Source organism: Thermobia domestica, chromosome 8 (genome assembly GCF_964235325.1).
Source record: "Thermobia domestica chromosome 8, izTheDome1.hap1.1, whole genome shotgun sequence".
In the NCBI taxonomy this organism is placed as follows: Eukaryota; Metazoa; Arthropoda; class Insecta; order Zygentoma; family Lepismatidae; genus Thermobia; species Thermobia domestica.
In genome coordinates this window covers 53,966,297-54,110,475 of record NC_137461.1, presented here as the reverse complement: position 1 = coordinate 54,110,475, position 144,179 = coordinate 53,966,297, and the positions used below count along the sequence as shown (strand labels likewise).

General features: G+C 35.8%; 1 protein-coding gene across 1 annotated transcript; it reads right to left on the bottom strand.

Moving 5' to 3' along the window:
- Positions 1–26,145: 26,145 nt before the first annotated feature.
- On the bottom strand, positions 26,146–100,430 carry LOC145691734 (zinc metalloproteinase nas-1-like). Its single transcript, XM_081767064.1, has 6 exons — positions 100,363–100,430; positions 43,021–43,304; positions 37,356–37,511; positions 33,165–33,473; positions 30,496–30,629; positions 26,146–27,041 (listed from the first exon to the last, which is right to left on the bottom strand). The coding sequence occupies exons 2-6, from the start codon at positions 43,301–43,303 to the stop codon at positions 26,928–26,930; spliced, it is 996 nt and encodes a 331-aa protein (XP_081623190.1). The 5' UTR covers position 43,304; positions 100,363–100,430; the 3' UTR covers positions 26,146–26,927.
- Positions 100,431–144,179: the final 43,749 nt, after the last annotated feature.

Below are 144,179 nucleotides of genomic sequence, written 5' to 3'. Positions count from 1 at the left end.
CGAATTTGGAGGTCGTTTCTTTTGCATCGTATAGTGCCTGCTTTGTACTGTTTTGTGCTCCTATTTCCACTTTAGTGCGACAACGAAAATGGGTCAAAATGGCCTACAAGTATAGCGGAATAACTTAATGCTGTTCCGTCACTATCGAATGTCGAGGTCGTTTTCTTCACTTTTTTTTTTTTTTTGCATGATTTGTGTCGCTTTGTGCATCAGTGGGAGAGGGTCAAAATGGACCTTGAAAGTGGAATGGATATGTCTTTTTCTGCCATATTTGTAGGTCGTCTTTGACCCACTTTCGTTGGCCTACAAAACGTGAAAATATGCGCAGAAACGGTAAAAACATGCACTAAACAATGCGAAAAAGCGACCTTGAAATTCGATACTGGTGGGAGAGTGGATCATTTTTCTTCCCACATTGAATGCCCATTTTGACCCACTACCATTGATTCGCAAAACGTGGAAATAGGTTTACAAAACGGTAGAAAACACGCACAAGATGATGTGAAGGAAACGACCTCGAAATCGTTCCTGACGGAACAGCATTAACTTGTTCCACCATATTTGTAGGATAACATTGACCCATTTCCGGTGACACAGAAAACGAGGAAATAGGCGCACAAAACGACACAAAAAATTTCCATGTAATTAAGCTAAATTTCCATTTGTTTGTAAGCTTAATTATATGGAAAATTTTATACATTTTTCCTTTATGTTGGTCTACTTTACCTTGATTTGGGACTTTTAAATTTTATTCAGTTTTCCACTGAAAAGTATCTATAATTCAACAAGGAAATAATTATTAATTATAATTATTATCTATATAATTGAATTCATTGTAATTTGTTCCATAACAAACACTTTACCATTTCGTACTAGCTGTTATGCCCGTTCTTCGCATGGATCAGATAAAATAGAAAATATCAATGTAAACGAACTAAACAACGGGAGAACAAAAAGAAACATTTCTAAAATTGGATATATTTTGTGTGAATATATATCCAACAACGTACATGTGTTTTCATTGGGAAGGCCGATGGGGGCTAAATTTGAACGTATACACTATCAGGGGTGTCACTATACGTCTGAGCAGCCCCAATAAATATGGATTCGACACAAATTCTACTACTTTTACATGTCCCGGTGAACCACCCCTCAGACCCCCTTGGTTCGTATTGTGAAAAAATCTCCTCTGGCCCCCACCAACCCCCAACCAATACCGCGAAAACTATGAATGTGACACTAGCATCTGCCATTTTCTACTACTTTTTACATATGCCGGTAAAAGTCCCTATAATCCTCTGGTTCCATTAAAAAAAAAAAAAAACAATGCCTCTGGCCCACAGCCGATGGGGGCTGTATTTGGAAGTCAACGCCTGTGGAAGTATCACCATTCATCTCAGCGACAGCGAAAACTATGGATTTGACACTATCGGTCACTTTCCATTATTTTTACATGTCTCGCAATTCCCCATCCCCGGTGACTCCCGGCCCGCATACAATGGTGGCTAAATTTGAAAATCATCGCTAATGAAAGTATCACCATTGATCTCAGCCACCGCGAAAACTACGGATTTGACATCGGTCATTGTGGATTATTTTTACATGTCTCGTGATCCCCTTTATAATCCCCCCCTTTCTTAGCTGACGGGGGCTAAATATGAAAGTAAACGTGGTCTTGAGTTTCACCATTGAGCTCAGCTATCCCGAAAACTATGGATTTGACATTAATATCGGTCATTTTCGATTATTTTTACATGTCTCGGAATTCCCCCCTCTGGTGACCCAAGGCCCGCATACAACGGTGGATGAATTTGAAAGTCATCGCTAATGGTAGTGTCGTCATTGATATCAGCAACCGCGAAAACTATGGATTTGACACTAATATCGGTCATTTTGAATTACTTTTACGTTTCGGTATCCCCCCCCCCCCGTTGACCCACGGCCCGCAGCCGAACACGGTGAATTTGGAAGTTAATGCGATCGGAGTTTCACCATGGATCTCAGCGACCGCGAAAACTATGAAATCGACACTGATATCGTTCTACTTTTACATGTCCCGGCAAACGCCCCCCTGAGACCCCCTGGTTCGAATTTTGTTGAAAACGCTTTGCCCTGGTGTGGGACCTGGACCAAGGTATCTTTGACCAAAATTTGGTAACTCTCGATCGACTTTTCTGGTCCCCAGGCCGGTCCCGGTAAGCGTCCCCTGGAGACCCCCTAGTAAGGAATTAAAAAAAAAACTTCGTCTTGGTCTGGGGCCTAGACCAAGCTACCCGTGACCAAATTTTGAAAAGTTTCGGTCCACTCGTATCGTCCACAGGCCGCACAAAGATAGATAGACAGACACACGAACAAACTCTATTTTATTTATATTAGAAAGGTCAGATCCGCCGTTATTGTATTAGTGCGGTGCTTGAGCGATTGATCGTAGAAATTCAAACTCCGATGAGTGATAATTTTATAGGCTTGTTTTATTACAAGTTTAAACTCTTTAGTCAGTAGAGAAGAGGTCGTGAATCATGGGTCAGAGTTGATGACAATGGGTTTTGGTGGGTCTGTGGGTCACAGTGGGTAAGAGTGGTTTATGGTGGGTGGTGGGTCAAAGTGGGTCACGGTGGGTCGTGGGTCACGACGGGTGGTGAGTCAATTGGTCGTGGCTAAAGTTTTCATTGCCCCACGCCGTCTCTGAACTACAGTGTTGAAAATTAATCAGTGAAAATCAATTGCAATTGATCAATCAATTGAAAGTAATTGCTGTGGAAATCAATTGCAATTGAATCAATTGCCAATTAATTTCAATTGCAATTGAATTACAGAATTCAATTGCAATTACTTTCCACTGCAATTACTTTCAATCAATTGATCAATTGCAATTGATTCTCCTTTTTCAATGGCCAACTGCAATTAACAATTAACCATTACTTATTTCAATTGTTAATTGCAATTAACAATTAAATTTACAGATTAATTGTTAATTGTTAATTCAATTGAAATTTGCCCAACACTGGTCTGTAGTAGCGATTAAATGAAGAATTTATTGTGACGACAAGTTGATCATTTACAACACAAGAATACATATAGATAGAATATAGATAATAGATAGATAGATATACAAGGGGGAGGGATGAAGTATAGCCTTGGGTGTGAGAATGTGTTAATTTGATCTTGTGCGAGGTCAGTTGTTCGCTTCAAACGTCATATTTCTGACCTTCCCATGCTGGTATAATGACTTCTATATAATGTTTTTATATATATTACGGGCACGACACGAAAAATGAAATCAATACAGTAGCAACATCATAGAGTTTTGTTGCAAGATATCGCGAGATCTAATTTGCGCGAATGTCTATCCAAACTAAAATATTGACGATCTGAAATTCCGATCCTGCGACCAATTTGATACATGGACGTACATGATTTGGCCTTAAATTAGCTAGTCCCCAAATTTGCATTTCTATTTGCCTTGGTGGCTTGGCACTCATGATTTTTCAAGTCCCTCCATAAACGCATACACACAAACACACACACACACAGATACACACACACACACACATACGCATATATATATATATATATATATATATATATATATCAAACGCTTGTGTGTGTGAGCCCCTCCTTGATGAATTTATGGCTACGCCACTGATACTCTGCACTTTCCTTCACACAAAGAAATCGTAAGTTTCATTGTACTGCAATAATTTAGAAAAAAAAGTTGAGATCCCACTGATTAATACCTTTTAAAGTGTTTACCAGACCCGCCTCCTACTTCCATTTTCATAAATATTGCATAAATCAAGACTATTCAACATTTTTGAGATAAGACTTTTTTCTTATCAAGTTCCATGTCTTTCATTCGAAGAGCTCGTTGTCAATGATAAACATAAAAAAATATTTCCCTCACGTGTATTTTGTATTACTAAATCGGGGGCGACGGTGAATCAGTAGTATAGCACTGATCTCTGTTTCGATCGCAGAACTTTGTGCTGGATGACATCATGTCCGTTGATTTTCTGCAGAGTTTTCTGTTTTTTTCCACATCCTCATTCCACGCATTACTTAGTAATGATGTATATACAAACGATTGAGACCATTTCCGATTGAATCTGAAAAGGTGGGGAGGGGGCTATCTAAATGGACGTTGAAATTTCTAACCTTCAAAGAAACTCACATTTATCCTACTTACGGCAGCTATAAAAACATCCTAGAGAATTTTCATCTTCCAATTCTAGAACAAAGACGTCATGTGATATTGATTTATTGTTCATTCAGAAAGTAACTCAAAATATTTTGGGCTGTCTCGATTTAGTTTCTTCACTGAATTTTCATGTGCCTTCATTAGAAACACGTAAACATACTGGCCTCTATTGCAGTAAAAAAAAAAAAAAAAAAAATCAGAAACTAATATACATTATTGATGAAATCACTAATCTGGAGAGCAACATTTTTGTATAATAGAATGCGTGAAAGTAACAACGATAGATAGACAGACACACGAACAAACTCTATTTTATTTATATTAGAAAGGTCAGATCCGGTATATTTGATATGTCGCCTAAGAAATTTAGAAATGGCGATATGAATATGTAATTATGCAATTCTCGACACTGAAATTGGGATATAGCCTGTTGTTTTGACAATAAATAAATAAATAAATAAATAAATAAATAAATAAATATAGATTATGATTGCCATTATCATTCTTCATTACCGAGCACAATTATGAGAAATAGTTGTTTTTTTAGTTTAACGTAACTATATGAGAGGGAAGTTATTCTTTAAAATGGGGATAGAATCATTATTCGAGTTGCTAAATTATTTTTGGTCCTTGGAATCGAATGTATGGCTACGCGATTTACTCACTTGACCACTAAGAGGCGCCATATGATTAAGTATACTCGACAATTAATCTAAGTAAATATTTTAGACAAGAATATAAATAGTAAGAAGAGCGAAAGTGTTTATGTTACATTACACGGAAAGATCTCGTGATATTGTAAAAGAAAAGAAAGAAAGAAAAAGAAAAAGGTAAAACATTGAAGCCAACTATTATCTGACTCAACCTGTATTTATGTCATCTGCCTAATTCACAATAAATTCCGAAAAACGTACTAATCTGTTAATCACGTAGACGTTGAAGCTTATGAGTAAGTATTACATGATCTAAAAAGTTAATTTCACTTGAGATTTCATCTTAATCTTGAACGAAATTTCGAAATATTTGCAACTTTTTACTCACTTGTTTATACAAAATTGACTACTGAATACCAACTGGAGCTTACTGACTTACAATTTCATACGGAACGGAAGAGTACGTTTCAAATAACAAAGATTTCTGGCTTTGATTAGAGTTAGTGATTGAATATGAAGCAAGTTTGAGTATGTATGTGAAGAGTTGTTTTATTGAGGGAAAATTACAAATTCTCTCTCCAAAAATCAGTTATCACGATATCAGATAAAAAATGCTTTTAAGTTATGTGTTACTCAAACAACGACACCGAACTTTGAAAAACTGGAAACACAGAAGCAATAATTAGCTAAAATATTACAGGAGATTTCTCACCATCAGGTAGATACTAAACTTTACGCACATATTCATAACCAGTTAAACCTTCATTCTACACTAACATCTAAACCAATACTATTCTCTCTCCGTTCCTTAAATTGAATCTAAACCAGACATTAAATTTAAATTACATAATATGCTCTTCTATAGCCACAACTGGTTATTTATTATATCTTGCCTTTCGTGCGTGTAGTCCCACTTCGTGTCCCGATAGGTCTGTTCTAGGTAGCCTTGTAGATAAAACAGGAGGTAGAATTGAAAGAATGTGTCAAATAAGGCCACTTTGTTAACGTAACTACAAAAAATAAAACGAAACAAAACTGTAAGAACACTTAACATGTACAAGACAACTTATACTATCTATATAATAAAATGGTAGGTCAAGGAAAGTTTATGTGTTTGCCTGCAATTCTTTCGGCAATGGAATCACGAAAATCATAAGTGCTAGAAACGTACCGTTTTCTCTAGTCGATTCCAAATTTTGTGTAGATCGTCCAATTCTAATTGAATATTTTTTAAAAAATAAAAATACATGTCCGTTATTTCTGTGTTACATTTTTGGGTTACACTGGAGTATTGTTTTTTTTTTCTTTTTTTTTCTTAAAAAAAAAGAAAGTAAAACATTATACCCTACGAGTTATACCTTCCAACACCACATATTTGTATACAAGATTTTTATATCTCTCTGGTGTTTGTTTCATAGACAATTCATAATGAAAAACGAATCATAACCATTTTTCCAGCCTAAAGTGAATCTTTTTTTTGTGTGTGTGTGTGTGTGTTTTGCCCAATGAACATCATATATCACCGACATAATTAATTGTGTATGTAATTTAATTACTTATTGTATACTGAATGCAAGAAGAAAGAAAGCACTTATCATACATGAATTACTCCAACATTAAGTAGGCTCAACTCTTTAAAAACGATGCGAGATATTGGGAAAAAAAATCAAGAAAATCTCCCTTTATGGTACCCCTTGCCGACTGTTGTGAAGGCGTCTTTCACTTGTGTCCGTAAAGGAACATGTACAAACGTTGTTAGAAATGACAAGGAGATTCATGCTCATATGCGAATGATGCAGTGTGTAGAGAGCGCAGGTTCAGCTATTCTATATATTAATATTCTAAGTTTATATATTTGCAGTCAATTGTTTTGGCAACATCTCTGAAACCACAAGCTCTACGAAGATATCGCTTTCACTAACCGATTACAATTTTTTTGCAGATTGCCCAGTTTCAATTGAATATTTAGAACAATGGCCAGTATTTTTTATTACATTTTACGTGTACACGGGAAGTGTTTATTTTTTTAAAAAAGTGGCATATCCTCTGAATTATATATTCCAACACAAACTACTTGTACATAGGGTTTGTATATCCCTCAGGACTCCGTTTCATGGACAAATGATAATAGAAAACGAAGGATAACAATTTTCCAGGCAAAGACAGATCTTTATTTTTTTGGAGTGCTTTGCCGAACGAACACCATATATCACTGATATTATAATTAATTGTGTGTGTAATGTATTGCTTATTACATACTACATGCAAGAAAAAAAGAAAATATCGATCATACATGAATTAGGAATTTCAACCGCAAGTAGGCTAAAATCTTCCAAACGGTGTGATATATTGAAAATAAATAAAAGAAAAAAATCCCCTTTATGATACATTTTGCCAATTTTTGTGAAGACGTCTTTCACTTTTGTCTGTGAGATGTTGTGCGAAATGACATGGAGATTCATGCTCATATGTGATTGATGTGATGTGTAGAGAGCGCAAGTTCACCTAGTGTGATATTAGTTCTTTAAATGAGAAATACAAAAATTATTTTCTGCTACACATTTCATGACATGACGAATTATTTGATTTTTCTATCGGCTGTAGTTCAGTACTAATGTATGGGCTTAGTGCCTGGAATGTCACAAGTTTATATAGGAATTGCGTACTTAGTTATTTTGTGTACGAAAAAACTGAACTTGGCATATCTCACACTCAGTTTAGGAGTGTATAAACGTTTCAAACTTCGACAAATAAAATGTAATGATCACCAATTAATTAGAAAGTTTGCTAAAAAGAGAACGCTAAAAAGAAACGAGAAAGAAAGAGAAAATAAAGAAAGGAAGAGAGAGAGAGAGAGAGAGAGCAATAGAAGAATAAGCCACCTCAAGGAAATACACAGATAGTGAAGAAAGTTTTCTATTGTTTTACGTCATATATTGATGCGCCATTAAAAACTGACGAAATATATTCTTCCAACAGAAAATGGAATAAAATTACGGCTGATTATATTATAATAATTAACTTTTGACCAAGCGACTTTGTTCGACGTAAATCAACAAGCCAATTTTGTTATCCAAGGACATCAGACTTCCGCTCCGAGATAACTGATAGTTAGACAACCCTCTTTGAAACTATCCTAATAATAACTGAAAACGTATCACACTAATTAATAATAATAATAATAATAATAATAATAATAATAATAATAATAATAATAATAATAATAATAATAATAATAATAATAATAATAAACAACCACTTAAAAATGTCTCTACTTACTGCACTATTACTAGCTACCTAGCGCTAATAGAAGTCATTATCTGCGCTATCAGGTGTTAAACTTGGCAGGCAATTTGTGGTGTATTACAAGCTTTGTGACAAATAGTTACACCTTAAAGCAGTTTTGTTTCGATATTATTATTTCAAAGTATGAAAAGGGCCATAGCCGTAATTAAATGTGAACATATATATTTGTGAAACCAAACATGTAAGCACGTAATAACGTAATTACATCTGCTTAGTAGGGATTTTCCTTAGTCCCTACATACAAAATGAAAGCTCCATATACGCGTTCGAACAATATGGAAATGGACTAGAAGTGATATGAACTGTTTGTGTAATCGCAATAAATTATTATCGTTCAAAGTTTTGGATTTCACCGCCTTTCCTCACCTTCTATCCCACTTCTGAAATAAGTGTCATTCTAAAGATGCAAGGAAAAAAAAGCATATTTCATGAGTTAGATTCTTTTTATTTTACTATACTTTTATTTTTTTTACCACAGTCAGTCTAATGTTTTCTTAATGCTAGGCGTGAATTCATTCGGTATGAGGCAACCTCAGTACCAGTGATAAACCTTATTAGAAAACGGCGACAAAGAAAAGAAAAAGCGTCGTGTTTCATGGAAAGAGAGACCTTCCTAGGAAAGAACCTCTAAACCACTTTTGATACGGCTATATTTCACATCCTTAATTCTGATGGATGTGAATCTCAAGTAGTGGTCGTAGAGACTCCTAAGGGAAATAAACCCTGTGTTTTGTAAAACTCATGTACGTTTTGAAAATATACGTTAAAACTTATTTTCTACGATAAAGATCAAGGTGTACTTTGTCTCTGACCAATTCCAGCTCGTGTGCAATAAGCATAATTCTTTAAGTTTTAAAGGAAATACCGTACTATGATATTCCATGTAAAACTGGTCTATTTATAAAATTTAATTTAAACGAGGTTTCTTAAGATTAGGTCAATTTGCTTCGTTATTCTGAACCAACTCTAATTCCGTGTTTTCTTTCTTCTCATAGCCTGCCACATGTCCTGATATTCATGCCCTTTTTTCTAAGGAAAATGGCGTCCATTATTTCCTCCGGCAGGAACTGGGCATGATTAATGCCGATATTTACTGTTCAAAATTATACTATTATAGTTAAATAATTTAAAAAAAAAATGAAATGCGAATATATGCTCTACTATGTATCTATGTAAACATAACGTACTACTTCCATTAGAAAAAGTTTATTATTCATTCATTTCTGATACATTTTTGCACTCGAAAAGAAAGGTAAATAATGTAACGCACAGTTGCCAATACAAGTCATGCCTAAAAGATTTGTTGTTCATTTTCTAATTTTAACAGCATTAACTGAATTAACCTAATGGTTCTCAAAGTTAATAGATTGCTTGGTTAGAACTTAATGTTCCCAAGAGAGGAACATTAAGTTTTGCGAAACTTAAGCTAATTTGACGCTGATAAGATTTCTTGAAGGACTGCTCGGGATGTGGTACGTAATCTTGATTTAAAAAAAAAAAAATCTGCCCAAGCACTTTTGGGGGGGGGGGAGCTCTACAGTTTTACCTACAGTTTTCATTAAATTAATCAAATCTATATTTTCATTAGCTACTTGAGATTTTACCTACAGGAAAAGTATTAGATTTTACTGTGCATGGTTGTCAGAATTTAACCTTGTAAAGGAAGAGGAGTGGCTAACATGTTTTGATTGATTTTAAATTAACTAGGTGTCATGACTGAGCTATCGGTTCGTAGCATCATAGAGAAAATACACGTGACCAGTGGCGTATTTAAGCGGGGATGCCAGGCTTAAGCCCCGCCAAATTTTATTTACTATTCTAAAATAAGTGAAATATCGTGCAGGATGTTCATATTTCCAGGAATAAAGTTAGCAAAACCCCCCGAGCCCGAAACAAAATCATAAATACGCTACTGCAGATCACAATAGGTGTGAGTCCAAATATTCCATGAAATGTTATTTAGGGCTGTAATTATGGCCAAAAGCAGAGTTTATGTAGGGACTAAGGAAAATCTCTACTAAGAAGATGTAATTACGATATTACGTGCTTACATGTTTGGTTTCACAAATATATATGTTCACATTTAATTACGGCTATGGCCCTTTTCATACTTTGAAATAATAATATCAAAACAAAACTGCTTTAAGGTGTAACTATTTGTCACAAAACTTGTAATACACCACAAATTGCCTGCCAAGTTTAACACCTGATAGCGCAGATAATGACTTCTATTAGCGCTAGGTAGCTAGTATTAGTGCAGTAAGTAGAGACATTTTTAAGTGGTTGTTTATTATTATTATTATTATTATTATTATTATTATTATTATTATTATTATTATTATTATTATTATTATTATTATTTATATTATTATTATTATTATTAATTAGTGTGATACGTTTTCAGTTATTATTAGGATAGTTTCAAAGAGGGTTGTCTAACTATCAGTTATCTCGGAGCGGAAGTCTGACGTCCTTGGATAACAGTATTGGCTTGTTGATTTACGTCGAACAAAGTCGCTTGGTCAAAAGTTAATTATTATAATATAATCAGCCGTAATTTTATTCCATTTTCTGTTGGAAGAATATATTTCGTCAGTTTTTAATGGCGCATCAATATATGACGTAAAAACGATAGAAAACTTTCTTCACTATCTGTGTATTTCCTTGAGGTGGCTTATTCTTCTATTGCTCTCTCTCCCTTTCTCTCTCTCTCTCTCTCTCTCTCTCTCTTCCTTTCTTTATTTTCTCTTTTTCTCTCGTTTCTTCAATGTCCATTTGACCTTTTAGTCCTAACGTTGCACCTGCCTGATGGTTAACTAGGTGAAATAAGGTCCTTTGCACCAGTAAAATATGTTTTGGAAAATATTTGAAGCGCCCCTCCTCATCACTGGATTTCAATGAAATGCTGATAATTGAAAACAAAAACTCATAAGATACTCCATTATCGTTATAAATTTAGTACCTCTCTATTCCCTTAAAGTTATTTGATAAAAATCTAGCTTTAGCTAGTGCTATATTCTATAATTTATTTAAAACAGTTAAGCCATTTTCTTCTGATGCGATCACAAACAACAGATAACGTCAAATTCAATATGAGGCAGTTATTACATATATATATATCCTCTCCTTCAGAAAGCGAAATTGTCCACAACTCCATATCATTATCCTCTTATTATTATCCGTCCTCAACCCCATGCGCAGGATTGTTACAGTTGTCTTACCTCCACTGTTTTATATATATTATTATTATCATATACCGCGACGTATATTATTATTATCATTTTGTAAGTTACGCATGTCTAAAGTTTGGTTGAATTTCCTACTGGTGTTTCAGAGTTATACTTAAACATACATACATACATATTTATATACAGTGTGTTTCAAAACAACACCGACAACTTTTGGGGAGGTGATTCCGGACACCAAGATAAGGCAAAATGTATAAACCAGCCTGGGTGTTCAAATGCTTCCACTCGGTGCCATGTAGAGCTGAAAGTCTGACGGAAAATTATAAAAGGTTCCAAAACTCGAGAACAAAATGCCGGATCAAAGTCTGGTGAAAGTGAATGTCCATCATTTTTAGCCGTAGATTCCATTAATGCAGAATTCAATGTGGTGCAGAGGTGGCGCAAGGGTTACTCCAAAGAAACTGAAGAATTCCTGGAACATTGTATAAAGATGGACTGAGGTAAATTAAATACAATTAAATACGATATTTCAACGAACAAAAGTGGGCACCGTGGCTCAGTGGTACAGTGCTTACTTCTTGTGTTAGGGTCCTTGGTTCAATGCTCTTCATGTAAAGTGTGTGTGGAGAGCATTGTGTCTGTGGATTTCCTCGGCGTACTCCCATTTCCTCTTAGATTCTCATTCCACCAATAATTCATCATAATTCACTTGCCTTAGTCGTCCGTCTCCTTTAGCGTAAAGGACATAATAGCGGGACGTTAAACTGAAAGATTTTCAACGGACAAACGTTGCAGTATGTCGTCGAAGTCAGAAGAACATCGTTAGAATTAGAATTAGAGAGAAATATATTTGATTGATCTACTTTCTCTCCGTACAGAATTAGCTATCGTAGGAAGAACTAAAATAATATGAAGTCCATAAAGTTTAACTTATATACCTTCTAGGCTAATGAAGCTAGGGAGAACACTCATGGCTATGTGGGTAACGTACGTGACTTTGACATAGAAGACCCGTTTTGATTTCCGCCGCGAGCACATGCAGTTCAGATTAAACGTTAAACGGTATCTTCACGCCTCATATAGCCTCGCTAGCAAAGGGATGCTAAACTCAAATCTGAGCCAATAACGGAGACAGATAATAAATGAAAGCTAATTATTGCGAAAGATTTCGTGAAATGAGAATGTAGTAGAAGACATTATAATCCCGTGAAAACTCACGTATATGATGCTGTTCATGTCAAACTTTTATGGTCTGGAATTGAAAAAGCGTACCAGAAGCGAGTGATCCATCACTAACCAATAGTGCCATCACTTTGAAGGAAGAACTACGATTCTGGCAGAGGTACGGATCTAGTAAACATTATGTGTAATAAACTAATGTATATACCGAGGTACTATGTAGGAAAAAGTTAATAAAGTTCTTACCAAATTTAGAATACCAGAAAAATTTAAATTAATTAAGATGTCTTTTAAGGAGTCTATGTAGAGAAATATCTGTCCACAAACTTTTGCATTAAGAATGGTCTGAAACAACGAGGGTGTTGCAGACATTATTATTTAACATTATTTTGGAATGTGCTCATGTAATTGATGTTAGATTTATTAAATTTAGGAGGCTCAGGTGGGAAGGTTGTGTAGCCATTGTGAAAGAAATAGGAACGTGTTCAAAATTTTTAATGGAAAGAATCGAGAAAGACCATTAGCGAGAGGTAGGAGCAAATGAGAGGTCAACGTTAAGATGTATTTCACAGAAATAACTAAGGCCCGGATTTTTATGTAGTACAAAGTACCGAAATATGTACATAAATATGTAAAAAATCAATGAAATATGTAAGAAATAGAGATGCAAGGGCTCGAAAAAAACCCGGCTTTTTTTGGAAAAATCTCGGTTATTTCTGCTTCTCTTTTTTGCTTGGGAAATTTTGGGCTTTTTTGAAAATTTTGCTTTAAACTGATAAAGCTGACTTTGTTTCGCTTCTCTACAACAAAAAGAACTCATTTAAATACTGGCTGATGCAGATAATAATATGAAACCTCGAAAATAAACCATGAATTTGAAAAAGATTTTTTTTTTTAAATTCTTAACATGTTTACATTATGAATTCCAAAGGATTAACCAATATATGTAATAATATTTTAACCTCTTATATACAACAAGTACTTTTAAAAATGATACACAAATAACTAGCAAAATTGTATGTAACATTTTTATTTCAAATTATCATACATCTTTTCTTTTTAAGCAAAGTAAAGAAAAACATGAGAGAAATCGGGCTTCGGGTGGTTCTGTATATTCTTGAAATTTTTCAATTTTTTAAATTTTCATATACATTGTATGCATATTTCGAACAAATTTTTCACTGATTGATCACATACGTAATAATCTGTTACCACCTATCAGGTGCTTCGGATCTGCAAAATCGGTAAAGCTCCCAAATTCTGTAATGCACTGACTGCTAGTTAAGCTTGTTCAGAATCGGGAAAGTATCGAATTTTCTGTTCATGGATCATATACGTAATAGACGGTTCATCTGAGCGTATGGTTTCCTAGGCTGTGGAATATATAACCACCATCACGGTTTACCCAATGCTGAAGGTTTCTAAATTTTTAACAAGAAAATTCAACATATAGTTACAAAACTTTTTCTTTTTCTTTCTTTTTTTTTTACAAAAAAGAAAAACTATGGAATACATTTAAAAAGAGTGGAAGAATCAATCACTGTTCCAATTCACAAGAAAGACGACAAAATTGATTGTAATAATTATCGAGGCATTTCTCTTAACATTCTATTAATAAGATTGACCCCATACGCAGTTGAAATTATTGGAGATTATCAGTGTGAATTTAGTGGAAATCGACCAGATATTTACCATTCGACAAATACTCGAAAAGAAATGGGCATATATCACCCAGTACATCAACTGTTTATTGATTTTAGAAAGGCTTACAACTCGGTAAGGAGGGAAACATTGTACAACATTCTTACAGAATTTGAAATACCGAAAAAGCTAGATTTATTAAGTGTTTAAATGAATTCCAGAGTAAAGTCCGAGTAGAAAAATGCGAGTTCCACGTCGAGATTGACCTGAAACAAGGATATGCGTTATCGCCGTTATTATTCAGCTTTGTTCCGGAGTACGCTATATGAAAAATCAAAGATAGAAACCAGGGCCTCGAGTTGAATGGTATTCACTAGGTTATGGTGTATGCTGATGATGTAAATCTGTTAGAACGATCGAAAGAAATGCAGAGGCCTTATTAAACGCTTGCAGGACATGAGTAAATGCAGAGAAATCTAAATAGAAGGAAGATCACAAGGAAGTTACGGCAAATTATGAATGCGTTAAAATGTCAATTAATACTTTCGACACTTCGACAATTAATAATACTTAGTGGATACTTTCAAATATCTTGGACCAATATTACCAGACCAAAATCATACCCACAAAGAAATTAAATGTCGACTAAAATCAGGAAATTCTTGTTATTATTCAGTTCAAAATATTTTGTCGTCGCGAATTCTGTCAAGGAATTTAAAGCTTAAAATATATAAAATGATAATCATGCCTGTTATGCTTTATGGTTATGAAACATGGTCTCTTACGCTCAGGGAATAACTCAGACTGAAATTATTTGAGAATAAAATTCTGAGATGAATATTTGGACCCAATGGGGAATGGGGAATGGCGGAAACTTCATAAGGAGGAACTACATAATTTATACGGTTTACCAAACATCGTTAGAGTCAACGGACCTTATGCAGAGTCGTTTTGAAGCACGATTAGTGCCATACTAAAGAGTTCGACTAACATAAGTCTCCTGCAGTAGTCAGTGTTTTAATATGATGCTAATCATACATCGAAACGACTCTGCATAAGGCGGATCAAGTCTAGGAGGCTCAGGTGAACAGGTCATGTAGCCAGAATGGAAGAAAGTAGGAACGCTTTCAAAGTTTTAACTGGAAATCCAATCGGGAAACGTTCATTAGGAAAATCTAGGCCCAGATGGGAGGACAATATTAAGATGGATCTAGCAGAAATAGGAATACAGAGTAGAAACTGGATTGAATTGGATAAGGCCACAATGGAGAGCTTTTGTGGCCATAGAGAAAAAGAGAGAGATAATACATTTAAGTTAAGCACAACTGCACAACAGACATGAGTGAATGGTTAGCTTTCGCCTCTCGCTTTCGCTTTCGCCTCTCGCTTTCGCCGATTGAAGCCTCTACCCCGAAATTACGGAATTTCTAAATATTTGTTTTGCCTTTACTCATAAACTTCAAGCTGTCCTCAAATAAAAAATTAGGAATTTTTAGAAAAACTAAGCATTAATAAGAAAAGCCCCTCCGAAAATAATTATCTAAATCCGCCACTGATTATTAGTATCTAGAAGATTATAGCTGAATATACAAACGAAACGAAATATTTGTTATGCCTGTACTCATAAACTTAAGCTCCTCTTAAGTAAAGGTTAGAAATTTTTAGAAAATCGAAACATTATTCAGAATTCTATCAAATGGTATTCAAGGTTGTATCTGGAAGATTATGGTTAAATCACTGCACAGCTGCAGTATAACGGAAATGTGGAAGTACGCTCTGACAGATATATTGAAAAACGTACGCTCTGATGGATATATTGAAAAACGTAAGTTTAATTATGTGCGAGAAGCTAGAGTACTAAGCTCTAAGAAGTGAAACACGAATGACTAAAAAGAATGATCTAGAGAAGAAAAATTGTCCATAATTCAGAAGTTAAAATCAAGTTATATAGCTTCTAAAATTGCCCTCAAATACTACGTACTTTATGTTTACTTTAATTCATAAACCATGTGCTCCATCCATCATGATGGTGAATTCCAGAGCGAAATATGGCATTTAGGTCATGGAATCTTATTTAACTTTAGAGTATACTATAAGAAAGCTATTTAAACAGAAAAATCATGAAAATGAAAAAAGCCAAAATTTCCAAAATTCTCGTTTTTTCCCAAAAAATGCCTGCTTTTTATGTGCAAAAAACCATCGATTCAAAAAAGCCGGCTTTTTTGCATCTCTAGTAAGAAATATGTTAAAAATATTTTTTCGTGTTTATTTTATGTCTGTGCTATTTTCTTAGCTAATAAATATACTGTAACATATTTATGTAACAAGTGTAAATAACTTCCTACAGATACGTACAAATTTTCAGGAGAAACAAATGAAAATATGTATCAAGAAAGTAAAAAAATCACATTATTGAACATATAAAAAATATTTATTTAAACAAAAGGCACTTACTTTTGGGACTAACAATGAACCACTCAATAATTTTACGCAATGGAAAAACTGTCACTAACTTGTTACTGATATGTTCAAAGAACAAATAAAATTGTCTCATGGAGAAATGAAAATCACATTATTGCAGGGATGAATTCAGGGAGTAGCCCGGGGGAAATCTCCCCCCCGAAGAAAATTCATTCCCCCCCGGAGAAACTCAAAAAAATTCACTCACAAAATGTAGAAATTACTTCACCCAATTATTTGCTTTTCTTTCCGTGCACGTGCAAACGAAATCCGATCTCTCAATATACATATAAATGACGCAGACCCATTCTATATAAATATTAAACATGTAACATCGAAGATAGAATACCAAATAGTGAATAAAACTTGTATTTCTTAACGCTATGAGCGAGTTTGGCAGAACATGAAATTGTTAACTGCTGAAGAAAGGTTTGTATTTTAGTAGGTACTATACTCTCGCCCGTGTGCGTGGGTTTTCTCGGGGTTCTCCCGTTTCCTCCCACTTTCTTCATTCCACCATTTCATTCATTACTCATTATCACCGTCTCCTTTAGCCTAACCGGCATAACCGTGGGACGTAAAACTCAAAATTTCATTTCATTTCATATACTCTCGCCCTATATTATATATTACTAAGTAGCACTAACACAGATTGAGATAGGAAAGGAAAGATAGAGAAGATCTTTCGATCATTGATCTCTGATGCCAGCAGACTTCAGTTCTTGAAAATGTACAGTTCTTGCATTATCTGAAATAGAGCGCCTAAATCCCATTTCTCGCATCGGAAGTAACAGACGTAATGTGTTTTACGATTGTTAAAGTAAACACACTTTTCTTTAATTAAAAATAAGTCAGTTAAAGGGTGAGATTCAGAGAGCTTCATTTAGAGGGATCAGGGAGGAACAGTTATCCTTCCTGGGTTCGAGATTTATATATAATTTATCAATATAATAGTAGTATATAAGTGAAAGATTGCTATTGAAGGTGATGAATTTCCTGCTCAATGCCGTGCCATGTGGGAGAGGTAAACGGGGCGACGGCCCCGGCCGCCGAAGTAAGTGCGATGTGAGCATGCACATATATAAAATGAAAGGAAAAAAGTAATGAAAAGTGCTCAAAATCAAGGAAAAGCAGGGTTTACTTTTTAAAATTTTCTTACCTTTCGCGGCTGGTCCGTCGACCTCACTCATGGGGTGCCTTCGTATTTACTCGCGCCAAGCGCTGATTTTCCACGACACTGCACTAATCCTACTGAAGATTTCGTGAACTAAACTATTGATGTGTATGCAGTGAAGAAACCAAGGCTAATATGCTTGATTTAGAATCAGAAGTGTGAGAAAGAATAACTTTTTGTTAAGATATTCATATGTATGTTTGTTTTAGGACAAAAAATATTTGAGTTAATTTAAATCTTTTTAAAAACTTCTACATTAGTAACAAACAGTAACTACTGAATATAGGAAATAATAACAAAAATAGCTACTGTAAATAGCAGTTAAAGTTTAGTCTAAAATATTTTTGCCAGTCTTTATTTAATGTTTTAGATAAAATTAAAGGATTGTTCTTTTCAATTGTAATCTCACATAGAATATTTATCAGCAATTAGTCTCACAAGGTACATTCGCGAATTGTCCCCTCGGGATTGATGTAAAACTGATTTAAATGCAAAGTTCTCCATGGCCTAATGTGTATTGTACTAATTTTAGCAGCCCATATGGGTAATTTGCATGTTTATGAGCCTTCATATACCCGAATTCAATCACACACTACTATAACGCTCGGTCACAAAATTGCTTTTAGTTTCTTTAGATGTAACTGAACATGAATGTGGACATATGGAAAACAAATAGGATCAAGTACTGCTTCTCTGGCACGTGTTATCCACACGGGCCGCCATCTTGGATCCGCAATATTAAATTCAACTTTCGGTTTTTCAAATGGGAATAGGTGCATGTGATACATCAAATTCATATAAAATTTTCTCGGAAATTCATCGGTGTAGTGAGCTTTACGGTAGCTTGTACCATTAGCGAGATATTACATGTTAAATCCCTCTAGGCACTTCGCGAATAGACATTACAGAGTAATGATAGTTACGCTTACGTTTTTGATGTTGACAAATCAAAACAATTTCTAACTGGAAAATACTGTAGGTATAAACAAACTCTCTACAACATTGGTGTCATAATCTTACAACATTTCTGTGAGTGATTGTTATTACTTCCATGTTATTCTACGAACAAGGAAGTATTGTATTACGAACATAATGCCTAATGTAAATCTAGATACGACCAGATTTTGGTGAAGATCTACCATATCCTATTTACGTCTGTGTGCCTGTATGTATGTACGTTCAGAAGACATTTCGTCAACAATGAATCACGTAAAAGATCACATATTCATACGAGGCCCCGCACAATTTTCTAATGGTTGAATTTGTGAAGTGCCTCACATTTAACATGCAATATCTTGCAAATGGTACAAGCTACCCTAAATCTCACCACACCAATGAATTTTCGAGAAAATTTTGTATGAATTTGATGTATCACATACACCTATTTCCATTTGAAAAACCGAAAGTTGAATCCAATATTGCGGATCCAAGATGGCGGCCGATGTGGATAAAACCTGTCAGAGAAGCAGTACTTGATCCTATTTGTTTTGCATATGCCCACATTCATATTCAGTTACATCTAAAGAAACTAAAAGCAATTTTGTGACCAAGCGTTATAGTAGTGTATGAATTTCAGATATATGAAGACCCATAAATATGCAAATTACCCGTATGGGCCGCTAAAATTAGTACAATACGCTTTGGGCCGCGGAAAACTTTGCATTTAAATCAATTTTAGACGAATCGTGAGGGGACACTTCGCGAATGTACCTTGTCAATATTAGGTAAGATGTGCATGTGAATGGAATTGTTAAATATGCTGCTTTCTTGCAAAAATACAGAAAAAAAAACTCCCCCCCCCGAGGAGTTGACATTCCCCCCCGGGTGAAAATGTCTGAATTCAACACTGCATTATTGTATATAAAATAGAAAAAATCTTCAAAACAAAAAGCGCTTACTTTCCAGACGAAAAATAAACAACTAAATATTTTATATAATGAACTGCGTATTCAAACAGTTCATGTCACTAACTTAACACAAATACGTTCATTTTTTTTTAAAGAATGAAATTGTCTAGTAATGAAATGAAATCACATTATTGAATATCGAAATAGAAAAAAAAATATTTAAAATAATGAGCGCTTACTTTCGGAGCGCACCATGAACCACTAAGTATTTTATATTATGCTATTCAAAATATTCACCAACTTGCCACAGATACTTCAAGCTTTCACTATTATTGTATACGATGAAAAAATCTTAGATAAAAAGCGCTTACTTTTCTGATGCACAATGAACCACTACATACTTTTCCAGGTGTTCAGGAGTTAAAGAGAGTCGTTGGTCAGTCAGGATCCTTTTATAGGCTGAAAAAGACCTCTCCACGTCGCAGGAAGTGACAGACGCGAACTTCAACAAATGACATTTTGCAGGGCTGATTTCCTCAGGGGCCTCCGTTTGTTCTCCACCCAATATCCAGCATGCAGTCCTCAATGTTAGGTATCCTGGATTCCTCTTCAAAACTGACTGGAACTTCCGGGCAATTTTCGCACCTGTTTCTCCCTGCACAATGTTAAATTTCTTCTCCACATCATCCATTGTTGTCATCGCTTCTTTCAAAGTAAGTCCTGAAGTTTCTAGTTTCTCGATAACGTTTGCAATCCACCTGAAATTACTTCCAATGTACGCTAGTGAACATTGAAAAACATTATTTTTGAACGCACTTTGAGAATCACGCACTGCTGCACTGGACTCTGCAGGAAATGTGGTGACAACTGACTTCACAGCATCAAAATTTTCATTGTAGAAGTTAACAGCCTGTATCCACGTGCCCCACCGTGTCAGTACAGGCTGCGGTGGTAGCAACACATTTGGTAGCATATTGTTGCAGCCACACGACCAGGGGCTTTCACAAAAACATTCTTAGTAGAAGACATAAGCTTATTGACTTCAGCGAAGTTGATCCGCACTTCCTCTGCTACACGATGTAATCCATAGACCAAACAGCACATATGAATAAGGTTTGGGTAGAACACTTTAAGCTCATCGAAAGCTCTTAACATGTACGCCGCAGCATCAGAAACATCAGAAGCACTTTTTCTGCAGGAACACTTTGTGGTCACAACCTTCTCAGTCCATCATTTACGAAACGTTCAACTGTTGAATGGTTTGTTTTGTCCAAAACTTTTGAACTGATCAGAAATGATCGTGATGGAGAATCATGGTCAAACTTTCCTACCACCAGATTGGCAACGAAACGTCCTAATACGTCTGTAGTTTCATCCACCGCAAACCATATATGCGAATCACCAATTTCAGCTCGAATGTGTTTGCTAGCATCTTCATAGCACACATCCAAATAATTCTTGCGGATAGTAAATTCGTCAGGAATGTCTCTTGCAATATTTTCCCAAAAAGGACGCGAACTGTGGAACTTGCAATTCGTACCACGGTATGTCTGCTGCAATGAACGCACTGGCAAGGTCTTTGTAAAATTCACTGCTGTTTTCAGATGCTGGTTTTGTTTGGGTTAAAAGTTTTAGTTTTGCGACACGCTGTAACAGCTTGTTTTTCATGTGAATAGCTGTTTTCATGTGCTGATCCAATTCCGACTTCATTGAACAGCCCACTTTCTTATCGCATACTTGACAAAAAACAATTTTACCGTCTGTGGTATAAGCGTCATCCATAGCTATCCACGATTTCAATTTTGACGCTAAATAGGAAGCCATCATTGAAAACAAGAAACTGACTCAGTCACAAGCGTGCACACTAATAAACCGGGCACGAAACTGAATCCTTTTCCCCTTTGTTTGAAGTAAGAAGTGGCGTAGTAGCCATCGAGTCATACAAAAGCGATTTTTTAAATCCAATTTAAGAAGCAAGAGATAAAGTCTAGCCGCTCCAATCACCTTCCTCTCACCGCCACCCCCACCCGTAGAGGTTGTACATACAAGAAAAGGTGAGAAAGCCAGCCAACTGTGTGCGTTTCAGTTTGTTTTGTCGGCACACATCCGACTGGCATCTCCTTGCAAAGGCGATAAACACAAAAATTCTTATATTGTTTTCTTTATATATATATATATATATATATATATATATATATATATATATATATATATATATAAGATCTTTTTCTTTTTTCAGGATTGGAAGCGGCAACTGACGACGTTTCTTTGCATATTGTAGAGTGTACGATTTGTTTTCACCTAGCTTTCCTGCAATACAAATCGGTTGAACAAAGTGAGAGAAACAATACAGATAATTAATTAAATAAAGTACTTTTTGAGTTATTGTTCCATGTATAGGCCTATTTTTATTTGCGTATTATTTAAAGAAAATTAGCGAAAAGGAGCAAGGAAACTGAATTTATGTAAAAATATGTACAGTAGACGGAAAATATGTAACAGACTTCAAAATGTGTAAAAATATATAACGTGATTTTGGTTTATATGGATCCTTACTTCGTAATTTGCGAACATTTCATATTTTCACCAGCGTACATACAAAGGAAAAAATATGTAAAAACATAAAAATCAGGGCCTTACAAATAACAGAATCTGAATCAATTTGGCTAAGGATAGAAGTCAATCAAGAACTTTTGTGAACTCGGCATGAACCTTGAAATTCCATAGACTTTAAATGTATAATGGAATTTCATAGTCGAGGTTTAATGAAAAAAAGAATATGGCAATGATAGTTAACATGTTACTATCATACATGTTAACATGTTAACAAATACTGTATAACATGCGCTTACGTTGCACACGATTTAACCTTTTCCGGACCAGTGGTTTCAGTGTGAAACCACAGTTTTAACTCTTTTCTTTATGCAGCCTACTGGATTTAGAAGGCAACTATCTTTTAGTATGAACTTTGCAAGCCATCTAAGGACAGGAGTTTAAATTATTTCCAGAATATTCATTCGCACTGAAACTGTATAGCCAATTGACATTCAGAGTTTGTTGTTTTCTTTCTCTTTATAAATTCATTCTTTGGAAAGCAAAAAGTTAAGGAATTCTTAAAAAATCGCGAATAACTTACAAACGTAATGATTTAGAACACTATATTTTAAACATACAATAACTAAATATAAAAGGAAAACAATCGTGTAAGTGCATTAATAAACATTCAGTATGACTATAATTATTGAAATATAAACTTCGTTTCAAAGTTATTCCCATAAGTGGAGATATTTGCACAACATACAAAAAAAGAAGGAAAAAAAGTATGTTTAACATACAATGCTTCTGTGCAATATTTTCCCTTCAGTATGTATTTATTTATAGATTTCACTTCCTACACAAAACTGCATGCGTCTACAAATATTGATATTAGAATCATGGTCCCAGTATCAATACTTAGTATGAATTATCGATATTTGTGAAGAAAATTATATATTTTCTGGTACAGTTTAGCATATGTTCCAGAAATTTGCCGAATCAGGAACATAAGACATCCCCGTGATATGACTTGCCTTGGCTGCTCTTTATGTCCAAGAATACCATCCCAAACGTCTTCAATTGAATATTTACTGGATTTGGGGCTTTCAAACTGAAACTCTCCCAAATTGCATGATTTCTTTTTTAAAAAATATAATATTGGTCATTTCTATACGTATAAGCTTCAATACTCCCTCCCCAAAGTCTAGTGATTTCTAAAATAATAATAATAATAATAATAATAATAATAATAATAATAATAATAATAATAATAATAATAATAATAATAATAATAATAATCTTTTCTGAGTGAAGCCCCTCTCAAATTATTTTTTCGGATCCACCGGACTCCGTAATTTATGTTCCAACAAGAAATCAATTCCAGCATCTGTCTAAATAGGAAATTTATCTAAAATTAGAAGGCAGAAGGTACCAGCAGTAGTAGTTTCCTATTAAGGGGTTACTTTGGACCGGTGCAAAATAATTCCTATTGGAAGTTGAAACCGTCATCTATCAGTTTTATTTTTCTACACTTTTAAAACGTTTCACATTTCAATTTCAACTATTGCTTCAAAGACCTATTATACACACCCTTTAGGAATCCGATGGTACACTTTGTACCATACGGGTGTTTCATGGTACATTGCGTTATAACTCTCCTATTTGAGCTTTTTCGTCCGGTTTTTTTTTCCAAGTCCAGAGGCATTGTAGAAGACCTTACGTATGGTTTCACACCTTCCTGCATCGAGATATAGGAGATGATGACGTCATAATTCTAAAATATATTTTCTTTTATTAAGCCTATGTTCATTATTTTTTGGCTGGCTTATTTTTGCACGTAGAACATTGAAATATTGCACAAACATTCAGTCCACCTAGTAGTATTTACCAGATTTTTTTTTCAGATTTCTGCGTTAAAACAGAGGGGATCCAAAGGGGCAAAAGTTGAAAAAAGGGTTATTTTTACAAAAAAAAAACTTTTCTTCAGAATTTTCCCGCCTTAGATAAACGATGGAGACATGTGAATGGTACCGCCTGAAAGGCAGTTCTATTCTGAAGAAAATGATGTGAAAACCATGATTCTAGGGTAATTAGGAATGTCTCAGGGAATTTTTACAAAATATTCTTCTATATACGGGAATATGGTACATTGTCGGTATATACGGTACCGTATATTTTTTGGCGGGCTTACTTTTGCACCTAGAAGATTGAAATTATGCATTATAGTAGTATTTATCAGATTTTTTAGATCTCTGCGTTAAAACAGGGGGTCCAGAGGGGCTAAAAGTTCAAAGAATGGATATTTAGACCCAAAAATCCCTTTTCGGGATTTCCCCGCCTTAGGTACATGATGGAGACACGTGCGTCATACCGTCTGAAAGGCAGTTCTATTCTGAAGAGAATGATGGGCGAAACATGACCCTAGGGTAATTAGGGATGTGTCAGGGAATTTTTAACCAAATACACTTCTGTATAGGGGAATATGGGACATTTGTGGTATATATATACATATATATATATATATATATATATATATATATATATATATATATATATATATATATATATATATATATATATTGGCGAGCTTATTTTTGCACCTTGAAAATTGAAATTGTGCACAAACATTCAGTCCACCTAGTAGTATTTAACAGATTTTCTTAGATTTCTGCGTTAAAACAGGGGGGTCCAGAGGGCCTAAAAGTTAAAAAAGGGATATTTAAACCAAAAATCCCTTTTTCAGGATTTTCCCGCCTTAGATACATGATGGAGACATGTGAATGGTACCGCCTGAAAGGCAGTTTTATTCTGAAGAGAATGATTGGCGGATTATAGTCCTAGGATGAATAGAGATGTCTCAGGATTTTTTTGCCTGTGTTTTGCGGTAATTTGGGACATTGTGGGAATTCTTGATAAAATTTCTCCCGCCCTTAGTGTTCAAGATAGAAACTTGAAATTTGGTACACGCATTCAGTACACCAAGTACTATTTATCAGATTTTCTTGAGATCTCTACGTTTACACAGGGCCGCTCCAGAGGGGTCCAAAGTGTGAAAAAAATTCCCGAAATTTTCTTTTTGACATATTTTTGCCTCTTCTGCTATATGATATGAGCGTGCAAGTGGTACCATTTGAAAGCCAGCTCCATTCTGAAGAGAATGAGGTATGAACCATGATCCTAGGATAAATAGTAACGATGCAGTAGCTGCTTGACTGAAAGTCTAAAAAGTACTCCAAAAACCCCGGATCCCTTAAGGGTTAATTTAGACGGAATTTTTTTTGTAGGTGATATCTTTCAAATTTTGTCGGGCTTTACAGTGACTGATTTCCATACCTCTACAAAAACAAACTCTCCGGGTAATTAGAACTGATGTTAACCGCCAACATTATAGCCAAAATACAGTTAGATGTTCTATCTTACGGTGGTAGTTGAAACTTTATCTTTACAGCTTATGGTTTTATTGACAGAGGAATGTGCAACAATCTTGATATTTTGTGCAAAGTTATCCCTGATGTGCAAACTAATCTCGTTTTACGGTACTGCCTTTTCCTAGCAGGAGGAACTAAAGCACGGTACTCCATATCGCTCTTGTTAAGGTTTGTCTCATAACACGTTTCTACACATGTACTCTGGTTGAGAGCAGAGTGCATCCTGATAGTCTTCCACAACATAAGCCATTCAAATGGTGAAGTGCATATACAGTGATTCCTCAAATAAAACTGCAATAATTTGGGCATAATTCTCCCAGTACATTGGTGTAATTCCTTTTTAGGATCTTGTTTGCTTTGGCTAGATATTCGAAATTCTCCAGAACTTCAGGACATGTTAAAATAAAGATGACGTTTATCATTCATAATGGTATAAACCAATTGCACGAAAACATATGATGTTATAAATAAAGGATAACAAAGAAGTAATAAAGAGAAAATAACACTAATTAAGAAACGATATTTATTTTCTCTTTTAACAAAACAATAACATTATTACATTCTAAATGGAATACTCAATAAATTATCACGGAATTTATAATTGTATTTCAAATCATTATTGATCCAATTACACAACTTTACCAAATTATTCTTTAAACCCAAATGCTATACAACAGATTTTACATTTTGTATAAGTAATATTTCATTTTATAGTTTATTTTAAATAAACTGAAATATGCAAGTCAGAAGTGGTAAATGTAGCCATTTAAAAAAAAAAAAAGCTTAAGATCATGTGTTAGTTCTTCAGTTCTCTGTGCAGCAGTTCTGGGAAGATTAGTGCTATAGTTTGAGGCTATATTGTATCAGTGTTTGAAGGAGCAACTGCCTATTGCAGATTTTACATATAACAGAATTTTCGGCAAATTCGTTTTCTGTCAAATGAATTGTATTTTTTTCAGCGACAAATTAGATTCAGTAAAGTATTACATGTCAGATCAAAATGAAGAAAAATATCGTCAAATCCAAAAACTGGTAGTTGAAAACAGAATTATTTTTGTTGAAATTTGTGTAGCGTATAGAGTGTATGATAAGGATAGGTATTTTGATTATATATAATCAGAGAGAAATAAGTTTTCTCTCAAATTGAGGTCAAGTTTCTATTATATTATTATATGGTTTGCATATCTCTTGAATATCAATGTTAACGACCTATATATGTATAAACTTCTCGCAACACTTCTTGATTTGCTAATAAAGTTCATCAATAATAAGGAATATGTGCTAGATTTATGTTTACATCATAATTTACATATTGAATCTACCGACCTTTTCCCTTAATATTTACAACATTTTTACATTCATACATTCGATTGAGTTTCAGAATATCTTTTTCACTCAACTTCTCTCGTTGTCCAATAGATATGTTCGCTTTCTGAAATATGAAAAGTAAGATTTAATTAGTTTTTCTATACACCTATATCCGTATTCTTATTTAAAGGCATATTAAACACAATGACAGGTGTGACTGACATGAAGATTAAATTATAGATTTTCACATCCTATACGGAAATGACTGCAAATTAAGAACCTCTGACCTTGACTTAAAACCTATAAATCTTGTGACGTGAAAACAACTAACGTTGGATGTCTTACTGAGAATTTGACTTCCAGGGCATCTTTTACTTATTTCAGTCTTTCATTCTAAAATGGTTCCATAACAGACTTACGTATCTCATGAAACCAACGAGCTAAATTGATATAAAATGGTGCCGCAACAGTAGATGCAATGAAGATCAAATTTTGACTTGATTTGGAAGTGATTGCAAGATACGATTGTGTTATTTTAGTATCAAATAATAGTCTTCCATGTGCAAGGTAACATATCTAAATTACGCCAACTAAATGCTGGGGAAAAGCTGCCATCTTGATTTTTGGCTGGTACCTTTTGTAGCAAGCAGGATTTTAAGAAGAATTTTGCTTTACTCTCTAACCGTCATATCATAAAGTTTTATTCCATGAATCATACATTTAAAACGAAAGTAAAAATCTTTAACATATTTTGTAATATGTAACTTTAACTACATTAACCTTATACCTATAAAGGCTTGAAATCGATTGAAGATCACTTGCCGTATATTTCTCTCAACCATATAGAGAAATCATTTAAATATTTTTCTAATAATCGCTAATAAGCTGTAACATCTATTTCCAATATTCTTTGTTAAGATACTGCTTTATTTTTTACTTAATTTTTTCCTTCGTTCAGCCACACATGTTGTATATCTATATATCTATATACCTATATCTATATCTATCTATCTATCTAGCTATCTATCTATCTATCTATCTATCTATCTATCTATATATATATATATATATATATATATATATATAATGTGTTAATTTATTCTGTTTACTATATGCTAATTTTTCAGTCGTAGATGAATATTTTATAAAATTAATATTAAGTTATATATACTTAGGTAAGGTCCTCAAATAATAATGTTATTTCAGAATAATTCCCTGCTATTAGAAAACAAGTGTTCTAGTTTTCCTTCTTATGTGACATAATGCGTTGCCCTCACTTTAGATATGCTGGGAAAGGGTTTAACAGTAGAGGAAGTAATAATGTCTTTGGAAATTTTATTCTGACTACTAAAATGTGAATTTGCATAATAGGTTTCAATTTTGGTGTATCCAATTTCTGATTAAGCTGCAAATAAACAAAAGGCTGGAAAATGCTTCGATTGAAATAGACGACAGTTAGTCACGTGCGATCTATACCATATAAGAATGAAGAATAATTTTATTACCCATCGCGTTCAAGTTATTAATTCTTTTCTTGCATTGAAAGACATAAAATAGAACTAAATTACACTGGGATAAGATACAATGGTACAAATATCTCAAATTGCGGCATATGATGAAGGCAAAATAATGAGGACGAATTGGATCAATCCCAAGCTTCTCCTCAAACTATTCCTGGTCTATATTGTTTTCTTATTAAACGTCGTTGATAGAACTTATTGAACGCCTTGTAAAAGCGTAGTATTATAAAGATAGTGGAAGATCTGCAATCATGCTAAGAAATATATTAAAGTGAAAGAAATATATTAAAGTGCAAGGTTAACGTCAAAATATAAAAGTTGGTAGCTTTTCCCAAACTTTCTGTGGTAAATTTTCGATATGTTATTCTCTACATCGATGTGCGTCATTTGGTGCTAATATCATTTACGAGCCCTGGCTACAACATAACCAAACTGGTTCCAAAATTACGGTTTGTTGTCACACACTTACAAATGAAAGACAATCTCTTTCTACCTACTTTCCTCCCCTACTTATACATGTTTCCATATAACGTTTCCATTGTTGAAAGAAGTTGTTACAATCTTCTGGTATCATCATCTTCAGTACCGTTGACGTTTTCTGTTTCATCTCCTCTGCAGTCAGCAAACGACTTCACTTGAGTGTGCATTTTGCTCTTAGAAAAACGATAAAATGACATAGTGCCAAATTCGGTATATAAGGTGTATGTTCTAACACTGAAGTCCACTTAGCTTCCAGAAACTATTCAATGGTGAAAGCAGTATGCAAAGGAAAATTGTCGTGATGCACAATCCATTCATTGTACTTCCACAAGTGAGGTCGCTCTTTCTCACGTTCTCGAACATTCACCAAATCCTGCTGATAATACTGCTTATTTTCTGTCTGAAATGATGATACACTCTCAATCAGGAGCAGGATATTGATATCAGAAGAACACAATCAACCTAAATTTCTCTTTTCTTTTGCTCTTTCGTGCCTGTATCATTCGCGGTGGTGCGGGAGTTTTCCAGTGCATGAATTGCCTTTCCGTTTCAGGTTCATATTAAAAGATCCATATCTTATCGCCAGTGACCATTTTCGTAAGCCAGTCCGGTTCTGCTTAAAGTTTTCAACTGTGTCATTGCAAACGTGATTCTGGAAGACCTCCTCCTATGTGAGAGTTTTGTTACCATTTTACTGTAAACTTTTCACGTGTTCGAATGTGCAGAATTACGCTGACAGATTTTTTATCTACGAACTCTATGTCTGCTATCATTCCAATTCTTAACTTGCAATATTTGTAGAAAATGTCTGTTGCTTTTGCTATTTTTCTCTGTTTTGCTGTGACAGGACGACTGGATCTCTTGCCATTATTAACGCTCTCGTGTCCGTCGATGAAGCGTTTGCGCCACACAAACACATGCGTATTGACATCGTATTATCATCGCACATTCTCTAATTCTATCACACATTCACTCAGTAATTTGTTTACTTTCATAAGGAATTTGAAGTTAATGCGCTGTTCAATTTTCATATTTTCTATTCTTTCGCGAACACGATTCTATATCTCTCTGTTGAATTGTTGCTCACAGACTAAACCCAACTGAGAGCGGCAACTCATGAATATCATTACCTTTCCCGAAAGTGTGAGGTTGCTCTGTGTGCATACGCTTCCTACTGTTCTACATAGCTACACTACTGACAGTGTTCCCAGGACCTTTATTTCTACCAAAGCCTCTTATGTTGCAATTAATCCATAATCAATTCTAAATGTTGTCTTTGATGCCTCTACTTTAAAGGTAAACTATGAAAAGCCTTATTCCGAGTATAATATTGGGTTTGTCAAGTTCACCAATTGACACTTATTGTATTGGCAAACTCAGTTATAGAAAGTTAATATAGTCAAGAACCGGTTATCCTTTCTAAATACTGTGAAAAACGAAACGATCAAGTGGCTCGATACACGTAACAAGATAAATGTAACGAAACGGACGTCTCTTCTGTTAGTGCTGTAAGAACATTAGAAGAAACATGATGGAGTAATAAATCTATTAGCATAAAAGAAAATCATTAAGACCTACCTTAGGTTCAATAGTTGTTTTGTTATTCCGGGTGCCTGCTAATTCTGAGTAATGCATAATGCTATAGTAGTCATAACCAACACCATAATCATTCACTAACTCCTGAGGCATCTTCTTGAACTCTTGATGGTATTCTAATAATCAAGAAAGAAAAGTGTTAGAGAAATAAAAAAGTAAAATTTCTTGCTTTCAACTAAATTTCCTCAAAGTTTAGATACAAGCACATATTTCTGTAGAACTTCTCAGAATTGGAGATTTTTGGCTTCTACATAAGAATGATGGGTACTTCAATACGAACACCTGCATCCAAATATGCTAAAGTTCAATTAGGAAGATTTTTAAATTATTGCACTTGTAAATCATCTGTGAGCCGACTCTTTCTTTGTCCACTAATATGTTGGGACATTGAAAACTCTGAAATTTGTCAACGTTTGCACTATGATGTCGTATTTTGGTAGACTTATTTCCATTCACCACATAGTGCTTAGTTTCTACCTAGGTACAACATCTCTTCACGGAATTTTCACGAAATTTTTGAGATTTACTACCAACGATTACCCTGAGAGGCAAAATAACACGGTGACTATGAGAATCAAATAACATAGTCGAATGAAGAAAATCAAAGGAAAGGGAGTACTCTGAGAATACATACTTCCATTAGGTTCTATCACCACCGATTCCATTTAGCGTAAGCAAGGGCTTTTTCAATGTAATCGTAACATCGGTGTTCGTTTTCTTCCGGTACAAAGGAAGATTTATATGTTTGTTCCATTTATTTTTATGACGGTAGAAGTGAAACATTTAAGGATGATGGTATAGCAAATAGTAGGGTACGTCATAAGCAATGTTACACACATGATTTTTAAAGTATATCAACCAGTATTACAGAGAGTACAGACGAAGGAAATGAACTGAAAGAAGATATGTGAAATGATAGTCATGGTAGAAGCCATTATTTCAAGTGATTCTGAGATTGTTAATTTTCCTTTCAAAGGAAGGTTTAGAATTACATGTCAGGAATAAGGTAATACATAAGCAAAAATACAAGCTTTAGTTCGATCATTATCCACATACTTCGCACTTCAAACACTTTATCATCAAAATTTATAAAAAAAAAAGAAAAAAAAGAACATACAGTTTCGGACTATTTTTGTGCCACAAAAAGCAGAAAAAGGATAAGGGATATTGATGGTTGTTTCTTTGGGAGGGTGGAATTGATACAATCTTCTCTTTTAACTCTCTATTCAAACCACAATTGAAGAAATCATTACCTAAAGTTTTGAGGTTGATCGTTGTACAATAAAACGTAAACAAAGAAAGGCGTTTTACTGTAATCAATTAAAAGTTCTAAGAATATATTCTATATCTACTCTAATTTCTGCAAATGATTAAAACTGTGATAATGAGTAATAAAGGAGTTCTAGCAACTTTGACTCTTATCTAGTAACTAGCGTGCGAACTCGGTGCGCAGGTACCTTGGTTCGATTTCCGGTTCGGTTTTGAAATATGTACCCATTATGGTGGTTTCGATACCATCTTAAAGTGTAGGTACCGCACAAATCCCGTGTGTCCTGTTTGAAAGCATCCTAAATCCAATTTCACCCAACCAGCCAATGAACTGATGCATAGTCATCACAGTAAACTTGCGAATTAAATACAAGTATTCTTTTAATTGTCAATCAAAACCGTGAAGGATGCAAATTCGAATCTCTAGTTGAAAGGAAAATATTTGTACTGTAAAGGCATTTTTTTTCTTCTGCCTATAATCACCTTTTATCTTCAAACTAACATAGGTTTTGAAGAAACCATGTTTCAAATTTTATAAAGTTGTATTTCTGGACCTAATATAATACGAAGACAATATGTAGTATATTAAGTATTCCCTAAGCACATACATTCGTGAATTTCAATATTAACATTTCCTTTTGCTTTTATTAAGATGTACTGCACTCCCATACGAAATCAGCAATAACGACCACCATGAAAACAAATAAATTTAAATATAAAAGATGCAACTTCTTTCACCCATTGATCTCAGAACATTTCTCCCAGAGCGACTTTGAACAAACGGGCATAAGTGAAAGTAGCACTGGGAAATTACTGGGAACTAAGATTGGCCTCGATTATAGAAAACCTTCGGGAGGATTTCGTAAGTGCAGAGGAGCACTTTTTCAGGCTACCACCTCAAATCGTTATTGTTTGAACGTATATCATGTTCCTTACAGGCGAAATTCGTTTGTGAACTCCTGCAATTTTTTTATTTTTCTTGGATAGAAATAAACATTCAAGCTCATTGTATAGCATTTTCTATAAGCATCAACAGACTTTTTATTAATTTCGTAATTATATCATTATACTATATAATTGAAATATACGGACTTATAAAACAATATCAGGTTACATTGTATGAAAAAAAACGTTTGACCTGTATTCTCTAAGCTCAAAGGTGAACTAGAAATTAACACTTTAGAGTAGAAATATACAGTGAAAATTAGGATTATAAGGTATGCAGTACAAAATCATAAAAAATTCACTTGCTTAAGAATCACTCTGAATTTATGAAGTGGCAAAAAGCTGGATTTTTTTAATGGAAATTTATACTATGTGAAATTGCAATTATGTGAAATTATAGAAAAGTGCTTAATATGATAGAAAAGAATACTATTTACCTTCCTTAATGTTTTCGAAGAACACATGTATGTATTGATCTCTATCCGGCCTGTTATGTTCGTGATAAAAGCCAATAGCATGCATGAGTTCATGAATTACAGTCCCTATAGTCCACCCTGGACAAGCAAGATTTAATTTTTGTAATTCTGGAATAAGTGAACGTCCTACGACTGACGAACACTTTTCTCCTCCAAATACTCCAATATCCAAATAATATTCGTCGCTTTTGCTATAGGGAACGAATTTAATACAGGATACTGCACTTATTTCCAACATTGCTTTCTTAATAAAATAATGTTGATGCATATCTATAGAAAGATCAACAAGAAAAAATATATTAGATATTAAAATAAACATTTATTAGTTTTAAAATAAAGTATTCAGGTAAGTGGAGAAAAGTAGATGACGTTAACAAAATAAATCGGATTTTAAAATCACATATTAAATAGATAATAAGTGATAATAAGTAACTTACTGAAATTACAAAATATCAATATTTTAATGAAATCAACATTCAAGTCGTTTCTTACAGCACAGAGCAAGGAATGATATCTTGTAGTGAATTAACAGTTGGGGTGAACACTTACTCGTTATGAAAGAAATTTTCTCCCTATTCTTAGTAACAATTTGCTCTAGGTTATTAAGGTGGCATCATTGGAACAGAAGGTTGCAAGTTGTTTTTAACAAGTCAATAAATAATTGAGATATATTTCATTTGAAATTAACGTGTTCACATGATTAAATGTAACCTTAATCTTTCATTGTTTAGTAATTGTGTGTGTTCAAATGCATGAACACTATGTCGCGATACTTTCTAGTAGGAAGACTTTTTTTTTTATTCTTTTCCCCGCTTCCCCCTTGCCAAACATATGCATTTCGATTTCTATGATTTTACCGTACTATAGAAAGCATTTAATGCATCAATTAGGAGTTCAAACTACTCCTAAATGACGTATGAAAATAAGGAGTGTATGAAAATGGTAACGTCTAACGAGGAAGGTCCATAAACCGTGGGAGTTGAATTTTGATTAAATTTAGTGACAATATTTAGTTCGAGATGCTAAGTAACGTAGTAATAGTCATTCGATGTGCAAAGTCTTCATTGAGCTGCTACACCGACGCCATCTTGAAATCCAACAGGCAATGTCCAAGAATATCCCTTTGGCACAAAAATGTAAAAGCTTTGGTAGATCTGACTTCAATACTGTAAACCAAGATAGAGCATCTATATGTGGGAGTACTTCTAGTGAATGATCACCATCTTGAAAGGCGCCATATTGAATCGCGGTCAAATATGATAAATCACAAAGGGGTCATATGGAGTATCAAATAGCACTGGAATTTACTTCTGAATCCATTTCCGTAATCAAAGTTTACATATCTATTTTCACTTCAGAGTTAAAAGCTCTCTCATCCCCAGAAACATATATAAACTGTGCAAGTTAAATTTGTATTATGAAATACGGTTGTGCGAGCACTTGCAGAGTTTTAACTAATGCAGTAGTAGACACTTGATCTACAATAGCCACTATATCTATCAGATCTTGAACGTAGTGAGAGAAATCGTTAATTAAATTGAAATGCCTGTAGTGAAAAAATGGAATAGCAGCACTGTAAAAAATTATACCTATTTCAAAGTTGCGATGAAATAGTCTGGTGGTCGATGCAACACATGTTTAATAGTACTGACGAGCAGAGAATACCAAAGGGATTGTTTGGATATATATTAGAAAATTCACTATAATCAATAGGTCCACGTCTCCTTTAGCGTAGCACGCATAAGTGAGACGTTGAACTGAATCAAACCAAAAATTTATTTTATGTAATTTTACATGGTCCATTATACTGTATTAAGTTTTCTTCTCCAATCTTGAAACATTACGCAAAGACCTTCATTGTTGCAGAATATTGCGTTCTTTTCCAATACTCATACTTGACAACCTATAATTTACCGTGTATTTTTCGAAGTTAAAATACTTTAATGTATTTATTGTCAGTTTGTCTTCTAAATGCAATCGGTTCATTGCTGGCGCAATGAACAATGAAGGGGATTTAAATTATCAGTCCACAGCCTATGCTTAGAATATACACTTGGAAACTTAAAATTCACTTTTTCTTGTGTCTGTTTCTGCTATTAGCGATAACGGAATGCATACACACCTTCTAAGAATAGATGGCAATAAAGATTATTACAAGATTCAATATCAAGTTGCAATCCATAAAACAAGCCTCTTCCTTGCTTTTTCCTTTAATATTAAATAAATTAAATATCTGCATCTTTCCACATTTAACGATAAAACACTCGCTTGTAATAAGGGCAAGACTAGTTTCATATCAAAACTGTGATAAATAACTAATTGTAGCATGTGTTTCGAGGATTTATTTATTATTTAAATCACGTACTTGACAACTCAAGAAATTCATTTTTGGACTTCTTTATTCATATGCTTTAACACTCACAATGACATATATGGCTCTTTTTTGTGTTTGAGTTACTCTATGGGAATGAGGTGAATTTCCCCAATATTGTACTCTGTATTATTAAAACACTAACAAAGTAGAATTATTAGTTTTCTTGACTTTAGACTATTCTTTGGGATATTAAGATATAGCACGCAGAATTTAGTGTGCTTTCCTACATGCAACTGCAACATAGGTGTGCAGTGAGGTGAATGGTGCTTGTCCTCGAATGATAAACGGTAGTAGTACAGCAATTTTGGTGCGGGCAGGCGTGTGACATTCGGCACGAACGCATTTGTTGGACCAGTGAAACATTCGTTCCGTGTCTCATGGGTGTGCTCTTTACGTTGAAAGCAGGGTGCTGATCAACGAAAACGAATTATTGTAAAATTATTTTTTGTTCTTTTGACAGGATCTGGATTCATATGCCCCGGAGGCGCATGCTCTAGCCTCTAAAATTCGATAAATAATAGTGATCCCCAAAATTAATAACTTTCCAAATTTTCGTTCCGAGTAGGGGAGGCTTTTTAGGCGAGACGAACTTCAAACAACATTTCTCCATTCTGAAAACATAATTGAGAAGTATTCATATATGTTTCTGCTGCAAATAAAATTTATATTTTTTCTATCTTTCTATTGGTCCAAATTAAGGGAAACACTGTAACACTTCTCCGCCACTATCCACGGCGTGATGTTTGAGTGCATCTGCAAAAACTTCAAGACATACGAATTACTCTACCTTGTTCAATAATAAACTTCTGGTTGTTGGCTGATCGCTATGTGTGGTACTTTTGAAGGTAAATAATCTTGGACTTAGTTAATTCTTTTACGGTATTTGGAAATCTTGCTTGGTTCATAAACTGGTCTGTGCAGTGCAATTAAGAGTTTGGGTAGCAAATCGATCAGAGCCCTCCCCACTGTTCTAGTAATTAGAGTGAAATTATTTCTTGGTGTGGTGTCAAGGGTTCCTTTCCTATTGGAATAGCATTGAACGCATTAATGTGGTTGGATTCACCTTAAACTGTACCTCCATTTTTTCATTCAACCTCTGTGCCGGAAAGAGACGTTAAGCTCTAATTCTACAATGTTAATAGCATTTAACGAAACGTAAATCAAATGATTAGACATATAACAATCAATAAAATTATTGAGGTGAAATAAATAATACGGATGAGCGTGAAAATTTCTGAGTGTTTTGGAGCAAATGGAGAGATCTTAATTTATTAAAAGTTGATTGTTACAATAATCATACCTCTTAATAAGATGATACTCATAGCGAAATATACCAATATTAAGACTTTTTTATGACACTACACAGCATTAGTAACAAGAATATAGTCTGGAATTGTAATTAACTCTCTTTATTTAAACTTCTGTTTAGCTAACATGTTGTCCGAATATGACACAAATGTCAGTTGATAGATCATATTAAATCAAAGAAGATAATATGCATGAGGATGAATTCTCATATCTATTTCCTTTTCTGCAGAAAATACAAAAACAAGCTTCTCTGGTGCTGTAAAGTACGGAGTTCGTTGTCAATACTTAATGATAGTTTTCCTTCTTCTTTTGGTTGTTTGCTGGAAGAAAGTATTGCATATTTATGCACTGCATATGTTCCAAAATGTCTGTTAACAAGTAGAATAGTGTTTATCCTTTTATAACGGTACAGCACATATTTTTAATGCATATAATATTGTGAACTAATAAACTAACAAATGAATACTTACTGAAATGATTCCTGATAACATAAGGAATTCTTCCATTTGGCCATTTCCTGTTACTATCTCGACCTCCGATGAGTGGTACAGGAACATGAATTATATCTACATGCACTTCGTCAGGATTCATTTTCACCGATAGCTTCGATGTAGATGACCTTCGCGCTGAAAATTTGAAAAAATTATTGAGTTTATATTAATACAGTTAACATTTTTAAATTAACAGTAATATAAATAGTAAAGTCCTGTAAAATTATTCCTTTGATACTGTCATTTATTTGAGTATTTATGTATTGATTTCCCTAAAGGAAAATAATTTCTGAAACAAGAAATGCAGAATACTTTTTCGTGCGTCTCTCCCGTTCATACGTATAAGTGAAAGAATGTGTTAAGTCCTTCTCTAATCAAAGAGATTGAATTAATAAAGTGGGGTTATTATTAATGTTTCTCCAAAACTAAATCGAAAAAATATAATGATTTCTTAAGGTGCTGAGAATATATACTGTCAATGATTTATATGTGCATTGATGTGTGCGAAAAGTATTTAGTGTTTTCTTTAAACGAAACCATAATTTTAGTCTTTTCCTGATTTCCTTATTTTATTGATTTCCTCTTCAAATCAAGATCAGGTTCACTGCTTTTTCAAGATCAGTTTGAATTTTGCTGTGTAAATTTAGTGTTACTAAAATTCAATTTAACTATTCAATATTAAAATGTTGTGTTACAAAAAATTAATTCTGATGAAGGAAGAGACATTTAAATAGATTAGAAGAGCAAAATCAGTAAAATATAACCATTAAAATTTCAGTTCTCTTAAAAGAAAATAGCAAATATTTTTCTACATAAAACATTGGGTTATAAATCAAAAATAGAGCAAGTATAACACAATGTTAAAGAAACATTAGATAAATACTATAACATAGTTGCTTCAACTAACATGTTAAGTGAACTTGAAAGTTTAAAACTCTGAAGGTGATGGCATCTGAATTCCGCAAATATTACGTAATAATCAGTCAGTTCATTAGAAGATGGTTGCTGGGATTTGTGTTTTGCTTATCTTAGCTGGTAATTTGGTTCAACAGAGAAGTGTCGCAAACAATGTACTTTCATCTCAGTGAAAGAGAATATTTCTGAGGTTTTCTAGCAAGTTATTTTGAAGATATATCGGTTGAAGTTTGAAGCACGATAAATACTCCGTTTATCATTTGTGTTACAATGTATTCCTTTAATTGGTTTATTAGTAAGTTATCTCGGTTAGTTTTGCGGGTCCTTCTATCCTTCCGAAAATCTTGCTGTACCAATGGCTGGTCCTCACTTAACAAGAACCATCGGTAACAGAAGTAAAAAGAAGTTAGTCTACTAAACCTTAGTGCTTCAAGTAATACATATTACGTACGTTATGATAGTTATCATAACACTTCATTTATGCTCAGTTTCAGGTACTCTTTTGCTATACTTCTTTCAAGGTCCTTGTCTAAAATAGTTCACTGCAAGATACTATGCCTTGTAAAATGCAAGTATTTTTTTCTTGTTTTAATGTATAAATTATTTTAATAGTGATGAAAATTTGAACACATGAATAGCACAATAATTTATGAATTCAGTAACGATTCAAACGAACTTTAAATGACAAGATATTAGAAGACATTAGTGTGTTTTCCATTCGTGCATGACTAAAGAAAAAAACATTGGATGGGCTCTCACATACAATCAATTTATATCGTAAGTATTTAAGAGTGCTCACCATGATTGGCTTTTAGTTATGCGCACTTTTTTCTTTAGAAATGAAATTTTCTTGAAATTATAAATATTTTTAGTTTTTAGTACAATTTGTTTATTGTTTCTAGTGTTAGTACGATGTTTTACATTCAAGTATGATTAATTCTATTTTTTTACTTTTAAGTACAACTTTTTCTTTGATTTTTTTTTCCAAAAAATGGTTTTCTAAATACTTTATTTTCTCTTTTGGAGTCATAATTAAATACCTCGTTTTAGATTTTTATTTATTTTGTGTTCTACATGCTTGCTGAGACTCAGTGTCTTTTTATACTATAGTATACTTGAGGAAGAGATTTACTTTAAAAAAAAAATGACAACTCTAATGCTTACAATGAAAATTTCTCGTGTTTTGTAAGCTAACGAAACAGGCAAATAAATGAAACGAAATTACACAGATTGGGAGATCTTTTGTATATTTGGGATAAACTCAGAACAAAAAATAAAGCTAAAATTGCATTAGGTGTTCTAAGTAACTGAACCCGTTAAAATCAATCGTACCCAATAGATACTTTCATATTCTTGGACCCATCTCTTCATTTTACGCAAAAACAAATCTCTGTTTTATGAATTGTATAAAATTATTAATTATGTCATTTTGTCGATTACTATTATTATTTATATTTTATTTATTTATTTTTGGTTGTAAGATGTTTCCATACTCAATGAATTATTTCAATATGTCGTAATTTTTCAGTCTGAATCGTGACTTACAAAGATTCCGTGGATGGCATACTGTACAAGTAACCGGATAGCATCATTGGTCGCGTGGAATAGGAAATATAACTGATACATAGAAATACCAACACCGTAAATGAATAAGTAAATATATGGAAACATACCTAGTAAGTGTTACAGGAGGAAGTGGCAATATTTTGGGAAATGCCACTGTGTGATTCTAAGGAAATAAAGTTCACACGAACTCGGATGCTGTTTTGAACGATAACTGAGATATGAACAGAAATAAAATTACCTCACGAAGAACAATGCACTCAATGTTTTAGAGATAAAGAATTTCCTGAAGTAGGTACAAATTATCTAATAGCTACGGGTAGGTCATCACCTTTCTCAAAATTACTGGATAGTAGTTTTCATGCTCATATCTGTCAGAATGTTTTCGATTAAAAGGTTCCGTAACGAGCTAGCAAGTTTGCCATTAGGTTGAAGCACACACAACACACTTATCAATCAATCCGCCACGTGCACAGTTGTGAGCTGTTGTTATCTGAGTTGTTTCCGAAACCTGTGGCATACATTTATCCTAAAATAGCACATACGTACATGAATGAGGAGTGTGCTCACGCGACTGTTGAGGAATATAGGAAGCGGTATCCATTATACATGGCACCAAAAAGGGCAGTTTCCTAATACGTTAATTTAAAGAGATATAAAAGGACAGTTCCCGGTGCTAAAATGACTCCCAAATCTGAAACCAATTGTGAAAGAACAATAGGAAATAGTTTTTCTTGTGTAACCAAGTAATATTACAAGTATCAGGTCAAGGTCAACATGTCTGCGCATTCCACACACTCGCGTGTGGCGAACACTACATGTGAATAATAGAAATTCATTTTACTACCAACTGGTGCAGCGCTTACATCCTGTTGATTATGCTTTCCGTTTCAATTTTTTTAGTGGTTATTACACAATGGCATAGATGGTATTCACTGAAGACTTCATCTTTATTCGTACCGGTGTGAATAACATACGTAATATTCACACTCGAGTATGGGAAAACTCCAACACAACCCTTGTCACTGTGTACCAAGATTGATTTTCCAAACACGATCGGTGTGGTATGTTTGGCCACAGTTGGTGTGGCATGTTGACTGTCTCATCCTTCGTCAATCTATAGACGCACAATATTAATGATTGAAGCAGATGCGTTATTCATCTGTCAGAAAATGAGGTAACGAACCACGTAGACGATGTACGTTTGCACACAAAGTGGAACTCATTTTCAAGCATGACGGAGCCAGGGCTCATACCAGCCGTATAATATTTGAACGGCTAAATGTCACCTGTCCTAATCGATACATTGGCCGTGGTACTCGTATTACTTAACATCTCTTCCTACCAAAGTCACTCCTCTTTGTACGTGTTTATAGAAGGATGAAGCAGGAGGATTGTCAGTAAAGGGTGAGTCCAGGGATTGAAAGTTATTTTCGCATTATGAATTTTGCTGAATTTAAACTCTAATATAATCGGGATCCTCGTAATGCAACACAAGATATCCTTCGACGAGCTCAGAAGTACATTAATGTTTGACGGTGGCACTTTTGAGAATCTGCTTTGAAATGTTATGTGGCCTTTTCACCTTTTTAGAAACGTTTATTTCACTACCGATCTGCACTTCTTAACAATATAACTTTGAACAGTAATTGCTTGTCTACTTACTTATTTAACATGTACTAATTACTGCCATATACAATGAATTGGTTTTGAGTTTAACGTCCCTTTCAGCAGCGAGGCTATATGAGATGGGACCTACTGATTAACGTGGAAGCCGAACCATATGAGCTCCCACCGGGAACCGAACCCGGGTCTTCCACGCCAAAGGCACGTACGCTAATTTCTTAGCTACGAAGGATCTCCTGCTACATAAAAATTAATGCAAAAACAGTTAGTTGATTTGTTGAGTTTAACGTCCCTTTCAGCATAAAGGCTATATGAGACCTGGCACTACTGATTAACGTTGAATCCGAACCACATAAGATGCCGTTGGGAATAGAACCTGGGGCTCCCACGCCAAAGGCGCGTATGCTAACCGCTTAGCCACGGATAAGCTTGTAATAGCAATTAGTATCAGCATACCTTCTTCTAGTACTTGTACAAGTATCCTTATATTTTCATATTTACTTATTATTGTTCTTTCTTTTATGTCTCTGTACTTGATTTTTATTTTTCATTTATTTTATTTTTATTCATTTTCGTATTTCATTTCTCATTGAAAATTGAACAAATGTTTATATGAACATTCTTCCTTAGAACTGTCCATACTATCACTTCCTCTCGAGACATCCTATACAGCAGTAAGAATGAAATATTATATTGTCATGCGACTTACGTTACTATGCTAAAATGTATAACGTTAAGAAATGGTTAACGTTGGAGCATTTGAGAACATGGTTGAAGCGTTGTAGGCTAAAGAGAAATGTGCATAGTCTCATACTGAAAGATGTCTAGGGACTCCAAAGGAAGTTATGTTTTGATTTCAGATGTAATCAGCATTGAAAATTTCGCATGCACATTATTCTCTGGCTATTTGCCTCAAGCGAACTAAATTCTTGTATTGGTCTAAGTTCGGTCTCAAGACACAAAAATTTAATGAATTATTCTCGCGGAGATAATTAGCAACTATCAAACTAGGTTTAGTTGAACTAGGCCTATCTTTTTGTCATCATTTTCGAGATTGTTTCTCGCAACACAATTAACACACCAGCTACCTTAATACATTAACGAATCGCCTACTCATAATTTGCTCCTTTAGAAACTCAGAGAAATCCATCATTTTGCGTAAATGCATGATTCAACACACGCCTTCCCGCTACCCTCCGCGACGTACTATAGATTATAGTCTAATATATCATGAAAAACGATAACACCTAGGACAAACATTCTAAGTTTACCAGCTCTATTATATTATATGTTGAACACAAGCGATGTTGCCATTAAATGAGTAACATGTAATACTATACAAAATTAATGAGGTGTGTAATGGAAAATTCCACGAGTAATTACACATATAATACACCTGAAAGAACGAGAATATCCTATAAATATTAATATATTTACATGTTTAAGTAGCATTCTCTTGAATGCCTTAGTTCATTCTATAAACGTTTCTTGTGTTGTTAGAGCAAGGAATTCACAAAACTATTTATGAACAATACACTACCTCTAGGGAAAGATTCATGTGCCAGATGCTCTCCAGAAAATATGGGATCGGGAATGTCTTCAATCTCGCTATTATCTTCTTCTGTTTGGTCTACATTGTCCTCTGTTGCTGTCAAATCATCATTTTCTAAGCTGTAGTCTTCCGGTTTGATATGCGTAGAATATTCTTTAGGTATGCCTTCATAAAAGTCTACTTCTTGCTCGTGTTCTGGAATAGGGCTGGATGAAACACCAAGCAGAAGTAGAATTGCAGATAGTACCAACGTAGGTCTTAAAACAATCATCCTGCAATAACAAAATGAAGATAGAACTTAAATTAGGTAAACCATCTAATGACATTAAGTATGTTTTCGGTTAGTTTTCATTTCTCCGACGAAGAGTTTGCAAAATGTCGAAGGGTTACCTTGAATGTCAAGTAATTGTTTATTTATGTACAACAGAGGTATGTTTCTCATAATCAAACATGCCATGCAATCATATTGACCTTCTTCCATTAGTTTTGTTGTAATAAGTTCCATACCTATTATTCTAACTACCTTCAATATTTATCTACAATAGAGGTTCTCTACATATGTGTACAACTGACCCGGTAGCCGAAAGTTTCTTTTGCCTTTTGTGATACCAATGAACTCTTTCCTTTCTTGCTTTATTATTGAAAAACTAACGTAAGTGCACATGTGTGAAGATTCAAGTTCAACCAACTGGGATTGGAGAAATTCTTGCCACTTCCGAATGATTGCCTTGCACTGTAGCTTATAATATTATACAATTGATAAACAAACAAATAAATATGTTAATAAATTGATAGTTAGTCTAGGTCGCTACTTTGTAGCGAGTAAAATGGGAGATACTCAAAACAACCAGGAAGAATGTTCTGTTAATAAAATAAGTAATTTCTTATATGATATTTCTTGATATAAACATAATCTGATGAAATAAAAATAAGAAAGCGTAAAGACGAAATATTCTGGGAAAAAATGTGCTTCCTTCTTATTATTCAAATTTTAGGATAATGTCAGATTCGTCTCAAATCACCCTGTGAATTCTATGGCTCATTAAATACATTATTTACCTATACATATGATAGGCAAATGATTTTGAATGTTAATAAAATCATTTTTCTATTTAATATTTCACAGACCGCGAGATAATGAAATAACATTAATAGATTAGTTTTGACATTGTCTAACAGATGTATATATATATATTGGTTGCTATAAATCAAACGTAGAAGCAATATTACTGCTTCATTATAGTTGCTTGCTCTATAATTTAAGATATTCTGTTACAGTATTTTTACTTAGGTCACATAAAAGGGCAAGCTATTGTTCCAGATATTAAGGATAATAGAAATTATATTGCATGCACATATTAATTGTTAAATAAAAAAAGTACAATACAGAAAATACGCAATGTGATTACTTGGACGTATCACTGGTAGTCTAGCACAAATGAAATTGCAGGTTTCTTTTATCAACTGTATTATAAGGAAATGATTTTTTTTTTTTAGTTTTACGTCCCACGTGTAAACCGGCTAGGCTAAAGAAGACGGTGATGATGAGAAATGAATCCAATGGTAAAATGAAGAAAGTGCGAGGAAACGGGGGAACCCGGAGAAAACCTACGAAAACGATGTTTGTCCACTGCAAAGCGCACTTTGCACGAGCTGAGATCGAACCAGGGATCCCACGCAGCAGAGTAAATGCCCTATCACTGAGCAATCGTGCCCCCTTATTTTGTTAAAGTATCGTGCATATTCCATACATTCTATTAGTAATTATTCGCTTAGGTTAAGAGAAGCAGATACACATCATGCAGAGCCTTTTGTGCAGAGACTTTGTGCAATGTTTACCCCATTCTAATTTCAACTTCATCAGTTTCCAATTTAAAGAGGCTTATGTCCTAATTGATTATTACTTAATCAATAACAAACATTATTTATGGATGCTCCTAATACAAGATAGGAGACGAGTTCTAATATGATAGGTAGGGACAGGGATGAGTATGCAGCTTCTAAAAATGTAATGAACCTTCGAACTTCAAAATTGAAGAGATTTATTTGATTTGAAAATAATATTATGAAATCACATTTTATTCGATGACCTCCTGCAATTTTCCAGCCAACACTGTAATAAAGTCCCCATAGCAGTTCTGTGGGTTAAAAAATTTGTTACTCGTACATAGAATAGTTCCTACATCCATTTTAAAAATTAATTTGATGCTATTCAGGGAAGTTTACAAAGACTGAAACAAATTATAGTATGATGGTAGTAAGTCTGAGTTATACGATGGATATATTAAACCCTCTCAGCCACGTTCTCTCAACCTCTGACTAGTTGTTAAACGTGAATGCGGCCATACCTTGTCGACGTGGTGTACAACAACATTTCTGTTCCGGCCGTTTCTTTGAAATGTTAAGTACTCTCGCACTTATTATCGATATTACATATCCGAAACCATCGTCTTGCGTGTGGTCAGAATGTCGTGATGCACGATGTTTTTAAAATTCCATCCAACGCATCGTGTGATGTTGCTACAGATTATGAAGCTTCGACCAGGATTTTCTTTTCTTTTTTTCTTTTTTCTTTTTGTTTTTTTGCACATTGTTATGCGTTTCTCATTACTCTCATTACTCGTGATTAACCATTTCAGGAATGGCTCGAATTCGTTACTTGTCAGTAGAGATTCCCAGATCGAGTAAATGTTTTTGAAAATAAAATAAAATGAAATCTTCCGTTTTACGTTCCACAGTTACGCCGTGTAGGCTAAGAGAGAACGTGATGATGAATTTGAATGAAATGATAGAATGATGAAAGTAGGAGGAAACGAAAACACCTAAAGAACCTACTAACACGGTGTTTGTTTAACACTAAGCCCACTCGAATTTACCTGGGTTTGAACGCTCTATCATTGAGCTTCCCTGGAACTGTAATTGTTTCTAAATCAGACTATGTGCCACACAAACGTCGAGATTATTTTTATAGCTAGCTTTCTTCAAATGCCATAACACTGAATACTGTTTAGTCACGGATGTTTACCTCATTGGCGATATTATGATTTCTTTCATATGCCGATCTCGCTAAACATCTGCAAGAATATCATCCACTTTTATCTGTGATAGGTCTAACACTATGAAGAACATCGTAAACATAAAAATTTCCGGAACAAAATCAACTGAAACATCTTTTGCTTGTAGCTTCTGACAACTTATTTTGCAAAATAAAAATCACCAATTTCTTTATGGGCCTGCGCAGGATTTGATTCTCTATCAAAATAAATTTTAAAATGTACGTAGTGTGCAGTTCTCTCGTAATTTATCTCATTTTCACGGCGCAATATCTTATTTTCGACTAAAAGAATTACAACCCTTTTTGCACATTTACTAGCTTCAACTGTTAGGGCTGTCATTCTATGTGTCACTTACCTTGGCATTTGCGACACTAACGCCATGTCGTGCGTGATAGGCTCAATGTTGACTACTTATTAATTACTTGTCCAAGTCTGGCCCTAGGTAATTTACCGCCTAGTGCAATGCCATCATTTACTCCACCTTTTCTCCAGAAAGAACAAATCTTAAATGTCTCAATTTTAAGAATGCTATCCCATTATGAACAAACGAAGATTATAGAAAAGGAAAATGCTTAAATACTACAAATGCATTCTCGTTGTGTCTGTTTCTTCTTTAAATAATATTCTATTATGTTAGTGAAAGACGATAATTCTTTTTATTGAATTCAATATCGAGCTTCAATCTCAATATAACAGTTTACAATTCTAGTGGAACTACCTCTTTTATCTTTATTTCTTGATTTTCCTTCCATATATCTTTAAAAATTAAAAATAGAACTTGTTTTCAACTTCAACTTGATAAGGAACTTGTTTGTGACGAAGAGAAGACCAGTTTTCATATCAAAACTATGATAACTAACTAAATAGTACAGGTGTTCTCTACTATTTTGTGAATTGAGTTCTTGTATTTGACAGCAATCAAGGAATCCATGCTGGAAATTGACCGTTTGCTTTAGCGCTGTCCACGTGACCTTAAACTAATGCGATTTCAATATGATTTATGAATGTAGTATTCAAATAGAAGGTCAGCTACCATCATCATTAGGTATGCCTCTAACAAAAAATATTTATTTTAAATAATATAGTTATGATAGATTTTGCAGCCACCCGAAACTTGTGCCCCTTCCAAATGAAGGTGTTGCATAAATAGTAAACCCGCCCTGTACTTATGTACTATCAGGGAAGACACGAATACAGCAGATTCTTTCATTTTGCAATCTACAGTAATTAGAGTATAATACTTTCTGTTTTCTATCTAGTTCTGGAAATATATACATGTATATGTAATTCTTTCTTATATAAGTAATAATTATTAACAAGAACAACATAAAATGCTTCGTTAGTTTCGTTGAGCGATGAAAATCGTGCTTGTGTTTTTCTCCAAATGATTTGGTGAAAAAACAATGAACAAATGTACAAATAAATAAATAATAAATCATGGAATCCCAGTGTGCGAATTAGATAACCTATATTGGGGGGGATAAAATTAGGCCAAAGGACATAGTCTGAAGGTTCAAATTTCAAAATGAGACAATAAATGCCTTACCCCCCATATATATATATATATATATATATATATATATATATATATATATATATGTGTGTGTGTGTGTGTGTGTGTGTGTGTGGCATGTGTAATAAATAAGAGATTTATTAATTTAATAAATCTACCAACAATAACTATGTACTTGCTATAACTATGAAAGCTTCCACTTTGCATTAATACATACAGGTTGCGAAAAGAAACCTACTTCAGTCTTGTGAAAACCACTAAAATTATCAGTTAAACCGGACATTTTTTTTTTAAGAAAATCTAGATATTAGCCTATCAAATAAGAAATGGATTGTTGCTGGTCCCGATTTCTCACATCAAGGTCAAATCGAAGGCCAAATATTTAAAATCTCTCAATTCAAATTTCGAGCTTGTGCTTCTACTTCCCGCTAAAGCTGTGCTCATTACGACTTTTTTTCTCCAAATATCGATTCCGTGATGGGCACGGAAAGTCAACACTTAAAAATTACTTTACTGTTAGGTTGAAGATGAGTTGATTCACTATGGGCTACGTTATTCAAATAAAGTAAAACATTACACTGAAGTTTTTCAGACAACATTAATTGCGTGGACAGCAAACTGTACAGCTAAAAGATGGAAAAATGAAGGGTTAACTTTTAAAAAACCCGCTCCAGTTGAAATGCTTATACAGACACGGAGAACCAGTCGTACTAACAAGTGCTGAAACAAATCTTGAATTATTCGCTTATTCACCTAAAAATCACCTTCATTAACATGTCTGCTCACTAGGAGCGTATCCCCCAGCGTGTACGTTAACATATACTTACGAGAGAATACCTATATCTCAGATTTTGAGTACAGTTTCAAAAGTTCATTTCCGTAAACTGTAAAAGCAGTGATTACTATGCTAATTATCACAAATTAAACGCAACTTTTGAGTTGCATACACACAACCTATTAGGGAATGAAGACCATGTGCTAACAAAGAGTACACTGGAAAATGAAATAACATGTTATAACAAAAATTAAAATAAGATGATAATCGATACAAATATAGAGGATGAATATGACATATCCGAACTTCGCCAAGTATGGTAGAAGAACTAATTTGTTTACTTCTTCTTGGCCAACCGCTAAGAACATTTATAAATCTATATGTAGCTTTGTTATACGCAATTAGTACATTCATTCAATTCTTATTGCGTTTAAGAATAAACTATATTACGTATATGTTCACAAACGATGACGAACTGAAGGGTACGAAGGTACAGTTGCAAGTAACAACCGTAGTCATAATAATATAGTTCTACTAAACAACGTTGAAAATAGTGGGTAATTAGGTGGTAAGTAGAAATGACCAAAACTAAACAGTTTACATCGATCATTTCGAAATACAGCTAGAAGATTAAATTTACAAGAAATAATAAAAATCAGTGAAATTTGGAGTTATACTAAGCATAGTTTGAGGGGGAAAGCGAGCATCCCCGGTGGGGATACTTCAGTTGACTTCTTTGGGGGGGAACAAAATGTGATTGAGGGGGAAAATCCCCCTCATCCCCCCCGGTAATTCGCACCCTGTGGAATCCTAACGTTATTCTACAAACATTTTGAATAGTATGATCAATACTTATTAATTAGAACAAAATCAGAAGCAAGACGTGTAATGCAGAGGTACTTTGTACTGATAACGTAACGTACGTCTGTAGATTATTTGCGGCATATAGTCACTGTGCGATTTGAATACCGGTATTTCGTGCAGATTACAATACGGATCAATACAGAAATTCATGAAATATATACTTCTTTCTGAGTTCACTTTCTGTACTTTCAGCAATCAGTTTTGAGGTGTGCATTGAGGTGTGAACTTACATTCCCGGGTACAGATTCACTATAAGAGGTCTTGTGCAAAAGAGCATCAAGCAACCTGTGCTAGATGGCTACTAAAAAGCACGAATGCTCGGGTCAGAAGTACAGCAGGGGTCCCGCTCAAGGATGCTTCCGTAGGATGCACGCGCACCAACGATGGTGGGTACACGCGTAAACTAGGATTCTGGAAAATCATAGCTTTCACGATGCAAGGATGCATTTTTGTTCAAGTCATTTGCCTGTTACATAGAGGTGTGTACTTACATTCCCGGATGCAGATTCACTTTAAAAGATCTTGTGCAAAAAACAATCAAGGCGTGCTAGGTGGCCACTAGAAAGCACGAATGCTATCTAACCGAGTGTGGGCATGAGCGCAGCTGGGTGCCGCACGAGGTTGCGTTCGTAGGGGAGTCATGCCAGCGATGGTGGCTATATTTGTAAACAAGGATTCTGGAAAACCACTGCTTTCACGATACAAAGATATATTTTTGTTAAAGTCATTTGCTCGTTACATTCGTCGCACGTCACATTGTCCTTTATTAATCTACCACTACTTACCTTATGGGCGAATACGTGCATACCAGGTTTGACTTTGATTAATATATTTTCACGTAAATATACATGTCAGAGGTAAGAGCACACCATATTTTGATTACTTACACATTAATCCCTTTAAAATATTATTTTAAGTGTCTTCTGTAAATTTTACAAAAATGTAAATCCGTATAATCAATTTGCACCGAATACCTTTCCCAGGTGGAGGGATGAATTTCACCCATATACGCATCCCATCGTGACACACGTATAATATATATATAGAGAGAGAAATTGAAAAGATATCCCTGCCAGGGATGAAAATTTTCTTCTCCATGCTCGATAAATTTTTCTTAGAGGGGAAAATCCTTGTCATCCTCGTGTTCAATTTGCACTCTACATATAGTACTCCCATTAGTTCTTAATTTATCATAGGGGCAGCGGTAGTTTAGTGATAGAGCATTCACCTCTGGTGTGTGAGACTCTTGGTTCGATCCCAGCTCGTGGCAAGTGGGCTTTGTGTGTTAAATAAACACAGTGTGCGAGGGTTTTTATCGGGATTCTCCTGTTTCTTCCTACTTTCTTTATTCCACTATCTCATTCATTTTCACCATCATCGTCTCCTTTAGCCTACCCGACACAACTGTGGGAGGTAAAACTGAAAGATTTTATTTTTTAAAAAAAAATTTACTCCCAAAATTGTGCTCCAAGCCTGAGACAGTTATAGAGATGGATAATAATGGTGTAGTGCAAATGTGGACATTTATTTCTTGGCAGTTTTTAACAGAATTTATCTGCTTAATATTTTGGTTTGTTGTAAAACAAACGTTCCGTTAGTAAAGAATGTAAGTTTCATGTGTTGAAATGAAGGCTTACATGTGTTATATTTTAAAAATATAACTGGTGATGTCTATTTAAAAATCTGTATGTACTAATATTTTTATTTGCATGTTTATATTTTGTTTATTTCCTTTCCCGTCTCCTTCTCGTATTTGGGAACCCCGCTTCTGTGCACCGTTTCGTGCTTTTGAGAAAGACATTTCTCAATTTTTTTTGGGAAATGTGTTTCTCAAAATTAGGGTTATACGTCTCATTTCCTCAGATGATTCTTACTCAATTTTAAGAAAAAAAAAATACTTTTTTTCTCAAATTTAGAAAGCATTGGCACCCTCAAAAATGAGAGATAATTCCTCGCATTTGAGTCATTATTTCTCAAAGTGATTTGAGAAAAGGGAAATCTCAATTTTAAGAATGTATTACTGGAAGCACAAGTAAGAAACGAATGTTCTCAAATACGGGGATTTTTTCTCGGATTTAAGAAACCATTTTTAACAGTGTAATATCGGTCATTTTCAATAATTTTTACATGTCATCATTCCTCTATAGGAATATTACTGGGGGGCTGAATTTAGATCTAAACGCCATCCGAAGCGCCACTGTTCATCTCAGGGGCCCCGAAAATTTTGGATTTGACACAAATATAAGTCATTTTTTATCTTTTTATATAGCTCTCCTTCCCTTTTTCTAAGTTGCAGGGCTAAATTTGGATTTAAATGGCATGAGAAGTGTCACTGTTCATCTCCACTACCCCGAAAATTGTGGATTCGGCACTAATATCAGTCCTTTTTGATCATTATTTTATATAACTCCCCCCTCGCATCCCTAAGTTGCACCGTAAAAGTGAAATGAAAAATCTGATCGCAAACCCAAACCCAATCTAAGTTGTAAATTTGATCGAGATGGGTCTGGTTTTTCAACACTTCCTAAGGCACAAACAAAGTCAGTTTCGTTTATTTATATGTAGACTAGCAGCGTTCACCCCGCTTCGCTGCGGTCACCCCGGAACGCAATAAACTTTGTTACTTAGATAATTTTTACTTTTTCGCTTTCAAGTGATATGATAAAAACCATAGAAGATTGCAGTAAATCTTAACATTATATCGCCTGTCATTTATGTTAACCCGCCCCGCTTCGCTGCGGTCATCCCGGTGCTGGCATATTGTAAAAGTGTCTGTAAAAATAAGCAAATCAATTAAAAAATTTTAAACAGAAGATTCAAGCTATTTTCCGCTGTATATCGCCTGTCATTTATGTTAACCCGCCGAGTGACACGGTCATGCGGGTTGCATATAAATACGTTTATTTTTACCTATGATGAACTAATAACAAAGGATTTGTACGTTATGGACACTTGAATGGTCAATTATCTCAAGACACTGGTAATTAAAAATTAAAGTGATATGATAAAAACCATCTAGGGTCCAAATCCTAATAACCCCCCAAAAATGAAAGAAATTGGTTCAGCCGTATTAGCGTGATGAGCGGACAAAGGATTTTGTACGTTCTCTTTTATATATATAGATTACTTTCAAGCAACAATAGCACTAAAATCCTTTGTAAAATAGTAGTAAAACAGTAAAACAGTAGTAGTAAAATATTAGTAAAAATAATATTGTTGAAAGCATAGATGCGTAGAATTTCAGAGAATCGAGGTCAAGTTAAACATTTTTAAATCTAAGTATTGACTCTGTTCAATAGAGACAGTACGTACTAAGATGAAATTAACACTCAAATATACCCTCATCAACAGTTTCCGTCATTACATTAGAAAGACAAAATATACAGTACTAGCAAAATACCCCTCTTAGCATGCGGAGAATACGTTTCATTTTGGACATACAGGGGTGTATTTCGATTTTAACGGCATTGGAAGTGTCACTGTTCGTCTCACCAACCCAGAAAACTATGGATTCGACACTAATATCATTCATTTTCAATCATTTTAATATATCTTCCTCTGCCCCAAGTTGCGAGCCTGAATTTAGATTCAAGTGGCATTCGAAGTGTCACTATTCAACTCAGTTACCCCGAAAACTGTGGATTTGACACTAAAGTCGATCATTTTCAATCATTGTTATATGTCTTCTCGTTCCCTATCTCCAAATTTGGGACGAATTTGAATTTAAACGGCATCGGAAATGCCACTGTTCATCTCAGCGACCCCAGAAACTACTGATGCGACACTAATATCGGTCATATTCGATCATTTTTAAATATATCTCTTCCTTCCCCCTCCCCTAAGTTGCACCATCAAAGTAAAGTGAAAAAAGCAATTCCAGGCCAGAACCTCATCTATGTTGATGATGTAGTCGAGATTGCTCGGGTGATTCGGGAGTTATTAAGCAACAAACATAGTCACTTTCATTTTACATATACATATATATATATAGTATGGTTAACTAAATATAGTAAAAATATGATTAGCTCCAAAGCTGCATTTTTAGTTTAAGTGCAATAATTTTTCAAAAATAAGACGTATTCCAATCGATACAACACAAAGAAATAAGCAAAATTATATTAATGTGTCTCACGTGTGTGTTTCCGAGAAAATCGACAAAAGCAAATTTTATGGCGCAAGTAATTATATTTTTTCGTTGCCAACAAATCTTTAATAATCTTTATTCTTGATAATTTTTATTCTTCTAAAACAAGCTGTTTAGATCTTTATGCATTGGGCCCGCGGTGGCTCAATGGTAAAGCGTTCACCTCCAGTGCATCGGGTCCAGGGGCGTCATTTAGGGAGAGGCATTTGCCTCTCCCCCTGAGTTTGAGAGTTATATAAATTGTATCAATAAAATAGTAATAAATCAACGAAAAACGCGAAATTTTACTTATATCAAGGGGTTTTGCCCCGCCCAAGCAAAATCTGAAATGACGCTCCTGATGGGGTCTTTGGTTAGATCTCATCTCGGGCCAAATGAACTTTGTGGTGTACTAATACCGTATGCTTAGGGTTCTCTTGGGTTCTTCCATTTCGCCTCACATTCACCAATCCATTCCACCAATCCATTCATTTCTTATCATTACAGTCTCCTTCAGTCTAGCCGGCATATGCATAGGGCGTAAAACTGAAACATTTCATTAATTTAAGGAGAATGGACGAATAGAATTTGCAGTTCATACCTTTCAGTCTCTTTGCACCTTTAAATTGTTTCTATAATAAAACATTGTTCATCAAATGTATGACTGTTTAATCGAGTTGACTCTTTCAATTCAAACCTTTTTTGTGAAAGTATAATCTCTTCTATCGATAACAACAGATAGTCCCTTTTGAAGGAATTGTAAAACCTTGTCAAAATATTCAGTGTTTCTCAAAAGGAAGTGGGTCACATTTCATGCTCGCAAAGATGAATTTGCCATTAGTATAATTTACATTAAGATTTCATTGTTTGAACTTTTATTTATGGGAGATTTAGCTTATATGCTCTGAAATGGTATCGGTACAAGTGATACCGAAAGTTTCAGAGGTGTATCGTGAAACAAATCATATCGGTAATTAAAATATAAATAAGTTTTATCACTTCAAACTAGGGGAAAACAGTGCCTGCTGTACAAATTGCTGTATACAATTACTACAAAATAGTCTACACAAAGAAAGGAACGTATGTTCCGTACGCAAAAACGTAAGTTACATGCGTAAATCCTGCAGTTTATGGACTTAACATAACTACATGTGACATCCTGCACCAAAGGTATAACTGAGGAAGTATATTTTGTACGTTACATATAAGTGTTTCACCTATACATTATTTCCTTATGAAACAAAGAACTGTATATAGGCTGTTAGGATTTCACATACAGATGAACGTATGTAACATATAGCTGACATAACGTACGGATTCGTATGTAGTATACGGAAGACTGTTGGATGTTAAGAGATCCTGCAGCAACATAAATGTAACATCTAGCCAAGGAACAGGCAATACGTATGTAGCATATGAATAACTTCTTTGCACAAATTTCCGTAGTAAACTTATAGACCCCGTATATTTGTGCAATATACCGCTGTCCTGATAATGAATTTTTCTCAGTGTATAAATTCTTTTCCCTTAGTTTAATAAAATTTTAACTTTTACTTTTGTGACTTCTTCTACGAAATATCTATCATTTTGACCACAGGAAATTTTACAATATTTTCATGTAATACCGGTAACCTAGTTGTGCACTTAAGTTAAAAAAAATGTTTCTATTAATATAATGTTTCTAAAACAACTATATGCTGAATAGACCTACTTGTTTAAATTTTAAGATAGTATTTGTTGGGAGATTAAGATCTATTAAGTGCGTTAGTAGGTACCGACTCATGGCAATATGAAAATTTAGATTAAGAGAAGAAACAACTATATTCACTGTGCATTATTATGTTCGTTTATATGCCTTTAACAGGATTACATTAAGTATTCGCTTATATTACCTAAATTTTATGTATATGTTTATATTGATGTTATTTTAAGCGAAAATCGTATTTGGTATTAAAGTGCATATCCAGTGCTATATTTTGATAATGAATTGTTTGCAGTATGAGTATATAACTTACTTATGTATGAAAATGTTTATATGTAGTTAGGCCTAACGTTATATCCAAAGTTCTTGAATTATCAACTGCAGCACGTATAAGACATTTTCTACATATAACAGTATTGTATAATGAAAACTTTTTTTGTAACGAAAATACAGGCATTTATTCCGAAGTTGGGCGTCCGCTTTCGCCACATTTTTTCGCTGTTATCTCCTTTCCACACTTTCTGTAATTTGTTATTAGCTTCATTAATCCGTGTTCTTCACACACTTTTAAAAGATTTTGCTCGTTATCAACGTATTGCTTCACAAATGTTAAAACTGTTAGTTCATTGCCCTTGTACATTCGCCATGTTGATAACATAAATGCTCGCTTCTTTCCCACAATGCAACTCTTTGGTTACCTTGGCCAAATAGTTCCCTCTGCTCGCCGTATAGTCCCATGTTTATAACCGCTTATATATAAGAAATAAACAGATTTTTCGAGACTCTTATACATTATCAAGCACACAAACGATCTAATTATCCATATCTTTCCTGTAAATTTTAAAAATTTTGCTGGAAACGGACGCCCAACTTTGGAATTTAACCCAAAATACATAAAGACCCATCAATCGATATATCCCAATGAGTTCAACACAATCATATATATATGAGGGTAAATTCCCATGCGTAGTTTCCGAAAAGACTGACTAAAATGAATTTTTATACCACTAAAAGTATGTACTTCGGTACATACAATAGCTCATGCTCAATAACACTTCGCCTGTTTCGTCTTTTGAGAATATTTAGCAAGTAACAAGAACCAAGTTAATTCACTGGTACTTAATAGTATTCACTTCGACATTTCTGTTTTCTGTGAATCTTGGACTGTCTTTAGAAAAATTAAATTAAATCTTTAAGATTTATGTCCCATACTGAGAAAATATGTATATGGCGTACGGAAAATCGTATGTTACATTTGTAAATCCTGTAGCTTTTGGACAACGTACAGAACACGTATAACTGAAAACACGTGTTTTATAATGCTTTCTGGATAAGTGTTCCATCCCTACGTACTTTCCGTATGAAACAATGTAGGCGGTCAGGATCTCACATACAAATGGACGTATATAACATACAGCTGACGAAGGCAACATATATATCTGTATGTAATATAAGGAAGACTGTTAGATATCAGACATCCTGCAACGGCACGATGTAACATCTAAGGGCAGTGCCTATGTAGCATACAGATAACGTTTCCTCCGTACTGATTTCTCTAGTAAGCAAGAGGATTCCTTATATTTGTACAATATAAAGCTGTCCGGAGAATAGACTATTCTGAGTGCACTTTATGGCGGCTAGGATATAGGAGACAGTGATGATGAGGAATTAATGAAATGGTGGAATGAAGAAAGTAGGAGAAAACGTGAAACTCCGAGAAAACTCGCACAATCAAACTGGAATTGAACCAAGGACTCCATGAACCAGAGGTGAACGCAGTACCACTGAGCCACCGCGACCCCGTAGACTCTCTTCAGCTGTAGAATATAATTAGCTTTACGGCTTATACATAAAAAAGAAATTGCTTATTTCTCTGACGAAACGAAGAAAAGTCGCTATACCACTCCCTCTCAATATTCGAGCAGATAATCCTACCAGACGACACTCACAAGTCTATTCTCCAACATCACAATAATGAATTAGTAATTTGCTTTGCTTCAGTGCTAGTATTTTTCTAAGGTTTGTCCGATTTTTAGTATTAACTAATTTTCCGTTTTAGGACTACGGTTTTCACTACTGGCCCATTACGAGATACTTATTGACTGCTCTCACTCCACAAAGATATATTACATCCGCTCGTGAGGAGTTTATCTTAAACTATCTCAGTATAAACATCACAATCACAATCAAATTGCTCCCCCACCAGATTTCTGCACACTCTTCCGCGTGTTATCATCGTAACGCGGCTGTTGAGCTAGCATATTATGACCCCTCTCAAATAGTAGGTAAAATATTACAAGTTCTCTTCTAACCTTATTTTTCTTCGTAGCAGATTAAAACACACATATATAACCATCTGATGACTCATAGAGCCCCCTCAAAATAACAAGTAAGCATTCTAGCACACAACAATCTTACCCCAAATGAAATTTTTATGTTAAATTATTATCAAAAATTACTGATCGGTATTGTACTCCATGGAACAGTAAAGTGGACTCCGAACCTAAGTGATTGGTAAAAAAAAAGTACTAAACAATTTGGAAATGGAACATAATGGGGAACGTTAGGCAGGTCGGATGAAACAACCCTGACGAAGTGCTCGGAATATCAGGGAAGAGAATACGATATTGGACTTAAACGACGAAAAGAAGATAGTTAAGAATTTTATTAGAAGAAATTGTATCTTGATGGAATTGATGGAAGGAACAATAGACAGCATTAAAAAGTAGTGCATTTGTAGTCTGTATTAATAAATGGTACTAAAACTTTAGTACTAGTGGCAACTGGGCTATCAACGAGAACAGAATATATACCCCACACAGAATATTTACGATGACCTTGACGATTTCTGTTCATTTACGTTACTCTTATAATTTATCTAATTCAGATAAATATTACAAATACAAAACTTTGGAAGGAAAGTATGAAAGCAATTGACTTACTTAGTTGATTGATTTCAGAATCAGAAACATAAGTCTCCAGGAAGCTCGCTAGCGTTGATCCGTAGTCGCTTATCTAGAAGTGCAAAAAGATATTTCAATCCCTGCAAGACATTTCTTTTAAGAGTATGGAGAACGGATATGGTGGCTATCCCCTGATATTGCAACAGTAAAGATGGAAATCCGGAATGGATATATTGGTACTGAATATTTCAAAAATTTCCTATTGGATTGGTAGTAATCTGGTCAATTGCGTCTTGTTAACATATGAAATAATCGTACTATTACACAAACAATCTCTACGCAAGGAAATATATTTCCAATAGAGTGGTTGATGTGGTTAATATATTGCGAGGACTATGGATATTTCTTAAGGAGTTACATAAATACGTTATGTTGTAAGTTTCATATCGTCTAATTACGAAAACGGAATAGCAGTTCCTTGTATGAAACCAATTAGCTTCTCCCAGCCTAAACTAATTCCACAATATTTATATTTTACTGAAATAGAATAAAAGCATTCCTAATTAGATTGAAATGAAAGTAGTATGATGTATAATGACCAGGGTCAACGGAACTGACAAAGATAACTAAATGAATAACTGAAAATTGGCTAACAAAGTATACAACTGAAGGTAATTGTATTATTGGAACATAAAATTTCTATCCCCCCCCCCCAAAAAAAATGCTGGGATCGAGGAGGTTAAAGAATTGGATCCAAAGTTAAAATATGTGATGAAATAAAAAAAGTCAGTAATAAAATCACGAACACTGTGTCGGTCCTTACTGGTCCAGTGAACGAACCTTCGGTGAAGGTGATCACGGGACTGATTTCCTTTCGGAAACAATGGAACTCAGTACTATCATCCTTTGGGGTGCCAGGTCTACCTTTGAATCAGTATACCTTATTTGATAAATATATGAATTAACTAGAGTTTAACTCATTTTTCAGCGCCGAGGAAATACAGAACCCGAAACACTACTCGGATGTGGATCACAGTTTAGCATCCCACCTAGAATCGGACCCTAGACTACTCATAAAGAAAGACACCATGTTAGTCACTTGCTTAAAATAAGGTCATGGAACGAATTATTCTATCAATACATATACAAGCAAAGATTGTAAGAAAGCCTTTTCTATGAATAGCTCCTTCTTGGCTAGCATATGCTCCTTCGTGGCGCATGAGACCGAGTTCGATTTCCGGTGGGAGCTCATAGGGTTCGGATCTCACATTAAGCGGTAGGTCCACGTCTCATATAGTACTGCTGCTGAAAGTCAACCTAAACTCATATTCTACCTTTTTCTACGACGATAAATAATGCGCGAGGGATTTTATTTGAAGGATCGTAGATGAAAAACCTACCTGTCCCATATTCTTCCCCTGGCCTAATTTTTATACCCTTTTTCCCAAGGGAAATGGCGTCAATGATTTCTCCCGCAAGAACTAGACATGTTTAAATGTATAAATATACTGGAGATGAATGAACATATTTTTGTAGTGGAAATAATGAAAGTAGCATTTTACGTTTACACAGTTACGTGGTAGTGGCGTATATTCGCATTTCATTTCTTTATTTCTTACTATAGCACTATAACGTCAAAGAATAACTCGTAGCATGAGAACCAGAGGAACCTAACTCCAAAAATGCGGTTTTCGATTTCTTCATGTTTGGACATAATTTTGAAAGCCCCACTTGGTGTAAATAGAACATAACGCCATCTGTTCTCCTTGCCGATCATCTGCTGTAATATAGCTCAATTACCATCTTATTAAAAACACATCTTTCTAAGAAAATAATATTTTTGTCCTGTCGCCTGTAAACCTACGAAAATGGAGTACGTTCCTCTGATTTTGTTGCGGCAAACTATCGGCGCTTGTTTCAAGAACAATTTAAACCGTGTTATAAATAAATAAACGTAAATAATGTGATACATAAATGCCAATACAAGATACGTTTGAAAGATCAATTGTCCATTTAGTAACATTTAGCAACATTAAGTTAATTAAGCTGGTGATTCCCAAAGGTATTGCATTGATTGGTGAACGTTTTATGATCCATTGATCTCAATGACTAAATAAAATGGAACCTACTTCATAAAGCATAATCTGTATAACTACTCAACTAACATCAGCATTGAAAATCAAGTCCGAACAAAAACAACGGACTGACATGACGGACGTTAACCACTTAAGTATAAAAAGAATGATAGTCATTCCCAGTGGCATATTTATGATTCTTTTCGGGAGAGCGAGTCTTTGCTAATTTTATTCCTGGTAATGTGAAAATTCTGCAACATATTTCATGTACTTTAAAATAGTTTATTGAATAAACATGAAATTTCGGGGAGGGCTTAAGCCCGGAAGCCCCTCCCTTAAATACGCCACTGGTCATTCCCAAAGTTAAACTAATTTTACATTGATCAGATTTATTCCAGAACTGAGCGCGATCAGTTATAAACAGTCTAGTTTTAAAAACGAGACCACCCATCTTTCTTTGTAAAGTTCTACTGGTGGAATTAAATCAATCAAATCTGTATTTTATTTGATCAGTTGAGTTCTTCGTGAGATCTCAGCTCTTGAGTTCTTCGTGAGATCTCAGCTCGCATCAAATGGGCTTTGTGGTGGACAAACACGGTGTATATGGGCTTTCTCGCCGTTCTCCAATTTCCTCCTACTTTCTTCATCCCATCATTACATTCATTTTCATCACCGTCTCATTTAGTCTGCACGGGATAACTAACGGATGTAAAACTGAAAGATATATTTCGCACTTGGGAATATTTTTTATTCACAACCAAAGTATTTGAAAATTTACTACTTACGAGTTGCCACAATATGTCCTTGTAAAACAAGAAGAGTTTCCAAGTTGTTTTGAATAAGTATATAAATTGAAATCTTTAAGTTTTAAGTCCCAGAATTATGCCGGCTGGGTTAAACGAGACTGTGATGCTGAGAAATGAATGAAATAGTGGAATGAAGAAAGTGGAAGGAAACGGGAGTATCCTTAGGAAACTTACTCGCACAGTGTTTGTCAACCACAAAACTCAATTGGCACGAGGTAAGATCGAACCAAGGACCCCATTTACCAGAGGTGAGCGCTCTACCACTGAGCCACCTCGGCACTGCAAGTCTGTAGATTTGATTGTAAATTAAATAGGTGTTCTACTCAAGCCTTCGGGTCGTTGCATCATCAGAGACGTACACATCTTAATATGTGCGAGCCCAAGCATTATATGAAATAGTATTTAGTTCTGTATCGATGAACGAATAGATGGTTGTACTGAGTAAGCCAAATCTGTACCTAATATATTTAATTGGTATATTACGTGGATAAACTTCGCTTACTCAAATATTTATGTTCAAATCTATTTACGGTTACGAGCTTCATCATATTTTGTAATAATTAAATCAAAACAAGACCTTTTCTAAGTTGCAATTGATCGTCAGAAACCTAGTAATATACCACCAATTGGTTACGAAGATGAATACCTATTTTGCGCAGATAACGACATCTATTAGCGTCAAGCAAGTAAGAAGTAGCGAAATTTATTAGCGTGACAGTTTATTTTTAGATCTTTAGTGTGACTCACAGGTTGAGTAGTCACGAAATTTATTAGTGTGATGGGACGCGGTGGCTCAGTGGTAGATTATTCACATCCGGTGCTTGGAGTCCCTGGTTCGATCCCAGCTCGCGCCGTGTAGACTTTGTGGTGGACAAAACATCGTGCTTGTGGGTTTTCTTGGGGTTCTTCCGTTCCCTCCCACTTTCTTAATTCCGCCATTTCATTCATTTCTCATAATCACCGTCTCCTTTAGCCTTACCGGCATAATCGTGGGACGTAAAACTCAAAGATTTCATTTCATTTTTTATTAGCGTGAAAGTTTATTATTAGGTCTTTGGTGTGACTCACAGACTGAGTAGTCACGAAATTCATTAGCGTGACAGTTTATTCTGAGATCTTTAGTGTGACTCACAGGCTGAGTAGTCACGAAATTTATTAACGTGACAGTTTATTATGAGGTCTCAATTATATCTCACATGCAGAGTAGTCACGAAATTTATTAGCTTGACAATTTATTATTAGGTCTTTGGTGAGTCTCACAGGCTGAGTATAGTCACGAAATTTTATTATTAAGTTTTTAGTCTGACTCACAGGATGAGTAGCGTGACAGGTTAATATTAAGTCTTTAGTGTGACTCACGGGCTGAGTAGTCACGAAATTTATTAGCGTGACTGTTTATTATTAGGTGTTTAGTGTGACTCACAGGTTTAGACGTTTATCGTTTCTTAGTTGCATAATTTGAAAGATGGCTGTCTAACTGCTACTTGTCTCGGATTAAACACTTGAAACCTTTGGTTAATAGTAATTGTTTTCTTGATTTATGTCTCACAGAGCTGCTTAAACTACAATCATATAAACGCGCCGTAATTTTGTTCCATCTTCTGTTGAAGAATAAGTTTCCTTAAATCTTTAAACGTGTATCAATATTTGAAATAGAAATGACAGAAAACGTTTTTCGTTATCTACGTGCTTGTTTGAGGTCGCTTATTTCGTTTCCTCTACCTCGTTTTATTCATAGGGCAGCGGTGGCTCTGTGGTAGAGCGTTCACTTCTGTTTCATGGGGTACTTGGTTAAATCGAAGCTCACTCCGTGTGCGTGGGTTTTCTCATGGTTCTCCCATTTTCTTCCACTTTCCTCATCCACAACTTCATTCATTTCTCATTATCACCGCTCCTTTTAGCTTAGCCGGCATAAACATTGGACGTAAAAATTAAACATTTGATTTCATTTTCTTCTCTTTATTCATATCCCTTTTCGTCCTCAACTCAAGCGCTCGTACATTATGAGTAACCGGCTTAAATGCAAGCCCTTCGCACGCGGAAAATAGTTAACGGAAAATATTTGAACTCAACTCCACTACTTTGGATTTTAATGAAATACTAATGATAAAATGCATAAGATATTCCATTTTTATTATAGATGTGGTATCCCTCTATTCCTTGAGCACTTTGGGCTTGAGCTAAGTACTTAGGACTGTAGTGGCTCCGCGTTCACCCCTGGTGCATATGGACCCTGGATCCATCCCAGCTCGTGGCAAGTGAAGTTTGCGGTGGGTAAACAGTGTGCGAGGGTTTCCTCTGGGTTTTCCTGTTTCCTCTCACTTTATTAATTCCACCAATTCATTATTTCTTATCATCAACGTCTCCTTTAGCCTAGCAAGCATACCGCCGAATACAAAACTGAAAGATTTCATTTCAAATATTTTAGTTAAGTACTATGTTGCAGAATTCATTTCAAACCTCTTAGCTGTTTATCTGTGATGAAATCACAAATAATATATATACCCTCAAATTCAATGTAAGACAGTAATTTCAAAGAGCGGAATTTTCTAGGACTCCAGAACATGTATCCGCTTATCGTTTTATTAGAGTAAACTTGGAGTTAAATGTCGCTGGGAATGTTGTCAATCAGGTTAGCAATACTAAAACTATGAATTCGAAAGTAATCTTAATTATCTTGGACATTTTATTTTTCACCTCTTGTCACCCACTTCTCCTGTGCTTATGGGTGGTGACCTTATACTTAAATCGTACCGGAAGTATCAGTTTTCATGTTAGCGACCCGTAAACTTCGTATTCAATACTAATATCGGTGTTTTCAACTGTTTATACGTATCACTTTATTGCTACCCACACTTCTAGGGATGCCTCGTGCTCCATGCCAATGGAAGCTGAGAACGGCATCGAGAATGTCACTATTCATTTTCGCAACCCTTAAAGAATGTAATCGATGCTAATTAGGTCTTTTTCTTGTATTTTTTTTTTTTTGTCATCATTTCAAATTTACCTCTAGGAGTGTTGGGCTCTCTTACCTTCACAGTATTTGTTTTTGAAAGTCATATGTGTATCAAGTTCGGTTCTCTAGATGGTTCTAGGTTGTACTAGAACACGCCACTATATCAAATTGATACGAATTAAAAAGCGACACTCATTTTCTAATTTTCTTTTTGCAACATGAATTTGGAAAATCACATTTTTACTGGGAGGTATAGATGTACTGCTATAATTTTACCGGGGAGTAAAAATTTGTGAATGTTACAAATGTGTGCAATTAGTTCAATACAAGAACTGTGTATGTTGTAGGACCAATCGGAATTTATATTGACTGTAAGAATATACAAATATATGCCTGTCTTTTGTTTTGAATCACATGACTTGAAACATTGAACCAATTCATACGAGTGTCAAGGTAATAAACGTAATTTTATCCCCACTTATCATTTATTATTTATTATTTCAATTGATTAGTTGTTGTTCAATTTGCAAGTATTCATTTCTAATCAAGAGAAAGGAATTTTCATGTCATGAACACTACTATAGTCAGACTTCTTTATATAATAGTGTGATGTAACTCTTGTGATATATCAATTATTGACGCTTTATCAATTATAAACAAAGTCCTAAAGTGTGGCCAAACCTCTTCTGCCACACGTTTTTTATAACACGTATGTATAAATTAATCTCTTCAGCAATGTCGAAAGTATACGTCTTGCAGTACTTATATCAGACGTAATTAATAAAAGTCCTGTCCTTTTCCTTCACACATTTATTGCATTCAACCCCAAGGATGCCGATATAACAAAACACAGTTCTCTTCTTTTCATCTCAAGTGTTCACTTGTAAGTTTAATTAAAATCGACAATGTATCTGTGTGGTTTTCACTGCCACCAAACGAGAGCAATATTGAAGTTTGAGTTAATTTTTGGCCCCATAATCCACACAGCTCCCGATATAACAAAATACGAGCCTTTCTTTTGTCTAGTCTCCCCGTCATATTTGATTAAAATCGGCGTGTGTCACCTGAGAATCTTTCCTTGCAAATAGCTGCAACAACGTTGTCATTTCCAATGTAATTGTACTGGAATACGATCTTAAAAAGTTTTGAGCCTTTACACTTAAAGCTGTAGTAGTGTGCAAACGCAACATAATGAAATGAAAAGTAAAATTATAGGACATGTAGTGGTGTCCCTTACTCAGGGACGGATTCAGGGGGCGATCGTGGCTATCACCCCCTCCCCAGAAGAGGAAACTTTCTTATTTTATATATAAATAAAATCCATCCCAGAGTTTGGAGCTCTTGAAAGTAGTTCTAAGTATCAGTATTACAACCCATCGTCCCCCTAGAAGTCCGTCCTGAACCCAACCCTGGGCCTTACTTTTATTATATTCTTACTAAAATTTGTCTTATATCGAGAATAATTGTAGTTAGAAGTCATAAAATGAAAACAAATTGTTAGTATAGTGCGAATTATATATACATATAGTAAACGCAATATCATTTATTAATCATTGTGAGAACACGGTGATTCAGTAATAGAGCACTTACTTCTGTTACATGGGGTTTCTGGTTTGGCGTTTGCCCAAGTAAGTTTCTAGTGGGCAACATTGTATCCATGGGCTTTATCGCAGTACTTCAATTTCCTTCCACATTCTCATTCCATCGATTCTTCCTTCATCATTCATTTGCCTTAATCACCTGCCTCCTTTAGCTTTAAGGGCATAATCGTGTTACATTAAACTGAAATATTTCATTTTGTTTTATAGTTGTGACTAATAGATTGTAACTTCCTTGCAAGACAACAAAAACACGATGACCTTTATGCAGAGTCGTTCTGACGCGTGATTAGTGCTATACTAAAGAGTTCGACTAACATATGTTTCCTGTAATAGTCAGGCCAAAACGACTCTGTATAAGGTGGGATATATCTTTACTCCTAGATACATCTTCTACTCCTAAGTACTTTTGAAGGTACTTATTCCTGTTAATGCTCTTCCTAATAATTGAAATGGTAATAAAACTAATACATTTTTAGATACATTTTCGATGTACTACATGCATTTTTTGTTTCCAGTGATTGATCGGTAGTAAGATGCATGTGAAAATTATATTTTAACAATATTGAAACGTGAATTTGTAAAATTGGGATTTGAGAAAACAAAATTTTTAGTGATGAGAGCAAGAGTCTTGGTCTTGCAATTTGTGCAAGAGTCTTGCGTGCAAGACCAAGACCAAGACTGAAAATCAAACCCAAGAGCAAACCAAGAGCATTCCTACAAGTTCAAGACCAAGACCAAGTCTCTTGCGCAAGAGTCTTGCTCAAATGCCGGTACTACTTGCTTTGTTTTATAGAATGTAAATAGTCTTGCTGTACTGTACTGTTGAGTTACAACCACAGTTCTTTGTCTTAATTATCAAATTTTTGCTAAATGAATGTGGCGATACCACTCCGCATGGCAAAAGAGAAAGTACGTGGGGATCTGAGCAGTACAGCGCTGGAGTGATTAATTAGGGATGAATGAAATGAAATGCATGTTTTCTAATAGAAGAGATCACAGAGACGCAAAGGTTAGGAAAGGAAAGGGTCTTACTGTACCTCAGCCATCTCGATGTGATGAGCCTCTTCAAATATCGGGTGAAGCCTTATCCTCCAATCCGTTGAGTGTTTCCGTCTGGTATCGATCCCAGACCTCACGTTCGAGAGTAAAGAACCTCTCGACCTCAGGACAACAGCTCCCAGATGATCTGGCCTCTTCGGAATGACACCTCTGTCATGCAGTGGATGATGAGGGCCCAGGCGTGCCAACCGTCTCTCAATTACTGTTAGGACGACTGTTCTGAATAGTCCAAAGTGTATTTCTGGCGGCTTCTATCACACTTCTCACCTCGAGGGTCCCGTGTCCACTGGTTTTGTTTTACTTCCCTGCTTTCGCTTCTTCCTGGTGCTGACTTGCTCATCAAAATTATCTTGGTCAATAGGAAAGTTTGTTAATAGCTGAAATGGCGTGGCTGAGTTTGTTTTGATGAAGTTACGGGAACTAGGAAAAGAATGGTAAGCATGAATTTGTATTGGGATGAAGTGACAACATAGGGAAGTCTCTTCTTTATTATTTAATAATTACAATTTCTTCTTTGAAGAATAATAACAACATACAGGGAGAATTCAAAATAGGCGCTAAGCCTGATATCCTCTACAATAGGAACGGGAAAAATCATTACATCTTTCACTTCAATTTCTTGGCTTCAGTAAAAATGCCGCTATTAGTGTATGCCATTCATGTGAGTCGATCTGCCCCTGTAGCATATAGCTGTAGTATGTCATCTTCTGAATATGTTCGCTTTTTCTGTAGTTGTTACTTGTTTTCAAGCCACACAGGTGTCACCCTAGTCAAAGCTTGTTGCACACAAAGAAACGTGTCATTGGTGCTGAAAAACGATGCATTTCTGCGTTTTTAAACATTGTGGATTACTTATCGAGAAATCAGACACTATTCTTTAGAACGGTGTTTAGAAGACGACTAAGAGCATAACTCTATAAATTGTTGCAAGGTATAAGAAATTTGGTGTCGGATTTACTTTGGTCATCATTTGATTCATTTACGACAGCCGATGATTGGATTTTGGGAAATCATACGAAGAATAGTTGTCTCCACAACAAGCGTCTAAGCGAAAAGTAAACTAAAATATTTTATGCTAGCAATGGCTCAATAGACCTCCCCTCTGGTCAAGTGGCTAGCACGTGCTCCTTCGGCTTATGGAGTCAGGTGTTCGATTCCCGATGAGAGAGCCTTTGGTATTTTTACTGTCCTTAATGTGTTTTGTCCGTGTCCCGGTCGTTCTTGGTTACTGGTAAAGCGAGTACAATTCAGTAGATAAGCAAGTCAATGAGGCTCATTCGGTATATCAAATAACATTTTATTTTAGAAAAGTGGTAGTGTGTTCATCTCTAGTGAATGGGGTCCGTGGTTCGATCCCAGCTTGACGCATGCGAACATTTTTGTTGTAAAAACACTGTGTGTGTGGGTTTTCTAGGGGTTTTACCGTTTCCTCCTACTTTCTTCAATCCACCACTTCATTCATTTCTCATCACCATCCTCTCCCTCAGCCTCGGTGCATAATAGTGAGACGTTAAACTAGATATTTCATTTCACTTCAAAACATATTAGTCGTGTTCTTCTTGCAAAACTAAAGAGAAATGTAGTATTGAACATCGGAAATTTCATACACAATTGATGCTAACTACATTGGTATGGTTTTGGCTGGCTCCAAGCCTCAAGTATCCGTTGGAAATTTTTTAATGTGTGCTCATAAAATTAATATCGAAATAACATTTTCATGACATCGACAAAAAGTTAGTGCATGTGATCGTAAGTTTGATTTCATGGGTGGATGCTTATACGTGAATAATTGTTTATCAATATAAGGTTTAACCTCCTTAGGTATACGACACATCGAGGATTGAGCAATATAACATTATACAACAATAAATAATCGGTTGTACGAAACAGTGATTTTGTAGTTGTTTCAAATAACTTAGAGTTTAATGTCGTTATTTTGCATTTCTAATATATATCAAAATTTTCTTTTTTTTTTTAATTTTGGTTTACACAAAAGACATAGTCAGTTGAGACGTTTTCAGTTTTCACTCACATTATTCTAAAATATTAAGAGGTTTCATTATAACCATTATTGTTTTAATTCTTTCTCTCTTTTTTGGCCAATACTGCTAAACATATCATCATCATCATCGTAGGTATTTTGCCATTATTGGCAGGTTACTTGCTGCAACTGAGAAGCTTCGATGTACGGTGATCCTCTCTCTTCGTCTTGACGTAGCAATTTTCTGTTTTAACACCTTCCTTCAACTTCAGTCTACTTCGCTCCCTCCCTCTCTTTCATTCCACCATACCCTCTAGCACGTCCCTCACAATACAGTTCCTCTTTAGTCAATGTGCCAACCAGTTCCTCTTCCTCTTCTTAACCCACAAACGCCCAAGACCAGTTAGAAATGAAATTTTTGAGTTTTACGTCCCACGGTTATGCCGGTTAGGCTAAAGGAGACGGTGATGATGAGTAATGAATGAAATGGTGGAATGAAGAAAGTGGGAGGAAACGGGAGAACCCCGAGAAAACCCACGCACACGGTGTTTGTCCACCACAAAGTTCACTTGGCGGGAGCAGGGTTTGAACCCGAGACCCCTAGCACCAGAGGTGAACGCTCTACCACTGAGCCACCGCGGCCCCCCAAGATCAGTTAGGTAACAAAAATTTGCATACACTAGCAACTGCCTGAACAATACCGTGTTACATCGAAAACCTGAGAAGAGAAGTGAACGAAACTCTTACAAGAGAACGGGTAGTGTGCCTGAAGTGGAACAACGGTTTTTTTTTTTTTTTGCCTAAATGAATGATATAGCCCATGTAACGTAGTGAAACATAAAGTGGGTCACTGGTGGCACAAGGGGCGTTTGTGGGTTAATTACGTCTAAAATTCTTCTTTTCTCCCCTACTGCTACTATTTCTATTACTTCCTCATTCGTTTTCCTTCAACTCAGCTGATTCTCTTCTTTTTTTTCATGCCCACATTTCGATAGAATCCATTTTTTAATTGCTTTTGCGTAATGTCCATGTTTCTGCCCCATAGAATACATGTTGGAATCAGTAAACCAAAATCTCAATATTTAATTGGAAGGTTTGTCCAATACAAAGATTATCTAACGGTGTTTGAAAAAATCTGACTCCATTAGAGTGTACAATAATTTTGCAATTCATTGTATTTCAGTAATCTGTACCGTACTAATTTTCTTTGATGTGTCTCAGGGGTAGCCTCACCAGTTTGGGAAACAGTGGAGTATTGAAACTGTTAAAAATATTAAAAAAAGATTATGAAACGTGGTAATTTATTTTATAAGTAGTAAAGCACGGGCAGTCATTAAAGAAAATAAAGGTAATCACCTATGTTGTACACTATCATCATACGTACGTGAAAGTAAACAATATTACATTTAGAAATATACATTGTATTTCCTTTGCTATTGGCGCATTGTAGAATTTGTTAGCCCTTGTATCCAGGGTACAATTTACTTATGAAAAGCATAAGATTTTTTAAAAGCAAGACTTTCAAGACTCTTGCAAGCAAGATCAATGGTAGAGCGTTCACCTCTGGTGCTGGGGTCCCGGGTTCGATCCCAGCCCCCGCCAAGTGAACTTTGTGGTGGACAAACACCGTGTGCATGGGCTTTCTCGGGGTTCTCCCGTTTCCTCCCACTTTCTTCATTCCACCTTTTCATTCATTACTCATCATCTCCGTCTCCTTTAGCCTAACCGGCATAACCGTGGGACGTAAAACTCAAAGATTTCATTCTTTTCTTGCAAGCAAGACCAAGAACAAGACTGGGTGTACAAGACCAAGACCAAGACTGGGTGTGGAAGACCAAGACCATTCCAAGGGTTCCAGTGCAAGACCAACACCAAGAATTTATATGCAAGACCTAGACCGAAACCAAGACCACCCGGGTCTTGGTCTTGGTCTTGCATTTCCTCATCACTAAAGATTGTATTTCATCCCGTACGTCGCAATTTTGTTTTCAAATTCATCTGGGAATTTGTTTAATATTACGTGCCATTATTTGAGTGGCACATAACCGAAGAATACACTTTAACTTATGGACTAAAAACTGACCTCTGTAGCAATATTCGATAATTTTGAGTAAAGAAAATAACTTTCCGTATACATAAGGGGATACATATGCATAGTATTTTAGCGACAAGTCTGCGGAAGGGCGAAAACTGAGACTGAGGATTTTTGTTAATGGAAGTCACATGTAAATCTTGTTTATTTTGACACTTATCTTGGAGTTCTCTATCGACAATTTCCTATTGATATTCGTTGGTCACTTTCGTATAGTCAACTGAATACTAAGTTCCAAATATCTCAAAACATGTTTCAATATCATACAGAGTTTGAAATTTTGAATTGAATTAAATTTTAAGTTCCCGTAATACTTCTACTTGAGCTTCAAAATTTCTACTTCTCTCCTTGAAGAGAACCATTGAACATCTGTAAATATCCTCTGAGATCTGCTAGAACATATCACAAACCCATTTATTACTCAATGTTTTATGGTTGATATAGTTCATGCTAGCACTTTATCAAAATAAGCATTCACCTAAACTGCGCCTTATGGCACATTTTGAAATTAGGACCATTATGGCACATTTTGAATACCAGTGCAGTAATGTTCTATAGAATATGACTGACATATACAGAAAAGCTTGTATCTCTTTCGCTCAAGATATTTTACTGGAATAGTGCCAAACTCTGCGCGTAACATTGCTATATACGCAAACATACGTTTTTCGTCGGATTTCTGCGCTTCAGTGATATATAACACAGTGTTGTTCAGTAGAATACTTTAATTCATAAGGCAAGACATGGACCTGTTTTCCGAAGAGTTTACTTGTCCACTAAAATTGCTGTAGATTGAGTAAGCGAGTAGAGTTATTCAAACGTGGAAAATATTTTGAAATCACATCTTTATTATTAGCTTATTTTAACCTGAAGCAGTGGATATTACGTAATTCTTCATGGAACATATCCGAAATATTATATCAGAACTATTTTTGCAAAAGGTATAGTGGGATATGTTTCCTAGGTTACGGAGACGGATTCAAATTCACTCCCTGATTTTAGACTGCTTCAACATCAGATATCGGGGTTAACTAGAAAACCCTTGAAACAAATGTCCCCATGTTTCACTGAAACATATTTGTTTATGACAGTTCTCGTAGCATGTCTCTTCTGTTTGAGAGATAAATACGCTTCTTATTCTCGACAGATTTAAATCTCATGTAGTGAAAACCATTGTAAATTCTGGAAGAAAAAAAATAGTGTTTGTCTAATGGTTAATGAATGGTCCTTAAGTGCAAATGATTCCAGATTTGCTTTGCAAAAAATATAAACATTTAATTTTAAGGTTATTCAGTCTCATTACTCTTCCGTCCCCTTTTTCTCGCAGGGGATAACCGAGGGGAGTTAAAATAATTAAAGTTATTTCATCGTATTCGAAAACTAATATTCACCATGTTTGTTTTTTAATCATATCGAAGCTTTAACTCTCTTGTCAGCAATGAGGCGATATAGGAACCGAAACATTACTTAGCTATGGATCTTATTCAAGCATGCAACCGGGAAACGAACCCTGGATTACGCACATACAAAGGTCACCATTGCCTAAGAAGGGGTATACCATAATCCCTATTTTTCTGACAACAAGTTTAAAAGGTAAGGTATCCAAAACTCTTCTCTTTGACGAATGTTGAGGATATATTGTGTAATAAGGATACCATACTCTATCTCCAAGCCAAGCTGGTCAAATGAATTCTGCAGATCATGCACTATCCAAATGATTTTCTTATAAAATGAGTAAAGGTACGGACCACTCCTGTAAACTTTCTAGCTTTTATTTCTTGAAATGAATCATGTCAGGTTGCATTTAGTACAGAAGCATTAGCTTACCAAATACAGCATAATATAAAATTATAATAAATGTTTTCTGGAAACTTTATCTGAACAAAATTCACTCTTTACAAGGTACCTTGCGAAGTGTCTCCCTGGATTAGTGTAAAATTTATTCAAATGCAAAGTTCTCCGCGGGCGCAATGTATATTGTACTAATTTCAGCTGCCCATATCGGTAATTTGCAGCTGCCCATTTATGGGTCTTTATATATCCGGAATTCAGTCATACACTAATATAATTCTCGAACACAAAATTGTTTTAGTTTCTTTATATATAACTTGACGTGTATGTGTGCATATGCAAAGCTTCTCTGACACATGTTACCCTCCCCGGCCGCCATCTTGCATCCGCCATATTGGATTCAATTTTTGTTTTTTTCAAATGGGAATATGTGCAAGTGATATGCCAAATTCATGTACAATTTTCTTGGAAACTTACTCTTTTAGTGAATTTTGCCGTAACTGGTATCGTTTGGAAGGTAATTGTCGTGGCTAAAATTTCGACCAAACTTTCTGCGGTGTTTCTGCAAACACCCTGTACTCCACGACAAGTTCTGCCCTGTATAACCTACGAGAATTTGTTTAAATCAATTGTTATGTGAGCATCTTGTAAAGACAATAGGTATTCAGAGATGTCTGTCGCATTTCAGCTCCAGACATCCTACCCAATTCAGCGATCAACTACGAGACGATAAGATTATTTTTTTGTTCTCTCTCTCTCTTTTCCCCTTTTGAAATAACTTCTCTGTTTTACGGTGAATCATCAGTCTGATATTAACGTTACCAAACCCTCTTACAATCTTAGTTCTGATATTACTCCAGATTCTATATTTAACGCTGACTTCATACTTTCGCAGCTGCTAGACTGACCTTTGAACCGAGCACTTATAACAGGTTTGTGTCACCCCTTTTTCTTGTATAATGTTGTGTAATCTTAACTGGTTTTAGTTGGAACCCATGTCTGTATTTTTTTTCTTTTGTGAAGGTGTGTGCGTTTTGGAACTCTATAGATATCAGAAATGTCGCGCGCCTATCATAAGTAGCATGAGATCACCTTTAGCCAATCAGAATTCACCAAGTGTTCCAAACCATTACATCATTTACATCCAATCAGCTTCTAAAGAAATTTTTCTAATGATTGCACAATCTGGTGTAAGATTGAGACACCAAGCTCGAGACATAAAACCTCGGGGATGATCTCTCAAGAGGCTCATTACCACCGAACGACGCGATGAGCACATAGTCCGTGCTTTCTCTTCCCCCTCGTGGGGGGGCAGTCCTATGCATTCCTTGCAGATGTGATCTTCAACTATTTTAGTGGTAATTAAGTACTTCTGGACTTAGTGTTGTATAGTGAAGTTTGAAAGACTAAAAAGTGCTGTGTCAAGTATCCGGCGTGATGACTGTTTCCACGCCAACCTTTTGGAATTCATATTGTGTGTAGGTGGAGTAAGTATTCTTCCTTTACTAGCTCACCCAGAGAGCTGTCGTACACTTACTCAATACTTGAATTCTTCTGTAGACTAAATTAATTACTTCGCCCTAATTTCGTGGAATTGTTTCTTGATATCTCCTGTCTGAGACGCCACACCGAGAACTAAAAATCATGTATTTGTAAACCTGTGATCTTAACTGCAATCTAATTAGTGACTCGATAGTGATTCTTTTTACTGTTTCATATTATGGTCTGTAGGGAAACTGAGCTCTCTGATAATAAATCTATCGCAACACACTCGTAGAACTTTCGTATTATTATTACTATAACAGACCAACAGAAACTCCCAACCTCTCTTTAGATATAGAGAGACGCCCCCGCTAAGACCACACACTGCGATTAAGTGGTAAGTCACCTTACGGTGGATCGTCGTGAGAGTGAATCTACAAGTAGTCTAGATCGTAGTCCTGTCAGCTTCTGGGGACTCCCGTCCCCCTTTCAAGGGACTGCCATTGGGCCTGGTAAGTCAAGATCCTGTCCCGACTGAGACGCCTGTTGCCGACCTCTTCTCTACATCCACCTACAGGTAAGAACTAACATCTTTCAGCCAATCCGCTCGGGCTATCAACTTCCGCTCCTAGTTTTCCAACTTCAAGAGATTACTGTAGTGAGTGAGTTAATTACGTCACCTGTGACCAATTCGTGTAATTTGATTTGCAGTAGTGTTGTGTGTCGCCAGTGAATAGTGTAAGAGGGCTTTGGTAGGAAAGTGCCTCTTAGTGTAAATCATGTGTTCCTTATTCGTTTGTTCATCTCGACGAACCATCTTCTTATCCTTGCGGCTTTTCAATATGGTATTTGTAATGTGGTAATTCATTTAACCAAGGGGAGTCGCTTCCTCAATTGGCTTAATACTTAGTACATAAATGAATATTCTTAAGCCCTAGTAAATTACTTAATTGAGTTAAAATGATCATTGGTTCTAATCGATTGGTCGTTTAATTATTCTCGAGCTGAAATTGCCCATTTGCTTGAACCCTCTCAATGCTAACGAGGCGCACTTTTACTTTATTGTTTAGTCCGCCCCTCGTGATGTAATCATTGATATCGGGATGTGTTTGAACCCCCATCTTTTGATGTACAAAACCTGGAAGTGTTTCTATTCGCCACTAGTGTGACCCCACCTTAATTATAGATATTATTAGGTATTTAATTAACTATTAATGTGTCTAAGTTGACATCACGGCGGACAGTTAAATGCTAAGTATCCTTCAGTAATATTGTAATATAACTTCTGTCGGGTTAATGATTCATTGCGCCACTCTTAGATTGAACGACTCCCTTCTCTTACTGAGGCCGTAGCCTCAGGCTTAGTATCATAAATCACACCGCTCCCTGTTCAGACCATTGCTATCGGTGTGATCCAGAGAACTATTATTCATTCGTATTGATTGTGTTTATTGCTTTGACACTGTCCCAGGAACCTCGTAATATTTTGTGAGATTGAAGAAGCGAGTATTTGACGACCTTTTGCCTTTTACGCAAGGATAGGAGTAGTCTTAGTAAGATCAGAATGTTATTCGAAAAGTCCTACCGGTGGTTTCGCTTGAACTCGACCCCTTACGGGTTCTCGACGCTACATAATACATGTTAAATCTCTCCAAGCATTTTCTGAAATATCAGTTATGCTTACGTTTTTTATGCTAACAATTCAAAACAATTTCTAACCGAAAACCAAACTGGGTATGAACAAACTCTTTACGATATTGGTGTCATAATCTTATTACATTTCTGTGAGTGATTGTTATTACTTCCATATTATACTATAACAAGGAAGTATTGTATTACGCTCAAAATGCCTAATGTAAATCCACATGCGACCAGATATGAGTGAAGACCTACCATTTCCGTATTGGCGTCTGTGTGTCTGTATGTATGCACGTTCAAAGAATGTTTCCTCAACGATAAATCACGTACAAGATTACATATACAAACGGGGCCCTGCCCAACTTTCTATTAGTTTCAATATTCGTGAAGTACCTGATATTTAACATGCAATAGCTTGCAAGCGATACAAAATATGATAATAAATCACTACACCAGTGAATTTCCGAGAAAATTGTACATGCATTTGGTGTATCACTTGAACAACCTATCCTCATTTGAAAAACCGGAAAATGCATCCAATATGGCGGATCCAAGATGGCGGCTGAAGTGGGTAACATGTGTCAGAGAAGCACTACTTGATACAATTTGTTTTGCATATGCCAAGATTCATATCCAGCTGCATCTAAAGAAACTGAAAGCAATTTTGTATCGAGCGTTATAGATATGTGTGATTGAATTCCGGATATACGAAGACCCATAAATACGTAAATTACCGATATGGGCAGCTAAAATTAGTACAACACACATTGGGCCACGTAGAACTTTGCATTTGAATCAATTTTACAGTAATCACGCGGGGACACTTCACGAATGCACCTTGTTAGAGCAAACTACATCTTGTGTTGTAGGGATGTTAGAGAAATACTTGTGTGATACTGTATGAACAGTTTCTGAGAAAACTATTTAAGAAAATCAACCCAAGAATACATTAACACCTGTGGATTTTGTCATAAGAAATAAATTTTACTATATTTATTTGTTTGTTTGTTTCTTAACTTTCATGTTCCTTTTCAGCATTGTCTATATGAGCGCAGAGGAGATAAACGCGTAATTTGAACAACATAAATAGTCATTTTTTCTTAATGTTCTCCCATCAGAATTTTATACAGTATATTTCGTCCAAAGTTATTCAGCAATCTATAAGTTTTGTTAACAACTTTTGTTTGAGTGTGATAGTATCGTACACCAGTGCATGCGCGCCGAATACGTGGGTGCGACGGGGGTCCGACACCAGACAAATAATCTTGTGGGTGGGGCGCACCCACAAGACTTTTAGTTTGAACCCGTATTTGAACCCGTTTCTCTTGCGTTTAAGTCAGCCGTGTTACCGACTGAGATAGACCAGTCCCAACTTATTTTTAAAGTACCGATGCATCTTACTTTATCACAGCACAGCTCTTTATGACAGTGTTCATACAAGATAACTAGAAATAAATCAATCAAATATCGAGACTACCCTGAAAACATACAGGCTAACAAGTCCAACCACTGATATGCACCCACAGTTATGTAAACAAACTTACATATTTTGCTTTAATCCTTTCAACACGGCGACAGTCACGGCTTCGTTGAGAACACATCTCTTCTTTGTTCTTGTACCCGCCAAAAATGAATGACTTATCACAAACCAAAACAGCTGCAAATCTTTGAACGAAACTTACACAATCACTGCAGTCCGTTTCGAAGCACAAACGTAATAGGGGGCACTTCTACATCAAGTTTAATCAACCCGCACAATAGTGTTTCTCCGTGTTGAAAGGGTTAACTGAGAGGCACAAACTGTAAAAGGTGATTCCTCACATCGAAATAAAAATTAAAAAAAAAAATCGTATTGAACTCTAGGAGAAAGTGCTTTGTGTCGATGCTACAGCCGTCCAAAATGTGGCAAAATAACCCAAACTGGCGTTATTTCGAATATGAGAAACCGTAGAGCAGGACAGTTCATGGCAGCATAAGGGAAAAATTTGGGATATAACTTTGTTTAAGAAATTGTACTCTGTTAAAGTTTTTACAATGTCCATATACTAAACGTAAGGAGGAAATGGGCAAGGAAAAAGTGTCCAAGAATGTCTATATAAAATTTTTGACAGAACAAATTGGACTAAAATACACCGTATCTCCGAGAAGACAGAGAGTATTATGTTAGACTAATACACTTAGATAATATAGTTGTTCACGTTTAAGATTCTCAACCAAGAGATTCTGTATTCAAATTTTGCTGTTGGATACCGCGATAGAGGTCTTAACGTTCTTTTGTTTTCTGGAAAGCAGATGAATGCTAAAATGAATCTTTAAATCTAAGGCCTGTGCGATATATATCCATTTTTCCTATTGAAATTAATTATTAACGATTTAAGTGTGAATTGGACTCTCAGATCGTATCTAGAGGTTAGTTATATAAACAATCTCTATATAGCTTATAAAAGAAATCCTTAATGATTGGTTACTGACTGATCAGTGCTCAGGCCAAACCGCTAAGGTAGAAACTTGAAATTTGTATAGTAGATAGAATACGTGACGTAAGGTATCACTAAGGAAGAATTTTTGGAAATTCAACGACGAAGGAGGGGAATAAGGTGACAATTATTTATTATTATTATCGACTTGTTTCGATTCCTCGTCAAGTGAATTAGTCATGGACAGCAACTAATCTATGGCTTTTTCTCGGAGTACTCTTGTTTTCTCCCACATTATTGTTTCACCAACTTCATTCACCTGCATTAATCATCCTTCTTATCTGGTCTAAAGGGCAAAATTGTGGGACGTTAAATAGAAAGATTTCATTTCTTTTCAAGGAGTCTTTTAGAGTTAGAGACACGGAATTCGCATTTAAATTTCCCATAATTAGATATGCATTTCAGTGTCTTTCCTTTTCTTTTTTCTTTTTTTTTTAAAAAAATCTAGAAAAGAAGGAAAGAGGGTGCTTAGAAAAAGTCGGTGATTACAATTGTCTACCACTCGGAGTCTCTTGTCACAGGAATATAATTTGATATTTGGACTTTTCATGTTTTAACAACAAATTGGTTTCAGCAAGTTATGAGCTTGACCTAGAAAGAGAGAAAGTTTTATTTTTGATTTGATTTTAGTTTAGTGTCGCTTCAGCCGCGAGGCTATATATGAGACGTGTAACTACAGCTAAACGTGGAATCCGAACTACATAAACTCCTACCGGGAATCGGACCCGGGTATCCCACAACGAATAGCGCACGCTAACCGAGGAAGAAAGTTGTGCGTATGAGAAAAAGAGGGTGAGAGTACAATTATTGTAATGATATTGGCATATCTCGGAATTCCTTAACGTTAGAGACGTAAAATTCCATATTTGGACTTTTTATTTAAAACTCTTGTTTTAGCATATTTTGATATTTGTCCTATGAGGACCAAGGGACGGGAAAGTTGTGTGAAGAAAGAGAAGTTGGGACTGCAATTATTAAAGTTAGATGTTCGTACCTCGTAATCCCTTAAGGTTAGACACACGAAATTTAGTTTTTGTCCCTTCATTTAAAATAATTACATAAGTGTTTCATCGTTTCTTTATATTTGTCCTAGAAGAGAGGAAAAGATATTTTAAAAGTGGGGATTGTAATTAATATAATGAGGTATCTATATTCGGAATTTTTTAAGGTTACAGACATGGAATTTGGTGTTTGGACTTTTCATCTAAAATGATTAGACATGCATTTCAACGTTTTTAGTGTTATACCCAGCCTGAAAGGAAAGGGAGTAGGATGCATCACTAACATACCCAGCTGAGAAAGCTGATTAGTCGCTCAGCGTTTACTTATGCATCATTGTGCAATGTGCAATTGTTTGTTTTGAATAACATACCTATTACGAGATTCTTATGGGGAATGATATGATAAGTGGATCATATCATTAAAACAAATCATTAATACTTGCAATTAATTTTTAATTATATTTTATAATAAAGAAGAATAAATCCTTGCTACGACTTAGTTCATTATTTTCTGTATGGAAGGTTATTCCAGAATAAATAATGGAAATCTATTTAAGGGTATTGTTAAGAATTTTGTTTAATACATACAAAATTCTTATGTACGGATAAATATAACTCAATTTTATTGGAGCAAACCAGGTTGAGGCTGTTGGAGTTGATCTTCCTATGAGACTTTGTGCATTTTGTATTCTTCAACGCGCAATTTTTAACTTGTAAATAAATTGAAACTTTTACAGTAACGATGAATGTTATTCTTTTTATTTATCTGTAGTTTGAATATGTGTCCTTTTCTTCACAGCCAATCAATGGTACCGGTACCTCAGGGAGAAGATACCGGTACCTCAGGTTACAAAATTTTCCCTGGAGTCAAATATCCGTTAATTCTTGATGTAGGTTACTAGTAGATGTATAGTACTTCTTCCAGCCTCAGCCCCCATGTATTGAAAATCCCACAGGAACAAACTAAACTCATCCCATTGGTTCTCAAATTGTGGATTCTACTAAAATTATTTAAACGATGTAAGAGAAGGGTACTTGGCGTACTCACTTTGCAATCGGAAGACCCCGGATTCTAATGTGGTTACCGGCCTTACTAACTGAATTTTCCAGACTTTTCGTTCAGTTTTCTCAGCGTGTTACCTATAAAGATAGGCCATTCCTGTTGTGGTTGTTACTAATTGTTATGATTGTAGTATGATGTAGCCTCTCCACCTCCAAAAAATATAACAGGTGTACAAATGAACCGGCTCTTTTTAGTGAACCAACTGTTGAATGGCAGGTGAACCGCTTTGTCCATACCTAGCGCAAAGGATCCTTGCCTTACGAACTTAATCCTCACCGTAACTCTATTCGTGAACCGAATTTATTTTTCCCATTGAAATTAATAAAACAAAATTAATCATTCTAGCCACAGAAACATGATAATGCATGTATTGTATTATATTTGGAATTACTTTCTTTCATGAAGAGTATGAAACAAAAGTAATATTATCCTAAGAATAACAAATGAATAATTAACAAAAAAAAGGGTAAAAAAAGTTCAAAGGAGAATAAAAAGTAATGTTTCATCATAGTACTCTCAAAGATACAATATATTCGATAGGGTTACCATATCCTGATATGTCAGAAAGTTGGACACTATACATCTAATTAAGTCATTATATAAACATTAACTTTCGACATAAGAATTAGAATTAGAGAATGAGAACAATTTTCATCCCTTACCTTCAAATTTGCTTTCAAATCATTACGAAAGTATATTGAGATGTATAATAAAATAATTAGGGTCTAAACAGAACCACTTATACAGCATCATGTTAACTTTCCTTATTCATACTGTTTAGTAGATCTTATCTCTCTTAACACTTCTCTTCACCTCACATCACGGAAATAAACTCATCTTGTACATTATGTTGACATAACAGCTTTGCCAAATATATATATATATATATATATATATATATATATATATATATATATATATATATATATATATATATATATATATATATCCACCCAGGAATTAGTGCCCGATTCCCAGAATTAGTGCTAGTCTTATTGATTGATTATTAAGTTAGCTTTTCTTTCAGCAGCGAGGCTATATGAGACGTGGATTAAACCTTAACTTGGAATCCGAACCATATGAGCTCCCGCCGGAAATCGAACAAGGATTTTCAAAGGCAAGAGTGCATACGCCAACTGCTTAGCCATGAGGGAGCTCTAGTATTTATCTCGTTGAGAAGCTAGGGTGCAACGAAAGTGTCTGGGCCAACTTCTCACTAGACCAACCACTTTATCTGAAACAAAAATCGTTTTCCACCACAAATTGCTGCCGAATTAACGTTAATTAGGGTCGATTCACAGAGTTAGTGTTGGCTCGTTGTGCGTTGTTTTTTTTTTTCTTTTTTTTAATTTTATGCCAGAGTGAAGTTATATTTGTCATTCTCGGTTTGCGTTAATTTCTCAACAAGACCAGCAATAACTCATGGAATCGGAACTGGTGTCACTTTCTTTTCTTTTTTCTCTCTCTCTTTTTTTAAATCAGAAAGTGCTTGGACTAACTTCACAGACGACCTTTAGTCCCCATGATAATCCCCAAGTTACGACCGATTAGTTCCGATTCCGGAACTAATATTGTTGATTAGTTCCGAAAGTTCTGAGAGAACGATTTTTTCAGTGGAATTGAAGGATCGAATCTCTGAAAGAGCCGACTTGGCTTTCGCGGAATTAAAAGACGGATACTCTTAGGAAAGGAAAGGATGGATTCACTCAGTCGGATTGACGGATTTGGTTAATGAAAACAAAGAACAGAAATGTAAATCTAGGTGTAGTTAATTAATAACGATGGAATAGGACAACACCAAGACTTCAAATACAAAGGCAATACTGACAGAAAAGAATAATATGAGTTACTCTTTGTATTTAAAAACTACCAAGTTTTTCTATTTTTATTCTTTTTATCATTATTCTGGTCACCGTAACTACTCTAGCAAAGAAGTGAGTGCAGAAGGTGACTCCTAGTCTTATCAAAATGTTTCTTTATCTTTTACTTTTACACAGGTTTTAAGGACTAGGGAATCTAGCTTATTATTATTATTATTATTATTATTATTATTATTATTATTATTATTATTATTATTATTATTATTATTATTATTATTATTATTATTATTATTATTGCAATTCAGAAAACGAGCATATTAGTCAAACCTTCGCGGTTTTTTAGTATAAGTTGATCCATCCGAACGTATGCTAATGTAAAATACGCAATCGATTGTTGCGATAATATTACAGTTCAACACAAAGGCTACATAAAATAAGACCTATTGTAAAAAGGGGGAGCATGTCATTCAGATCGAACCCTAAACCACATGCACATTAACCACTTTTCCCAAATCTAAGTTGAATTAAAAGCTTATTTTATGATAAGTAAAATGATATTTAGGTAACAGCATAATGATATATACGAGTCTCTCGATTTAATACGACAGTCACAACCAAGTAACATAGAAATGTAGAGTTGTAACCCAAACCTTCCTACCAAAGTGAAATAATAAATAAACTGAATCCGAACAAAATAAATTGGTGAGCAGAGAAAGGAAACACTTCATCATTAAAGGAAGTAAGATACGCCTACTTTCTAAAATTCTGATCGTTGTACGACTACTTTTCAAAAGCAGAATTGCTTATATAAAAGAAAGCAAAAAAAAAAAAAAAAAAAAGGAAAAGAAAAGAAATCTTTCGTTTAAATTTTGTTCTCTTGTCGACTGATTTTAAGTCCAAGCAGCGCAGAAGATTGTGAAGACTCGTGTGGCATCTGTATCATTACATTCAATGATAACTTCAGCTTAAACTATATTTATTAATCTACATAGAAACAAGATTGAAGTTCAATTCCTTAGCTGTCTATAGAAAAATGAATTATTTGATTTTCCTTCAACACTTTATATGTTTATTTGCAAGAACATATATACATCAAGTAGCTAGTAATTACCCGTTCTTGAATGAGTAGATGACGCAAGTTTCATGTGTGCGTTCGAGACGTCTGCACGGACCAGAATGTTTAGCCCGGGTCCGACCTGACTCCTGAATTTATAATGTGAGGCCTAACCCGAGTCCGAAATATGTTTTAGCATTTAGGCCTGAGCCACTCCCGAACTCGTGTGATAAAAAAGTGAGCCTGAAATAAGCCCGAATTACAAAAACTTAATAATTAAAGCAAAATTGTATTTTATTTTCAGCTATTTTGCAATTGTGCTCTAAGTTCTCCAGAAACGACGGTGCAATAAATATCGTTGCACTGTATATTTACAAAGTTAGATCCGAAAAGGCCCTAGAAATATGGTTGTATATTTAAACATTTACGGCCTGAGCCCGACCAGGGCTGGAATTATAGGTATATACCTTTTAGGCCCGAATCCGGCCCGTGGGCTCGGCTAAAGCCCATGCAGGCCTCCAGTACGTTGCCCTGGTTTTAATGAAATGAAATGAAATGAAATCTTTAAGTTTTACGTCCCACGGTTATGCCGGTTAGGCTAAAGGAGACGGTGATAATGAGAGATGAGTGAAATGGTGGAATGAAGAAAGTGGGAGGAAACGGGAGAACCCCGAGAAAACCCACGAGCACGATGTTTGTCCACCACAAAGTTCACTTGGCGGGGGCTGGGATCGAACCCGGGACCCCAAGCACCAGAGGTGAACGCTCTACCACTGAGCCACCGCGCCCCCCGGTGCCCTGGTTTTAATATAGGTGGAACTACTTGCCTGGAGTAAACAGTAATCAATATAACAGTATTCTCCATCTTATATAGTATCGGTGTTGAAAATGTATCTTAAATTGCAGTAATCAGATTAACCAATTAGTTAGAAATAATAAACATGTGTAAGCAAATAAATTACTTTTATGATTTTAAATTAGAATAAACGTAAAATGCAGAATGCAGCAAACAGTGTAACGTAAAATATGTAATTTACTACCAGGAACGGCCTTAAGCCAATTGGACCAATTGCTCCCAATCGGGACCCGCTGTTATGGGGGCCCTGTGCTAGTGTCGTCAACTCTACTGTCCAGTCTACTCTAGAGTGTTTTTTTTTTTTTTTAAGCATGTTAGGCCCCAGAGCAAATAAGTGCGTTGTAGTCCCTATGACTAAATTATGCTTCTAATACACGAAATTAATACATGCATGGCCTTCTGCTAGGGGGCCCCCCGACAAAGTGGCTATGGTACCGTTAAAATGGCTCTGCTACTCTCTGTTGTCAAGTACACCCAACAACATATTGCAATACAGTTACGTCCATACACCCCACAAGGGGGCGTATGACCTCTCCCTAACAAGTAAATAAATAATTTGTATTAAGTTTCCGGGCATAAGTAAATATTTTTAAAATTTAATGCTGCAGTAGTTTCTTTATTTTTATACGTTTTCAACTTCTGTTGTAAAAATAGATATTATGTGCAGGGAGTATTCTTTAACACCTTTAATGCTCTTCCAAATTTCCTTACATACACCCTGGGCATAAAAATATTGTTTTCTTTGAGTTTGTGTAAATATGTATATCATTATTCTGGGATTCTTTCATTTGGAACATCCGACTAAGTTAAAGTTCCTGGTGTTCATACTGATTATATCTTCTGATACTAACATGAATTCCGAGATATCAAATAAATCAGCCTCAGTGCAACTTCTTTGGATATTCTTTCTCTTATTATAGCTGTATTAAAAATTCAAAACCAGAAGACAAACTTTGCCCTGAATATGTAAGTAACTCTATAGCTCATGGAACCCGGAGGTTCAATGCCGCATACACAAAAGCTCTCCACTGACCTCTACCCTTAGCCATCTTAATATTGTCCTCCATCTGCGCCTAGGTCTTCCTAGTGGTCGTTTTCCGATTGGTCTTCCAGTTATGACTTTGAAAGTATTTCTACTTTCTTCTACCCTGACCACATTACCTGCCCACCTAAGCCTCTTAGATTTGATGACCCAAACAATGTCTGGTAAACCATATAAATTATGTAGTTCCTCGTTATGAAGCTTTCGCCATTCCCCATTCCCGGTCCTCTTGGGTCCGAATGTTCGTCTCAGGATCTTGTTCTCAAATACTTTCAGTCTATGTTCTTCCCTCAGAGTAAGCGACCATGTTCTGCAACCATACAGAACAACAGACATGATTATCATATTATATATTTTAAGCTTGAAATTCCATGACAGAATTCGCGACGATAGGAGGTTTTGAACTGGATAATAAGGCAAATTCCCTGCTTTTAGTCGACAATTAATTTTTTTGTGAATATGGTTTTTGTCTGTTAATATTGATCCTAGATATTTGAAACTATCCACTTTATCAAAAGTATTATATAATATTTTAGTGAATCCACAATTTGCCGTATTACGAACCCGATAACAATTTCACGCTAATTATACATTTAATAGGGTATAAGTAGCTATCTATGATGTTCTCTAACTAACTAACTAACTCTATGGCCTATGGAACCCGGAGGTTCAATGTCGCGTTCACAAAAGCTCTCCACTGACTTCTATCCTTAGCTACTTGGATCCAGTTCCTACTTTGTATTCCTATCTCTGCGAGATCCATCTTAACATTGTCCTCCCATCTGCGCCTTGGTCTTCCTAATGGTCGTTTTCCGATTGGTCTTCCAGTCAAGACTTTGAAAGCGTTTCTACTTTCTTCCATTCTAGCTACATGACTCGCCCACCTAAGCCTCGTAGACTTGACGACCCTAACAATGTTGGGTAAACCATATAAATTATGTAGTTCCTCGTTATGAAGTTTCCGCCATTTCCCATTCCCGTTCCTCTTGGGTCCGAATATTCGTCTCAGGATCTTGTTCTCAAATACTTTCAGTCTATGTTCTTCCTTCAGAGTAAGTGACCAAGTTTTGCAGCCATACAGAACAACAGGCATAATTATCGTTTTGTATATTTTAAGCTTCAAATTCCTCGACAGAATTCGCGACAACAAGAGATTTTGAACCGAATAGTAACACGAATTTCCTGCTTTTAGTCGACATTTAATTTCTTAGTGAATATGATGTTTCTCTGTTAATATTGATCTTAGATATTTGAAAGTATCCACTTTATCAAAAGTATTATTTAATATTTTAACGCATCCATAATTTGCTGTATTCCGATCCCGACGCACTTCTATGTATTTAGTTTTCTCTGCCTTTACTTCTAAACCCATGTCCCTGCAGGAGTTTAATAAGATCTCTGCATTTCTTTCTATTGTTCTCCTATCATCCCCTATTAAATTTACATCATCAGCATATCCCATAACCTGGTGAATACCGTTCAACTCTAGGCCCTGGTTGCTATCTTTGATTTTCCTTATAGCGTATTCCAGAACGAAGTTAAATAATAATGGCGACAACGCATCTCCTTGTTGCAGGCCATTTTCGACGTGAAAGCTCGTGGACAAAAATTTTCCTACCCGTACTTTACTTTGGGATTCATTTAAACATATCTTAATTAATCTAATTAGCTTTCTCGGTATTCCAAATTCTGTAAGAACGTTGTATAATGTTTCTCTCCTAACCGAATCGTACGCCTTTCTAAAGTCAATAAAAAGTTGAAGTACCGGGGTATTGTATTCCCACTTTTTTTCGAGTATTTGGCGCATGGTAAATATTTGGTCGATAGTTGATCGATTTCGTCTAAATCCGCACTGATAATCTCCAATAATTTCATCTGCGTATGGGGTCAGTCTTGCTAACAGAATATTTGAAAGGATTTTATAGGATGTTGACAGAAGAGAAATGCCTCGATAATTATTACAGTCAGTTTTGTCGCCCTTCTTGTGAATTGGAACAATGATTGATTCTTTCCACTCTTGTGGCAATTCTTCCTTGTTCCACACAAGGAGAATGAGATTGTGTATCTTGTTCCACAATTTTGCGCCTCCAGCTAAAATTAACTCAGCCGGAATTTCATCTACACCCGGAGATTTGTGTTTCTTTAATTTCTTTATAGCGGTTTCTACTTCTATTCGGTTGGGTTCTGGAATATACGGTTTTGCGGTGTGTATCACCTTTTCTCCACGCACAGTACTTTTTGGTTGCGTGTTAAGCAAATCGTCAAAGAAATCTTTCCATCTATTTAAGATGCTATCTGTATCAGTGAGAACTGTACCGTCAGATTACTTTAATATATAAGCACGATGTTGATAGCCTTTCTTAAATTCGTTGATTCCCTTATACATGTCCCGGATGTTTTTATTTTTACTATTATCTTCAAGTTCCTTAATTTTAGCTTTCAGAAAGTCGCGTTTCTTTGTTCTAAAAGTTATGGAAGTTTCCCGCCTGATATCTGCGAAATTTTGTGTAGTTATTTCATTCGGATTTTGTAGCCAGCGTAATTTTGCATGTTTTCTCTTCCCTGCTAGTTTAATGCATTCCTCGTCGAACCATGGTTTGTTCCTACGTATTTCTGCGTGTCCCAGTTTTTCTTTTGCTGAAATTTTAATGCTATCTCTAATTTCAATCCAGGTATCCTCAACACTAGTGCACTCCGAATCTTCTAAAGCCGAGAATCTATTCGAAACTTCAATCTGGTATTTCTCTCTTACCTGGCTCTCTTCTAATTTCTTTAAATTAAATCTCTCCATTTTCGGACAATGAATATTACCTATATTCAACGATAACCTCTCTCGTATTATCGCTGCTACCAGGTAGTGGTCAGTGTCACAATCAGCCCCTCTAAACGCCCGGACATCAATTATGCTAGATTGCTTTCTTCTATCTACTAAAACGTGATCAATTTGATTGTGTGTTTCTCCGCCTGGTGATGTCCAAGTGTATTTATGAACGTTGCGATGTGGGAATTTTGTACTCTTCACGATTAGGTTTTCGGATGTTGCGAAGTTCATGAGTCTAACAACGTTGTCATTACTTTCCTTATGCAGACAGATTACGTTCCTTATAATCGGTTTGAAAATATCCTCTCGTCCTACCTTCGCATTGAAATCCCCTAACAGGATTTTCATATGGTATCGCGGGAGATGGTCAAATATCCGTTCCACTTCTTCGTAAAAACTATCTTTTATATCGTCATCCTTATCTTCAGTTGGGGCATGTAAATTTAAAACAATAATATCACACCACCGTCCCTTAAGAGTAATAAAAGAAAGTCTATCAGTAACAAATTCAACCCGTTTAATTGCTGGTAATATACGTTTATGAACGAAAAACCCTGTTCCTAACTGGTGATTTTTATTTCCTTCCCCTTAAAAAAAAAGTAAAATTTCCGGAATTCTCAGACCCATTTCCTTCCCACCTAACTTCCTGAACTCCTACTACGTCCATCCTGTATTTCTCTAACTTACTCGTTACGGATTTTAAGGCGCCTGCCCTATCAAGACTCCTAATATTCCATGTTCCAAATCTCATGTCCATTTTCTTTTGCTGAGGTCGTGCCAAGTTATCAGTCCTTATCCCAGGCTTTTGTGAATATTTCTGAACAAGTGCTTTTTTTTACAGGATGAGGTTGTTACCCCTACCCAAACCCCCAAGCTGGAGGACCACTCCTAGTCGGCTGTCCGCGACTGCTTATTCAGTATATTCGCAGCTAACCTCTATATCTAGAGGCCTTCTCCTCGATCCGCAACCTGAGGACGCGCCATGCCGTGGTGACAGGAACCCACGATAGCGTATATTTAGTTTAATAACTTGAATTCTTTTCGAAAAGATACAGCTGTTAAGAAATCTTCAGCGAATTCATATCAATCTGCATTTCATTATGTCTTACAAATATAAACTTATGGAAAAATAGACTTCACCATTGTATTTCTCGTAAATTCTAGCCCAATTTAATATATTACATGACTCGCTTCCTATTTAAAAAAGTCGAGAAAGATACAAGAGGCCGACTTCAAGATGGCTGCCATGATAAGCATACCTTCAAACAGATGTCTACTTCCTCCCAGTGTAGGTTATGTGTTTTTGTTTTTCATCCCTTTACCCTTTTACAAATAAAATGGAATTTTCAAACTTGAAACACATTGTTATGTCATATTCTGGTAAGGGATGCGCACGGGAAAAGATTTGTGGCTGTCTCGTCTGAAAATGTGCTGTAAAAGTGATGTCTCGACTCGAAAAATGTATATTTTTCTATTGGAAGAGCCGTGTCTCGACTCGAATTTTGTCAGGAAAATCCTGTCTCGTGCGCATCCCTAAATCTGACCAATCAGGATTTTGGCCACTGCGGCCATCTTTATGGCCGGAGGCACTTTAAATTTTGCTTACGCTCGTTTCCTGATATTCCACACTTCTCGACCAAGCTTGGTCAAGAAACTAGATTTGGCATCGATAGGTTTATTTGTAAGAGAAAAAACTATGAAATACTGGTACAGAACCTTCTTGAAAAATTGCGAGGCACAAGGGTGAAATATGTATTTTAAAATCATTCATTGTCTGCATTTGCATTTGAGTTTGAGTGAGAAATTAGCTGCTATAAGTAATGAAGAAGGTGAATGTTTTCACCGGAACACTTACAGATGGAAACACGTTATAAAGGGAAATGGGCATGACCACTAGACCAGTAGGGAGAGCGATATTATATATATATATATATATATATATATATATATATATATATATATATATATATATATATATAGACTCTAAACTGATGGTGATCAGAAAAACGGAAACACCTGTAAATGGCAACACGTCAGATGTATGGGTTGGCAGTGGTGTCGTGGCGCCCGCAGTGTCGCACCGTTAGTAGTGGTGTGTTAGGCCGGTCTCCATACTACGTCAGGAGCAGTGGAAGAGCAGTGTCCAGTGGCTGCAACAGACGGAGGTAGTGTAAAATGGGAGACCTCTCAGATTTTCAAAGAGGACAAATTGTTAGTGCGCGGTTATGTGGAGTGAGTGTGACGGCAATGGCTACTGTGTTAGGTGTGTCGCGTGGGACAGTGTCGAAGGTGATGACGGCCTACACAACACACGGGAAAACCACATCGGGGAAGCGGAACAGTGGGCGAAAGAAATTCATGAGTGACAGGCCACGCCGGGTATTAAAGCGCTATGTTACGCAGAACCGTCGTGTCACTGCGGAGCAACTGACGGAGGAACTCAATCAGCACCTCCCCCACCCTGTTTCGACAATCACAGTCCCCCACCGTGACATGAACTTACGGGGTTGTGTTGCACGGGTCAAACCGATCATCAGGGACTATAACGCTTTAGCACGCCGCAAATGGTGCCGAGACCATGCAACTTGGACCGTTGAGGACTGGAAAGGTGTGGTATGGTCGGATGAGTCATGCTTCACCCTATTCCCAACCACAGGCCGTGTCTATGTGTGGAGAACGCCCAAAGAAGCTTATGATCTGCAGTGTCTCCGCCCAACTGTGAAACATGGCGGCGGCTTGGTGATGCTGTGGGCCGCCATATCATGGTTTTCATTGGGTCCTGTGGTCACACTATGCGGACGAATCACTGCCAACGATTATGTCGCAATTTTAGGAGACCACTTGTATCCTATGGTCCGGATATTGTTCCCGCACAATGACGCCATCTTCCAGGATGGTAGTGCACCCATTCACACATCTGGCGTTGTGGCAGCGTCATTTAAGGATCATCGGGATGAAGTTCAACACTTCCCCTGGCAAGCCCAATCCCCAGATCTCAACGTAATTGAACATCTGTGGTCCGTCTTGGAAACACGATTCCGGCGACGATTTCCACCTCCATCCTCTCTCACAGAACTGGCCGATGCCCTGCAAGAGGAATGGTGTAAAATTCCACTTGCTACCATTCACGACCTCTATGCCTCCATCCCACGTCGCATCAAGGCTGTTCTGAAGACGAAAGGTGGCCCGACACTATACTAATCTGGTAAGTTGCAATTTCCTGCAGGTGTTAAATTTTTCTGATCACCATATATATATATAACCGCTACCAGGTTATAGAAGGATTTTTGTGGACACTCTGTATATTTCGTAAAGACAGTGATTATTATTTTCGATTTGTACTTTATTCTACAACGCACATAAATTCTTTCTTTGGTGGGAACTGCTTCTTTCCCACACAATTGGACAAAGAAGTCTTTCATCGTTTTCTCATATATATATTTAAAACATTGCTTTTGCTGAGAACATTTCAGTTAGTGACTAACCATTTCAGTGTTTCTCCCTGACTTATTATATGCACAGTATATATTCTGCAGTTATTAGGAACTGAATTAAGTGCTTTCTTTAATCACTTATGGAAACATTACAATAGATTGGAGAAATACGGGCTGACCAGATGTCCCAGTAGCCAAAGTGGCACCAGCCTCACAATTTTTGCAGTTCGTTATCTGTACTTTCTCACGCCAGTGTTATCGCCGAGTCTAGCGCATTATGGGCAGTTGACCAAAATTAACATAAATTGTTTTCTATATTCTGTTTGTATGTGCATACAGGTGAGTTAACTGAGTGATTTTTGAAATGATCTGCCAACACTTTTCCGTTGATCATTGCAACCCGTAGCTTGAGCTTGGATGCTCGAGGAGTTCGACTCCGGTGTTGTACGCAGCCACCACGCACTTTGGGTTGGTTAAGTTTTGTGAAGCATCCGGTGAAGGTCCGGTAAATACCATCCAAGCTATTTAGCCGGTGAAGGACGATTTCTTACGGCTAGCCCCAACTAGTGAAATCCCAGGTCCGCAGACCTTGTGCGTTTAAAAAGTTATATGCGCGCCCTCCAATATCAGTATTCCACTGTGGAGATCTTCTTTTCGTTTATTTGCTGAAGATTCACCTTTACGCTGCAGGACTGTTCAGCGTAACAACTGGATTCATCGTGGGACGATCCAGACAACTATTCCCCAGTGCTAAACCCCAAGTGTGTCAATGGTGTGAGAGAAGAATTTGTAGTGATATCTGAATTATAATCATATATATATATATAAAGGGCTATATTGCCCGAAAAGGGCAAAGCGTGATTTCAGCGACTAAAATTGTTATACATCCTCAGTGTTCAGTGTTGTGTTCATTTCTCTTCGTTATTTTTTTTTATTATTTTGTTTATATACTAGTGCTCTAATAAATAAGCATAGTGTTATTTAATCCAGTGTGTTTTCGTTGCTTGTATGAGTGATGTTTGTGTGTGTTATGGTCTGGATGGCCGTCTGATCGTCCGTGAGGTTTTCGAGACGAGACACCCGAACCTCTCGGCGCCTAATGCTCATCTCATTATTGAGACCGACGAGCTTTTTGGAAACAGTTTGTAACCTTTCTTGGAGAGGTCCTTCATCGTCCTGTCCAGGTAAGTTAAAGTATCGGGAGTATACTTATTGGCAGTACCACGAGCCACGGACAGCGACCAGACGAACTGAAGTGGTTACAAAAATATAAATGTTCGCTCGAACAGTGACCCGAACTGAGGCGATTACATATAAATGGCCGCCCGAACAGCGACTTGAACTCAAGCCGGTTACAAAATAAATGACGCCCGAACTACCGACCCGAATCGAGACCGTTGGTGCTCGAATATAATTATAAGATCAATATTTTAATATACCATTTCTCTTTCAGCTCAGTACCAGGAATTAAAAAAGAAAATCTCTCTCAGGTGATTTTAATCATGTTTTTGTGATAGTCTAGGTTATTTTGTTCAAGATGCCATACACGCAAGCAGAGCTAGCTTTACTTAATGAGAAATTAGATTTACTTTTGCAACAAAATCACGCTCACTTTGCTAAATTATTAAAGCAAAGTAAACAGTGCCGTGCTGAGTTTAAAGAGAATTGTGCTCGCTTGAAAGAGAATCTCGTTGAGTCAAAGAGTAGATTAGGTCAAAAGATAGACGCTTTACGGGATGTGTTTCGTGAAAATAACCAAGGAACAGAAAGCGCCGAAAACAAAACACCGGAATGTGAACCCCAGTTACAGTCAGATGTTCCTACTGGATACGAAACACAGGAATATGAGCCTGCGTTAGTGACTGATATTCCTAGTGAAAACAAAATATTGGAATTGAAACCTGAGCTAGAAACTAATACTCCTAATGAAAAGGAAACGCAGGAATCTGAACTCCAACCAGAGACAGGTAGTCTCAACCAACCTCGTAACAAGTCCGATAATGATTTTATTCATTCAGTATCTAGCAACAGCACTTGTAGTAACAGTAGTAGTGAAAATTACGAACATATGATTGTAGAGGACAGAGGTCGTAAGCGCACAACAGCTGTCACAAACCACAGAGTAAAAAAGCAAAAACGAGGTTACAGTTATAGCAATAGGCAAAGACACGGAGACCGGAGCGTAAACAATACGAAATTTAAAAGGAATCAGAACCGAGATCGCATACGAAAGAATAACAGATACAAAAGAAGTCGTAAATCACGACCACGTAACCTGAGTTCTCACAAACGAGACAGGAACCGCAATTTGTGTGACATTAAACATAGATTTGTATATACATAGAGGTAACCGCTGTAGGAATAGACGAACAAACCGTAATTATCAAAGCAGAAATAGTAATCATAGGAAAAGAAAAAAAAAGTAACCAAGACTTTGTATGCTGATACGAATTTTCTTTCAGGAAAGCAAGGCAGTTATTTTAATCTTTCTTTTAACTTTTAAGCGATAGACATTCATTCATTTTTCTTCCTTTTTGCTTTTAGTTTTTGATAGAACACCTGAATACGAAAAGAAGAATTACGCATTTCTTTTAATACTCCTTTTTGCTTCCAGCTTTTAACTGTTCAGCAAAGAGCAGATAACACGTTTTTCTTTTTTATTTTGATAAGATAGTCGCTGCATTTTTGACCACCTATGTTTATGGTTACGAATAACGGGTGATATACAGCTGATTAATTCTTTTCCTCTTTTTGTCTTTGCTCCGTGTAGCACTTCATACTTCAACCAGCTGTGTATGAGTGTTGCAAACCTTATCACTGACTTACTATTAGTTTAATGTTATTAATTTTTTCTTGTTTTCATTTCAGATGTTTGAATTTAGATTTTTTAGTAAATAATTAACGTATCCCATACGTAGGGGAATTGCATCTTAAAAAGCAATTTGAAATCTTGGCGCGATTTCCGTACCCCCAGCTAGTGGGAAGATATTTTGGCGTTATAATATATTTTATTGTTTTTTAAATTTTAAATCCCTTTTAGGATCCCTTCCAACTTTCGAAATTCTTAAATATGTTATTACATGTTATTTACAATTAATGTTTGATTTTCTTTTAAAAAAAGAGAGAGAGAGAAGAATACTGTATCCAGATGCGCAGGATCAGAAAATTTTAGTTGTTACTTGCATATATAGTTGTATGTTTATAATTAAAATTTAGTATGTATTCACATACGTAGAGGGACCGTATTTAGCCAAAAACGGTTTGATATCTTGGCGAGATATCCGTACCTCAGCTAGTGGGAAGATGTTTTGTCCTTATAACATATTTCTATTGTTTTTTCATTTTAAAAAATTCTTTTTAGAATCCCTTCCCACCTTCCAAATTTTTAAACATGTTATCATACGTATAACTCACAATTAATGTTTGATTTTCTTTTAGATTTTTTTTAAATAATGCATCGAGATGCCCAGGAAGAGAATTTTTTTAGTTATTCATTATATGTACACTTGTATATTTGTGATTAAAACTTAGTACGTAATATCATGCGTAGAACATGAAACTTTACAATTATCAATGTTAAATTTCTTTTTCAGTGTTAATCTTAGATTCCCGTTTTCATTTTGAAATGTTTACTGTAATTTGATTGAACCTCATTTACGTCATTTACCCGATTTTGACTTTATTTGAATTTCCAGGATGTGACATGATATATTTTGTTCGAAGAGAAAAGTTTAGAATGGAAAGTAGGCTAAGCCTTAAACGAGTGAAACAGGCATTTCCTTGTTAGCTAATAGCGTGTGTAGGAATGTCATGTGAATAGTATATTCTCCGAACGAAAGCAGTAATCTTTTTATTTTAGAAGGAACTATATGAATAGATATTCTGATGGTGAACGGTCGTTTTTCCCCTCATATTAATATGTATGCGGAAATATGTTTAACTTCTATACTTTCTTGTAATTTCTAATTAACATTTTTTTTCGTCTTCTCTAGACCACTGAACGACCGTAGGGAAACTTCTTCGGGTAGGATATTTTATGGGGATAAATATTTTTTTTAGGGAGGCAATATTTCCTGGAATTGCAGATCTCTTGCAAAATTGGATGTGGCTAATCCATTGGATATTCCATAGCTAACTGTATTTTCGCCATCAATCGCAAAATATAGTTTTTCATTTCTCTTCTTCCTTTATGGTACCCGTAATTAAGCATGCGTATTCTTAGGTTAGATTTTTTGAGTATATTTTGATGTCTAGTAACATTTCAGTGAATATTTTAATGTTTATGAACCGTAATTCTATTAAGTGGATTTGTATGCTAATGTGTTGTAATGTTTTCTATTCATTTTGAGAAAAGTATATTTTAGTTCTAGTATGTCCTAGAAACTATTCGAATTCGATATAGATCCCGAAAAATAAACATTTTCTTTCCAACAGCATGAAGCCATAATGTTTTATGAAAATTACTTTGTAAATTATTTCGTATGCTCGATGACTTTGAATTTTAATGCGTTAATAAGACCATTTTGAATATTTGTGGCGAAGATGCCTAAGGAAGCTTGTTACAGCTGTTTTGTAGGGAATTTTATCTTGATTTTTCAGACCGACCAGAGAGTTGTAATGTCGTTGACTATATTCTTGTTTGTATCTCATGTTTTTCTCTTAATAGATCTCACGTGTTTTGTTTTATAGAGACATATCTTTACGGTGCTACGAGAGCATTTGTATTTTGTGTGTGTACACATGTTTTCTAGGTGGAAGACGTATGTTATGTTCCAGGGAACATACGCTTAGTTTACTGAATATTAACGTTTATATTTCAGTTTTGTGCAGAAACATTTTGTAAGTGCCTATGGTTGCAGGCCTACGCACGTTTCTAGTTTTGCCTCGCAGAAGTCGATGGCATATTTCTTGTGTAAGTACGTGTAGTATTACACATTTTTCCCCACCTATGGTTTTGGTCAATTCATGGCGTAATGACCATTTATTTTCAGGAATGTTTGGACTAGTGAGTCAACTTCCTTGATTCAGACCTTTGAGAAACTTGGATCAATATTGAATAGTTTTCAACGCTTTATTAATAAAATTTTTTGCAGATAATACCCACCTATTCTGGTAACCCTACAATGTTTAATTTTTGGAAGTGAACAACGACCATTATTCTAGGCCTAAGCTAATAATAACTTTGTTTCAGAACGAAACCATTTGTTGTATTGAGCATTATTGAATTAAAGTCTCGATTTTCTCGACAAGCAGATGGCATTTGATTTTATGGCGTGCCGGATTTTCTTCATACATGTCAACGAAATCACGATCTTTTCTTTGATATGCAGAATCATGCTTGTTTCTTGGAATCACTATGAACGTCATCTTTGACACTTAAGTTTATTTTTCTTATTTTTGAAAAACGATTTTTCGTTCTTTTCTGCCAAACAACACGAGGCACAGTTAAAAAAAAGGGACATACAGGTGAAAATCTATTTTGTTTACATATTGTCAGTTTATCATGTGTTTATATTTTCATTCATTTTACTTTTTCAATGATTTTCGTATCTTTCAAATATATTATAGTGATATCGAAACTTTAACAATAATTTTAATATTTTAGTCCCTTTAACCTGTTTTGCTATTTGCTTATTCATTCACATTTTGATAGTTTAAATACAGATATCAGTATATTTACTAATTTTTATTGAGATATTTGATCATTCTTTAAGTCGATGTTTTCTTGAATAGTTATTGAGTGTGCATATTTACTTCATATTATACAAAATGTAGTGATCGAAACGGAACACTTAAAACATTTTACGAAAAGTATTTATGTGCTAAAAAAAAAAGTAAGAATTAAATAGCCCTATAATATATTCACTCCATATTACACGAAATATAGTGATCCAAACGGAACACTTAAACATTTTATGAAAAGTATTTGTGTGTTTAAAAAAAAATAAGAATTTTAATAGCCCTACAAACGCTTTCTGAGAACTTTAAAAAAAAAGTTATCATACAGGTGTTTAAACCATACCACGTTTCTCACACCAGTGTTAAAAAAAATCTCCCCTTCACCCCTCATCAACTCATCGTTGGAGAACCATGGAGAATACTCATACAGGAAGACAGCATGGTTTCAACATGTGAAGAAACGGAAGATAAGGAAACCCAACTGCACCAATTTTTCAAGAGGATCTTATTACTTCATGGAACACTTGGATTAGACATTGCTCATGCAGGAACCTCATTATGTTGTAGTGAGTGAACAAGTTCTTTAACTATATTAAATAGCCCTTTTTCACGTGAAAAACCATTCAACATTCATACACGTAAGTCTCACACCATATGACAGTGTTGCCAACTAACTAATTTTAAATTTCAGGTGAAAAACCTAATTTTATTCATATTTCGTCATACGGCCAAGGGTTCTCAACCTGTCTACTTGTGCACTTGACAGGTCGTTCCACATTCAGACGCCATATATAACCACTACCAGGTTATAGAAGGATTTTTGTGGACACTCTGTATATTTCGTAAAGACAGTGATTATTATTTTCGATTTGTACTTTATTCTACAACGCACATAAGTTCTTTCTTTGGTGGGAATTGCTTCTTTCCCACACAATTGGACAAAGAAGTCTTTCATCGTTTTCTCATATATATATTTAAAACATTGCTTTTGCTGAGAACATTTCAGTTAGTGACTAACCATTTCAGTGTTTCTCCCTGACTTATTATATGCACAGTATATATTCTGCAGTTATTAGGAACTGAATTAAGTGCTTTCTTTAATCACTTATGGAAACATTACAATAGATTGGAGAAATACGGGCTGACCAGATGTCCCAGTAGCCAAAGTGGCACCAGCCTCACAATTTTTGCAGTTCGTTATCTGTACTTTCTCACGCCAGTGTTATCGCCGTGTCTAGTGCATTATGGGCAGTTGACTAAAATTAACATAAATTGTTTTCTATATTCTGTTTGTATGTGCATACAGGTGAGTTAACTGAGTGATTTTTGAAATGATCTGCCAACACTTTTCCGTTGATCATTGCAACCCGTAGCTTGAGCTTGGATGCTCGAGGAGTTCGACTCCGGTGTTGTACGCAGCCACCACGCACTTTGGGTTGGTTAAGTTTTGTGAAGGGGCACAAGCTATTTAGCCGGTGAAGGACGATTTCTTACGGCTAGCCCCAACTAGTGAAATCCCAGGTCCGCAGACCTTGTGCGTTTAAAAAGTTATATGCGCGCCCTCCAATATCAGTATTCCACTGTGGAGATCTTCTTTTCGTTTATTTGCTGAAGATTCACCTTTACGCTGCAGGACTGTTCAGCGTAACAACTGGATTCATCGTGGGACGATCCAGACAACTTTTCCCCAGTGCTAATCCCCCAAGTGTGTCAATGGTGTGAGAGAAGAATTTGTAGTGATATCTGAATCATAATCATATATATATATATATAAAGGGCTATATTGCCCGAAAAGGGCAAAGCGTGATTTCAGCGACTAAAATTGTTATACATCCTCAGTGTTCAGTGTTGTGTTCATTTCTCTTCGTTATTTTTTTTTTATTATTTTGTTTATATACTAGTGCTCTAATAAATAAGCATAGTGTTATTTAATCCAGTGTGTTTTCGTTGCTTGTATGAGTGATGTTTGTGTGTGTTATGGTCTGGATGGCCGTCTGATCGTCCGTGAGGTTTTCGAGACGAGACACCCGAACCTCTCGGCGCCTAATGCTCATCTCATTATTGAGACCGACGAGCTTTTTGGAAACAGTTTGCAACCTTTCTTGGAGAGGTCCTTCATCGTCCTGTTCAGGTAAGTTAAAGTATCGGGAGTATACTTATTGGCAGTACCACGAGCCACGGACAGCGACCAGACGAACTGAAGTGGTTACAAAAATATAAATGTTCGCTCGAACAGTGACCCGAACTGAGGCGATTACAAATAAATTCTTCCCGAACAGTGACTCGAACTGAGTTGGTTACACACACACACACACACACACACACACATATATATATATATATATATATATATATATATATATATATATATATATATGTGTGTGTGTGTGTGTGTGTGTGTGTGTGTTAGTTGTACGGATGTTGTACAAGTTAGTTGTAAAGCTGGGGGCCCCGTAAAATGTTCCCAATTGGGCCCCGCGCCAATTAAGGCCGACCCTGTTACTATACTGTATACCAGCGTTTCCCAACCTTTTTCAACTTGCGGCACACTACGGGTGTAACTTGAATTCTCGCGGCACACTCATAGATTTTATTATTATTATTTGCAAATATAAAATACGATGCTATTTTTTTTTCTGTGATTACTGATCTCCTTCCCACAGAGATGAAAGCTCGATCACTGGTTTTCCTGTTTGCTAATTCGTTATGCTTATTTTTTTAATTCTAATTTTAAAATAGAAAACAATTACAGTGAAATATAGGACTCAGAGTTTTTAAAAAACGGTTTCTTTTCCGAAAACTGTATCCAACCTTTCACTAAGAATGAAGATCACTAAATAACGAACGAACAAACAAATGTCTGGTACTCTTAACTTTGCTGTTTTAACCAAAACCCATGCATATTATTGCAATCACACAGCTTGCTATGCGTCGAAGTCAAAACACACCTGTTAAACAAAGTGTTGTTCTGCCATGCACATGCGAATGAGTGTTCTACGAACGTTCACTTGACGCGAACCGTACAAGTGCTTCCATTTCTCGGTGTTAGTGTGACTCTCAATTGAAGCGTTAATATAGCAGCTAACCGCGAAAATGTATACGAGCCGAAATACTGTCTGCAATTACAGTAACTTTTTCCATGGTAGAAATTCATAGTAGGCCTACTGTGAAATACAAAAATATACATTTTTTCCTGTGTCCTGCAATTTGGTTGCTATAGAATTAATAATTTTCTTTCGATTTCCTCGCGGCACACCGGTTGGGAAACGCTGCTCTATACTATTAAGTTTAATTTGCCTGCATTATTTACCTTCTCGAGACATTGATTGTCTTTATAATATTTTGGATAATTTTAGTAGTACTTCTCCTAAATGCAATAGAACTAATTCACCTGTTAATTCTTAATAGAACTTTCAATTCTCACAAATTTTATATCCTTTTTCATGAAATGTTCTTTTTTTTTTTTTTTTTTTTTTGAGTTTTTAATATATCCACAATCATATTCACATCTTACTAGTCGATAAATTATCCTATACTTTGTTATTATTGTACATACATCACCAAGAAAGCAAATTCATCGTGTAACTACGTAATCATTGTGTCTGAAACAAATCCTGCTGCCATGTGAAACAATGAACAACTTACCCTTTACACCACATAACTTACTTGAATTAATGAAGCAAGAGCATAAATCACCCATCATTGCTTCTCTAAAAATTCAAAATGCATCGAAGACACATTACAAGGAACTACTTTAATGGACTCCAATGCTACCCCAGTAACTGTAAGCTAATTTTTCACCTACGATAGTTTTAATTCCTTTCGTTCCATATGCAACAATTAAAATATATTGAACCTTTAGTAACAAAGTTTAATATAGAAAATAAAAATAGTCGAAAGTAATGTAAGAATTGGAACAAATTCAATCAGTTATTCAACCGTGGTTTAAAATATGCGAAAGCCTTCCGGTGCTGCCACCTTTTAACAATTTTTATACTAGTTACACATTGAATGATAAATGTATTGTTATTACTATTATTTCATTTTTCTATTTAAATACGTATCATAATTAGTGATGGGCAGTGGAAATATTTCCTGTGGGAAGGAAAATAAAAAATGATAATATTCCCGGGTTTTTCCCTAGCATATAAATTCCCGGGAAGGAATGTATTTCCATTTCTCTATTTTATCTTCCAAATTATAAGAACCGTATGACTAATTACTTTATTTTCATTTATTATGATTTACTTCTAGCCTTTAAATAATTTGGACGTTAAAAAAATAAAATTCGTTGACTGTACTGTATATAACTATTCATATGATTTGTTAGTTCCATTTCCATTTGCACTAAAAAGTAGCAAAGTACTAATTTACAAATGATGAAAGGAGTCCAGTTTGCAAGGGCATCGATTTCTCTGAAAATCTGGGGGGCGGGCATTCAGATGCAGAGAGCATATATGAGAATTTTAAAACAAAATTGCATTCAAATTATGGCAAATGTTATAAATTTACAAATATAGTAACGGTGCTCACATCAGCTTTGGGGGCTCGGGCCCCCTCGGCTCCCCGGGATCAACGCCCTTGCCAGTTTGTAAAGTAATGTACAAATTATGTAGAAATAGAGATGAAGTACTATTAATACACCCCGAAGCACCGTTAATGATAGACGTCGGTCTGTCTTCTGTCTCTGACTCGGATTTGTGAAGAGGTATTCGAACTTCTATTAGAAAAAAAAAATACATGTGAATTAATGCATGAAATTTCTTGAAATAAGTAGGAAGAAGGGTCTCTGTGGCAATGTTACGTGCTAAATTATAAAGATAAATCATTATCTTGCCAATTTTGTGATCATAGATATGTATGCGCAAATGATAAATTGGTGAGACATGTATCTTATGGCAGTTGCCCAATCTAATTTGTTTATAACATTTAAAAATTTAATATGTTTATAATATCAGTTGTAGAGTCAAGTTTAGAAAATCCATTTACTTATAAATTTAAACAGGTTAGCGGTGTAAAAATATGTCTACTTACTACACCATTTTTTCCACATATTTACTTTCATAGAACATATCGTAACTAAATATACATTTATGCGTATTATCTAAATATAATAAAATATTAATAAAGTAACATAGCACTGATTAGAATATACATTTTAAAGAATCCTGTGGAGACAACTGTAATAATATACTGTGATAAAAAAAAACGAAGTTAACATCGAAATCATAATTAGTATTAGAATGCAATTTTCTTTGTGATTCTCCATAAATTCCCGGAAAAATTCCAATTTTGGGAATCTTCCCGGGAATCTTCCCAGGGAATATTCCCGAAAAGTATTTTCCCGGAAATTTACCCATCACTAATCATAATAGCACGTAACTGTGTGTTTCCACGCAGCTTTTAGGAAAAATAAACACCACGCATTCATATATATATATATATATATATATATATATATATATATATATATATATATATATATATATATATATATATATATATATAGGGTGAATGTGCCACTAGTAAGCCCCTCACCGGTAGTCAGCCATTTACGCATTGTCAAAACAAAAATTAAGAAAACGTTACGTTTAGACCCTTATCAACATAGAGCTTATCTTTGGAATGGTTAACCGGAACAGAAACGAACCGTTTCCAAACCGAACCGTTTCCAAACTGAACCGAACCGATCCCAAACCGAACCAAACCGTTCTCAAACCGAACCGAATCATACCGTTCAGAACTGTCGGTAGAACTTTGCCAAACTAAACTGTCCAAAGGGTTTGAAACGTGGTTTCGTTTACTATTGGCTAACCAAAACTTAAGCACACTCCGTCAAAGCGAATTCAGCTGTGTCCAAATGGAGCTGAATTTAATCTTTAACTCACTCGTAACATACGCCAGTTAGCAGATTTGTGTATAATATAAGAATAAAATAACAATGAGCTTGAAAGTACTCATTCCGTTTATATAAAATGTTTGTATATCTTTTGTATGTATATATATATAGATAAAAATATCACACAACTAGATACCACTTATGCACACACACACAAAAAAATCCTGGCAATACAAGTATTTGATGGAGAAATGATCATAATAAATTTCTTCAAATTAGAAGCATTTCATATGTCAACTGTATAAAAATAATCACTGGTAGTGATCAAGCTTTGAAAAAGATGAAATTCATTGGGTTAAGTTCTGACCTGTTAAGCCTCTATTCTACAACTGCTTCAAATTCCAAAATGTTGTTATTCCTTTTGTTTACCTTCACTTTTAATATTCCTGCTCAAATAGCAGCTTGTATGTGTGTCTTCATTTCTCTCATTTTTCAAACTTTTATTCTCACCGTCCTGATTAATATTATAAGAAAAGCGTAATTAACTAACCAGACTCATCATCATCAGAACGCTCCTACGTACAATGTAAGTCATTGCTCGGCACCTTGTGTATCACATCCTTAACAAATCATTATATAATAACTTTCTGTAAGTAATAAGTAAAAACTTCTTGTGAGTTTTACTGAAACGTTTGGGTTGCAAGAGTAGCGTGAAAGAATTTTTTTAACAAATGTATTTCTTTGCAAACCGACAACAATATTGATTTATAGGGCGCCAATACTTTTACGGGGCACTACATCGTTTACTCATTTTCAACACTTCTTTTTTTCTTATTGCTTGTTCGGCACCCTCTTGCTACCAGTCCCCCCGTCTGCTATGGCTGTGGGTGTGGTATCTTCTCCGTCAAAATGTCGGTTTTGTACATTTGCTAATCGTATGCATAAATATAATTCTCGGACAGAAGAGTTGCACTAAGTTGCAATCTCGCTATCTTCAGTTCTGGACAGTGAACACAATGGCGAGGAAACACCTGCCATTTTCTACTTTAATTTTGTTTTATTTCATCACCATACGGCCAACGAGTCTGATTACAGAGGTAATAGAGGAGTACACACGTGATGAATTGGCAGACATTGGTGTGACGGTCGGGAAAGCGGATAGTAATGGCCGTGTGGCACAACGGCTGTACTGACAACAGTTTCCTAATCTTAGAATTCCACTCCACGCAACGTTTTCCGGTGTTGATCGAAGATTACAAGAAACAGGATTGCTGGAAGCACACAGGCCCAATGCTGGACGAAAAATAACCTTATGGACTGTGGCTTTTGAGGAGGAAATTCTTGCTTGAGATCAGAGAAAACCGTCCACCAGCACACGGGTAGTAGCTCCTGAAATTAACACCCATCATCGGCAGGTTTGGAGGATGCTTCACGAAAATCAGATGTACTCTTTCCATGTGCAAAGGGTGCATGCATTACACGCCATCTACGTAGGCGGGAGTTTGTCCAGTGGTTACGCGAACCATGCTAATACATCCCGCTTCATGTCTCGTATCCTCTTCAAAGTTAAAGCTATATTTTCCCATGATGGAGTGATGAACATCCACATTCAACATTAGTCAAACCCATATGGAATGTCAACTCGTGCCCACCAGGAACGGTGTTCTGTGAATGTGTGGGAATGAATCGTTGATAATTCTCATTAGACCGTAACTGCATAACCTGGTGGGAGTATTGGATATTTTTGAAAGAGATTCTGCCTGAACTACTACAGACTGTGCCACTCGCTGTTCATCGAAAAATGTGGTTTATGCACAACGGTGCTCCACCACATTTGCTGTGGAGGTGCGAAATTGTCTCAAGGCATCGTATCCGAATAAATGGACGGCAAGGAAGGACCGGTATCTTGGCCACCTCGCTCATCCCGCCTTAACCACTTAATTTCTTTTTCTGGAGCCATATGAAACAACTAATCTACGCGACGCCTGTGCAATCAGAGGAGGATTTGGTTGCTCGAATTGTTGCTGCAGCGTAGAGCATTCAGGAAACTCAAGGAGTGTTTCAACGTGTTCGACGCGTCTTTCCCTTCGACGCCGCTGTAAACTTTGCATTGAAGTGGCAGGCCGAAACTTTGAACACCTTTTACAGTGTCCGTTCTGACAACCATTCTCTTTTCATGTAAACAAAGACTCCCCTCTGTACTTTGCTCTGTATGCAGCCCCGTTATACGATTTGGAACCAGAAGTATTGGCCCCTGAATACAGTACGTACAAATATCGTGAATGGAAGGAATATTTTGTTTCACATCCGTCAGTTTAGAACATTGATTGAAAAAAAAGAAAACGTACTTAAGTCAAATTTGTGTGAAGTACTGATCGAAATGAACGTGCTAAAACAGTTATGTGTATTATTATTATTGTTATTATTATTATTATTATTATTATTATTATTATTATTATTATTATTATTAGTAGTAGTAGTAGTAGTAGTAGTAGTAGTAGTAGTAGTAGTAGTAGTAGTAGTAGTTGTTGTTGTTGTTGTATTACGCGTTCTTTATTTGTCTGTCGTTCTTGTTCAATTGCTGTAGTTCTAAAGGTAGATGTGTTCTCAAAAGCGTTGCGATATCATTAATATGAGCAGATCAGCAATCGGAATTTCTTTATTTTCTGTTACTTATCGGCTTGTGCCGTACGTATTTTTCATTCTAGCGACGTAAAGTTTCCAGTGAATCCTTGTACAACGACTATACTAGTACTTTTCTGAGGAGGTGTGCAGCCACACACAGTAATTTTTACTTCATCCGCCATCTTTTATCTTCGTGTATGAGTATTGTTCTGCCACGTAGTATTATTTCCAGGCAGTTACATATCCTTTACATGTTGTTATCCATTCAATTTACGTCAAAAAAATATCAGGGAATCCCTAACGTCCTTTGGGGAATCCCCTGCGTCACCTTTGCACAATTCTGAAAACTGCAAATTTGGATAGAGCAGGTTAGGATCCTTTGTCGATATCATACCACATCACGTCTACAATGAGTAGTTTATGCAATATTTAACTCTAAAGTTCGTTTTCATATGCTTTCGGCAGCCTATAATACGTAAACGACACGCTTTTCGTCCTATGTGTACTGGAACTTTTTTATTATTATTATTATTTTGCTCTCAGGAATCACTCCTCTGCTTTTGTACAACGAATTTAGCGCCATACTGTGTAAAGTTATCTGAATCAATTTGACCACACTAACGTGACAAAACTAACTGTTCTCAAAAACAGCACAAATTTTCTTGGTTACCTGGTAATATTACACCACGATATATTCCATATACAGGGCGTGAATCATGCCCTTCCCCATGTCATTTGAAGATGAGTTTAATGTTTCATTCTAAACGTAGCTTCTCCTGGAATAACACCCACCCTTCAAGTAACTGCCTTCCCTACCACGGTATCTCGTAAATCCGTCCATGCCGTAAAGTTGTCTTCCAACTTATATTAGGAGTTTTATTCCAAAATCCAAAGCATCAGTAAAAGTACCCACACAAGTACGACCCCTCAATTATTTCAGTAATATCGAAATAATTTTAATCTGAATAAAGTTATACCGAAAAACGTAACATTCAGCCTAGTGCTCTCAAACGGGTCGGGTTGACCCGACCCGACCCGTAACCCGATCCGACCCGAGTCGGGTCGGGTCAGTTCGGGTCGGGTTACGGGTCGGGTCATGTCAACTCGGGTCGGGTTATCGGGTCGGGTCAGTCGGGTCAGCTCGGGTCGAGTTGTCGGATCAGGCTAATCGGGTCGGGTTGTCGGGTCGGGTCAGTCGGGTCAGCTCGGGTCGGGTTGTTGGGTCGGGTTATTCGGGTCGGGTTGTCGGGTCGGGTCAATCGGGTCAACTAGGGTCGGGTTGTCGGGTCGGGTCAATCGGGGCAGCTCGGGTCGGGTTGTCGGGTCGGGTTATTCGGGTCGGGTCAATCGGGTCAGCTCGGGTCGGGTCAGTCGGGTTATCGGGTCGGGTTGTCGGGTCGGGTCAGTCGGGTCAGTTCACTTTGGTCAACTGAGTTTAGGTTGAGTTTAAACTCGGCTGGAGTCGAAAGCTGCTGTTTTTCACTAGCTCCCTAATTAAAAATAGCAATTTTCAATTGATTTTATAGAAACCATAAATCTATTTTGAACACTGCAGCTAGTGTTTTTATGACAAATGCTTATTTTTCTACTTGTGTGTACTTTAATTTTTAAATGTGGAAGATTGATTTTACCAATCGACTGTAATATTAATATCTATGCCAATATGGAGTGTGGATTTAGAACAAAACTAAAAGTTGTTTAAGCAACGCCAAAAGAGAGATTGAATATGGACGACCAAGCCCAAGCAGGGCCGCGGTGGCTCAGTGGTAGAGAATTAATCTCTGGCGCATGGTGTCCAGTAGCGTAGCTAGAGTTTTTTCAGGGGGGGCCAATGAAGTTCCCAAGAAGATTTTGAGGGGGACATCTCCAATATATATATATATATATATATATATATATATATATATATATATATATATATATGTGTGTGTGTGTGTGCGTGTGTGTGTGTGTGTGTATTCAAGGTGAATGTTTCCATTTTTATTGTTCATGATATTACTCTTTGGATAACGGTGAAAATATAAAAATTTAGTACCTCAAACAACTAGGATTCACTAATGTAATTGATTTCTAATATAAGTAAATAGTTATTTAATCATGGCGTTTAAAATATGTGTAGCTGGTTGACTTAAGTGGAAGCAAATACACTTTTACAGGTAAAGAAAATAACTTATAGGTTCATGCCTCTACTTGAAGAGGATTTTTCTATTCGGGTGGGCAGCAGCAAACATATCCACAACTTGTTAAAGATCTAACGATTTAGCAATTTTCTTCTCAAAATAAAGTGACACTAAGTTTTTCAACCTATCATGAGTCATTGAATTGCGTGTATAAGTCTTTAATCTTTTCAAAGAAGAGAATGACCTTTCACATATAGCACTAGAAACTGATATAATCAATGAGATGACACCTAGCTTGTAGGTTTCTAGGATGCGTTTTTGTAGACACAAAGAAGATCAACGAAATTCGTTAAGGAATCAGCTTTCGTTTTCTTTTCGTCTTCAGAGCTCCCTCGTGGCTAAGCGGTTAGCATACGCGCCTTTGGCGTGGGAGACCCGGGTTCGATTTCCGGCGGGAGCTCATGTGGTTCGGATTCCACGTTAATCAGTAGGTCCACGTCTCATATAGCCTCGCTGCTGAAAGGGACGCTAAACTAAAATCAACTCAACTCTTCTCGTCTTCATACAACTTAATTGTTAGAGCAACTCACATTATGTTTTATTTCTTGTTTAATTATACTTTTTTAAAATTATGCTTTATTGTTAATTTCAATGATTATTTTACATTAATCGTGTATAATGTATATTTATTATACATCAAATATTCTAAATATCTTGATCTATTTATTGATTTTTTTTTTGCAACTAGTTTCTCTCATATTTAAAGAACTTTCTACTTAATTCATTGTAAAGAGATCTGCTTTGCTCGAATAAATTTTTTCTATAATTTGTGTGCGCCTTACAGGTACATATATACAGAAAGGGAATTTAAGAGATGCCACCAAAAAATACAGAAAGTGCTTAAGTTCAAAAATTAAACATAACAATACAGTGATGACGCCAGAGGGGGGCAAGGGGGGCGAGCGCCCCCTAGTAGCTACTTCTGCCCCCCCTGACTGCCACCTAGACTGCCCCTTCCCCAGACTAGTAAAATCTTTAAACATTCTTCATGTAGTATTATATATCAGTATCATAACCAATCTCATTGACAAATTGTAGTCTACTTTCCATGAATTTACTATGTGGCAGATTAATCCTCAAGCTTTCTTCTTTGAGCGTCTGGGTATGCACGCATATTTCTGTTTTCTAATTTAGCCCCTTTTGAGGTAAATTTTAGTTATAGTTCTTTCTTATGATTTTTAATAATTGTGCCTAGCGAACAATAGTAGATTTGGTCGACTTGTTTTCTTCTCATTGGATCAACTTCGATTGGAAACAAAAGAAAGGTAAAACCAGTTACGTAACTTGTTTGTATTTCTCCAGGTTTGAAGTTTTCAGTTTCATGTTTTGTTTTATTTAAAACTTCTTTTTTCTGAAATATTATTCTCGGCTTCCAATATTCAGAGGATGTGCTTATAACAGCTTAGTTTGCAACTACCAGGGCTTAATTTTTTGAAGGAGATAAAAAGAGTTGTGTTTTCCCTTCCTGCAAATGATAATAATAAAATTATGGAATGAAATTGATTCCCAATAAAATGTATTGTCAGAGTGATGATCTTTAGTTAGTAATTGGTTTATACTAGTGCTCCTTTACTTATTTTGTTTCAAAGTACTGACGTGACGTCTACCATATTGACTAGGAACTGCTGAAAAATTCGTAGCCCAACCCAGAAGGAGTGCACGTGGATTGGTGAAGTTTTACTTCTTCTTCTCTTCCCCCGAGAGTCAATATACTACCTTGTACAGTCCTCCAGCTTCTGCAGAAAAGTTAAAAAAATCTAGATTTCCTCGCACCACTGTTCGTAGCACTACTCCTATCAGATCTAAAATGGCGTCTTTCAAGTGTTATTTAAGTTTGGGAAATAAGTACACGTAATAGTTAGACGGAGCTAAATCTGCGGAATAAGAATGATGATCTAGACATTGAAATCCTAAATTATGCAATGTCAGTTATGTTCGCAGGGGCTTGATGGTCAGGTGTACTCTCCTGAAGGAACAGAATTCCTTTCTTTTCATTTTCCGCAGCGTTGAACTTTGAATTTTTCTTTCAGTTTTGTAAGTAATGTAGAGATTCTGGATTAAATATCTGACCATTGAGGAGGTAGTCTACTACTCCATACTTATACCAGAAGAATGTTCCAAACAGTTTCTCAACCTACTTCTGTGTCTTGAACTTCTTGAGGCGATGGAGAAATGAGTGCTACTACTCCATTGACTGTTGTTCCGATTTCATCTATGGTTACTATTCGTCAGCGAAATTGATCAGCATTACGTTCAAATTGGAAGAATACTTCTCTTAATGCCGTTACCCTTTTATTCTCCTGACATATATTTTGGGAACCCATTATGCCGAGAACTTGCGCATACCCAAGCCATTCTGAATTATGCTACCGACGAGTTCCAAAGAAATGCCCAGAATCCCTGACACAAGTTTTGCTGAGAAGGTAAAAACTGAGAAAGCGGGGTGCAGACCTCAGACTATAATAAAATATAAATAGCTTAAATTATTTTTGTCACACAAAAACTGGGGTGGCCTAGGCCCTCCGGCCCCGGGCTATATCCACCACTGGCTGAAATGCTGAAATTTTCAAGAATAATGTCACAAATTGCATCCATGATTCCAGGAAGAGTCATTGCTTTTAATCATCCTGGATGTAAAGCATAATTTGTTGAGAAATTGCTACGTTTATACTAAGCCACTTACTTCTTCACCACTATATATAACGGAGGAGAGTCTCGTGGTGTTTCACTGATTTTCTAATTAATTTACTTCGGTGACTTTCCTTGGTGGAACAAAAATGTTATAACAGTAAGGATCTGGATGTTCGTGAAATTATCTGTTTGGGCACACATAATCACTTCAGAGGCCTGAGAAACAATAATAATTTCATTATTAATATGAAAATTTATATTTGTACATACAGAGATATGTTTTTCTAAACTACGGTTTCATTTTTCTACCTAGTACCTACACTCCTTCTGGACTGAACTACGACATTTTCAGCAGCTCCTCGTAAATTCTCTCTCTGGCTCTCTCTTTCTCTACATATATATATATATATATATATATATATATATATATATATATATAGAGAGAGAGAGAGAGAGAGAGAGAGAGAGAGAGAGAGATACGTAGCATATAGACGAATGTGTTACTTGTAGCATACGCGAAAGTAATTCAATTTATGTTTAGGCTTCAAAAGTTTCATTGAAAAATATTTCATGTGCAGACGTTACTTATTTGTTAGTTACAAATTTTATTTGAAATAAGTTTAATTTATAATCATATAGATCTAACATAAAAACAGCAACGAAATACACAATGTATGTAAAATAAGTCAAACGTAATAAATATGTCATTTTTGGTATGGCAAATAGCCGCCCCCGAAAATGTATCTGCCCCTCCTTTGCCCCCCTAAGAACTTAAAGCTGGCGTCGTCACTGTAACAATATAGAATGGAGTTCTTGCATACTATTCATTGTTGGCGGAAAAATTTCTTCTTTTACTTTTTCTTTTTTCCACATCGAAGGATTATACCGAAAAGTTTACAGAAATGAAAATAAGCTTTTCATTGTTGCATTGTTATGTCCTCAATGATTTTGCATTGTAAATATTGGCTTTAAAAATATTAACACAGTATGTTAAACTTTGTTAAAGAGAATTTTCTAAGAATTGTGCTATATATTTTAAATTATGCTTTATGCTTTATTTTCTAAAATTATGCTTTTAAAACTAGTTTCCCAATGTGAGTGCATTTTGGCGTTCACCCAGTGTCGTGACCATAGTGCTCTCAAACGGGTCGGGTTGACCCGACCCGACTCGTGACCCGACCCGACCCGACTCGGATCGGGTCAGTCCGGGTCGGGTTACGGGTCGGGTTGGGTCGGGTCGGGTCAACTCGGGTCGGGTTGTTGGGTCGGGTCAGTCGGGTCAGTTCAGGCTACTCGGGTCGGGTTGTCGGGTCGGGTCAGTCGGGTCAGCTCGGGTCGGGTTATTCGGATCGGGTTGTCGGGTCGGGTCAATCGGGTCAGCTCGGGTCGGGTTGTCGGGTCGGGTTGTCGGGTCGGGTTGTCGGGTCGGGTCAATCGGGTCAGCTCGGTTCGGGTTGTCGGGTCGGGTTGTCGGGTCGGGTCAATCGGGTCAGCTCGGGTCAGGCTACTCGGGTCGGGTTGTCGGGTCGGGTCAGCTCGGGTGGGGTTATTCGGATCGGGTTGTCAGGTCGGGTCAATCGGGTCAGCTCGGGTCGGGTTGTCGGGTCGGGTTATTCGGGTCGGGTCGGGTCAACCGGGTCAGCTCGGGTCGGGTTATCAGGTCAGATCAATCAGATCGGATCACGGTTCGGGTCAGTCGGGTCGGGTCGGGTCAGTCAATTCGGGTCACGGGTCGGGTCGGTCTTCAACCCGACCCGACCCGACCCGTTGAGAGCACTAATTCAGCCTTATTATAATGTCTGGGTGGACGGTCCCTAATAATGCAAACTCCATTTCTGTCGATTTCAAATATTGAACTGAAACCGAACAAAGCAGTCCTCAGAAAGAGCCTAACAGTTCTTAAACCGAAGCGAAAACTTCTACAAACCGAATCGAACAGTTTACAAACCGAAGCGTTTCAAAACCGAACCGAACCGTTCCGAGACCGAACTGAACCTTTCCCAAATCAAACCGAACCGTTCCCAAACCGAACCGAAACGTTCCCGAACCGAACCGGACCGGTTTGAAGTCCAAACCGATTGATTCGGATTAAACTACAATCCGAACCGAAACCGGTCAACCGGTTCTTGGAACATCCCTACTGTACACAGCCGATCACATGTCACACCGAAATGTCACCTAGTGTCGCAGTAACAGGTGGACAAAGAATACGCTAGGTTGTAAAGCGTGGATCTGCTACGTAAAAAAATAACAGACGAGACTTTTTGTTACAATTGTGTATTTGTTATCTAATGTAAATATAATAAATATTTTTTTGTTTTTTAATTTCTATATATTAAGGAAATGAAAAGAGAAAAATATTTTTGTACATTTTGAGCATTTCGTTTGTATAGAGTGTGGGGGGCGACAACTGAAATTGAAAAATTAGTAATTTTGTAATAGTCAGTCCCCGGGGCTGAGTACTGGAATTATCGCATATGTGTTAAATTTCGTCCAGACCAAGTATTCACTTCCCTTCTGTTAATAATATACAGCATGACTCAAAAATCTTTGTTTTTCCAGTAGTCAGCCCCGGTAAAAAATGCAAAGGCCGAGTACTAGTGCCTCAAAAGCCAAAAGTCAGCCCTGCTTGTAATTTTTCTGTAATTTCAAATATCAATATCTAAATTTGCTAAAATCAGGTTTCCACTTATTCATTTCGTGTGTAAATATAAATGGATGAAAAAGGAGGGAAAATGGAAGTTCAGAAATGAAAATGGTGGTTAAGTCAGCAATGTTTAGAAGAATGTCTCTACAATGCACTGAGGGCTGTAGAAAATGGAATGACTCTACGTGAAGCTAGCAGAATTTTCAATGTTTCTCGAACCACAACACAAGATAGGATTCATTGTCGAGTAAATGAAAACAAAAGGAAAATGGGACCAGATCAGTGTTAACACTTCCAGAAGAAAAGAAGCTAGTTCAGTGAATTACTAAAATAGCCAAAGTTGGATTTGGGCAAAGTAAAATGGATATATTGAATACAGTATACAATACTGTAAAAAGTGACAATAGAAAGAAACTTTTCAAAGAGAGCAATTAAAGGAAAAAAATAGTATAAATTGTTCTTATGAGGAAACCCAAAATTAGTTTGCAGAGTTCCCGAAGGCAAGAGCAACAGTCACCGAAGAATTTATTCAGAAGTGGTTTAAAGAACTCGAGGAGTACCTCCAAAGCATTAAAGCATCATATATTCTTCAAGATCCCACCCGAATCTTTAATGGTGATGAAACTAGTTTTAACTTTTGCCCCGAAACTGGTAAAGTTATTGCATCGAAAAGTTTGAAAAATGTTTATGGAGTCCGACGTGTAATTTGCAAAGAAACAAACACTGTTTTTCTAGTTTTCTCTGCAAACAGCGAAACTGTATTTCCAGTGGTTATTTTTCCGTATGTTAGACCACCGCGTGACATCATAGAACGTATGCCAAAGGACTAGTTTTGGGGAAGATCAGAAACAGGCTGGATGAGGAGTGATACTTTTTATGCAACATCAAACATAGCAACATCAAAGGAAAGCAACGCCGAACGTCAACTTTGCTCATCTGTGCGATTTCATTGTCAAGTGGATCCTACTGAAATATTGGTCCATAATGTAATGGAAGATAGTACAATGTTTTGATAGACGGTACATTACTTCAAGTTCAAAGTGACAGCGTTAATGTTGAGAACACAGTCATAGGTAAAGCTCCCGAATAGTTCAAATAACAGTAGACAGGTCTCACCAAATTTTGAAAATAATTTATTTTGGCCAGGACCACTTGCGAAGACTTCAAAGAGAAAACGAAGTAAAATAAATTACCAATTGCCATATCATCAGATGATTGGAGAAATATAATGATGGTCAAGATCTTAGAACGGAATAAAGCAATTTAAGGAAAAAAAAGAAAAAGAAAAAGAAAAAAATCTTACTTCGTGGAATTTTTGTGAAGAGACAACTAATACAATTTTATTATTATTTGTGAGAAGTAAATGTTTTATTTGCGTTTCCTAACTTAATAAAGGTGTTCAAACAACAATGCTGATAAACTGGTAGCTGAGACATATTTTAACTCTAGTTCTATGTGAAATATTCCTAACTTTGTAGAATTTTAAAGGAGACATAATTCAATATTATTTCATATTTTTGTGTTTTTTTTCCTTTTGTGTTTTCTAACTTTTAACTAGAGTGATCAAATGATATTGTGATATACTGGTAATAAAATTTGGCTATGATCTATCAACTTTAGTACTATTTGAATTGTTTTAACTTCATGGTGGGCTATATTTTTACGAAGGTTCCGCTCAATACAGTTTTGTTTCTGTTTTTCCGAGAAATAAATAATGTGTTTTTGTTAGATAATTACGATGTAATCTATTGCAATTGTAACGTTATGTAGCAAAATAAAAAAAAGCTCAATAATATTACATTTGTTTTTATCATTAGTTTTGAATTTTGTTGGCTGACGTTAGGTTCGTTAATGGCTGAACTCTAGAATGTAGTGGCTGAGTACTGGTATTTTTCGGCATTTTTAGGAAATTTGTAAATATTGTTAAAATCCTAAAATGACATTAAAAACACTCCTTTTATTGTAAACTAGACTAAATAATGAATACACATATCATGAAGAAGTCTCATTCTGTTCAAAATTAAAATAAAAAATGACATTCAAACTAAAAAAATTTGAGTACTGGCACATTCACCCTATATGTATATATATATATATATATATATATATATATATATATATATATATACAGGAAAATCAAACTTCCTGGAAGGCATTTGATGAAATTTCTTGTATGTCAACGCGTCTAAAAATACAATCTGTATTTATTCAGCAAAGCAGAAAATTTAGATTGAAATATCAAGGCACGGAATGTATCCTGAAGCTGCATTAGTAGCGTGAGTTGAGTTGATTTTGAGTTTAACGTCCCTTTCCAGCAGCGAGGCTATATGAGACGTGGACCTACTGATTAACGTGGAATCCGAACCACATGAGCTCCCGCCGGGAATCGAACCCGGGTCTCCCGCGCCAAAGGCGTGCATTAGTAGCGTAGCTTGGATTATGTTTAGTTGGGCAGATAAAAGGCCACTAATTTTGAGGGGGCCATTCGTGTTGAAAGGCATTATAAAGTATAAAGTATATGACGGCTCCTGGAAATGTGTCTGCATAGTAGTGTTCCGCTATTACAGGGTGGCCCGAAAGTAGGTATACAGTCCCATACTGATCAACTCACTCTATTTCATATTATTTCTTATTGTTATTGTCTAACTTCTTTATTATTTTTTCTTAAGGTCTTTTTACTTGTATCTTAAGCTCGGAACAGCCGATGCAAACAAACCTTGCACCTACGTCCTTCATTGTTTTCATATGACTGTTCATAATGTCTGACGTACATGGCGAGATTTTTTTTCCTGCGTACGACAAATAACAGTGTTGCCAGCGTTCTTCAAGTTCAAATATGTGGCTTTCTTTTATAAGAAAATATACACTGGAGAAATAGGCAAAATTCAATAATCCCCATTTACCCCACGTAAGCCGAATGACCAAATAAAGGGATCACTAGTTAGAATATTGATTTAATTAATTGATACCAAATTTTCATGCTTGTAGCTCCTTTGAGATAAGTTTAAATACATTTTGAGTTTGGTATGGATTACATTCTTTGAAACCAATTTTTTGTTGTAAAGCCATTATTTTATTGTTAATACATCTAACTGAAATGAAAATATAATATTAGTATTACAACAACTTTATTTGCATTTACCTTCATTTGTTGAATATTTCTGGTCCTGATGTTTATTCAGCCAATTTCCAGTGTCTGATAGTTTTGAAAACGAAAATGACAGTGACATAAAATATGAAGATCAATTAATAAGAACGTTTGAAAACTTGAAACCTAAGCAAAATGAAGCAGACACAACAATTTTTCTTCATGTGCTTGATTCACTTAGAAACAAATGAAGTGTAACCCTACTAATTGAAAGCACAGACACGGCTGTGTTCGCGTTAGCCATATCATACTGCCATTATTTGAAAAACGTCGGTTACAAGTGTTTCTGTTTAGTCGCTGGTGTTGGAGAAAGGAAAAGAGGTTTAGGATGTCATATAACTTCAGAAGCACTTGAAATAAAATTCTCCCAAAGTTTATCAGCTCTTCATGACTTTGCAGGCTGTGGCTCGACGAGAAAAGTAGGAAACAAACAGTATAGCCTACTTTCAGTTTAGCAAGAAAATCGGATTCTGTTTTTACATGTTCTACAGTTGTTACAGCAACGAGACCTGAATGATACCTCAACTTCACCAACTAGAGCTTGTGTATTTAAAGATTGTTTGAAAAAAATCAGAAACTCTTGTGATGAAAGTAGATACATTCACTTCCTGCAATCCCTATCAGCAATTAATGACATTGTTTGTTTACCATTCATCTCAAACTATTTCCGGCAACATGTACTGAGAAGCACAGCTCAACTCTACTATTGGAATAACCTTACCATTCCGTTTGCAGAACCTTTAGATTTAACCAAGTTTGTTTTTTCCTTAGATGACAATAAAACCACACGTTCTAATTCTGATGACAGCCTGCCATACCAGATATCTTAATTCCACCTTGCACATGCAATACTAACCTGCAAAACACTTCCTTGCAGATGTTTTGTCAGTAAGCCGTCTTGCTGCAGTTATTGTGCTTGTAAGGACAATCGCAAAAATCCTGTGACAAAATATCTCTGCGAAGAAGCCAATAGTGACTAAATAAATTATACTTAAATGCAATAATTAAGAACAAACCATTAGTATTAGATTTATTTTTTAAATTGATATGCAAACTTTAGGGCAATAGTTACCATACGTTAGGCCTTAAGTAATTCATTTTTAGTTAAAAAAAATGGAAATTTTGAAAATCAATAAAAATTCGTTTGTGAAATTAAGAAGTGTTATTTAACAACACGTGAAAATGTGGGAGTTATTTGTAATTGAAAATTGGCTAGATTAACGTCAGGCACACAAATATTCAACAAATGAAGGTAAGTGCAAATAAAGTTGTTGTAATACTAGTGTTACTTTTTATTTGAGTTACATTTAATAACTATTTTATGATAACAGTTTTACAACTAAAGATACGTTTCAAAAAATGTTATCCATAATACCAAACTCAAATTGCCTTTAAACTTATCTCAAGGGAGCTACAAGCATAAAAGTTGTTATCAATATAAATAAATGAATATATGTATGAGGTAACCAAGAAAGTTTTATGTTTTTTCATCCACCATCTTCAAACATCGATATGCCACGTAAGACGTACCTCGAAGATCCAAAATAGTCCCAATCGACGACCTTCTGACAAGGTTCTGGAAGGCCACGGATTCCATCTCGATAGAACATAATGGGCAATGAAGCGAAGAAGGTATTAAGTGAATTTTCCACCTCTAATAGGGATTTGAACTGGAGTAATCTAAGGTGATTGTCCTGGGAATGGAACAGGTGATAATCGAACGGTACAGTGTCCGGTCTGTATGGCGGATGCAATAGTGTTTTCCATCCAGGGCGCAGATCATCCAACCACGCGCGGCTTATCGATGTCTTGTAACAGGACATCGATTGAGAAGTGCTGGCTCCAGAGTTTTGAGTTTCTTCTGGACATGGCTCAAGTGCTAACAGTACACAGTTGCATTGATGCTCTAACCAGCTGGTAGCAGTTGCCGAAGCACGATGCCGCGAGTAGTCCACCACACACACGGAAGGACTTTCTTCATGTGCAATGCTGGTGTCGACTGTTTTGGAACCGGTTCATGGGAGGTTAACCAATGGTGACCGCGCCGCAGAGCTTCGTACAGGACCCACTTCTCCTCACATATCAACACCCTCTCCGCAAATGGCTACTTCCACAGGCGAGACAAAAAACAACAGGTGTCTGCTCGCGCTTCCTTCTGGCCCGGAATCAAATCATGTTGGACCCATCCATCCTAGTTATAGTGTTTCCAATGTAGATGGAGAGGTGCCGAATTGTTTCTCTACTCACACTGAATGAGCTCATGTTCCTAATATGTCTGGCAACTGTTCGCCTCAATTCCTTCATGAAGATGTTAATTTTGAACATGTTTTGATCTTCCGGCATGTGATGTGGCTTCGAGTGTTTCGTCACCGTCCTTAAACTTGTTAAACCACCGCTGCGCTGTCCGCGTAGTCACGACACCCTCACCAAAGGCCTGGCATATCTTCCGCTCCGCTGCAGCGGCGTTTGACCCCAGTTCGAACTCTACAGCATGCACGACATAATGACACTCTGTGGAGATCCCATGTTCACTCTGTCCTTACGCAAGTTCACGGTGTAACTGAACTGCCACAACCAGGTAGTATGTTGGATATACCCGTATCAAAACTGACCTTTGCCTTATCTCCATTAGCTTCAACTCATAGTATGAGGTCCAACGAACACAGACCTTCACAATAAACAACAGAACTTTCTTGGTTACCTTTATACTAATTAGTGACAGCTTGTATTTGGTCATTTGACATACGAGGAGTTAATGGGGGTATTAAATGTGCCCATTTCTCCAGTTTATATTTTTATATTTTCTTATAAAAGAAAGTCACATATTTGAACTTCGAGTAACGCTGGCAACACTGTTATTTGTCGTACGTAGGAAAAAAATCTCACATATATACCAGACGTTAGAAACAATCATATGAAAACAACGAAGGGAGTAGGTGCAATAGCAAGGAGATAAAAATTCGGAAATTCGTACCACTCTATACCCTCCTTGTATACTTGTCGTCTACCTTCACGTTGTCTGGCAGCCTTAGCGATGCCCCTATTAGTCACAGAACCGAGAACAATACCTCGTTAGAAAGCATATAGAACACAGAATTTAACATGGTAACTTTTGTGTTCCTATGCCCAACCTGTAAAAGAAGAAGAAAAACATTTGAAAAAATTAAAAAACAATTTTAAGTTTGTGGAGCTCTGGCAACACTGTTGTTTTTCTTACGTCTTTGTCACAAAAGTTACCTCTCCGAAATATGTGTACCATATGCTTTCCAAAGATATATAGTTCATGTTCCTGTGACAATTGGGGCGTCGCTAGGACTGCCAACGTGACGACAGTCCATCAAAAAATATGTAGAGAGTGACCATCGGAAGTAGGTACTTCCGAAATTTTCTCTCTCCTGTTATTGTATCTACGCCTTCATTTTATTATATGATTCTTACCTATGTATGGCGTACATGTGAGATTATTATTATTATTATTATTATTATTATTTTTGCTGCGTGCGACAAATAACAATGTTGCCAGCGTCTCACAAAATTTACAAAAGTTAGTTTTTCTTCCTATTTCTTCTTCTTCTTCTTGTTTTACTGGGGGCACTGGGGGTACAAGGGTTACGTCGATGGAATATGTGTTCTATGAGCTTTCCAACGAGGTAATATATTTTATATTGTGAAGTTGTAGACAACACCCACTTAGAATCTTTAAAGGAACTAATTTTAATTTTGACTTTGTTTATATAAGACATGTAGATTTTTTGTAGACATATAAATTGTAACTTACGTAATAGAAATGTGTAATTACTACCAAGTTTAGAAATGTTGCTTTAGATAAATGTGATGCTTTCTCTACAAATTTAATATAATTGCTTACGAATAATGTGATTTGGTTGAGAATTGCACTTGTAAAGCAGTAATAAACAATTATGAGCTCTCATAATTAGAATAGATTTTAGGTTATTTATTAGCAACAGAATATAGGAAATATACAATTCCCTAGCAAATTTCTGATGTAATGTAGATTTTCTCTGAACTGTTAATTGACAGTGTAGTGATAGGAGAACAAAATTACTTGAAGAGGTGATAATGAGTGCTGAGTAAGGGACTCAGGAGGAAATAATGACATTAATAAAATATTATTATAGCAAGGTCTTCGAAAAGATTCTTCCAATTTTCAGAAATAAGTTATCTTGACCACCTCTAGCAAAATATCCTAGTTACGCCAATGCTTTCAGCCCCCTCTCAAACAATCGGTGACGAATAGTTCTCGGTGAAACATGGTTACCAGCATTTGCGAGTATTCCCTGTAGTTATGCAGAAGTTTCTCGATTACTCTTTTCTTTATTCCCTTACCAACAATCTGTCTGCATAGGCTGATAAAGATGATTTTCGGCCTCAAGCACCTGTACGTTTTAGTGACAGTTAGTGCTCTCAAACGGGTCAGGTCAACTTGGGTCGGGTTGTCGGGTTGTCGGGTCGGGTCAGTCGGGTCAGCTCGGGTCGGGTTGTCGGGTCAGACTTCTCGGGTTGGGTTGCCGGGTTGTCGTGTCCGGTTATTCGGGCGGGTTGTCGGGTCGGGACAATCTTGTCAGCTCGGGTCGGGTTGTCGGGTCGGGTCAATCGGGTCAGCTCGGGTCGGGTTATTGGGTCGGGTCAGTCGGGTCAGCTCGGGTCGGGTTATCGGGTCGGGTCAGTCCGGTCAGTTTACTTTGGTCAACTGAGTTTAGGTTGAGTTTAAACTCGGCTGGAGTCGAAAGTTGCTGTTTTTCACTAGCTGCCTAATTAAAGAAAGCAATTTTCAATTGATTTTATAGAAACTATTAATCTGTTTTGAACACTTGCAGCTAGTGTTTTCATGGTAAATGCTTATTTTTGTACTTGTGTGTACTTTAATTTTTAAATGTGGAAGATTGATTTTACCAATCGACTGTAATATTAATATTTACCACAATATGGAGTCTGGATTTAGAACAAAACTAGAAGTTCTTTAAGCAACAACAAAAGAAATATTGGATATGGACGACCAAGCCCAAGCAGGGCCGCGGTGGCTCAGTGGTAGAGAATTCATCTCTGGGGCATGGTGTCCAGTAGCGTAGCTACAGTTGTTTCAGGGGGGCCCAACAGGATTTTGAGGGGACCATCTGCAATATATATATATATATATATATATATATATATATATATATATATATATATATATATATATATATGCGTGTGTGTGTGTGTTTGTGTGTGTATTCAAGGTGAATATTTCTATCTTTGTGGTTCATGATTTTACTCTTTGGAAAATAGTGAAAATATAAGAATTTAGTACCTCAAACAACTACGATTCATTAATGCAATTGATTTCTAATATAAGTAAATAGTTATTTAATCATGGTGTTTAAAATATGCGTAGCTTGTTGACTTAAGTGGAAGCAAATACACTTTTACAGGTAAAGAAAATAGCTTATAGGTTCATGCCTCTACTTGAAGAGGATCTTTCTATTCGTGTAGGCAACAGCAAACATATCCACAACTTGTTAAAGATCTAACGATTTAGCAATTTTCTTCTCAATATAAAGTAACACTAAGCTTTTCAACCTATCATGAGTCATTGAATTACGTATACCAGTCTTTAATCTTTTCAAAGAAGAGAATGACCTTTCACATGTAGCACTAGAAACTGATATAATCATAGAGATGATACCTAGCGTGTAGGTTTCTAGGTATGCGTTTTTGTAGACACAAAGATCAACGAAATTCGTTAAGGAATCAGCTTTGGTTTTCTTCTCTCTTCATACAACTTAATTGTTAGAGCAACCCCCATTATGCTTTATTTCTTGTTTAATTATGCTTTTTTTTAAATTATGCTTTATAGTTAATTTCAATGATTATTTTACATTAATCGTGTATAATGTATAATAATATTCTAAATATCTTGATCTATTCATTGATATTTTTTTTTGCAACTAGTTTCTCTCATATGTAATGAACTTTCTATTAAATTCATTGTAAAGAGATGTGCTTTGCTCGAATAATTTTTTTCTATCATTTGTGTGCGCCTTACAGGTACATATATACAGAAAGGGAAAATAAAAGATGCCACCAAAAAGTACAGAAAGTGCTTAAGTTCAAAAAGTCAAAATAACAATATAGTATGGAGTTCTTGCATACTATTCATTGTTGGCGGAAAAATTTCTTCTTTTACTTTTTTCTTTTCTCCACATCAAAGGATTACACCGAAAAGTTTACAGAAATGAAACTAAGCTTTTCATTGTTGCATTGTTATGTTCTCAATGATTTTGCATTGTAAATATTGGTTTTAAAAAATATTAACACAGTATGTTAAATTTTCAGTTATAGAGAATTTTCCAAGAATTGTGCTATATATTTTAAATTATGCTTTATTCTTTATTTTCTAAAATTATGCTTTTAAAACTAGTTTCTTCTGGGCCCTTAGACAATCGCAATCATGTTCAAGGTACCAACCATATGTGTAAATTGCTGTTATGCTTTATATGCTCTTTATGCTTTTGGGTTGCTCTATTAATTGTGTTTGGGAGGATTTTGAGTTCTCACTTTAATGTTTGCAGATCACTCCATAATGCTGGGTTATAGGCTCTACAATGTTGTAATTTAAAAAAGTTTTTACTTTTGGATGTAGAGTCGTGATTGATCTGATGATTTTGCAACATGATACAAAGCGGTTTCCCATATCAGAGATTGTCTATCAATAGTAGGGAGAAAAATGTCTCTTGATAGATATATTATCTTTAAAAAATTCGTTTTCTGCATCCAATGAAGGAAAAGATTCATCCAAAATGAATTTGTGATATTTCGATGGCGGATGTGTAGTTCGTTTCCACGAGGAATCCCTACATTCTATTTGTTTCCGGCTCTGGAATTCGAGACCATGTTCTTTGCACATCTCCAAACATTCTTGATAAATTTGTTCGAATATTGTTCGTTGAGAGTCATATTTACCAGACCTCATCTTGGACAGCGTTTGAACAAGTATCAAACCTTCTGACATGTCTGCATCTACTTGAGATAAGGCGAAACTCAAAGTTATAGCATGGCACCAGTAATCTTAGTTTTAGCAGCCCGAAAACATTCCCTCGTGTACAGATCACACTAATTTTCCGGATGGAATGATGGAGGTAAATAAACATCAGAAGTTCCAGATTTGTTTTAATACCGCATGATAATATAATGTGTTGAAAACAGATTTTATGAAAAGAAAGGAATAAATGGATATGATAATTTGTGAAAAAAAGTGATAGTGCTTAAGTGAATTATAAGAAAAAGCCTTGGAAAGTAATCAAGAGGAACCATTAATATGTTTTCCTTTGTTATAATAACTTGTCCTAAGGGACAACGGTGATAGAAACTAATAAGACTTTATAATTGCAAAAAAAAAAAATCATAAAGCACTTAATTTGAAATTAAAGATTGATAACATTTGGTAATATAATGGGGATTCAGGCTGGCACAGGGGGAGAGTGAAAACGGAGGTAACATAGATTTTTTTTTTCAGCCATGTGCAAAGAGATTAACCTTGGACTTCGGGTGAGAGGTTACCATATACTCCTGTGAGTTTCAATTGCTACCGCTTGTAAAAGTTAGATAAGACAGTCTGAGCATAGTTTTAGTTTCCTAGCGTAATTAGTTTTTGTGACAAGTAGCTCGTATATGCAAATAGCATCGTTAATATCATCTTGTATGTTAGAATTGTCTTTGTGTAAATAAAATTGTAATTAAGCATTTCGAGGTAAAACAGGTTCTTTTACTTAACTTCTACAAAGAAAAGATTAGAACTTACCTCTTATGCACAGATACGACAGCCTGGGATACTGTCGGTCAGTAAATAATATAATCTGAAGTCATCTACCATACGTAACTAAATATAATTATAAATTTTTATTAATCAATAAATAGTTGTTTGGTAGATAAACTCATAAGAATAATAATAAAATAATAAAATAATAATAATAATAATAATAATAATAATAATAATAATAATAATAATAATAATAATAATAATAATAATAATAATAATAATAGTAACAAATTATTTAATGGATGCTATGCATTTGTTCTATGTCGCCATAATAAATGGATATCAATTACTTAGTGTACAAAGACTTTTTCCGTCCAACACAAGTGTAATGTTTTACTGCAGTGCATGTTATTTGTAAGTATGCATATTATATTTTAGAATGACTTGAATAAGAATGAAGCGAATGAATGAATAAGAATAACATTGAAGCGAATGAGAATGCCGACTGATTTTCTATTTTTCTGGTTGTTTGTCAAAAACAAAGGAGATAACTAGATAATGGACAAAGGTTAAAATGAATGTCCAGCTGGCGAGGTCAATGCAAGCATCCCACAGATTTCAGTGAATTAGATCTTCCCGTACTACAAACTAAAACGAGTGGAGCTATTTTATTCCGAACGCAACGGTATTCTGCAGTTCGTAACTTTGTTGTCGAGAGATGTTTTGGCAGTAGTTTCACTTGTAGCCACTGGCAACTCACCGTTTGTCGACCTATAATAGCATCATCTGTGTGTGAGGGGGGGCACTAGGGGGCCAAGAATTTGAGCAAGGGGGCCTGGCCTGATGGTGTCCATGGTTCGATCCCAGCTTGTGCTAAGTGGGGTTTGTGGTGGAAAAACGCCGTATAGTGGGTTTTCTCAGGGTTCTCCTGTTTCCCCCCACTTTCTTCATTCCACCATTTCATTCATGTCTCATGGTCACCATATCTCTTAGCCTGGGTGCAGAATCGAGGGACCTTAAACTGAATATTTCATTTTATTTTACCAAGCCCAAAGACACCGATACAAGAACAAGATAAAGATTGGATATGCAAGACGAAGTGCATAGTAATCTTGCTCTTGGCCTTGTTTTGGCGATCACAAGTAGCGATGAGCGTATTTTCTTGCTTTCCGTATAGCATGAAACACCATAATCAAAATCACACTTGGTTTTCATTTGTACCGATGCGGCGAGTATTCCTGGCTCTTGTATAGCATGAAAGATAACCAAGACTACGAAATGCAGGACCAAGACATGACTGCAAGACAAAGGATAAGACGCAGTATTGATGACCAAGACCCAGGGAGCGAATTGTTTGAATTTCATTTGTTGGGCTGAAAGTGATGAAATAAAATTAGTACTTTATAATTAATTACCATACTGTATTTTTAAATTTTAAATTACAAAATTCATATTATGTATCTTCTTACGTGCAACTATATATACTGTAAAATACGTTTTAATTACCGAGAAAAAAAAATCAAAGTGGCACGGGTCCCGGAATCATAGGAACCTATTTTGGAATGAAAGTCGAAGGGTTGGAAAAAATCATGGTTGTTCTCCCGTTTCCTCAACCCTTATCATTGTAATTAAACTCTTTCCTTTTGTCTCCGCCATGAGACTCTTGTTACTGTCTTCCGAGAAGACCCTCTGCCGTCCGAGCAGGTGAGAACACTGAACTTGAAGAAAAATTTCGTCACGTAGAACTAAAGCAAGAAAAAAAATTCTCCCACGTCGGACATTTGTACCAGTTATAAAAAGAAATAACTAAACCTCAAAAGTGCCAAATATTCATTAAGATGCATATACAAATCCCACGCTTCACTTAGCTAGTGGTTAACGTGTAAGACTTCGGTACACGTGGTCCGGGTTTAATTCCCAATGTGAGTGGATTTTGGCGTTCACCCAGTGTCGTGACCATAGTGCTCTCAAACGGGTCGGGTTGATAATGATAACAGTGTCAAGTAGTGTCTCACAAATGACTAGCTTTCTTCAACAAAATTTAGGAAATAAAATAATTCAACAAATTTGCATGAATTTCAAAAAATTGCTAATAATTTGTCCACGACTGTACATTCATTCTTATAACTAGGTCTAACTAGTTTCGAAAAGTCTTTACAATTAACTTTACTTCTCAAATATGAATACTAAATAAATAATAAATAGATAAATAAATAATACTAATTTACAAAATAAGCCCGTACAGTTAACTTATTTAATCTCTAAAGGCTCCTTAATAACTTATCTCACTGTTCACAGACCATCAATAATTTTTAAAATAAACGTATTGTTTTGCTCAGCGAGCAGTAAAGCACATTAGTAAGTAGGTAAGAACTAAACATGTTTTCAAAATAAAGCCTTTTAAAAAATATCAAAATTTCTAGCCCTTGTAACTTCATTGCTATTCATTGAAACCAAGTCCTACCATGACTATAGTAACTAACGCTAAGGCACTTCCGATGTGCATTCTCTTGTCCATCTCTGTTGTGCTATACGTGTGACAGAGGCTTCCAAACTTTGTATATTTGTGATATTATTTGGTCTAGAAATTAATTCGTGCGGTTGGAACGCACACATTGAAGCTGTAGTACAAACACAAAATACATAAATACCTTAAGAAAAATATTGTCCATCGCTAGCCACCACTTTCGCCCATCTGTCAGGCAATGTACAGATTCCGTGGCGAAAGAAGTCCTCATCCTTGGAAGCGATCCAGTCAGAGACCCATGTTTCGATATCTTCTGAAGAAGTAAACCGCTGTCCAATCAAATCGTTGTTCATGCAATCGAACAAGTAGTAGTCCGAAGGAGCAACGTCTGGTGAATACGGCGGGTGGGGTAAAACTTCCCATCCGACATTTTCTAAATAGGTTTTGACCAGTTTTACGACATGTGGGCGAGCGTTATCATGTTGAACAATAAGTTTATCATGTCTGTTCTCCCATTCTGGTCGTGTTCTGGCCAGAGCTTGCTTCAAACGCATTAATTGTCGTCGATAACGTTCTCCATTCATAGTTTCACCCGGTTGCAGCAGCTCATAGTACACCACACCTTTCATATCCCACCATATGCACAGCATAACCTTTGCACAGTGAATACCTCGTTTTGGTTGTGATGGACCTGGTTCACCTTCTTTCACCCAGGCCTTTTTTCGTTTAGGGTTCTCGTAATGGATCCACTTCTCATCACCAGCAATAATTCGATGCAGAAACCCCTTTCTGCTCTGTCGTTGAAGCAGCAATTCGCAAATGTTCTTTCAACGTCTCTGTCTTTCAATTCATGTGGAACCCAATGTGACATCTTTTGAATCATTCCCATGGCTTTCAAGCGTTTGGAGACTGTTGTTTGATCAACGCCTAATGCTGCTGCAAGTTGTTCGTGCGTTTGACACGAATCCTGCTCGAGCAATGCTGTCAATTCTTCGTCTTAAAATTTTTTTGGCTGTCCAGCTCGCTCTTGGTCTGCCAAGCCGAAATCACCACTTCTAAACCGTGCAAACCACTTCTGACACGTTCGCTCAGCTAGAGCATGGTCACCATACACTTCCACCAAAATACGATGACTTTCAGTCGCACTTTTCTGCATGTTAAAGTAATGCAGCAGGACACCCCGCAAAAACACTTTATCAGGCACAAATTGCGCCATGTTCACTTCACTACAAACTGGTGTTGTTGACGCTTTAATCCACTGCCCTATACTACGAACGATACGCGATGACAGGGGTTTGCAACACATGTGTGGATACACGGAACTGTGGGACGCTCCGTTCGTTGCGCCATCTCTTGTCCACCCGCACGAATTAATTCCTAGACCAAATATAACACCCTTAGTTTGCAACACTGAATAATAAACGTGATATTTTTAATTTAGGCTTAACATCTTGATATGAAATATATAATAATATGACATAGCTCTATTTGAAAAAAAATATAATTTTATACTGGGATGCAAACACTATTCACTGGGTGGTGTTTTTTAATACGTAAAACGGTGTCCCTTCATTATAGTTGCTTTCTGCAAAGTTTCGTTTTTCTCAATCTTCTGGTTTCACCGTTATGACGGATGTTGCAGATAAATTGTCCTTCCCATATATATATATCTATCTATCTATCTATCTATATATATATATATATATATATATATATATATATATATATATATATATATATATATATATAGATAGATAGATAGATAGATAGATAGATAGATAGATATGTACATGTTCTATCGAATAGGTATCATTTCTAATACATTTTTATACATAATAAAAGTAGTTTTACAATACAAATATCTGTTCTAAGATGTCGAGTATACAAAATTCCAATATTGAAATTATGAATTACGAGTGCTTAACACAATAAAATCAAAGCATTTCTTTTTAATTTCTGTCACAAATATAATCTTCATAAGGAACTTTTATGTAGTTATTTCATTACATAGGCAGGCCTGTATGTGAAGAAAAAGTGGAATTTTCTGGTTTTGAAACATATGATAAATTCAGAAAGGTTTCTTTTCGATTTCTTGTTACATTTTAAATATTGGAATGGGATATTTGATCTTTACGAATTCCATGTATTTGATGCACTTTACACACACACACACACACACACACACACACACACACACACACACACACACACAAACACACACAGAGAGAGAGAGAAAGAGAGACAGAGAGGCAGAGAGAGAGAGAAACATTATGTAAATATTTACTTTCCAACTTGAAATATTAGAAAATTTTTCGGTTTCCGAAAGCTAATTGGAAAATTATAATTTGTTGCTGACTAACTTTCCTCTACAGGAATTCAATTTTATAGGAATAAATATAGTGCTAAATTTTTCCACCTATCATCACTATACATAATATCCAAAATTCTCCGCCTTATGAAAAGTTTTTCCACTTGTTTCTACATCGCAATGAAAATTTTCCGATCTATGAAAATTCCTTTCACTTGTTTCTACAGAGCAATAAAACTTACCGATTCGCAAAAAGTTTTTTTTTTTATTTTTTGCTTCAAAATGATGAAAATTTTCCGACTTATAAAAGGTTTTTCGATTTTTTCGTACAGGACAGACAATTTTTCGATTCATGAAAATTGTTTCACTTGTTTCTACATAGTGCTGAAAATTATCTGTGCCATTAACATTTTCAGATTCTTTAAACAATCTTTCACTTTTTAACATTTCTATGCATGAATTCAATCAATTTTATAATTACTGAGGAATTATTACTTGATCACTGATAGTTGTTTAGAACGGAAAAATTTCCGGAAAAATATAGAAGAAAACTTTCCAGCTCACGTCACGATGTAGGAATAAGTGGAGTATGTTTTTATGAATTGGAAAATTGTCCGTTTCAAAATTTTCCGGAAAAATTTCATCACTGATTACCGGTATTTAATTGTAACTTCGTTCTTGAATACTTGCACCATCATGGTTCGTACGCAATTTAACATCTGTATAATGCAATTTTAATATTTATAAATAAAAACTAAAACAATACTATATTTATATATAAGAATATTTTTAAAGCAAGGAATATTTATAGAAATATTAAATATAATGTGGACTAGGTATTTAAATACATCACTGTAACCTTTCAGAACATAAGGAGGAATGTTGTCAGGAGCACAAGATGTTTTGGTTTCAACGCTTCTATAGCATTTTCTATTTCTTCGAGTTTTATTTCATTTAATTGAAAGTTGTTTAATATATTACATTCGGTCCGATTAGAAAGCAAAAAGTCAACATTTTATGTGGCGGATACATTGTTGTAAACTGAATGAAAATAATGTGCAAATGCCTTGCTATTTCATTGGCATGTTGGATATCATGGCCATTGTATGTAAGGGTGCTTGTTGACAAATGTGTTTTGCGTTTAATAAAAAACAGATTTGGGTCTTTTTAGATAGAGCATTCTGAGTTTAAAATAAAACTTTTGTAGGCTAATTTTATGTCACATTTTATTTCTTTAGGCAGTATATCAAATTGATCGCGCTGATGAAGTGCACTTATTTATCCCTTTTCCCACTTGATATAGTGGTTCGTCTAGAATTTTATTTTCATAATTATAAGTAAACAAACATGTAGATAACTTTCGCTGATATGTCTTTTGGTTGGAACCCACACAAAAAATATGTTGTTAATCATTTGATAGAAATTTGTTAATGCAATATTTACATCATTCGATTTCGAAAGCCAATCCCAGTTTACTTTAGAGCAGGGGTTCTCAACCTTTTTTTTACAGGCGTACCACCAAAGCATATTAATAATTGATACGGCTATAAACCGTATGTACCAGAAAAAACGGCTCAGGTTCTACAGGTTGAGAAACAATGATTTAAAGAATTCTATGGAAATCTGCTGTTCCAGAATTAAAACCGGATTCGTTAACTTATTTCTTATGTTTCTGTAGGTGTTTAAATGGGAAAGAGATAAGTAAAGCTGGGTGATGCCTTCATTAGTAACAAGAAACTCTCTTTTTATTACAGAAACGTCATTAAGATTTGAGGGTACTAAGTATAAGGTTCGACCATTACTATTTTGAATGTCATTATGGGACATTAAGTCATACAGGGACATGAAGTTATTTAATTCTTTACATTTATTTGCTGAAAGTAGGTCAAATTTATAACATGTTATTTGATTTATATTAAAGTCCTCTATGCAAAGAAAGGTACTTTCTGTTGGAACATTATTCTCAATAATTCATAAAACAATACATATGTCGTTACCCTTGTACTCGGAGGAATGTATACTGCACAAATAAACATCTTTAGTGAGTGACTGGAAAGCTTGACAATTACACATTCAAATTTAGGTCACAAGAATTTATATAAAATACATTGTAATTTTGATGTACTACTATTATTACAACCCTTCCTTTATAATTATTTGATAGTTCAAGATTTCTGTCTTGACGAATAACTAGGTATCTTTTACCAAAGAACAACTTAATATGACAGTCTGTTAAAAAAAAAAAACTTTTGGAGATTGTGATTACATCATCATTATTTTATAGGGTTTTGAACCGTAAGGCAAAAGTATTTTGATAAAAGACTGAAAACAATTTACAAGTATGGTTTTGAAGCATGGATTCGAATACATGGCTATTATGTACAGAACACGACAATGAATGATCCTCGGAGCTTGGCAATACAATAAAACTTGAAGGGGAAGGTTTGCTTTTAAGACACTTGGGATTTATTAACTTTGCTGTACTTACTAATTGATGGAGTTCCTCAGCACAAAATTCGCATCGGTTGTACGTCGATTTCCACTTTACTGACTCGGGGTTGGGTAGTTGGTTTCTTAACAATGCGGATGGGACGGGGAAAGACTTAACATTTTTCAGAGCACTGGGATTCAGAGGGTGTAAGCTGGATTGTGGACTACACAACGGTTCAATGCTTGCACTATCACATTCACAATCAGTATAACATACTGTAATTTGGACATCTTCGTTACGTTGACTAAACAACAATAAAATCACCTATAAATTATTTCTAATAAAAATGATTGAACAACATTATTACAAGCATTTCCCGAGGGTCTAGTGTCAAGCAAGCGTGCCTTTGGTGATCGATTCTCGGTGGGAGAGCTTTGAACGACAGTGGATTCGAATTCCATGTTAAAACTGTAAGTCCACGTTTCATACAGCCTCGCTGATGAAAGGGAACGTTAAACGATAATCAATTAATCATTCAACAGTATGATTTTCAGAGGTATGTTGTTTATGCAACATATCTTGCTGGACTCGTTAAATTAATTTTGGTAAAGCAAGTGTTTTAACAAAATGTCTATATTAAGTGTCGGATTCTTGTATTTAGATATAAGAAAACACATTCTTTTGTAACTAAATAATATCTCTATCCATGTTGATTGTGAAAGCAGAGAAAGATGAAAGTCGATACGAAAGAGACTATCATTATTTTAACAAAAATCGATTCTGATAGGTGTAGTTTGGGCTGTTCCAAAAATAGGAAAAGTTAGGAAATTCCGATTAATTTTAACAACTGTATCAGGGGTGGAAATTGGAGCGGGCAGTAAGCCATTAATAAGCCTATTTCATAGGGTCGCTGACATAAGCTCAGCGGACATAAGCTCACCTATGTTAATGAAAAAGCGGACAAAACCTCTCAGCTAATAATATAATTGTATTATAAGAATTAATACAATAACGAATACAATAATGATAACTAATTACATTTATAGGTTCACTAATTTAATTGCAAAGGAAAATAAACCGGAATAAAATAAATGAGCAACGGAAAAATGACAAATGGAAGGTGTGACAAAAATGAAAGCTAGACTTTGAATATTAATATAAAGTACAAGATTTTGAATATTAAAATATAAATTGGAAACAAATTTGGACAAACAAAAGAATACTACTTCCTTTTAGTGAAGAAAGGAATTCAACCCCCTCTCCTGTGCTGAAACTTTCGGTGCAGGGAATTTTGCAGCACAGAAATATCGGTAAACGAAATTTTGGTGAAGGGGTATTTCCTTGTTATTTTTTCCACTATAGCTGAAAGTATTGAGATACATTTATTTTTGTTTTAGAAACAACGTATGATGGGCATGAATAGGTATTAACATCTAGACTTTGACTAGTAGTAGGCCGAATTCAGTAGAAAATAGAGATACTAATGCTATATATCAGTTGTCATATATCAGAATAAAATAATAAGGATGCTGCATGGTTTAATGTGTTAAACGTGGGCGGGGTTTGAGGAACTTGTAACAAAATGCTCCTGATATTTAAATCTCTTCTTTCCTAGGCCTAGTTTCTCAGTAGAAAATAGGCTATATGACTAATGCCATATAGGAAATATCACAATAAAATATTAAGAATGTTGCAGAGTTCAAGTCTTACGGCTGTCATCATACATGCAGACCAATACTCATCAAATGAATCTCTTTCTTATTTACTAAGAACAAAACAACAACTTATGAACAACCCAAAAAAAGCTTACTGTTAGTAAATAAGATAGAGGTTAGTTTGAGTGTTGGTCTGCAAGCACAACTGCAGCACTAACAAGGGACACCCGAAAACTTGAACAGGAGAAACCGGATGAAATTTCTACAGTTAACTAATTTCAGATCCCTGAATCCAGCGGTGATAGTCGTTTTCATGCAAAATCAATCAGTCAAGCAGTGGCGGCGCTAGTTAGTGAAGTATGGGCCAATTTTCTAGACAACGTATGAGAAGATACGGGAAAATTAAAGCTCTCAATGTAGTAAATATGATTGACGATTAACTGATAGTTAACTGTAGAAATTTCATCCGCTTTCTACTGTTCAAGTTCGCGGGTGTCTCTTGTAAGAACCAAGGCCTAAAAACATCTGAGTATGATGAATTCGTACAAAAAAAAACACACAATCAACAATTACCAATCCTGTTAGCAAGCAAATTCTATTATGTAAGTATTCATGACTAATCATTAAAATTATTTTAAAGCAGCGCTGAATTGTCCGGCATATAAGAAAAATTTGGTTCCAAAATTTCCAGGACCAAAATTAGGCCTATTGTCGCCCATGCTTAACACATTAAACATGCAACATTCCTAGAAATTCTAGCCCCAGTGAAATAAGTCAGCGCGAGCCGAACTGTGAGAAGTAAGCCCAAGCCCAAGCGTGAGCGTGAGAAGAGAGCGTGAGCCCGAGTGAGGCAGGTGAACGTGAGCCCGGATGAGTGCGAGCCCAGTCGAGAGAGATGAGTGAGAGCCGGAGTAAACGCTTGCTGAGTTGAGAGAAGTGATCGTGAGCGAGAGTGAGTGCGAGACCAGTTGAGATAGGTGAGCACGAGCCCGAGCGAGCCCACTGCAAAATGGCCATCTATGCTCTATAGTTATCTTGACCTTACTTGGTTGAAAGAATCAATAGTTATGACCACTTGGCAAATCTCGCATTTAGGCAAGAAGCAAGATTTTTTCTCCTCTGTGTACTACTTGGAGGAGCGGACCATTCCCCTTCAGGCGAGAACCTTGCCAACCAATATTGCAGGGGGAAAGACAGTGGACAATTTCCAGTTCCAAAGCGTTTCGTTTTGGAAAAGTTGTTTTTGTTGGTAGACTTGCTTGCAAAAGATCTGCAAACATATAGATTCCTATGATGCATTATAAGGATCCTCGCACCTCGCAACCCCCGCAGTAGCCCATCTGGGGAGTTCATCAAACTTCCAAGCAGAAACCCACACAGCATGTGACATTACTGCGACAAGATGTCATACAATAGCCCATTCACATCGCAATGTTACAAGATGTCGCTGGGACATTCCTGAAACATCATAATGTTTATGTTACCTTTGTTCAACGTAACAAACAGGACATCCATAAGATTTCTCTGTGACATCCTGGATGCACATGGCAAATCTTAACAGGAAAGGATAGTAGTAGCTTCATTAGTAATAATTGTACTAATTTTAGTACCATCAAGCAAAGATATTTGATAAAAAATCTGCAAATTATGATTTCACTCGTGACATCGCAGACATATCTATTCGACGTTGTAAATTAGAACCGCTACAGCGAAGTCATTTGTTGTCTGGCTTTGCCGGTAACCGACATGCTTCGCGCGATCAAAATTGGAGGCAAGTGTGGAGTTGTTATGATGTCTGATAGATACACTAAACTTATTAATACATTAATCAGTGACGCGTGTAATTTACTGGCGAGTTTTTAGGAGAAAAAAGAACAATTAATTTCCAGAAATTGGCAAGATTTCAATTGTATATACGATGCTTTGGTTTGGCAGATGTAAGTGTATGTAATGCATGAAATGCGGTATACAGACAGCAAAATATATCAATGACATAGTTCATAGTTTTTTTTAATTAAACAGAACTCGAATATTGAAGTAGTGATATACAATCGTATACATATACAGATGTAGTTGAGTGCCAATTTTACGCTTAAAATGAGTCAGTGTATATGAAAGAGGACTGTATTAATTTCCACCGGTGCGTCGTTGTATTTCTCCATAATGAGGGAGCCTGTATTTTATCTTTCGAGGAATATGGCTATAGTGCAAAAACATTGCAAGTGCATTTGTAAGTCGTACACCTCTTGATAATTCTACCGTTGTTTCCAGCAGACAATTTCCTCCCTGAGCAAAAGGGCCTAACATCGTAACACATTAAGTACAAGGACCTTTCCTACGAGGTAATCATACCAACAATTATAGTAAAAATGCAGCACTGGAGATGGAGAAGGTCGTGTTGTAATCTATAGCTGTTTCTTTTTTAAGACTCATAGAGCTTTAAACACCGTGTAAACCACATGAAGATACTATAAACACATAAGTGAAATGTTAATTGTATTTATAGCACATACGTTTAATGGTATATAATTAACTTGTACTGCACAGAAACAACAGTATATCCTCAGGTATCTTTTAATGCAAGAAAAGTGGTGTAAAATAGTTGTTTCACTTGACAACATCTTATAATACTTCACGTCCCTCTCATAATTGGCTGGTTTAACTTGAGGTGTTGGAACCTACAGTGGAAAAGCAGGGTATGTTTGCAAGTATTAGTAGTGTTAGTAGTAGTAGTAGTAATGAGAATATTAGGGTAGGATTCGTTCATTAAATAATCGCGGTTGCTATTAACCCCTCGAAAGTACGCCATTCCAGAAGACTGGATCGCAGGCCCGTAGCCAGCCCAAAAATGTAGAGGGGGCCCGGTAGAAGTTAGGGGGGGCGAGCCAACCATATTATAATTCATCAAATAGTAACATCAGCAATTCATCATATCTGCTCTTGAATGTTTAAGTATTTTGCTTCTACTTAATTCTATTATCCCCTCTACACACATACATTAAGTTAACATTCTGTAATCTACATAAAAAAAACTTAATTTTATTGAATGGATATTACTAACTACACGAATTAGAATTAAAATATAAATATTTTAATAGTCCCACATGTAATACTAACATAAAGATCAAGAACGAGAGATGATCTACTGTGAAATAAGGAAATTCAAATTTACTTAGGAGGGTTAACTTGCGAAGTTGTCCTTCCGTTTTTATGAAACTTTTTTATAATTTACCTAGAAGAATTTGATAATTTGATTGCTTGTGTGCTTGATAACATGTAAGTGGAGCGTAATTTATGTGTAGTACCTTTTGATAAGCGGTTATAAAGACGGGACTAATTCGCAAGTAGAGGGAACTACTTGTCTCTAGGTTCAGGACGGTTTGATTGTAGATGATTTTCGAGTAAACATGCCTGCAAGTGTACAGTGTCTTTGTGCTGGATGTGAATTGACAGTACTAACATTTGTAAAACATAATGTTGATAATGATGTTAATCTTTTGAATATTCATGGCTTAATGAATGAAAGAACAAAGACCATCAACAAACGTTCACGAGTTTCTGCTTGAGATAGGAGAGCTCTACAAACCTAAGTACGTACTAAGGTAAGTGCGAAGTAAACATAACCTAACCTAAGTAACCTAGTAGTGCGTTATTCCACCTTACTTCGGCTTCTCGCTTCGCTCGTTCTTTGCTCTCAACTCCGCACTCTCCATTAACTACTTACAACCGTGCTCCGCGCGGCCCGTCAGTCTCCCCTTTAGATTAATAATGAATTGCCATATGTAATTGTGGTTCCTCCCCCGTACTCACACCCTCGACGTAACGTAACAGAACATAAAATGAGTAAAGTTAAGTAGAAATTGATGATTCTAGATTTTATTATGTTTCGTGTTGAAAATTAGGTGGACGGGTAACTTTGAAGTATAGTGGTTTTCAAAGCTAAACCAAGTTTTCTTATCAGCAGTAAAACTGTCATATGGTTGTTAGCGGCCACGTGTAATTTGTCAACCAGTTGGATGTTTCCGGTATTACAAAAGCTTAGCCGCTCTCCCTGTCGCCAGTGTAAACAATGAAGTCTCCAACTATTCTCCATTCTGAGTGTTGCAAACCTCTAAGCAGATACATAAAACCAGAATAACCATTTAAAATAGGGATAAAATAAGTACAGGTCATTCAACAAGTAATTTTCTCTCCCATTAATATAGTAATAATAATAATAATAATAATAATAATAATAATACGTCCGAGCCATTTCCGTAATGCTCGGAAAATAGAATAGAAACTGGATCACACGTTGGACCGATATTGTATTTTTACCCGTATGAATCGGGTGTGTCCGGTTGAACCGTATGAATAGGGATGATCTGATAATCCCGTTTTTATGAAAACAAGCTTAGTCTGTCATTATTGTAAATGATGTGTTGTTTCACTTTATTATCATAACACAAATTGTTCTAATTATCATGTACGTACTTATAACGAGTCTATCGGTTCAAACGGTGCAAACAGGCCAAACACGGGTCAAACGGGTTTATCAGGTCTAAGGATAGAGTAAACCAAACGCAATGGGTATCGGGCGGGTACAGTTTACCCGAAAAGTTCAAGCACTAATTATAGGTTAAAGTCAATACTTAAGAGCTCTAATTGTTTTCATTCACTGTTTTCTTTTTCTTTCTTTTTTTTAGGTAGCCGACCAACAAACATGCGGATACATAAATATAAATGCTCAAATCTAAATTATTGCATTATATTATTGCAATGAGCATCAACGTGATTTACTATTAGGAGTTAGCGTGATGCACTAATGTTAGTCTTTTATAAATGATGTTATTATTATTATTATTATTATTACTATTATTATTATTATTATTTGTTTATGCCCTTCATGCAACTTAGAATCAATCTCACATAAAGCACTATATCAGACCTGATTGAACATTAATTTGAAAATTCTCACATAAATAGATAAAATAAACAATTGGAACTTAATACATAAAGAGTTCAAAACATGTCCTCGTTTTCGTTTTCCTCAGTTTCTGAGGACGATTGATCTATCTCGATGACAACGTGATCTTTGTCTCCATCAAAAATATTTTGCTAGACACGATAACTTTGTTCAATGTCCTGGGAAAACATTATTATTATTATTATTATTATTATTATTATTATTATTATTCGACAGGCCATCTGTCTATAATGACAATTTAAAACTTTCTTTAAAAAAAAGAAATTATTAAAAAGCATTCTATTAAGTACCTAAATCCTCATATGCAGGTTAATATCTGAGTAATAAAGCTATCATTATTAATTTCCTGTGTATAGTATCCTAATTTGTAGTTTGTCCAGTTTTTATATACGTGAAGAATCACATTAGAAAGAAACTGATCAATTATATATTGACCTGTGTAACTATATCTTAAAGTTAGAAATAATATACTTACAAGCAGAGCAGATAAACAGGCAGAATCTTTATTAAGCCTATTACTAATATTACATATTATTATCAGCAATAATAATAATGATAACTAAATTCCTGGCGCAACAGCCTTTAGAAGGCCTGGACTTATGTCACCCATTTCTGTGGGGTAATGTGTTTAGAGGTCAGCACGGGCTCGGGCTATTATGGTAACCGTAATGGGGTTAGCCATACTGAGAGCTTTATACAGTTCTACCTGAGTTGGAGCGGCAACGCTGGAATCTAGTTACAATGAAGTATTTATGGTAGGGACAAGTAAACCCTTAGATCTTGACCTTCGAGGAAAAAAATTGGTTATGTTTTGTCGCGAGCTATAATTCCCTTGTTTACAATTGCAGTTGTATTTTTAAAAAAAATATTTATACTAAGTTCTTGTTTAAAATCTTAAATTAAACTCGTTTTGTATAAATGAACCACCTGCACACCATACCAAGAAAACACGTACAAAAATAGGGATGCGCACGAGATAAGATTTGTGGCTGTCTCGACTCGAAAATGTGCTGTAAAAGTGATGTCCCGACTCGAAAAATATATATTTTTCTATTGGAAGAGCCGTGTCTCGTCTCGAATCTTGTCAGGAAAATCCTGTCTCGACTCGTCTCGTGCGCATCCCTATACAAAAACAGCTTAAAAATACTATAATGTTATTCAAAGCTACACTGAGAAAAATATGTATGCGGCATACATAATATCGTAATTATATTTTGTAAATTCTGTAGGTTTAGGACTTAACGTACAGCAAGCGTATAACTGAAAATGCATGTTTTATAATACTTTCTGTATAAGTGTTCCATCTAAACATACTTTCCGTATGAAACAATATAGGCGGTTAGGATCTCACATACAAATGGACGTATATAACATATAGCTGACGAAGGTAATATACATGTATGTATGTACTGTTAGACATCAAACATCCTGCAACGGCATGATGTAACACCTAAGGGCAGTGCCTATGTAGCATACGGATAACATATGCTCCGTTCTGAGTGTTGTAGTAAGCAAGAGGAGAACGGATATCTGTACAATATACAACTGTCCGGAGAAGGGATTTTTCTCAATGTAAGTAAAACGCTACACTTATCTAGTATCGAGTAAAAGAATCACTGTTTCTTTCATGTTGAATTACATTATTACGCGTACGCGACTAAGAAATAGTTCCAATTTATAACGGTTTTATATGAAAACTAGCTACTTCCACGGGATCCCCCACCCCAAGTATAATACAAAACATTTTGCTACTTAATTTCTCCTCTAAATCTTGCAAATTTTTACTAGTCCTAGCTCCACAACCCGGAATTTAATCCTTAAACGTTAAATATGTTCACTTGCTCAGTTACTCATCTAATTAAGGTAATTTAGCTTAACTTTATTCTTCTACGAGAACAAACATGTGAAAGTCTTTGCAATCATTACTTTTTCGGTGAATGTTCCACCACAGTTCTTGTTTTACATATCACACCACAATAATTTGGACACTACTAAAACCAATCACCTTTAACGGAACTCGGAGCTCTTAATTCAATTCACAACTAATTGTTCCACAGTTAATCTAAGGTTTGCTGTTGACGAGGATTTTGCAATGCATGTATGTACTACTACTACACAATAGAATAACAAGAACCTACCGCTGTTACTACAATCGACAAAGGGGGCGCGGTGGCTCAGTGGTGACTCGCGTGTTAGCTGCCCAAGAGGTAACACGTCTTTCGCTGGTCGTCCGTCCAGTGTCGTATCGTGCGAGAGGCATTGAATGCGCCCAGTGTACTTTGTGTTTGCTTGGAATTTACGCTGACTTGATTACAATATATTTCAGTTTAGTGGTGACTAGTGAGTTTATTTAGAATTATAAAATGTCTATCAAACGTGTCAATACATTAAAATTAGGATTTCGTGCGATTCCTAACCGTCCGTCCACAATAAAAATCCATGAGTTTATTCAAACTACGTTTAAGTTAAAGGAAGAACAAATACTGAGTATTGAGTTGGATATTTATCGTAAATGTGTGTATATTAAGTTATTGTCTGACTTGTTGTGTGACAAATTATTAAGAGATCATGGTGATAGTGTTAAATTTCAAGATGATAGTGGAACATACCCCGTGACTTTAGAATTAGCTGATCGACCTTTAACCTATGTGCGAATACATGCTATTCCCACGGAATATAGTGATACTGATGTCACGCGTGCCTTGTCTATCTATGGAGAATGTAAAAGTATAAAAGACGAAATTTATGACGATACTCATATTTATAAAGTTAGATCTGGACGAAAGATCGTGACTATGTATTTGTTTAAACCTATACCGTCCTTCCTGGATATTCGTAACCAGAAGTTCCTAGTAACTTATTTCGGTCAGGACCGTACTTGTTATTACTGCCAATCTAGAGATCATTTACAAGATCAATGTTTTCAGCGTCAAAAACGGGCCTTTGTTTCAACAACAACCATGGAACATACTGAAAGTGATAAGGAACGCTCTCGGGTTTCGCCAACCCAAGAAATTAATGTGGTTAAACCTGCTAATTTGCCTACTTTAAAGTCAGATGTTGACTTTCCAAAGTTAATGACTGAGCTTACTACCCCTGTGATACAGGGCCGTTCTCTAAACACTACTCCGATAGTGCCAAAAGACAGTGTTCCTAGCCGACCATGTTCCGGAGCAATTAAGGAAAACGTCTCTCCCAAGGATATTAGTGATAGTCAGGACAGGACCTCATCTGCAGCCCCTCCAGCTTTACATGGTACTTCTTCACTGGCTGAGTCTGATTTTCCACGGGAACATCAAGTTGTCACTGAACAAGATAGAAAGACGCTTTTGATAGACAGTGATTCCTCCTCCACTAGTGTTGTTGATGGTGATCAGAAGCTCGAGTGCATCTATAGTGTATCGGAAGTTTCCTCTGTAAGTCCCATTTGTCCAGTTCAGTCCAAGGAAAAAGATCATCCTTTCCCCCCTGTGAGTTGTCCTAGTGGGAAAAAAGGATCTGATGCCCGGAATTCCCAGGAAGCCTCCCAAGACAAGAAACGGAAGAAAGCAGGAACGGCTATAGCTCAAGTAAAACAACCTAAGAAGACGGATCAAGGACCCTTAGAAGTATCACCTAGGATCACCCGGTCGTCTGTAGCTAAATTAGTGAGTACGGAATATCTACCTGATACCGCAGTTCCTTCTTCAGGTGAGTCACCCACAGTTTCTACTCCTACCTAAACATTCAGAAACACAGTGCTTGCAGCCAAATAGTGGTGTGGTATTATGAAGTGTGTTGCTAACATTAGACAACTTCCTATAACAATATTTATGTGTACTATCTTAAAACTAGCAACTATAAATATCAACGGAATACAATCGCCAGTCAAACTTGAAGCTCTCAATGACTTTCTACTTAAATCTGAAATAGATGTAGCTTTTCTCCAAGAAGTTGGTCCAAAGATTGTAAACGTACATCCATCATATAATGTATATAATAATTGTACATATAATAGCCTTGGTACTGCAATTTTGGTTAAAGAAGGCATCCCGCTTACAAATGTAGAATTACATCCTAATGGTCGAATTATCAAAGGTCAGGTTAATGATATCACTCTAATCAATGTTTATGCGCCCAGTGGAAGCCATAATAGAAAAGAACGGAATAATTTTTATGCAAATGAGGTAGCGCCGTTTTTTAGTGGCCCAAATAATGTTATCTTTGGCGGAGATCATAATTCAAGTATAACTCACACAACAGAACCAACTTACCATTATTGCCCTACCTTAAATGAATTGGTAAAGAATTTGTCTTTGGTAGATGTGTGGGACTTCAAACACCCAGATTTAAGGGGGGACACATTTATTACAAAAACTTCGAGCTCAAGGATAGACAGGATTTATGTAAATGATAACTTCAAATCCCAGGTTGTTTCAGTATACCGATATCCCACGTGTTTCACTGATCATCTCTGTTTAATAATGGAAATTAAAATTAATGACCAGAAGATTGCTCGGGGACGGGGATATTATCACATGAATGAAAGTCTGCTCAATGATGAGTCATTTTGTCAGCTCTTTTCTAAAAAGTGGGCTTATTGGCTTAAACAAAAGAAGTGGTTTAAAACATATATTGAGTGGTGGAATCAATACTGTAAGGACAAAATCCGAAGCTTTTGTAGGTGGTATTCCTCTGAAATTTATGCTGATAAGCGAAAACTTTATAATTTCTATTATAAATGTCTATTAGAGGCACAAACTGAAGCGATGACAAATCGCTCGGCCCTTATCTCTGTACGTAAATACAAAGCCAAATTATTACAATTCCATAAACAGAAAATGGAAGGGATTAGGTTACGTAGTAAAGTTCCAGGGTTTCCGGAAGAAGAACAATGCTCTCTTACACATGTGTTAACAGAAGCCAAACGTGGACGGAGGAAACTCATCACGTCACTCACAGATGCTCAAGGCTCCATTCAAACTACTCAGGACAATATTCGTAACACCCTGTATGATTATTACTACCAGTTATTTGGAGTCGCTGCTGCTACCGGCTGCGAAAATAAATTACTTGACAGTGTGCCTGCAGTGCTAAATGATGAAGACAATCAAATTTTATGTGCTCCGTTTACTAAAAATGAAGTACAAAGAGCTGTAAATGCTGCAAAAAAAGGAAAATCTCCTGGGCCCGACTCTATCTCTGGCCGTTTATATGTTAAATTTTGGGATATAATGGGCGATACACTAACATTGATTGTAAATGAATGGTTCTTTGCTTCAGAGACTATCAAGCGCCCTAATCCAGCCGTCACGGTCTTTATCCCTAAAACTGTTCAACCATCTAATGTTAGCCATTATAGACCTATATCCCTTCTTAATACAGATATCAAAATTTTTAGTAGATGTATTAAAAACAGACTACAGGACTACATGGATAAGTTATTACAAAATTTGCAATATGTGGCTGTTAAACAGAAAACCATCTATCACCTTTTATTAACTATTCGAGATAGTATTACTATTTGTAATGATTGCGCTCTTAAAGCGGCTCTGATAAATTTAGATTTTAAAAACGCCTTTGATAATATTGAACACTCGTACTTATGGTCTGTTTTCAGAAAATTCGGTTTTAATGAACAATTTGTTACATGGATGAAATATTTTTATAAAGATGCTCATACGAAGTTAAATGTTAACGGTCACCTATCCAACAACATTCCCATCAAACGTTCAATAAGACAAGGTGATCCCCTTTCAATGTTGAGTTTTGCTATTAGCCTTGCTCCCCTGTTATATGCTATGAATGACCGCCTAACTGGTCTAAATATTATTACCCCTGCTATAAAAGTGGCTAGTTATGCAGATGATGTAACAGTTTTTGTCTCTTCAAAACTAGATTATTCTCTCATGATGGAATGTGTTCGTGAATATGAGGTAGCATCTGGGGCTAGATTAAATGTTTGTAAATCGCATATGTTAAACATAAACAATAGTATTGATTTTAATGATATAGATACCGTCCCTCAGGCCGACAGTATCAAAATTTTAGGAATTACCTTTTATTCAAACATAATGCACACTATTGATCATAACTATACGAATATTGTAAACACACTGCGTCATTCAGGTTATGTAAATCAATCCAGAAATCTATGTTTATATTCTAGAGCTAAATTTATAAATGTTTATCTCTTAAGCAAAATCTGGTATTTGGCAAATGTATTACCTATGCCTCAACTCATAGGAAAACAAATTCAAAGTTTATGTGGTTGGTTTCTATGGAAACATCAGGTCTTTCGTGTTAAATATGATGTAATGTGTTGTTTACATTCACAAGGTGGCATCGGTCTGTTCAATGTGCAAGAAAAAGCTGCAAGTTTGTATGTTACTCGCTCAATGACCTTGTACACAGACGAAGCGAATAGTGTAACACAACAACTGCTCACTTACGTATTAGCACGAACAGAGAGGAGTTTACCCCTGTGTATGGCTCATCTCCCTCAAAGCTGTAAGTACTTGGAAACTGTTTTGTGTGATTATATATATCTGTCGCAGCTTTTTGATTTTAAAACTTTAAGTAGTAAACAGCTGTATGTTTTTAAAATGACTAGATTATATGTCCCACCTAAAATTGTGTTAGATGAGTACTTGTGTAATTGGTCCAATATTTGGGCCAATATCAATGACTTGACCTTGTGTGTTGCCAGCAAATCTATCTGGTTTATGATTGTCCATAATGTTATTGATACTAAAGAAAAGAGAAACAAATATGGTTTTAGTCCTGATGCTCTTTGCAATAGATGTAACAATATAGATACGTTGATTCATAGAATCACGACATGTCTGGAA

Bases quoted from the DNA above. Each gene is read 5' to 3' on its own strand.
- LOC145691734 (XM_081767064.1), bottom strand. From the start codon at position 43,303: ATGATTGTTTTAAGACCTACGTTGGTACTATCTGCAATTCTACTTCTG. The intron at 37,512-43,020 runs GTAGTGTATTGT...TCAAATTTTCAG, and splicing joins ACATGAATCTTTCCCTAGAG to CGCGAAGGTCATCTACATCG. The intron at 27,042-30,495 runs GTAGGTCTTAAT...TTCATATTTCAG, and splicing joins AAACAACTATTGAACCTAAG to AAAGCGAACATATCTATTGG.